At 43.6% G+C, this 128,421-nt stretch overlaps 1 protein-coding gene and 1 non-coding gene across 3 annotated transcripts; both read right to left on the bottom strand.

Moving 5' to 3' along the window:
• Nucleotides 1-14,761: 14,761 nt before the first annotated feature.
• Tsc22d2 (TSC22 domain family member 2) lies at nucleotides 14,762-74,753 on the bottom strand. 2 transcript variants are annotated; one of them, XM_045130744.1, is made up of 4 exons: nucleotides 72,798-74,753; nucleotides 58,944-59,015; nucleotides 19,710-19,761; nucleotides 14,762-18,047 (listed from the first exon to the last, which is right to left on the bottom strand). In XM_045130744.1, exons 1-4 carry the CDS (start codon nucleotides 74,561-74,563, stop codon nucleotides 17,787-17,789), a joined length of 2,151 nt encoding a protein of 716 aa, XP_044986679.1. In that variant the 5' UTR covers nucleotides 74,564-74,753; the 3' UTR covers nucleotides 14,762-17,786. The 2 variants fall into 2 exon arrangements, with proteins under 2 accessions (XP_044986679.1, XP_044986680.1); XM_045130745.1 differs by lacking the exon at nucleotides 58,944-59,015.
• On the bottom strand, nucleotides 29,786-29,892 carry LOC123453868. Its single transcript, XR_006633045.1, has one exon. It is a non-coding gene; the product is annotated as a U6 spliceosomal RNA (small nuclear RNA).
• Nucleotides 74,754-128,421: the final 53,668 nt, after the last annotated feature.

Genomic DNA, 128,421 nt, shown 5'->3' with positions numbered 1-128,421 from the left:
AAAAAAAGAAAAACCAATCTCACAGCCTGGTATGGTGTTTCACTCCTTTCATTGCAGCACTCAGGAGGCAGAGGTAAGAAAGAGGACCACTGTGAGTTCGAGGCCACCCTGAGACTACATAGTGAATTCCAGACCAGCCTGGGCTAAAGTGAGACCCTACTTCAAAATACAAAACAAACAAAAATCTCAGGCCTTTAATCCCAGCATTTGGGAGGCAGAGGTAGGATTGCTGTGAGTCTGAGGTCAGTGAGACTACATAGTAAATTCCACGTCAGCCTGAGGCACGGTAAGACCCTTCCTCGAAAAATCAAAAAAAAAAAAAAAATCTGAGGACATTTTGCAAGCAAGCACCGTTAGTGGCTGAACCATCTCCTTGTGCTTGAAGGCAATTGATTCACTAGGGCAGCTTAGTGACCTTCTCCCTGTTGGAATAGCACACCAGACCACAAGGCCCTGATGGGAGGAAAGGGTTTATTCCGGCTTACAGCCTCGAGGGTAAGCTCTATGGTGGCAAGGAGAACATGGCATGGGCAGAGGCTGGACATCACCGCAGCCACAGCAGGTGGGCAACAGCAGCAGGAGAGCGAGCCAACTTTTAGCAAGGAGAAGCTGTCTATAACACCCATAAGCCCACCCACAACAACACACCGCCTCCCGCCAGGCTCTAACCTCTCAAGTGGCCACCAGCTGGGGACCAAGTGTTCAAACACGTGAGTTTTTTTTGGGGGGGGGGGAGCGGGGGATTGGCATCTGATTGAAACCACCACAGCATCTAGAGGAATAATGCTCACAGCTCACCAGGAGCCTGGGAGCACAAACTGCCACGCCCATGTCTGCAAACGCACCTGCAGGAACAGCCAGGTCACAGCTCTGCCTGGCCCACAGTAAATGTGCGATGTGATCAGCTGCGTCAGTTCGTTCTGATTTCTCTGCAATGTGAAAATATGGAAAAGAAGACTTTTGAAACATATCGTGTCTTACAGAGCAGCAACTGCAGGAGACTTGGGAAACAAAACTGCAGCGAGTACTTTGCATTTATGGACGGACTCATGATACGCCACCGATCACAGACCCAGCCGTGTGCCCCGAGGGCGTGGTGCAGCGGCAGCAGCAGCTCCCCAGCCTCGGCCTCCACCAAGCTGACAGTTTACACGAACAGTTTAAAGATATATAGTCAGTTCTCTTGGGCTGGAAGGATGGCTTGGCGGTTAAGGCGTTTGCCTGTAAAGCCAAAGGATCCTGGTTTGACTCTCCAAGCTGATTTTTTTTTTTTTTAACAGTCGCATTTTCCCAGTTTCAAAATGTTTCTAATTTACGGGTTTGATCTTGCTGGGCATGGTGGCGCAGCTGTGACCAGCGCTCGGGAGGCTGAAGCCGAGGATCCCCAGAGCCACCTTTGACTGGCTGGAGTCACGGCCGCTGGGCTCCAGCGCTAAGCCCGGTCGAAACCCCGCCACCGCGCGCGCACGCGGCGTGCTGGACCACGTAGAGCCAGAACTGAAATGAGGGCTGTATTCTGACTTCCTACCGCCAGGTGGAGACCAGAAACGAAAGCACTTCCCGGATTTTGTGGGTTTTTTTTTTTAACTTTTTATTGACAGCTTCCATTAAGTACAGACATTAAGCCCTGATGATTCCCATCCCCATCCCTACCATATTTTGTGTTTTTTTTTTTTTTTAAATGTTGGGCTGGAGAGATGGCTTAGCGGTTAAGCGCTTGCCTGTGAAACCTAAGGACCCTGGTTCGAGGCTCGATTCCCCAGGACCCACAAGAGGGCTCACGCGTCTGGAGTTTGTTTGCAGTACCTGGAGGCCCTGGCGCGCCCGTTCTCTCTCTTTCTATCTGCCTCTTTCTCTCTTTCTCTCTGCCACTCTCAAATAAATTAATTAAAAATAAAAACAAAAAAGTTAAAAAAACTTTATGACAACGTCCATAATTATAGACAATATCCCATGGTAATTCCCTCTCCCCACTTGCCCCTTTGAAACTCCACTCTCCTTCATATCCCCTCCCCCTCTCAATCAGTCTCTCATTTATTTATTAAGAGCGACAGAGAGAGAAACAGGAAGAGAGAAAGAGACAATGGGCGCACCACGGCCTCCAGCCACTGCAAACGAACTCCAGATGCATGCACCACCTTGTGCATCTGGGTTATGTGGGTCCTGGGGAATCAAGCCTGGAACCGGGGTCCTTAAGCTTCATAGGCAAGCGCTTAACCACTAAGCCATCTCTCCAGCCCTCTCTTTTATTTTTATGTCATCATCCTATTATGATGGTCTTGTGTAGGTGGTGTCAGGCACTGTGAGATCATAGATATCCAGGACATTTTGTATCCCGAAAAGGACGTTGTAAGGAGTCCTACCCTTCCTTTGGCTCTTACATTCTTTCCACCACCTCTTCTGCTATAGACCCTTAGCCTTGGAAGGTGTGATAGAGATGTTTCAGTGCTGAGCACTCCTCTGTCACTTCTTCTCAACACCATGGTGCCTTCTGAGTCATCCCAAGGTCACTGCCTTCTGAAAAGAGAAGCTTCTCTAAGCAAAAGTGAGAGCAGCATTATTAATATATGCGTATGAATGAAGAGAAGTGCTTGCTGGGCAGTTTTGTAAGCCTAGTATATACATTTAGCTAGACTTCAGCCCATATTACATCCCTAGGGCTCATGACTACCCCTGTTGTAGGTTTTCAGTATCAGGGGTATGTTCCCTCCCATGGAGCAGGCCTCCAGTCCAATTAGAGGGTGGTTGGTTCCCTCCAAAATAGACATGCCACTATTGCACTCATTAGCTCTGTTTTTTAAAATCTTTTGTATTGGGCTGGAGAGATGGCTTAGCAGTTAAGCGCTTGCCTGTGAAGCCTAAGGACCTGGGTTCGAGGCTGGCTTCCCCAGGACCCACATTTAGCCAGATACAGAAGGGGGCACACACATCTGGAGTTCAATTGCAGTGACTGGAGGCCCTGGCGTGGCCATTCTCTCTCTCTCTCTGCCTCTTTCTCTCTCTGTCGCTCTCAAATAAATAAATAAAAATAAGCACAAAAATTAAAAAAATATTTTTTATTTATTTATAAGCAGAAAGAGAAAGAGAGAGAAAGAATAGAGACAGCGAATGGGCGCACCAGGGCCTCCAGCCACTGCAAATGAAATCCAGCTGCATGTGCCACCTTGTGCATCTGACTTACGTGGGTCCTGGGGAACTGAATCTAGGTCCTTAGGCTTTGCAGGCAAGTGCCTTAACTACTTAGCCATCTCTCCAGCACATATTTTATGTTTTATACAGAAATTGAACAATTAATCTAAATCAAGGGTCAGTAATTATTTTCCTTGCATGTATCAGTGACTTCATGTGGCAAAAAAAAAAAAAAAAATCTTCACTGAAGACCACATATAAATTCAAAGTTCAAAACAAAAACAACTTTTTGAAGAGAACCACTGTGTGTTCAAGTCAAATAAAGACCTTTAAAATTAAAATTGAGCAGGGCATGATGGCACACACCTGTAATCCTAGCTCTTGGGAAGCCGAGGCAGGAGGATTGAAGAGAGTGTAGGCTACAAAGAATTACCAGGCCAGTTGTGACAACATAGCAAAATGCAAAATGATCTCAAAAAACAAACCAGCAAAACAACATAACCAGCCAGGCATGGTGGCACATACCTTCAGTGCCAGCACTTGGAGGGAGGACGTGGCAGGAGGGAGAGGTAGGAGGCTCATTGTGAGTTCAAGTCCACACTGAGACTACATAGTGAATTCCAGGTCAGCCTGGGCTAGGAACAAAGAAGTACAAAGAACAAAATGAACAAAGAAGAAGGAGAAGTGGAAGAGGAGGAGAAGGAACAGGAGGAAGAAGATGAGGAGGAAGATGAGGAGGAGGAGGAAAGGAAGGAAGAGGAATGAGAGAGGAAGAGGAAGAAGGGGAGGAGGAAGAAAGGAAAGAGGAGGAAGAGGAGGAGGAATGAGGGAGGGAGAGGAGGCGAGACGGCAGCCACAGATAGCTGGGCGTTCGCAGAGCCACACAGGAAACACCCTCGTCCAGTTCCCATTCTGGGCAGCGGGGTCCTGGTCCTTCTGGCTCATGTGCATTGAGGGCACCAGGGTCAGATGCCCTCCAGAACTCTTTCAAAGACTGATCCACCTTCAAGCAACCCCCTTTTTTGAACAGGGATTCGAGCTCACTTTAATTTGCTAACTTCAAGTTAATTTTAAAATAAAATTTAAAATAAAGCTTCTTTTCCCACCAAAGTGGATTTTTCTGTAGTATGTCAGGGAACTCCCTTGAGTTTTCCGTTTCTATAACTTGAGCGGCAGTGGCTTTGTGGGCGACGTCCAACGCAAGCTGTCAGGAAGGCTTGCTTGGTTTTTGTTGTCGTCGTTGTTTTTGGTGATGGGACATCTCACTCTACAGGATTTTGACGTTATTACACTCCTTGTGGTCATGCCCTTGTTCCGACCTCGCCAGTCATTAAGTGTGTGTGTGCCTAATTCAAGCCCACAAAGGGCTCTGTGGACGACTTTTCTCCTAGAGACCAAACACAGCATGTGCTCTTAGCACGGCCGCTCACCACAGCAGGGGAAGTGACCTCGGGTGAATAGCTCACTTCTCCATATTTACTGGGAAGTGGATACAAAGAAATTAGGAGCTGGACTCAGAAAGGAGACAAACTTCTCCAAGAAACTTTCCTTGTTCAGTAGACATGTTGGAACCAGCCTGTTAAAAAACACAATCTGGGCTGGAGGGATGGCTTAGCGGTTAAGGCATTTGCCTGCAAAACCAAAGGACCCAGGTTTGATTCCAGAGGACCCGCATTAGTCAGATGCACAAGGAGGCACTTGCGTCTGGAGTTTGGTTGCAGTGTCTGGAGGACCTGGCGGGGAGAGAGAGAATGGGCTTGCAAACCTTGAACTTGTCATCCTACTGCCTTTCCTCCCCAGGAGCTGGGGTTACACACTGGTGCCACTGGGACCAGCGACCAGCTTCACGTTATGTTCTTAAAACGCATTTGATCATTTCTGCATGTGGCAGTAATAAAGCTCTTCCTTTTTTGCAGAACAGCAAGTCTCTTTTTTTCTCTACAGACTTGGTACTTATCCAAAGGTTTCATCTTTTACCTCATATTTCTCAGAAATGTAATGAGTATATCTTGTCTATTTTTCTGTTTTTCTTTAGCTCATGCAACACGGATCAAATATTAACTTTTCTTTCTTAGGTCTAATAGAAAAAAGTACATAAGTCCTTGAAGCAAGAGGAAATTAAGTGATTTTTTTTCCCCTTCATATTTCTTTAAAGGTCAAGGGCTTTGTCCATAAGAAAAGAGAATGGATATTCATAACTTGTTTATGGCCTGGAGAGGTAAGTTGGCAGTTAAGGCACTTGTGTGCAAGGCCAAAGGACTCAGGTTTGATTCCCCAGTACTCACATAGAGATGCATCTCTGTCTCTCTCTATCTGCCTCTTTCTAATAAATAAATAAGTAAATAAAATGATTTGTAGTAGCAGCAGGCTGTCTTCAAGTAGCCCATTCAAGTTTAGGCTTAGAACAATGACAACCAGGCTGGTGTTTAGATTGCTGCTCCTTCATCCCAGAGTTACTAAATGATAGCGTTAAAGAACTTGCTACATGTTCATTCTCTCTCTCTGAAAAAAACAAAAACAAAAAAACCTAAAAACTCTCCCCACAATAAATAAAAATAAGAACACCAGATGTGGTGGTGCACACCTTAATCCCAGCACTCAGGAGGCAGAGGAAGGAGTAGGAAGATCACTGTGAGTTCCAGGCCAGCCTGGGACTACATAGTGAATTCCAAGTCAGCCTGGGCTAGAGTAAGACCCTACCTCAAAAAAAACAAAACAAAACAAACAAACAAACAAAAACAAAACAACAACCTTAGGGGCTGGAGAGATGGCTTGGCAGTTAAAGACACTTCCTTTCAAGGCCTGCCAGCCTGGATTTGATGTCCCAGTACCCACACAACATGGGAAAGGCACCTGGAGTTCCTTTGCGACAGAAAGAGGCCCTGACAGGCCCATTCTCTCTCTCTCACTTCTCTCAAAGAAACAAATGAAAATATTTTTTTTGAAAATATTTTTTTTAAAGTATTTTATTTTATTTTTGTTTATTTTTATTTATTTATTTGAGAGCAACAGAGAGAGAGAAAGAGGCAGATAGAGAGAGAGAGAGAATGGGCATGCCAGGGCCTCCAACCTCTGCAAACGAACTCCAGATGCATGTGCCCCTTGTGCATCTGGCTAACGTGGGTCCTGGGGAATCGAGCCTTGAACCGGGATCCTTAGGCTTCACAGGCAAGCGCTTAACTGCTAAGCCAGCTCTCCAGCCTTGAAAATATTTTTAAAATAAATAACTCCTTTAAAAGAAAAGACGTGCACTCTTGTCTCACACTCCCAGGTACTAGGATGATAAGCAGGAGCTGTCACACCTGGCTTGGAAAGCCATCTTCCCTCCATCCTTTTTTTCTCTCTCTCCCTCTCTTTTATTTTTTTATTTTTTGTTTGTTTGTTTTTGGAGGTAGGGTCTCACTCTATCTCAGGCTGACCTGGAATTCACCATGTACTCTCAGACTGACTTCAAACCACGGTGATCCTCCTATCTCTGCCTCCCAAGTGCTGGGACTAAAGGTGTGCACCACGGCACCTGGCTCTTTCTTTCTTTCCTTTTCTTTTTCCTGCAAGGTAGGGTCTCACTTTAGCCCAGGCTGATATGGAAGTCACTCTGTAGTTCCAGGCTGGCCTCGAACTCACAGCAATCCTACTACCTCTGTCTCCCAAGTGTTGGGATCACTACTGCACGCCTGGCTGAAAAACCACATTTCTAACAAATGAACGGCCTTCAGCAGACTGACTGGAGCCTGCCTGGTTGGAGAATGGACTGCCTTCCTTAGCAGGAGGGTGGTTATCCCCCACTGCCCCGATTTTGTTTGTTCCACATGGCTCCTATGAGACACAGACTCAAGGGCTGGAGAGATGGCTTAGCTGCTAAGGCACTTGCCTGCAAAGCCAAAGGACCCAGAGCTCTTTTGCAGTGGCTGGAGACCATGGTGTGCCCACTCGCTCTCCCTTTCTCTTTCTCTCTCTCTTTAAAAAAAAAAGAAGAAAAAAGAAAAACTTTCCTTTTATTAGCTGCTTCTGGTTGGGTGTCCCAGCAAGGGGAAGGTAACTGAGCCCACACAAGACCACATGCAGAGTGGAGCATGTATCTGGATTTGTTTGCAGTGGCAACAGACCTGGGCACACCCACAGTCTCAATAAATACATAAAGCTATTTTGTAAAAATATTTGTAAAAATCAATCCCCGTAGTTCTGTGACCCTGATGCCATTTTTCCTCTTGCTCCCGGGCCTCCCCATCCCTGGGCTGAAAGTTCAAAGCCCCCAGCAGTAGCGGCTTGTTTGAAGCAATCTTTGCCCTGGGGCGTGATGATCTGAGAAGGGAAACCCTCTGGAAAAGGTTCCTTCCCAAGTGACTCAGCCATCATCAGAACCCTTGCCTAATGCTGAGCTAGGACCGGTTTGGTTCGGGAAGCTTAAGTCAGTAAAAGGCCCAACTCTGAGGTGTGGAACTTGAGGTCCCTGGAAGCATGGGGCTGGCCAAGCTTCCAGAACCACTGCCAAGTCTCCACTCGCTCAGTCTCTCCAGTGAGCCATAGGCAAGGGTCCCATGTTGTGAGAGACTGCTGTTGCTGGGAAGGAACCGGTTTCTCCCAATTTTCCTCTGTGAGTGTTTTAGCAAGAACAGGATGCCAGGGGTGGGACAGGATCAGGAGAGAGATGAAAAAAGCAAGTAAGGGATGGCTGGAGAGAAGTGGATGGTAGGGGCACAACCCCTAGGGTCCCGTGCCAACCATCTGGATTCTTTTTATTCATTTGTATGTTTATTTATTTATTGTTTTTTTTTCGGACTAGGGTCTCACTCTAGCTCAGGCTGACCTGGAATTCACTATGTCTCAGGGTGACATCGAACTCACAGCAATCCTCCTACCTCTGCCTCCCAAGTGCTGGTATTAAAGGTGTGCGCCACCATGTCTGGCTATTATTTATTTATCTTTATTTATTAGAGACAGAAAGAGGGAGAGAAAGAGAGAGAGAATGAGTGTGCCAGGACCTCTAGCCACTGCAAACCAACTCCAGATGCATGCGTCACCATGTGCATCTGGCTTACGTGGGACCTGGAGAATCAAACCTGGGTCCTTAGGCTTCACAGGCAAGTGCCTTAACCACTAAGTTATCTCTCCAGCCCTTTATTTATTTTTATTTGGGACAGATAGAAGGAGAGAAAGAGCAAGGAGAGTGAGAATGGGTGCACCAGGGCCTCTAGCCACTGCAAACAACTTCGGATGCATGCTCCAGCTTGTGCATCTCACTTACTGGGACCTGGGTCCTCAAACTTCACCGGCATGCACCTTAGTCACTAAACCATCTCTCTAGCCACCCACAACCCCTATCTAGTTGTTTTTTAATTTTTTTGATTTTTCTGGGTAGGGTCTCACTCTAGCTCACGCTGACCTGGAATTCACTATGGAGTCTCAGGGTGGCCTCCCGAATGCTGGGCTTAAAGGTGTCTCTGTTGTCCCAGGCTGGCCTCGAACTCACAGTGATCCTCCTACTTCTGCCTCCTGAGTGCAGGGATTAAAGACGTGCAGCACCATTTGTGGCCAAGCACCACTTTTGAATGAATCTTGGCAAAGCATTCACAGGAAATACATGGGACAGAAGATTCCACAGGAAGGCAACCAGAAAACTCAGGCTTCAAGAAAAGCTATGGGGGAGTGGAAAGATGGCTTAGTACTTAAGGCACTTGACTGCATAGCCTAAGAACCCAGGTTCAACTCTCCAGAACCCACAGAAGTCAGATGTGCATGGTGACATACGCATCTGGAATTTGTTAACACTGCCTAGAGGCCCTGGTGCAACCATTTTCTTTCTCTCTTTCTCAAATGAATAAATAAAAATATTTAAAGAGAAAAGAAAAGCTATGGGACAAACGACACAAATTGTTCGGTAATTTCAAGCTGGTGGAGGGAGGGGACAAAGGGAAGCATGGAGCCGATAGGTTAAAAAAAGATACTTAAAGGCATGTCAACTATTGCAATGGATCATACTTATCCAGATTCAAAAATCACATTATAAAAAACTGTGACAGCTAGGTGTGGTGGCGCACGCCTTTAATGCCAGCACTTGAGAGGCAGATATAGGAGGATCACCATGAGTTTGAGGCCACCCTGAGACTATATAGTAAATTCCGGGTCAGCCTGGGCTAGAGTGAGACCCTACCTCAAAAAACCAAAAATAAAGAGTTAGGCTGGAGAGATGGTTTAGTTGTTAAGTTGCCTTAAAACTAAGAACCCAGGTTCAATTCCCCAGTACCCGCATAAAGCCAGATGCATAAAGTGACACATGCATCTGGAGTTTGTTTACAGTAGCTAGAGGCCCTGGCATACCCATTCTCTCTCTATCTCTGCTTGCAAATAAATAAATATAATTTTTTTTTTAAAGATAAGTGTTAAAAGTTAAGGGTGGGGCTGGAGAGATGGCTTAGTGGTTAAGCGCTTGCCTGTGAAGCCTAAGGACCCTGGTTCGAGGCTTGATTCCCCAGGACCCATATTAGCCAGATGCACAAGGGGGCGCATGTGTCTGGAGTTCGTTTGCAGTGGCTGGAGGCCCTGGTGTGCCCATTCTCTCTCTCTCTCTCTCTCTGCTTCTTTCTCTGTCTGTCGCTCTCAAATAAATAAAAATAGCTGGGCGAGGTGGCGCACGCCTTTAATCCCAGCGCTCGGGAGGCAGAGGTAGGAGGACTGCCATGAGTTCGAGGCCAACCTGAGACTCCATAGTGAATTCCAGGTCAGCCTGGGCTGGAGTAAGATCCTACCTTGAAAAACCAAATACATAAATAAAAATAAACAACAAAATTTTTTTTTAAAAGTTAAGGGTGGGTGTGGTGACACATGTTTTTAAAAATATTTTATTTAAGCCGGGCGTGGTGGTGCACACCTTTAATCCCAGCACTTGGGAGGCAGAGGTAGGAGGATCACCAGGGGGTTCGAGTCCACCCTGAGATAACAGTGAATTTTAGGTTGGCCTGGACTAGAGTGAAACCTTACCTCGAAAAACAAAACAGAACAAAATTATTTACTTATTTATTAGAGAGAGGGAAAGAGCTAGGGTGGGGGAGAGAATGGGCATGTCAGGGCCTCTAGCCACTGCAAATGAACTCCAGATGCATGTGCCATTTTGTGCATCAGGCTTCACATAGGTTCTGGGGAATCAAACCTGGGTCTTTTAGGCTTTGCTGGCAAGCCTCTTAACCATTAAACCATCTCTCTAGCCCTGACACAGCAGTCAGGAGGACTGCTGTGAGTTTGAGGTCAGCCTGGGACTACATAGTGAATTCCAGGTCATCTAGGGCTATAGTGAGACCCTATCTTGAAAAACCAAGATAAATACTTGGGCTGGGGACACAGCTTAGCAGTTAAAGGCTCTTGTTTGCAAAGCCTGTTCACCTGGGTTCAATCTCTCAACACCCACATAAACTCAGATGCAATACATGGTGCATACATCTGGTGTTTGTTTGCAGTGACAAGAGACCCACACATACACATGCAAATAAAAAAAAAATAATTCAACTATATGCTTTTTAAAAGAAATTCCTAAAAATAAAGGAGCAGAGCTGGAGAGATGGCATAGCAGTTAAGGCACTTGCCTGCAAAGCCAAAGGACCTCAGTTTGATTCCCCAGAACCCATGTAAGCCAGATGCACAAGAGGACGCATGCATCTGGAGTTCATTTGGAGTGGCTGGAGGCCCTGACACACCCATTGTCTCTCTCCCTTTCTCTCTGCCTCTTTTCTTTCAAGTAAATAAATAAAAACTATAAAAAAGTATTAAAAATAAAGGAGCAAGTAGAGCAAGTAAGGAGAGAAGAAAAAAAAGTGAATAGAAAACTGTATCCTGTGCCAATTAAGTCATAAGAAACAGAAATTAGGCACCAGAGTTCAGTAAGCACTACAGGTATGGGACTGAACTGAGAGATCCTTGTGGCTTGGGCGAGAACAGGTCAGTGGTACACTGGAGACAAAGGCAGTCCGTGTTGCCAGGAGCAGAGAGAGAAAGTGGAATGGAAAAGGGGGCTGAAAAGCAAGCTGAGACAACATGTTTTCAGTTAGGGGAAGAAAGTTAGTGATTCATCATTTGTTGTTGAACCTGTGACATAGAAGAAAGGAAAAGCTGGAAAAATACTTCTGGAATGGGGAGAAGCTTGAAGATGATGAGACCCAGGGCACCGGGGGAGAGAGGACAAGAAGAAAACACCTTCTATTTTATTTCTAATTTATTCATTTGTCATTACACAAACCATACATAAATGCATATTCAGAAACATCAAATATTACAGTGTAAGCTAATGCATGTCTCCAAACTACAGTTAACATCCTTCAAAGGCTTCTCTATATATTTATATGGTACACAGAAAAGCACTTGCAGAAGTACACTATACAGTATTGTGTGTGTGGATGTGGGGGTCATGTTTTTTACATCAACAATATCACATCTATTGCACACTTTGATTTCCCTTCAATTTTCCCCTAAGGTTGCATCTTAGGGACCTATGTCAGCACATGTGGGATTTGCATTTTTTCACTGAATCTTACTATTTTATAACACATTCTGTTGTCTTGATGACATTCTAATTTTTCCAATTTCATACTATTGCAAGCAAAGGTTTTGTAAAGCTGCCTTGTGAACCCATCTGTGTTTCCTTAGGGTGTATTTTAATAATGGAAGTACTGAGTCGCAGACTATGTGTATCTTAAATTTCAGTGGCTATTGCACAATTATCTTTCAGATTCTTGCTTTTCTACACTCATTAGCTCTTTACATATATTTGATATTTGCCATCTGGATATGAGAGTTTCTTGAATTTTCACATGAGTTTTCCTTACTTTGCTGAGGTGGAACATCTCTTATAACCCATTGGTAAAACTATGCCTACTTAGGTGCATTTCCAAGGCTTTGAACTTCAACACTTCTAGTCAAGCTGGAATTTTTTATTTTTTGTGAAAAAATCTAAATTAACTCCTTCCCCAATGGCTATGTTGTCTTAATCCTATTTGCTGACTAATTCATTCTTTTCCTGCTGATTTGGAATGCCACTTCAACCACTTCCTTGACATATGTATTTGTATTTCCCTCCAGATTCTCAGTTCTGTTAGAGGTTTGTTTTTGGCATCAGGTACCTGAGTTATTCTAAACTTCATTCACTGAATAGTAGCTGATTTTGTCAGCCAAGACGTGTGTTGTTTTTGAGAGACTAGAATTCACGGCACATACATCCTAACCTAGCTGTGTTAGGTTCAAGTTAGTGCCATCATCTACAAACAGAGTATTTAAAACTGTGTAAACTTCTCTGTCAGGTTAGTTTTGTTTAGGGAGCACTTTATAGGTTCAGTGTAGAGATGGGAGGGTTTTCACCAGTCCCCCTCTTTCCAGAAGTTTGACATTAAATCTTTTTGGTGATTGAAAGTTACATGTCACATGACATAGCAGTATCATTACTTTTTAGGAACCTTTCATATAACAAATGATTTGAGGTCTGCTAACTCTGACATCTGTTCTGAACAAGCATTGTGGTACTTGAGTTTACTATCACATGTGCTCCCAGGGAACACAGATCTTGTCCTTTATACACTTTTCTGTCCTCAAACATCTAGTCTAAGAGCAGTACCTAAATGGAGGAAGAAAGGAATTTCATTTTAACATGTTTCTAAAAAATAAAAGCCCAAACTGTCTCCAAAATTTATTTGGGTACTTTATTAAGTTATGCCTACTTTTTAAAAATTTATGTGGAGAGAGAGAGGGGGGCGGAGAGAGAGAGAGAACACAGCACGGCAGGGCCTCCCGCTACTGCAAACTAACTCCAGAGGCACACATCACCGTGCACCGGGCTTTACGTGTGTACTGTGGAATTGAACCCAGGCTGTCAGGCTTTGAAAGTGACCACTTTAACCACTGAGCCGTCACATACTGTTGTCTGTCTACCATGGCTACTGTGAAGTGGTACGTTTACTTGCTTTGTTTGAGTAGGGAAGCTAGAACAAGACCTTAGCATCGCAACCAAGCGTGGGAAAAATGTTTCTCTGTGGCCCAGTACACTTCTTCAGGTTTGATCTCGGTATAGATGTGTTGCTTGCTTGCGAAATGATAGCAGAAGCTGGGACTTGGAAAACTTTGGACTGTGAACAGACAAGAGTACTTACAGTAGTCATATGGAAATAATGCAAGTGTACAAAAGGTCGGAAACAAAGTGACCTCCAATTTCTTCCTGGGAAAGCTGTGGCACACTTTTGCCTGGTATTAAAATTCAGCTGGTTTTCTGTTAGCACATCTTGCCCTTTCCTCTTTTGAAGTGGTAGAACTGTCTTCTGTGGGCAATGCCTTATCTGTAAACTTGGGTACTTTGGGAAAAGGCTGCCTCACCAATCAGTTTCCTGGGCAGGAGAAGCTAGCTCGCTGTCCAGCTTCTGTCGACCATGCTGGGGAGCAGGTGGGTGGAGCCAGCACTAAGATCAGGGGCTTTGCCATCACCAATTCGAAAGGTTGACTATGACAACTCCATTAAAAAGAAAATACACGTCTATAAAGTTAACTTGCTTTGTATACAACACCGCATGTCAGACCAATCACAGACAGTCGGAAGCACTTGGACCAACCCTGTCTTCAAAGGGAACATTTGCATTTAAGGAACAGAGCTCAGTATGGAAAGTCTGCGTACAGAAGTAAGGACAGAGAGGTACTATCTAGAAGGTCCAAAAGGCAGGGCCTGGTGCACACATACAAGAGAAAATAACACATGAGCAGCACTGCTATAAAATGCAGACAGCACTTGTTAGGAATCTCCAAGCAGAGACGAGTCCGGGCTGTGCAAGCAGAATGCGCCCACAGAGCATGCAGGGGAAGCTCAGAACCAGGAGCCTGCTCGACTTGGGGGACCTCAGTGGGGTCCGAGCCAGTATCATCCCTTCCTGGAGGAGGGGCTGGGGAGGTGTGAACTATGCTAATCCAAATATAATGGCCACAAAGGACTAAGCTTGTTCACCTTGGGAGTATATGGAGGCAAAGTGACCAAGAGCTTGTCCCTCCTTTTGTTTAATTCTTGGAATTCCTTGAACAGGAAACAAAGGCGTGAGTCTTAATTTGTGGGTACTGAACCCAAGACTGGAACGAAATCTCAAGTAGGAGCAGGCTTCCTTGAAGGGGCTGAGTAGAGGCTCACAAACAGCAAAGGCAGGTCCAACACACACCTCACAACCTTCAGTTTATCTATGAACTCTGCCCCTCCCCTTAAAACCATCTTTCTACACTACTGCTTCACCACCCCCCGGGTCTACATCCCACCTGCCATTAAATCCTTACTTTCTTAATACTCGCTAAGTACCAAGGTTGGCAGGGTAGTCACTGAAGACTTAATGCCTTTAGACTTTGGAGCGTTTTCCTTGAGTGTGGAATGACCTTGGTTTTTGTGACCTTCAACATTCAGGTGCCACCTTTCTAGACACCTAATAGTCACCCTTGATTCTAAGTTTTTTGTTATTGTTGCCTCATATTGGTTGGCTTGTTATAGCCTCAGTTGAATTGTCAATCTTCAGGGCTGGGCCTTCTTTGAAAAAGGATTATTGAAGCAAACTGAGTCATGACAGAAAGGGCCTGACACACTGGTCACAGAGCTTCACCTAGAGGAATACTCGAACCTCACTCCTGCTGGTTTTTTTTTTTTTTTTTTGCTTTACTGTGTGCTAGGAAGGTTAAGGTTACATTGGAACTACTTAAAACTATTTCCTTTGGACAAAGTTAAGTGTAAATTGTACATTTACCCTATCAGAAAATGTTCTCATCTGTGTTCTGGCTCTAAATCAACAGAAAGCTTGTGTAGCACCTGTCTGCAAGCATCAGACTGAGAAAAATTAAAGGCAGATGACCATGACCTCCAAATAGACTTTCAATTAGCTAATATTTTAGTTATTTGGAACAAGAGACACCATGGTAAAACCAAATTAAGGTTCTTAACAAATTAAAGGGAGTGTTTAACATTTCTAAATACACACATCATCTCTACCACATTAAAGTTTGTTTCTGACTTGGGAGTCTAGAGTATACTTCATGGTTTGTTAGATGTAGACTTCATTCCACAACGTTTTTTTGTTGCCCCCCCCCCCACCAAGGAGTGGGACAAAATAGAGGGGTTAAGATAATTATGAGTTCTAGGGAGAGGCGTGGATAAGTACAGGACAGGCAGTTTTGCACTTTAACACTGCACTATGAATTGAGTATGTCATTAAACTGAAGTTTATTAATATTTAAAGCTCTCAATACATATTTGCCCAATTACATTCTGGAGAACACAGGAAAGCCTGCCTTATATGACATTAAGCCCTGCTATGTAAGAGATGTAATATTCACTAAAACAGTAATCTGCATTTCTTACGTTACTACTAGAGGTTGAACTTTTAAAAAAACAATTTCATTTCTCCCGTTAACCATTTTCTATTTTTTGAATTAGTAGCAATTGCTACTAATTGCTGTTATTTTAAGCTTTAATCATTTCCATGGTGACTACTATTATACTTTATTTCTTCACAAAAATCACCCCCCCTTACTCTAACAGTGCCAGGTACCATCAGCAGGCCTTGTGTACCCCAGGCTGGGGAAGGATCTACCACTGGACTATTCCAGCCTCTTCTCACATGGGTTTTCTTTGCCTGGATTAACTGTGTGGAGAAGAAATAGCAAGGGCATGGCACACCCACCAGGTCTTTTGGTTAGCATTCCAACAGTGGTTTCCCAGTCTACCCTGGCTCTGCTTAGAACCTCACTCCACATCCTTGGGGTTACACACTCCAGGCTCGACAGTAATCATTTAGTGCCTCTGCGCATCACTGACATTACTAACACACAACACCGCATGCCGACCAGCACTTCCTGCGCACATCAAGGACCAGGACATCCCAGCCCTCAAACTCCGTCCCCTTTGTGGCTCCTCAGCTGCAGCTACCAGACCACACGGAGGTCCAGTCACTGTCTCTCATTAACTCCAGGTTTGGAGTCAGGCTATAGACACAGTAAATGTTAGTTTCTACAGGCACCTTTCTGAATTCAAGTAAAAGTTTTGGTAGACAAGGATTTTCTATTTATATAATTAACAATATGAATATTGAGTACAAATATTGCTCATCATTCTTGCATTCTTGAAGTTACTTGACTGAAAATTTAAGGACTATCATTGTCATCAATAGCATAGGTTTTCATTTAAGGAATATTTTTAACGGTGAAAATACAAATCTAGTCAAGTTTTGAACACATATAGAGCCAAATATTTCAACAAAACTGCAGTTTAATTTCAGAAAATGTGTTAAAATATATATTTATACATCAATTTCTGACATACACTTAATGTGTTAGTATACACAAAATGATGCTTTCTCTTGAAACTGTATTTATGAAATGTACATTTTAATTTAAATACTCAGTATACACTGCACTTAATCTGCATGTTGCATTTATTAAATACATTAAATTCTGCAATGTAACAAAACGTTTTCTGCATATGAAATTCAAAACACCATTTTAAATGAACAAAAGATGGCTCACTTCATTTTTGTTTTTGTACAACTAGTGTTCCGCACACTAGCTCAGCTCCCCATATGACCTGTTCGTTCTTTTTCATTTGACGTTGTTCACAGACTAGTACATAGTACAGTAAGAGTGCTGGATAAAAACATGAGGTACGAAAGTGGTTTAGAGCAGAGGTCATGCAGATCATGCCAGACAGCAAAGAAAATTGTGACCGAGAAAACACTAAATAAAAATACATAAAGAATGTGCATTATAAAACAAAACAAAACTCCATTACACAGCTTTGCGTCTTTGGTTACAAAGTAGGTTGAACAACTTCACAGCTTTTTATTCCCACCCAGAAAAGAAAAGTCAGAGGAAACGTGGAGACAGAGGAATCGTGGCATTTGTTAGAAAGCAGAAACAAATGAACAGTTTCTTCATGAAAATAGCCCAATTATTTCTTGAATCACAATAACTGGAGACTGCCTGTACAGCTGCACTATGCTCTTCATACTTACACTATACAACATTTACATTCAAGCTGGGTCTTCGCTACTGAAATAAATACCAACGGTAAATTGCCATTAGTGTTAGAAATGCGCCAGGATTCTTTTGTTCAATTATTGCCTAAACGTTTTATTAAGTGTAATCCTGTCTTTCAATTCCTTTACTGATACTTATAATTATTCAAAAAAATTAAAAAAGTTCTGTGACATTGTTCATGTACATTATGAAAATAGCAGCCCTGTAATAAATAAAACACAAATAAATGAAAACTTACATAGGCAAATGTTACTGATATTGAAAGTGGCTCTTTAGATGAACTGTTGTTATAATGTGCTGGGAAGGCTCAGGGTCAATCCATGGGTAACAGGAAACACAGAGCCATGAAACTCTTAAGACCCCACTCATGCACACCGGGTGAAAGCTAACTTTTCTTGCTTCGAGAACCCCATCTATCACTCTCCTTGTGGACTGATGACAGAGATGTGGACATCAACAGTGCGGCAGGACATCTTAGAGAGGAAAAGCTCTTGTAGAATGATTGTCTAATACTGAAAAGGCCAGACACACAGCCGAAGCATGGCTACTTGCTTTCGTTGAGTGGAAAGAACAGCAGCGGCACACGAGGAAGAAAGACTGCTCTCTGTCGTCGTTCTTGAGGCTCAGAAAGCTCATGCTGAGGAGACGTGCGGCTGCTGTGGAGGCTGGGCCGGCTGGGGAGGCTGGGCTCCCACTGCCTGCTGCTGAGAAGTGCTACCAGGATTGGCCTGCGGGGCGGGGAGTTGGGATAACTGATCATTGTTTGATAGAGATTTTAACAGTGCATTTTCTCGTTCAAGTAAAGAGTTTCTTTCAACTAATTCTTTTATTTGTTCCTTTAGAACTTCCACTTCTTCTCTTACTGCATACATCAGATGGCTTTTCACCAGATCCTGTGAAAATGAAATTGGCAATGTCAGAAAGAGTGAAGGGAAGAGCAGAATTACTTGGTTTTAGACGGCTTGGTGCCTAATAAACACAAAACGTTTCTTTTTCAGCTCCTGCTTTTATATGTCTACTGTATCTTGACTGGGCCTATCAGAGTTGGGGTGTAAAGTTTATTTCCCTATACTGTGGAAATGCCTCTTTCTTCTCAAAGTTTAGAATGATTTCCAAAAGTATTCACTCCCTAAATTATTAATCACAATCTTAGAACTTAACAAATTTTAAAATCACATGCTTGGGTAGTATGTCTGTAGAACAAAGGAGCCACGTTCCAGTGGAGAGCTGTGTGACACTGCACTCTGAAAGACTCGAGGATAGGACAGTTTAGAGTGTCAGAATTACAGAACTTAGTTTTTCTTCTCTCTCTCATCATTTTATTTTGAGACAGGGTCTCACTCTAGCCAAGGCTGACCTGAAATTTACTATGTAGTCTTAGGATGACCTCAAACTCACAGTGATTCTCTTGTCTCTGCCTCCTGAGTGCTGGGATTAAAAGTGTGCACCACTACACCCAGCCAAGAATTGAGTTTCTGTAATAGTTTGAGACAGTCCTTAGTCATGGCTTATCCATACTTTTCATAAACTTGAATAAAAGTATCCCATATAACATGAACAAAATAAGTTTAAACCAAAAACTCTTGACAGGGCTGGAGAGATGGCTTAGTGGTAAAGGTGTTCACCTGCAAAGCCTAATGACCCTGGTTTGATTCCCTGGTGTCCATGTAAAGCCATATGCACAAAGTGGTGCATGAATCTGGAGTTCATTTTCAGTGGCTAGAGGCTCTGGTGTGCCCATTCTATCTTTCTTTCTCTGTCTGCATGCAAATAAATATTTAAAAATTTATGAAAAAGAAAAAAACAGATGCCAGGGACTGGGAGATGGTTTAGCAGTTGAAAGTGCTTGTTTGTAAAGCCTGTGGGCCCAGGTTTGATTCCCCACTACTCAGGTATAGCCAGATGCACAAAGTGATGCATGCACCTACTTTGTTTACAGTGGCAAGAGGCTCTGGCTTGCCTGAGTATGCATGAGCACGCTCCCTCATACAAACAAACAAACAGCAGAAACCAAAACCAGGCCCATTTACTACAGCTTCTGACCGACCAAGGGTGCTGCTCTTAGCTGAGTACACATTTCAGCTGATCATGCACCTGCCCCCAAGGGCCTCAACCAGCAGCAATGCATGACATCTAAGATGCTCAAATGGGACAAATAATTTACCCAATTAGTACTTGCAGATGTTCTGGCATCTTCAACTAAATCTCACCATCACAAAGTATCATTTGGGGCTGGAGAGATGGTTTAGTGGTGGTTAAAGGCATCTGCTTTCAAATCAAAGCCTGATGGCCTGGGTTCAATTCCTCAACTTCCACGTAAAACCATATGCACAAAGGCGTGCGTGTATCTGGAGTTCACTTGCAGTGGCAGGAGGCCCTGGTGTTCCCTTTTTCCTCTCTGCCTGCCTCTTTATCAAATAAATAAAAATTTAAAAAGTATCATTTAGTGGTCTTTAGCTTAAAGAAATTAGATGCTTATTATGTAGACTTGAAAACCCAAAGACTTCAGACAATGAACAATCTGTGAGGTGAGAGGACTGGAAGGTTTTACTCACCATTGCTTGTTCTATTTTGTTGTCAATGGCTACCACGCCTCCCCCAGATGCACTGAAAAAAAAAAGAGTATTTTATTAAATTATTTTTAATACCTTAGTCTCATTTATTACTCTTAGGAGTGATGTAAAGGCATTTGTGCTTTACTTAAAGCCAAACACGATCACCTGAAAAGCTTATCAAGCCTATTCTCACAGATTCAATACTCAGAACTGACTTTAACAGTGAAGTTTCAGTAAAGGGTGACTTTGTTATTTGAATTTGCTATTTGAAAAACTAGCTCCCAATTTTATTGGGGAGTTCTCTCCTCTCCTCAGTGGTCTGAAAACAGATGACTTTTCTTCTTCCAATTTTTTATTTTATTTACTTATTTATGTTTGTTTAGTTTGTTTTTTTAGTGTTTTTTTTTTTAAAGGTAGGGTCTCACTCTAGCCCAGGTTGATCTGTAATTCACTATGTAGTCTTAGAGTGGCCTCGAACTCACAGCAATCCTCCTACCTCTGCCTCCCAAGTGCTGGGATTAAAGGCATGCCCTGGCTGATCCGGAACTCACTATGCAGTTTTAGGCTGACCTTGAACTCACAGCAATACCTCCTACCATTTTCAAGGTAGGGTCTCACTCTAGCTCAGGCTGACCTGGAATTCATTGTGTAGTCTTAGGGTGGCCTTGAACTCATGGTGATCCTCCTACCTCTGCCTCCTAAATCCTGGGATTAAAGGTGTCTGCCACCACACCAGGCTTAACCTCTTTCTGACTTTAAGTATGTAGAAATAGGTTCCAGAAACAATGCACAATGCTTCTGGAAGGGCTGGTTAAGAAGGAACCTGACATTCTGTAGACCTACATGCTTTGATTATAAGTTACCTGCTGGCAAAAATCACCTAATAAGGCACGTGAACTAGACCAGTTTTTCCTAAAAATAATTCAAAGTAGTCTAGCCAGTAAGTCCTCCCCAAGTTCAAATATTACCGTAATATCTGCACAGAAGGTGCTTGCCTGCAAAGCCAAAGGACCCAGGTTCGATTCCCCAGGACCCACATAAGCCAGATGCACAAGGTGGTGCATATGTCTGGAATTCGTTTGCAGTGGCTAGAGACCCTGGAGCACCCATTCTCTTTCTCTCTCAAATAAATAAAAGTATATATTTACTTAAAGATTATTTTTGTAGCCAGGCATGGTGGGTGCATGCCTTTAGTCCCAGCACTTGGGAGGCAGAGGCAGAAGCACTGCCGTGGGTTTGAAACCACCCTGAGACATAGTGAACTCCAGGTCAGCCTGGGCTAAAGTGAGACCCCTGAGAAACAAAACAAACCAACAAAAACACACAAAAAATTACTCTGTAAAGAGAAAATTGATACTTTCTTGCATCATTACAAAAAGGTCTTAGGCACCTGCTTGCAAGTCTGATGGCCTGGGTTCGATTCCCCAGGACCCATTTAAAGCCAGATGTGCCAAGTGGAGCATGCATCTAGGGTTAGTTTGCAGTGGTAAGAGGCCCTGGTGTGCCCACACTAACTCTCTACCCTCTCTGTCAAATATGTATAGATATTTTCAAATGTTTATAAAGTCAAGGTCTTACTAGTCCAGGTTGACTGGTGTGTCTTCAGGCTGGCTTTGAAATCCTACCTCAGCCTCCCACGTGCTGACCACGGCATTTTATGTAGAACGACGGCTCTTCATGAGGCACCAAACAGACCCTGTTGCTAAAGTACCTCAAGGGTGTCACACGCGTGCAACTCCATGCAGCCGTGCCTTGTAGAGTATAATTCTAGTAGGCCTTCCTGTGACCCTGGGTTCTGCAGCCTTTGCAGCCTTCAGCACACCATCCTTCTAAACCCCCTGCACCCCAGTTTCCCCGTCTGTCACAGGAAGGGGTGGTATGAATACTTCAGAGGACTGTCGCTGCTCAGCACTGGCAGCTGCCAGAGGAGCTGGGACTTGTGGAGCCGGCACGGCACTTTACAGCAGCCGGGCCTTCCATGCTAATGAGAGCTGGGCACAGCAAGTCCCTCTGCACCTCACCATGAAGCCCGGCCCGGCCCGGCTACACAGACCACAGGGCTTCAGTGTTGACTCCAGTACCACGATCAATGTATTTCCCACAAATAAGAAAAGAACAGTGATCGGCACTTGGACTAGCATTTGCTTGAGAATCCTAGTTTATAATTTCTATATATTTATTTCTGCCAAGAAAGACTGAATTACTTTCATGACTCCTTCAACACATTTGGTTTAGATAGATACCTTGAAACATTAACTATAACAATTTTATACATACTAACAACAATTACAAAAAGGCTTGCTCTGGAGAGGTGGCTCAGCAGCTAAACATGCTTGCTTACAAAACCTGCCAGCCCAGGTTTGATTCCTATGTACCCATGTAAAGACAGATGCATAGAATGGCACATGCATCTAGACTTTGTTAGTACCAGCAACAGGTCCTAGCACATCCACTCTCTTTGCTTCAAGTAAATAAAAATAGTTTTAAAAGAGATTTACTGTTTCATTTTCTTGTTAATTAAATCAATCAACCAACATGTTTCCGAATCATGCCTGCAGCTAAGGAATCTTACGGTGTCCTGTGACTATTGAACTCACAGACTCCTGCATCCACCAATCTCTTGGGCAGCAAGAGGAGGTGGTGACAAGGTACACACGGATGGTTTTGACACATACCTGAAAGGGTATTGACACAAACACTGGCGTTCTGTGGAGCCTTGTACATCAACAGAGCTGAGTAGTTACTGATACACAGCCATCATTCTAATGACCTCTGACTATTCAATAACCAACTAGTGTCTCAACACCAGTCCCAGAGAGGTCCAGGCTCCAGCAGGACCCAGGAAACTGCATTTCTTTTTTTTTTTTTTTTTAATCTTAATTGCTTAATTATTTATTTGCAAGGTAAGAGGGAGGGAGGGAGGAAGAGAGAATGAGAATGGGCAGGTCAGGGATTCTTGCCAAGCAAACAAACTCCAAATGCAGGTAACAACCACTTTGTGCTTCCGACTTTATATGAGTACTGGGGAATTGAACCTGAGCCATCAGACTTTGTAAGCAAGTGCCTTTAACTGCTGAGCCATACTCAGCCTCAGGACACTATTTCTGAGTGGCCAGATGATGACAATTCTGCCTGGCCGTGCTTTGAGAACCACTGGCTTGTGTGATTCATGTTACAGGAGAAAGAGAAAACAAAAACAAGTTTTAAGGTTTTTCAGGCAATGCCTTAACCACTAAGCTATCTCTGTAGCCCTATTTTTTCTTTTTTTTCAAGGTAGGGTCCCACTCTAGCCCAGGCTGATCTGAAACTTCCTCTGTTCCTAGGCTGGCCTCAAACTCACAGTAATCCTCCTACCTCTGCCTCCTGAGTACTGGGATGAAAGGCGTGCACCGCCATACCTGGTCAAAACCCTTTCTTAGCTTGGTAGTTAATTCATGGTCTTGACCTGTGCCTCATGTGTGCCCACCTCTCTTACTGTCATCTGTGGAACATGCTTCCTTAGGTTTCCTTGGCTTTGCAGAAACCCTTCCTCAGCCTGAGATGAGATGCTCACAGCTGAGTCACATGGCTATCTCACTTGTGCCTTCCAGTCAGGAGCTTTGTCCAGCGTGTGGCCAACAGCACTCCTGCAGCAAACTCTGGTCCTTCCACACACTCACTGTGCGCTCTGGAAAATCAGTTTACACACACCCAAGTTTTCACCTAAAGTAGGGACTACATACACTCATCTTGTGAAGATCAGGTGAGTTTAAGTAAGTAATACTGGCACACTGAATGGACACTGGTGACTATTCTACTAGACCACGCTTCTGGAGGGAGGCTCCACACTCCTGGTGAGTTAGGCCCCGCGCTGTGCGATGCCGTGCGGGAGTGCAGACACACTCTGCCGCAACCTGAGAGGACGGTAACTCCACCTGAGACGACGAGCGCCTGGTGTCAGCAAGCCAGGACGGTTTTCTTGAATCTAAGATATATTTTTCATTGTCAAAGGGAAATTCCTTTGAACCAGATGCATCAGCATTCCCTGGGAACTTGCTAGAAAGGGAGATATTTTTGCAGAGACATTGCCTCTTCCCCATAACTGATGACTACCCCCACAATGCACGACCCACAATCCCCAATGAGGAGGGTCCCTGAAGAGGGGGGAGGACAGGGAGGAGGCTAAAGATGGCACCAACATGGCTGTTTACACACTGAGTATGTACATAACCAATAAAGAAAAATCAACAAAGAAATAAAAATAAATGGAGATACTTGGATCTACCCTACTAAGTGAGGATTATTTACTCTCCTGGGAAGAGGGCAGGTTTGTTTGTTTACTTATTGTGGTGGTGGGATTTAAACGTAGGGTCTCACTCTAGCCCAGGGTAACCTGGATCTCACTCTGTAGTCCCAGGCTGGCCTCTTAACTCACATCACAGTGACTCTCCAACTTCTACTTTCTGGGCGCCAGAATTAAAGGTATTTGCCACCACACCTGGCTGAGAGTAGATCCCTCCCCACCCCCCGCCCCGGGTAGAGTCTCACTCTAGCTCAGGCTGACCTGGAATTCACTACATAGTCTCAGAATGGCCTCAAATTCACAGTGATGTGATCCTCCTACCTCAGCCTCCCAAAAGGTGTGCGCCACCACACCCAGCTTTTTGAGAGTAGGTATTTTAATAAACCCTCCAGGTGATTCTGCTAGAAACCACTACTTTCTTTTCTTTTTTACTACTCCTTTCAACTGTCAAATTTATGATAAAGACACTATGTGGTACTCTTATGCAATTAAGAAGGGGTTATTCTATTTGAAAATACCAGAATATGGCTTAAAGACATTGTTCCAAGGGTAATGTTTCCCATGATGTTAGACTGGCACAGTGGGGCGGAGGGGATGGCCCAGTGGTTACACTTAGCTGCCTGCAAAGCCTGCTGTCCTAGGTTCATTTCCCCAGTACTTACGTAAAGTCAGATGCACAAGGTGGCATATGAGTCCTAGAATGTATTTGCAGTAGCATGAAGCCCTGGTGTACACTCATTTTCTCTCTCATAACAAAGATTGGCATAATGATTTAACCTTCCCTTAAAAATGAGAATGATAAAGTAGAATAAGCTGGGCGTGGTGAGGCACGCCTTTAATCCCAGCACTCAGGAGGCAGAGGTAGGAGGATCACCATGCGTTTGAGGCCACCCTGAGACTCCATAGTGAATTCCAGGTCAGCCTGGGCCAGAGTGACACCCTACCTCGAGAAAAAAAGAGAGAGAATGATAAAGTAGAATGAATCTGCCCTTCAAGTTTGCTTCCTTCATCTTATTTAGAATTAATCATACCCTGATTTCATTTTTTATTATTATACTCTCTGCATCATGACTTGATGCCTAATCTGTTTCTGAATTTAAGCTTCTTAAGGGAAGATTGTTCTGTAATCCCTACATCCAGTACACATACCTAATATCCAGTTAGGTACACCAAAAATGCACCTGTAAGAATGAACCACACATTTCCTAGTAAGAACAGCTGTCTGTGTATACACACACTTTCTAGCTGCAGTAAGTCACTCAAATCAGGTGCTATATTTACAGCCATACAAACATGGGGAAAATGAAGGGCTCAGAGCCATCTTTGTAACTGCTACTGTGATACACTGAATCACAAGAACCAAATGGGCTTCAAGTTAGTGTTTAACCTTTTGTATGTTTGGTGCTGGGAGCCAAACTGGGGCACTTGCACAGGCTAGGCAAAAGCTCTACTGCTGAGCTATATGCTTAGGTCTGAATTTACTGTTTAAATGAAGCCAACTACAATCAAAAGTAAGACTCAGGCAGGTGTGGTGGCACACGCCTTTCATCCCAGCACTTAGGAGGCAGAAGTAGGAGGATCACTGTGAGTTCAAGACCATCCTGAGATTACATAGTGAATTCCAGGTCAGTTTGGGTTAGAGTGAGACCTTACCTTGAAAAGCCAAAATGAAACAAAATTCTCAGTTAAAATAATGATGCTACAATAAGCGTGCTTTCCATACTGTTTGTGTTCTCTTTTGTTTTACCAAGGCAGGGTCTCACTCTAGCCCAGGCTAACCTGGAATTCACTATGTAGTCTCAGGGTGGCCTCGAACTCACAGTGATCTACCACCTCTGCCTCCGCATAAAGGTGTGTGCCCCCACGCCGGGCTTGTTGGTTCTCTTGGAATTCAGCCGCCCTGGCTCGCACCACAGCTTCTCCTCTCAAGCCTCCTCACGCTAGGAACAAGAGACTTTTGACAGCTTCACTAAAGAGGCCAGGAAAGAAGCTTCACCAGTGAAAACCAGTGAAGACAAGGCTTTGAAAACCTTCTAAGTTCACACTCTTTATCAGAAGGAGCCCTTTAACCACAGTAAGACCAACTCTCATGGTGCACATGTCTCCTGTGCTGTCTTGTTCCTTGCCCCACCATGCAGGACTCGATGGTGGGGGGCACACAGTCTTAGTTACTCCTTACAGCCCGCAGAGCAGCAGCCTCATTTGACCAGTGATGGAACTGAGGCCAAGTAACTTCCTCAGACATAATGCTAAGAGGATACAAATTTAGACCTGTAATACTGATTTTTCTTTCAGCAAGACTGAAAACAAAAACAGCTATCTATAATGACCTAAAATCCCAAACTGTATATATTATCCAAAGTGTGCTAAGTAAGCACAAATGTTAATTGTGCAAGCATAGCAGGGTGGAAGATTAGACCAGGATGCTAACATGCTATTTATCTTATCTAGCACTCCCACAAGCTGTTCCACTCACTTGCTCGGAATGGGGGAGGTCACTTCTTAGAAAGGCTCTTGCTCACTGATCTTTGGCCAGCCAATTACAGTGTGCCTAATTTGGTAAGAACTAAAATGTTCAGGCTAGACAGCTAATGGTAGCTCAAAATTCAACATATCTATAACTCAAAAAAGCACAAAAAGATCACCTTGTTTTACTACTTTACCACCATCACAATCATAAATGCAGTCAAGAAACTTCTTAATTTGCAAATTGAATCTTCTATACTAACAACTTCTTTGAGTTGGTAGATCCAAGTCCTTCTAATCAAGCTTCCTTCTGAAAACCAGATAAAACTGCTTCTTTACCAATTCACGAGTGGAAGAACGCTACAACTAATTTTGGGTCTGTCCCGTTTCCAGTAAATCATCAGAGAACTTCATTCCTGCCACTATCAATAAGAAACAATACTGTTGTTTCTAAAATATACTCCTGCTAAACTGGCTAACATTTTGTCTGTTTTCTAAGAAATACAAGTTTTGTTTTTTAGAAAAAATAAATTTGTATTATTATTACATGGTTTTTCAAGGTACAGTCTTGCTCTAGCCCAGGCTGACCTGGAATTCACTATGTAGCCTCAGGCTGGTCTTGAACTCCTACCTCTGCCTCTAAAGTGGTAGGATTAAAGGCATGTGGTACCACACCTGGCAAGAAAACATTTTTTAAATTTTTGTATGTTTATTTGCAAGTAGACAGAGATAGCAGCAGCAGAGAAAATGGGCATGCCAGAGCCTCTAGTTACTGCAAACGGATTCCAAATGCATGCGCCTCTGTATATCTGGCTCTACATGGGTGCTGGGGAATCAAACTTGGGTCATTAGGCTTTGCAGTCAAGCATCTTAGTGGCTAAGTAAAAAAAAAAAATTCTATTTATAGGCTGGGCGTGGTGGCACACACCTTTAATCCCAGCACTCGGGAGGCGGGAGGCAGAGATAGGAGGACCACCATGAGTTCAAGGCCAACCTGACACTACATAGTGAATTCCAGGTCAGCCTGAGCTACAGTGAGACCCTACCTCGGAAAAACAAAACAATAACCTCTGAGCCATCTCTCCAGCCCCAAGAAAAATTTAAGTTTCTGATCACCCCAGGAGAGCTGAGATCAAAAGAGTTCAAAGTTGTCAGGCACATGCCTTTAATCCCAGCACTGGGGACGTAGAGGTAGGAGGATCACTGAGTTGGAGGCCAGCATGAGACCACACAGTGAATTCCAGGTTCCGGTCAGCCTGGGCCAGAGCAAGACAACGAAAGAAGCTCCAAGTCAACCTCAGTTTGGTTTGTGGTCAGGTTTGGGTCATATTACATGGCAAGACCACATGCGAAGACATAATAGCAACAATTTATTTATTTTTAATTTAATTTTTTAAAAAATTTTCATTTTTTTATTTGAGAGTAACAGACACAGAGAGAAAGATGCAGATATACATAGAGAGAGAATGGGTGCGCCAGGGCCTCCAGCCACTGCAGATGAACTCCAGACGTGTGTGCCTCCTTGTGCATCTGGCTAATGTGGGTCCTGGGGAATTGAGCCTTGAACCGGGATCCTTAGGCTTCACAGGCAAGCACTTAACCGCTAAGCCATCTCTCCAGTCCAATAGCAACAATTTCAAAAAAAAAAAAAAAAATCCTCCTTCTGTGAAAGGAGCCTAGAAGTACAGTTTAATATTTAAGAGTGTTTAATTCTTCTTTGAAAGGAGTCTAAATAGATAAAATCAAACACAAAACTACACTCTGAGCAAAAACATACCTTTACGGTTAAGAAGGCAATATTAAGTCTGGGGACAGCTCAGCGATTACAGTGCTTGCGTTTCCTTCCTATACAAGGCCCCGGGTTCAAACCCCAATAACTAACACAACCCCCCAAAACATAAACTTAAGCTAACCATTCAAACTACAAATCTGCTTAATTTCATGACTGAAAGAACTTCACAAACAATGCCCCATGGAGATGAGTTTTGATTAGTAGAAACATAAAATAGATGACAGGAGATGAGGGGTACTGAGTCAGGATCTTACTATGTAACCTAGGTCAGCCTCAAGCTTATTCTTTTTTGGGTAGGTGAGGTAGGGTCTCACTCTAGCTCAGGCTGACCTGGAATTCACTATGAAGTCTCAGGGTGGCCTCGAACTCACGGTGATCTTCCTACCTCTGCCTCCCAAGTGCTGGGATTAAAGGCCTGCGCCACCATGCCTGGCTCTTAAACTTATTCTTATCAAGCCTCCTGCCTCAGCATCCCAGGTGCTAGCATTACAGGCCATATGCTACTATGCCTGGATCACAGTGATTTTTTAAAAAATTATTTATTCATTTATTTGAGAGAGAGGAAGTGGGAAGGGAGGGAGGATGGATGTGAGGCCTCCAGCAACTGCAAATGAACTCCAGACACACGTACAACCTTGTGCTTATGTGGGTCCTGGGGATTGAACTTGGGTCCTTTGCTTTGTAGGCAAGCACCTTATGAGCAAAGAAATCTCTCCAGCCCCAGTAAGTGATTTTTTAAAAATATATTTTATTTATTTGAGACATACGGGGAGGGGCAGGGAGAGGGGGAAAGGAAGGGGGGAAGAGAAAAGAGATTGGGCACACCATGGCTTCTAGTCACTGCATGTGAACTCCAGATGCATGTCCCATCTTGTGCACCTGGCTTACATGGGCACTGGGGAATTGAACCTGGGTCCTTTGGCTTTGCCAGCAAGTGCCTTAATCACTACGCCATCTCTCCAGTCCCCAGTAAGTGATTTTTAAAGCTATTATTTCTCTTGAGCAAACAGATAAAAAGGCTACAGATAAAACTTACAAGTTGTTATTTTCTATAGAGATCAGGCTTACAATGGTGTTCCAGTTGTTTTTAACAAGGATCTACTGAAACTAAGGTAAATATTTATGTAATGACTAATAATTGTTGACTAGCACTTTCTATGAAAACCTGGTTCTCTAATGCCCTCAATATGCTTTAAGAAAATTCATCAGCTAATTTTAGGTCAAATTCCTGGACTGAAAAGAAGAAAGAATAACACATGTTGTGGACTGTGACCGGACGTTAACGAGACTAAGTGGAGGCACACATGTGGCAGTCACAGGTCCCCACCTTCCACCTTGCTTGAGCCAGGGTCCTGTCACTCACTCACAGCTGCTCTGCTAGGCTAGCTGGCCCTGCACTTCTTGAGGGTGTGCCTGACCTCACCTCCTTGCTGAAGTGTCTCTGTGTGTGAGCTGAAGTATGAGCTCAGCTGCTCATACCTGAGTGGCAAATGCTTTACCCACGGCACCACCTTCCCAGCCCTAAGTTTTTTTTTCTTTAATATGGAACACTTCACGAATTTGCATGTCATTCCTGTGCAGGGGCCATGCTAGTCCTCTGTGTATCATTCCAATTTCAGTGTATATGCTGCCGAAGGAGGCACTGCTTTTGGTTTTTCAAGGAAGGGTCTCGCTCTAGCCCAGGCTGACCTGAACTCTGCCATCCAATCTGTCTTCTGAGTGCTGGGATTAAAGGTGTGCGCCACCATGTCCAGCCCTTAAAGATTCAAAGCATATACATGAAAAAAAAAAAAAAAGCCCACAACTGATACTATATCCTCTCCTACCTCAGGCCCTCTTGTCCATGTCAAGCATAGCATTTGTATTAATGGCTCCAAAAAGTCAACTGAAGTAGAATTTCTTTAATACTTTGTAATTAGAGAGAGATAGAGAAAAAAAACCTACCCCAAATTCCCTATTTTCCTAAAATATAGTGTACTTAATAGAAATCTGTAACACTCAGAAATCCAATAGAAAAAGAGGGAGAATTCACACCGACAGCTCACAAGATGTGGAAAAAAAAATCTGTATTTCCTATCTCTATCACATCTTCCATGGCTAGGGTCCATTGTAGAAGAGGTGGTAGAAAGAATGTAAGAGTCAAAAGAAGGGTAGGACTCTTTACAACGTGCTCCTGCAGACACAAAATGGCCCGGATATCCATGACCTCACAGTACCTGACACTACCTACACAAGACCATCATAATAGGAGGGAAGGATGATGACATCAAAATAAAAGAGAGACTGATTGAGAGGGGGTGGGGATATGATGGAGAGTGGAGTTTCAAAGGGGCAAGTGGGGGGAGGGAATTTCTGTGAGTTATTGTCTACAATTATGGAATCTGTCAATAATAAATAAATAGAACCTATATTTCAATCATAATGAAGATACAAATTAGATCCATAACATAATACCATTTCCAATATAGACTCTCTCCACCCAATTCTCCTTCTCCCCTATTTACCTTTTCAGCAATTTTACATTTCAGAATTAGACACAGACATAGAGACACACACACACACACACACACACACACACACACACACACACACACACACGGGGGGGGGCGCAGGGGGGGCGAGAAGGGGAGAGGAAAGGAGATGGAGATGAGGAGGGGGTGGGGGAAGAGAATATTAAATATTACAAGGCTACTAATTACAGCTCCATTTATAACAGTAAAGTTTCTCTCAATAGAAAATTAGTTAAAATAAACTAAGGTATATAAATATCAATTTAACTGAATAGTGTGCATCTACACAAAGCCATGAAAATGGCTTCTATGTATTGAGGAAGCAATATATCCTGGACATCTTTAAAGTGTGCACAACACATTATCATTTACATGAAGGAATAACTGATTGGGCGGGTAGAGAAATCATGAGTGAACACAAAGTAAAGAAGTGATTATATGTTTGGGAAGGTGGGCAAATGGGGGATAAAGATGGAAGCAAGACTGGTTTCACTGAATTTTAGAAGCTACTGAAAAACATATTCCAGACTGGGGAAATGGCTCAGTGGTTAAAGGCACTTGCATGTAAAGCCTGGGTTCAATTCTCAAGCCATCCATGTAAGTTGGATGCAAAAAGTGGCAAAGTGTCTAATGTTCATCTGCAGTGGCAAGCAGCCCTGGTGTGCTCATGAGCGCGTGTGCACACACACACACACACAAACAGCAACAACCCCCCCCCCCCGCCAAAAAAAAAACACATTCCAAGTACTGGCAGACAGAAAAAGTATCAAGAAACAGGAAAAGAAGGGAGGGAAGAGGTAGCAACTCGTTTATCTCCAGAAACTATTTCATTTTGAAAAACAAGGGATTGTAGTCAACATGTGAAATAGTAGTTCATGTAATATTTGTGATTTGTAAAATCTTTGACCTTTGTTTAGGGCAAACAATAATTACCTCAGAATATAAGTATTGTTTTTAACTGCCAGGACATCTATTTCACCTTACCCAGTGTCCCTTTGCTATGTGTGGAGTAAAAGCTGGGGCCAAGTATCTGATGCTGGAGCCTACATGGACTTACCTAGCACAAACGTTACAGAGTAAGGTGCTTTCCCAGAACACTGCAGACAAACCAGTACTAACAACACTTCATGTTCCTTAGTTATGACAGCTGAGCATCACGCCAATATTTCTAGTACTATTGTTTTCCTTGAAGAGCTGCTCCAAGGAGACCCAATTTTTTTTTGTTGTTGTTTTGTTTTATTTTGTTTTTCGAGGTAGGATCTCACTCTGGCTCAGGCTGACCTGGAATTCACTATGTAGTCTCAGGGTGGCCTCGAACTCTCAGTGATCCTCCTACCTCTGCCTCCCGAGTGCTGGGATTAAAGGCGTGCGCCACCACGCCCGGCTAGGAGACCCAATTTTTAAAAGTGGCTCAATTAATTTACTTGAAACTTCTTTCAATTAATTTTTTACATGCTCAAAAACCAACCTATTGGATAGAATTCAGGTAGTAACACTGAAGACTGACACAAAAGTGAAACCTGCTCAGCAATATATATCACTATTATCTAATTTCCACACAAACCACAAAATGGTGAGTGTCCTATTACTTGTATTTAAATGTTACATGAACATGGAGTATCTTTCAAGACAAATGCCAGCATTCAGTACTTACTTCTTTTCCCTCCCTCTCCTTTTTTTTTAAACATTTCATTTTTATTTATTTGACGGGGGTGGGGGGATGAGAATATGGTGTGCCAGGGCTCAAACTCCAGATGCACGCACCCCCTTGCGCATTTGTCTAATGTGGGTCCTTTGGCTTTGCAGGTGAATGCCTTAACCGCTAAGCCATCCCTCCAGCCCCCCCCCCCCTCTCTCTCTTTCTTGTTTAGTGTTTTGAGGTAGGGTCTCGCTCTAGCCCAGGCTGACCTGGAATTCACTCTGTAGTCTCAGGGTGGCCTCCAAACCATAGTGATCCTCCTACCTCTGCCTCCCAAGTGTTGGGACTAAAGGTGTGTGCCACCACGCCCGGCTCTTTCCTTTTTTTCTATAGAGGCCTCCTACATAGTCCAGGCCGGCTTAACACTTACCACTCCTACTATCTGAACCTCCCACATGCTGCAGTTAATCAACTGGCACCATTCTTGATTTTCTAGCTCCTCTTATTTGCCAATACTAGGCAAGATGGCAGGATTCAAAGATTACTTCCTTCTCAGTTAGACTCAAGTAAGAAAGGGGTAGGAGGAGAGCAGCCTTTCCCCCAATGGGTGCTTATATTTGGAATAGGCTTTCTTGAGATTTCATGACACTGATACACAGCAGCAACTAGGTGATCCAATGATAACACAGTGCTGGGGGAAGGATGCATATCAAGGGTTTAAATCCAAATTAAGATTTGGCACTGGGGATGGAGGGATGGCTTAGTGGTTAAGGCACTTGCCTACAAAGCTGAAGGATCCAGGTTCAACTACCCAGGCCCCATGTAAGCCAGATGCAAAGGTGGGACATGCATGTACAGTTTATTTACAGTGGCTAGAGGCCCTGGCATGCCCATTCTCTCTCTCTACATGCCCCTTTCTCTCTCTCTAATAATAAAAATATTTTAAAAAGTTTTTTTACAAAAGAATTGGCACCACAGTGCTAAGTACTTTATTTCCTGGAGACTGGGGAAAATGCCCTATGACTGACAATTACCTACACTTATATGTAGCCTGGAACTTAACAGAAAAAAGAGGGCGAGGGTTGGAAATTATTTTTTTTTATTTTTAGTTTCTGGTTTTTTGAGGCAGGGTCTCACTCTAGCCCAGGCTGACCTGGAATACACCCTGTGGCCTTGAACTCATAGCAGTCCTCCTACCTCTGTCTCCTGAGTACTGGGATTAAAGGTGTGAGCCACTACGCCTGGCAAGGATTTCATATTTTGCAATGATTTCTAGCTTCTAACACCTGATAAAACCTGAAATAACGTAATTCTATTGAGAAGGAATAAAGTAAATTTCCACATATTCATTCCATATTTTATTTTATTTTTGTTTTTTCAAGTAGGGTCTCACTCTAGACCAGGCTGACCTAGGATTCACTATAGCGTCTCAGGGTGGCCTCAAACTCACACAATCCTCCTACCTCTGCCTTCCAAGTGCTGGGATTAAAAGTGTGTGCCACCACACCCGGCTTCATTCCATATTTTAAATCACTGCTTTAGTTTACTGGGACAGAAGTTGATGGCTAGCTACCTTCTAAGATCAGTCAACCTTAACCTAGAAAAATCTAAAATTTTCAATATTGATATTAAAGGACCTTTCCTCCCCTCAAAGATACCTATTTTAATTAAGAGATAAAGCCAACACAAATTCTTAATATGAAGAAATGTATCAGTAACACCTAAAATTCAAATGATTTCAGCTACGTTAATTAAGAAAATGATAGGGCTGGAGAGATGTCTCAGCAGTTACGGTGCTTGCCATAAAGCCTAATGATCTATGTTCAATTCCCCAGAACCCACATAAAGCCAGACAGACAAAGTGGCTCATGTGTCTGGGGTCTGTTACAAGGATTAGGTCCTCTTTTTCATTCTCTCACACACACACTCTCTCTGCACATCTTCACCATGGCAAGGCAAACTTGAACACACTGTATACTTGGGTGAAAATAAAGTACCTGATAGAAAAGAGTATTGATGCAAATAAAAACAATATAAAATATAAATGTAAGAAAGAACTGAATAAAATGTTCCCTTATCGTGGTACAAGTACCACTTTACCAACACAGCTAGATCCCTGTGACCTTGAACTCGACTCCTCTTCAGCAGGAACATGGCAAGGCCTCCCCAAAGAACTAGCTTACTCACGGAAAGCCTTTACTTTATTTCAAGTCCTAACCTGTACACTATCAGCATAGCCTAGACTGTCTTCAAAATTGAAATCCTAGGGCTGGAGAGATGGCTTAGCAGTTAAGGTGCATGCCTGCGAAGCCTAGGGACCCAGGTTCGATTCTCCAGGTCCCACATAAGCCAGATGCACATGGGGGAGCATGCATATGGGGTTCATTTACAGTGGCTAGAGGCTCTGGTGTGCCCATATTCTTTTTTTTTTTTCTCTCTCTCTGTCTGTAATAAATACACAAATTAAGAAAAATTGGGCCGGGCATGGTGGCACACGCCTTTAATCCCAGCACTCAGGAGGCAGAGGTTGCCATGAGTTCAAGGCCACCCTTAAACTCCATCGTGACCTCCAGGTCAGCCTGGGCTAGAGTGAGACCCTACCTCGAAAAACCAAAAAAAAAAAAAAAAAAAAAAAGGAATCCTCTTACTTCTGCCTCCAGACTGGGGAGGGAAAAGAAGGTAATGGAAGGGGTCAAAATCAAGACAGACCCAGGTTTGATTCTTTAGGTCCTATGTAAGCCAGATGCACATGATGGCCAAGCATTTGCAGTGGCTAGGGCCCTGGCACTCCCATTCTCTCTCTCTAATAAATAAATAAAAATAAATCAATCTAAAAAGAAAGATGTCCAAGTGTGGTGGTGCACACATTTAATCCCAGCAATCAGGGAAGCAGAGATAGGAGGACTACCATGAGTCCAAGGCTACCCTGAGACTACATAGTGAACTCCAGCTCAGACTTGGCTAGAATGAGATGCTACCAAAGGACCCAGGTTTGATTCCCTGGGACCCACATACACCACATGCACAAGGGGGTGAATGCGCCTGGAGTTTGTAGTGCCTGAAGGCCCTGGTGTGCCTATTCTATCTGCCTCTTTCTCTCCCTCTCAAATAAGAGATATATATATATATAAATAATTAGGGGTACTGATATAGCTCAAGAGGTAGAGTTTAGCCAGGTGTGGTGGTGCACGCCTTTAATCCCAGCACTCGGGAGGCAGAGGTAGGAGGATTGCCATGAGTTCGAGGCCACTCTGAGACTCCATAGTGAATTCCAGGTCAGCCTGGGCTAGAGCGAGACCTTACCTCAAAAAATAAAACAAAACAAAAATCCCAAAAAAGGAGGTAGAGTGCTTGCCTGGCAATGTGTGAAGTTTTGTGTTCAATTCCCCCCCCCCCCCAGCAGCACTACAAAAAATAGTAACTAAGATTCCAATTCAACCCTGTTAAAAACTAACAAATGTCATTTTAAAGCCAGGCATGGTGGTGCATGCTTTTAATTCCAGCACTCAGGAGGCAGAGGTAGGAGGCTCATCATGTGTTTGGGACTACCTGGAGACTACACAGTAAATTCTAGGTCAGGGCTAGGGCAAGACTCTACCTTGAAAAAACAAAAGAACAACAAAAAGCAAGCAAGCTCCCAGGGCTGTGAGGTACAAACTATTATCAGCTATTAAGAAACAGTTTTTGCCATTGTTTCTCACCCACAAGAATTAAACATCCTAGTTATACCTTCCCAGATTATTTGCTGGGACTAAAGGTGTGTGTCACCATGCCGGGCCCCTTACTTGACTTTATGGATGGTATTAGTCAAATGTGAAAAGACTTAATGTATGACTCGAGATTGGACTCGTAGTAACGCTTATTAAATACAGGGTTCGTGCGGACTGGTCCTGTTTAAGTTCTTAAGTTCTACTTGTTTAGAATGAAATAACCTTAATTTACTGTCACGAACATATAATTGAATCAATTTACTTCAACACTGCAATTTTCTAGTTTAACTAGAAGCCCCCAGGTTTTCCTGAGGCGTACTGCGTGCGACTGAGCAGGAAGCGGCCGTGAGAGCACATGCATGAGGCCAGTGCGGCTTTGTTTTTACACGTGCTCCGGTCCTGAGCACTCATCAAGCACACAGGGTCCTTTTGCCACCCAGAACACTGGGGCTTGAGCAGTAGACAATGCGTCTAGCAATGTGTTGGGAAGCTGGGACCCCCACCCCACCAAACTGCACTTACACACTGCTCCACACAATGAACTCGCTTTCTCTTCCCCTTGGCAACCATTATTCATGATCAGTACCTATTCAAATATATCGGAACAGCAGGGAGCCAACCAGCCTGGACTGGCTACATGCATAGTGAGGCAAACTGTGTCCTCTAAGTAAACGAACTCCAGGCTCATGCACCACCCTGTACATCTCGCTTTATATGGGAACTGGGGAATCAAACTTGGGTCCTTAGGCTCTGCAAGCTGAGCCATCCCTCCAGCCCCTCTAAGTGAACATTAGGAGCAATTTACCATTTCATACCTATGTAAAACTGGGCACACATATGATTAAAATCAGATACATCGCGGGAAGGAACATGCAGAGTAAATGTTTTAGAACCCTAACCTGTCAAACCAGTGGACTTCTCAAACTATGCCACGAGCAACAGATCCATCCTCCCTGAAGTCTTATAAAGAGAAGCCACAGCCAGGCATGGTGGCGCACGCCTTTAATCCCAGCACTCCGGAGGCAGGGGTAGGAGGATCACTGTGAGATCGAGGCCACCATAAGACTACATAGTGAACTCCAGGTCAGCCAGGGCCAGAGTGAGACCCTACCTCGAGGGGATGGGGGGGAAGAGAGAGAAGCCACAGACACTTCAGGGGCCCTCAAGTACTTTCTACTCAAGTGGCCTGCTGCTGCCCAGTTAGCACACTGCCTGCCACTTTGTTCTTAATGCTGTTTAACTACCTGTGTGTGCCTCTCTTCAATTCTCCCAGTAAGATGTCAAGTCCCTGGAGAACTTCAGAGACGATGGATCTCAGGAAGTCACTGGTTTCAGAGGGCCTAGTTAAGTGTGCAAAACAGCACTAGAAAAATCTAGAGTTAAAAAGGTTTTCTTTCTCCTTCACTCAAGGAGGGTTATACATGCACCATTGAGTATTATCTGGCTTTATGTGGGTAGTGGGGAACCAAATCTGGGTCATTAGGCTCTTTCAGGCAGCCGCCTAACTGCTGAGACAGCTCTCCAGCCCCTTATTTATTATTGATTACTTATTGTGTGTGCTCTACAGTTTGTCTCCGGGTGCTGCAACAAACACCAGGCGCACATACTGCTTTGGTTTTGGCTTTATGTGCAAGCTGGGGATTCAAACATGGGCTGGCAGGCTTTGCAAGCAAGAGCCACCTCTCCAGCCTCTAGGGACTATCCATTTCAATAGCCTATTTCTATAATATTTTGCATATGATTGATATTGAACATATTACTCAAAGAAAACTATGGAATGCCACTTATAGTACTCAGTATCTAATTGCACTTTAAGTTCAACATGAAATGGTACTATGCTTGGCTTATCATGCCAGAACCATGGTTTAAGAAATTAGCTATTCAAACTATTCATCTGATTCTATTCATTGAGAAAAAGAAAGCAAAGTCGTTTCTGTATGACACAGACAAATGAAACTAACAAAGAAAATCATGACAGTGAAACTTAGATCCACACACTGAGCATGGCTGATGACAAAATAATAGATTTCAAGAAAAAAATAAAAGTGGACTTGTAGAATTCTTAATCTTGTTTTTTTTTGTGTGTGTTTTGTTTTTGGTTTTGGTTTTTCGAGGTAGGGTCTCACTCTGGCCCAGGCTGACCTGGAATTCACTATGTAGTCTCAGGGTGGCCTCAAACTCACGGCAATCCTCCTACCTCTGCCTCCCGAGTGCTGGGATTAAGGCATGCGCCACCATGCCCGGTTTAAATTCTTAATCTTGGGGACTGGGGAGATAGCTCAGCAGTAAGGCACTTGTCTGCAAAACCTAAGGACCCAGGTTAGATTCGCCAGGACCCACATAAAGCCAGATGCACAGGGTGGCACGTGTATCTGGAGTTTGCATTAGCTAGAGGCCCTAGAATACCCATATTCTCTCTCTCTTCCTCTCTCAAATAAAATAAAAATTTAAAAAGAAAAAAAATTATTCTTTTTGAGAAAAACTTTGACAAAGGACTGGAGAGATGGCTCAATTGTTAAAGACACCTGCTTACAAAGCATGCCAGCATTGGTTTGATTCCCCAGGACCCATCTAATGCCAGCTGCACAAGGTGACGCATGCATCTGGAGTCCGTTTGCAGTAGCAAGAGGCCCTGGCACACTGATTCTCTGTCTCGCTGCTTACAAATAAATATTCTATAAAATGGTGTTTCTTTAATTTGAGAAAGACTGGGGGAGGGACAGATGAGAGAGAGAATAGACATGCCAAGGGCTCTAGCCACTGCAAATGAAGCCACCTTGTGCATCTGGCTTATGTGGGTCCTGGGGAATAAAACTTGGGTCCTTTGGCTTTGCAGATAAGCACCTTAACTGCTAAGCCATCTCTCCAACCCCAAGGGAAAATGTTCTTTAAAAACTTTTGACAAAGACTTGACATTAGATCACAGACATAGAGGAGTCACTGGTAAATCTAGTCCAACTGCATACTCCTATCTCATAAATATGTCTCCTTGAGTTCTCACAACCAACCAATTCCTCTCGCCATTCAATTAGCAATGAATCTCAAGGAAAGCAAAAGAAACCAAAAGTTATCCTGAAGGTGGACAGAGAGGCTCAAGTGAGTTAAGAAGATAATTCACACTGCCAGGCCTTCAAACACACAAGTTCTCAGTGAACTATATCTAAGAGGGTAAGAAAATTCAGACATACGTACACTTTTTACATTAAGCAAATAACCCCATGAATGCCCTGCACCACAGCTAGAATCAATACTTCAGAAGTAGGGAAGATCCTCGTGAGCTCTAAGGTAGTATCTTCTTACTGACTTTTTAATTTTGCTTTTTATTTTATATAATAGGTTACACTTGTTATCCCTGTTTGTTTATACTTATGCCATTTCCCGTTTTCCTAGGGGCCCTCCTCAGTGGCGTTGAGGGTATTCACTGTGGGGAGTGGGTAACGATGGCAGAGAAAGGTTGAAACAGTGATGGGATGAAGGAGAGAAGAGCGTGGTAGCTCAAACCTTTAATTCCAGCACTTGGGAGGTAGAGGCAGGAGGACTGTCATGAGTCTAAAGCCACCCTGAGACAACATAGTGGATGCCAGATCAGCGTGGGCTATAGCAAGAGTACCTCAAAAAGAACAAAACAAAATAACAACAAAAAAAAACAGGACTGGAGAGATGGCTTAGCGGTTAAGTCACCTGCCTGTGAAGCCCAAGGATACAGGTTCAATTCCCCAGTATTCATGTAAGTCAGATGCACAAGGTGGTGCATGCATCACAAGTCCATTTGCAGTGCCTGGTGGCCCTGGCATGCCCATTCTCTCTACCTGCCTTTTGCTCTCTCTCTCCCCCTCCCCTCTCTCTTTTAAATAAATATTTTTTTAAAAAAAACAAAATTTAAGAATGTATGACTAGGCCATATGGGCCACTTATATTTGTTATATCAATTTCAAATACAAATTTAAGGGCTGGAGAGATGGCTTAGTGGTTAAGGTGTTTGTTGGCAAAGGCTAACGACCCCGGTTTGATTCCCTAGTGCCCATGTAAAGCCAAATGCACAAAGTGGCGCATACATCTAGAGTTTGTTTGCAGTGGCTAGGACCCATTCTCTCTTTCTCTCTTATCTGTCCCTCTCTGCTTGCAAATAAGTATTAAAAAATACAGATTTAAGAAAGGTATTTGAATAAAGCTTTATTGGGTAAATAAAGCGGTTCTCAGAATCCACAGGTCATTACTTTTGTTGTTGTTCTGAGGTAGTCTCACTCTAGGCCAGGCTGACCTGGAATTCACTATGTATGTAGTCTCAGGCTGGCCTCAAACTCATGGCAATCCTCTTACATCTGCCTCCCGAGTGCTGGGATTAAAGACATGTGCCACCATGCTGGGATGGTTTTTAAGTTTCTGTTTTCAAGCAGACAGAAAGAATGAATAGATGCACCAGGGCCTCTTGCCACAATAAACAAATGGCAGGCACATGAGCTACTTGGTACAACTGACTTTGAATGGGTACCTAAGGATCTGAACCCAGGCTGTCAATGCTTTGTAAGCAAGCACTGCTGAGCCATCTCTCTGGCCCAGCAGGCTACAGGCCCTTATATAGGCTACTGCCATTGCTCCTGGTTGCCACCAAGACTAGTCGGCAAGCCCCAACTGCTTAAGACACCACATCCTTTGGTTGCAGTATGGAGAAAAATCAAGCTGGAGCTGAGCTAGAAGCTTCCTCCCTGCTCGCTGGCTGTCACAGTGCCCGGATGCGCTACATAGCCTGCTGAGGGAAAAAAGTAATCAACAGTTCTACCTAGCTGCAAACCTTGTATGCCCCACAACAGGTGTGCAGGGAAAAATGTGCCCAATGGTGCAATAGTGGCGTGACTGTTGGGGGAGTAACAACCACTTTCTGATTGGATCTGAAGCTCCCTCCACAGGAAGGAATTCATGCCTGGTACTTTAAACCTGGGCAAAAGCCTGTGGCTAGGAACACAGGGCCTGTGCTATGTCAAATTATGTTCTAAATATTTGTTCGTTCCCACAGATTAGTGCTGCTCTCAGCCTGTATTTCTTTCTGCAGAGGTTAGAGCACAACTGCAGAGCTGACTAAACTGCCCAAGAAGTAACTACTGAATACTGAATCCTAAAAAGGGTATCTAAACAAGGCTCAGGGACCCTCACAGAAATGTATGAGGAAGATGGGGAATAAGGCAGTAGAATGCTGTCTTCTGGATATGACATGGCCACTATACTCACGAACTCATGCAGCTGTGGTTTCCTGCACAATATAGGAAGGGCTCCTACGATCTCATACACATCTGAGCAGCTAAGGGCAGCTAACAGTTACTGGAGGTGGGGGAGACATGCTCTTCAGTGGTGCAGTCAACTGGTAGTTTAACCATATTCCAGTAAATAACTTCAGTGAGATGGGGGATTAATTGGGGAGAAGGTTATGGTTGGATGCAGAAGAGAAGATAATTACAGAAGGGGAGGTTGAGGACTAGTAGGTACACGTTGCATCAGTAGAAAATTCAAGAGGATTTTTTTTCCCATTTCTAGAACCCTTCCTGCCTTCCTTCTCTTAAATTCTAATAATCCAAGACCTTTAGATAACTTGCATTTTCATACTAAGAAAGGGTCAGGCTGTGGACAGGGATGAGAGCAATGACAGGCGAAGAAACCATCTGACTAGCAATCCTTCTTGGTTAACTAGTTATCAGATAAAATTTTAATGGCAGATGACCTAGGCTGGGGGCAATAACATACATGGATTTTCTATGCTATTGATATCTGGTCATCCACATGCTCCTAATAAAATGAAAACTGTGCTGGGCACGATGGCACACACCTTTAATCCCAGCACTCAGGAGGCTGAGGTAGGTAGGATTGCTTTGAGTTCAAGGCCAGCCTGAGAGTTCCAGGTCAGTCTAGGCTAGAGCAAGACTCTGCCTCAAAAAAACAAAACAAAACAAAAAAGCTCTGGCCACTACTTGGAAGACTCAAATTTGAAAGACAGACAGGTCTGCCAAGGGGTCTGAGAATAAACAGTAAGGTACAAGAACCACCTGGGACAGTATCATAGATGTTAAAATATCAAGTCTCACAACAAAATTCAACACCTATGACCTAAATTATGAGATGCCCCCCACTGCAGTAAAGGACCCCATGTTAAAGGGTTGGTCCCCAGCTATTGTAGATGCCATTGAGAAGTGAATGGCCATCAATACATTATCCATAGCTGGCAGTGCTGTTAGGAGGCGGGACCTTGTGGTAGGAAGGTGGTCTTTGGAGGTATGCCTCCGATGGGACTCCTTGGACTCTTTCTTCTCATGCAACCTGGCTGCCGCAACAAGCAGTTTTGCTTTGTCATGCCTTTCCACATGATGTACTGCTTCACCAGAGACAGGCCCAGGAGCAGGACCAAAGGAACATGCTCCAAAACCTCTGGAAAAGTGAGCCGAAATAAATGCTTCCTCAAGATGGCCTTTCAAGGATTTTTTTTTCTTTTCCAGTCACGCTTTTACCCAGCTGGGTGTAGCAGCACATGCCTTTAAATCCCAGCACTGGAGAGGCAGAGGTAGGAGGATCACTGTGAATTCGAGGCCATCCTCAGACTACATAGTGAATTCCAGGTCAGCCTGGGCCAGAGTGAAACCCTACCCTGAAAAACAAACAAACAAAATGACTAACCCAGAAAAATGGCACAGAACAATAAACAATAAGGTGACCCCTCTGGCTATTTCTGAACAGTGACTCAGAAGCTTGAGAAACTGGCCTGTAGGAGGCAGTTGGAAGTTTGGAGAAGTAGGCTCAGAAGAGCTTAATCTGCTGCAGGTGGAGTTGCTGGTGGCTCTGCTGAGAGCTGAGAAGATGCGGGTGCAGGTGAGAATGAGCCTGTGGACAGTGAAGGCTGTGGCAGGAGGGTACATACGGAGCTGCTCTGTTTCATCATATCCTGGCATTTTTTGTGTGGCTGACTTTGAAGGAGACAGACTGACTTACCTGCCAGAGGAAATCTCAAGACTGCATAGTACTCAGGCAGGGCCAGGCTGGCTACTTTCAGCCAGAATGACAGTGAGAACTGGAGCATAAAGCAGAGATATTAGAATACTTCTAGACTGGCCAGAAATGGAGGCCCTATGGACTGGGCCAAAGGTAAGGTTGTTGAAGATAAGCAGTGACACTGACACAAGGATGATATGACAGGAAACCCCGTAATCTGGAAAGGCTCCACCCATAATGGGCTCCACAGCAGAAACTGTAAACTCATTTCAAAGACTTTCTCTTGAGATTAGAGAGCCTCCAGGGCATCCCGCTTACACCTAACAGGAATTATTCCCCCCTATTCAGTTAATCAGGCCAATTTCACCATGGTCAACCAGCCAGCCACTGGTCAAGTTGATGGAGACCATGGTGTCAGGAAATCGGTGCTGGTTCTGCAAGCATGCAGAATTCAAGCACTGTGGGGTCAGACTTCCACTGGTATTTCAAAGGGAGGCTTAGGAGACCAGGCAATCATCAGGCAAGACTGGAATCTCTAATGGGAAGGCCCGGAAAAGGAAATACATGAAGCTGACATGAAGGCCCTGGTAGTTAAAAGGTGACAGAGCATGGACTGTTTCCTAAGGAAAGTCACTGGTAGTGAATAGAGCAGCTCAGAGAGGCCATGTGGGCTGCAACAGGCAAGGCCACAAGGGCAGGGCTACCCCGGTCTCTTGGACTTCGTGCCACCACATGCTGCCGACAGGTTTCAGGCTTGCTTTGCTCTGATTCCTCTGGTCTGTGCCTCCATTCCTTCTCTTTTAAAAGGGAATGCTTACACTGCTTAAATTATATACCTGAAGCACGTAACTTGTCCTTGCCTCTTCAGGCGCTGCTTGATAGCTAGAAGTTTGCCTTGACTTTCAGATGACTTTTAATCTGGAACAATGCTGACACAGTTAGGCCTTTGGGGACTCTTCTAGATGGACTGAATACATTTTGCATTACAAAATGGCCGTAAGCCTTTGGAGGCTGAAGCAGAGGACTGTGGTTTGGATATGAAGTGTCTCCCCAAAGGCTCATATGGAAGGCCTGGGCCCTCCTGACCTGGCAGTGCTGATGAGAGGTGATGAGATGGTGAGGGTGGCTAATGGGCTGTTGTAGGGAAGGGAAGGAGAGCCTCGTTAGAAGCAGGGCACTGAGGACTTGCTCTTCCTGAATGTCTTGTCCCTCTTACTGCCTCATCCACTTGTGCTCTCACTGTGCTTGTGCAGACACCACGTGAACTACTTTTCCTCTGCCATGATGTCACTTCACCAAGACCAGACACAGGGCCAAATGCCCAGGGACTGAAACCCAATAACAAATGCCGCTTCCTGCCTTTCTCAGGCATTTGCCAGTGGCAAAATGGCCAGTTCACTATCATTTATCGCATTCACTACTTTGGATTTTAAATGGTTTAAAAATTACTGAAAAGCTCTTTACCAACCACAATTACAACTATTACCCTATGTATGTGTACTCCAAGTCTAGCAGGGAGTAGTAGGTTAACAACTCAGATAAGGCATGAGAGTTCATGTTTTACTGTCTAAATTTTGAGAAGATCTGTCTGAGTACTCATGCAGGTGAGGCACACACATATTCTCAGAAAAAACCCTTGGAAGACAGGATTTTCATGCTGATTAGAGTGAAGGATTTGATAACTTTAACCACAGCACTAAAGAAACAGTTTCTTTAATTTCAGACAATGTCAGTTAAATTGAAGAGTAAACAAATAGTGACTGTTTTAGGTAGTTTCAGTGTGGACTTTATCTGTCCTCCTCCTCTCCAATTGTTACTGTGGTGCTGTGGACTGCATCAAGGCCTTGCACATCAGACCACTCTACCACTGAGCTGTAACGACTTGGTGGTGTAAGACAGCGTTGACTACTCAGTTTGACTGGCCTTGAGCTCTCCGGGGATTATAGGCATCACTGACATGCCTGACTTTGAGCCTTATTTAGAGACATCAGAACTTTAAATTTATTATTTTTTAATTTTTTGTTTTTTATTTATTTATTTGAGAGTGACGGACAGAGAGAGAAAGAGGCCAATACACAGATAGAGAATGGGCATGCCAGGGCCTCTAGCCACTGCAAAGGACCTCCAGGCATGTACGCCCCTTATGCATCTGGCTAACATGGGTCCTGGGGAATCGAGCCTCGAACTGGGGTCCGTAGGCTTGACAGGCAAGGGCTTAACTGCTAAGCCATCTCTCTAGCCCTTTAAATTTATTATTATTATTATTTTTATTTTTTGGTTTTTTGAGGTAGGGTCTCACTCTGGCTCAGGCTGACCTGGAATTCACTATGTAGTCTCAGGGTGGCCTCGAACTCTTGGCGATCCTCCTACCTCTGCCTCCCGAGTGCTGGGATTAAAGGCGTGCGCCACCACGCCCGGCCTAAATTTATTTTTAAAAACAAATTTTTCTTGGTAAATGCTTTTAAGGAATGCATAAAGAAGTTTCTCAACAGAACTGGGAAGCAATGAAAGGCAAACGGGAAATCTTTTAGCATTGAGCATGAGTCCTGCACATATGTCTCATTACTTCAAAGAAACATTTCAGCTCAAGCTTTGAAAATGCCCCTTTAATATTTGTTATTTGTAAGTCTAACTATGAAGAAGTCAGTTCTTTGCTGATGTCAGTTAGTACTATTCTAGTAAGTACTAACTTAAGAAACGTGATACATTCAAAAATAAATAAATAAATAAATAAATAAATAAATAAATGTGTGGGGGCTAGAGAGATGGCTTAGCTGTTAAGGCATTTGCCTGCAAAGCCAGAGGACCCTGGTTCGATTGCCCAGGTCCCACATAAACCAGATGCACAAGGGGGCGCATGTGTCTGGAGTTTGTTTACAGTGGCTGGAGGCCTTAGTGTGCCCATTCCCTCTCTCCCTCTCTCTGCCTCAAGTAAGTAAATAAGTAATTTTATAAAAATGACCCAGAAAGCCAAGTGCCACATGTTCTCCCTCATATGTGGATCCTAGCTACAGATGACTGGGCTTCTGCGTGAAAAAACTCAGTAGCAGAGGCCAGTAAGTTAAAAAGGAGATATAAAGGGAAGAGAAAGGAAGGGAGGAAGGTACTTAATAGGATGGTATTGTATATATGTAAATAGAATGATTGAGATGGGGAGGGGATATGATGGAGAATGGAATTTCAAAGGGGAAAGTGGGGGGGGAAGGGTATTACCATGGGATTTTTTTTATAATCATGGAAAATATTAATAAAAATTGACAATAAAAAAAGAAAAGTGGTACATGCAGCTGCTTATAACCGTGTTGTGTGTGAACAGAATTTGCTTTCTAAGGCAAAAAAAAGTACTGAGTTGTATATAATAAGCAACTTATATGTGTGTGTGTTTGTGTGTGTGTGTATTATTATTATTCTTTTTTTTTTTGAGGTAGGGTCTCACTCTGGCCCAGGCTGACCTGGAATTCACCATGTGGTCTCAGCCTTGCACTCATGACAATCCTACTTCTACCTCCCAAGTGCTGGGATTAAAGGCTTGCGCCACCACGCTTTTTTTTTTGGAGGTAAAGTCTTGCGCTAGTTCAGGCTTAACTGGAATTCACTCTGTAGTCTCAGGGTGGACTTGAACTCACAGCAACCCTACCTACTACCTCTGCCTCTCAAATGCTGGGAAAAAGACATGCACCACCAAGCTCAGCTTTTTTTTCCCTCCCTTAATGAGAAAGAAAGAAAGAGAGAGATGGAGGGAGGGTTGGTATGCCAGCAATCACATGTGTCACCTTGGGCAGTCAAACATGGGTCTTTAGGCTTCACAGGCAAGCTCCTAAACTGCTAAGCCATTTCTCAAGGCCTTGTAATATTTTTTTTTTGTTTTGTTTTTCGAGGTAGGGTCTCACTCTGGCTCAGGCTGACCTGGAATTCACTATGTAGTCTCAGGGTGGCCTCGAACTCTCGGCGATCCTCCTACCTCTGCCTCCCGAGTGCTGGGATTAAAGGCGTGCGCCACCATGCCCGGCTCAAGGCCTTGTAATTTTTAAAAATAATTTAAAGACCATTGTACTTGTTACACATTTCATAAGTCACAAACAAGTGACTAACAAAGCTTGCCTTCTCAGAAACAAAATGCTCAATAGTAACATCAATTATTTTTGAAATTCTGACAAATGCTATGAACTTTAAACATAAAACTGAACACACAATCCCTCTTTACCCAAATTTTCAAAGCCCACAACCCTCTGAAACCTTTACTATTAAATGTGGACATCCTATACTACACAAGTTAGAAACTATATTCCTGACGATCAGTTATGCAGAATTATGGTAAAAAAATGAAGGAAACAGGGCTGGAGAGATGGCTTAGCGGTTAAGCGCTTGCCTGTGAAGCCTAAGGACCCCGGTTCGAGGCTTGATTCCCCAGGACCCATGTTAGCCAGATGCACAAGGGGGCGCAGGTGTCTGGAGTTCGTTTGCAGTGGCTAGAAGCCCTGGTGCACCCACTCTCCTCTCTCTCTCTGCCTCTTTCTCTGTCACTCTCAAATAAATAATAAAAATAAACAAAAAAAGTTTTAAAAAGTGAAAACAGAAAAGTATTAAGATTAAAAAACAGACACTATTAGTTTGTTATATTTCCTTCCAGACTAAAAACTACTCACAACAACTGGTTTACGAAACTTAAGTTGATAGAGAAGCAATGGACTACCATACCAGAAACAATTCAACTTATCATTCAAAAGACAGGATGGGTATGAATGTGCATAGTAAGAGAGACAATACGGTATTTTCAGTCAAGGATAAAACTGGAGCTGGGTGTGGTGGCGCACGCCTTTAATCCCAGCACTCGGGAAGCAGAGGTAGGAGGATCGCCATGAGTTCAAGACCACCCTGAGACTACATAGTGAATTCCAGGTCAGCCTGGGCTAGAGTGAGACCCTACCTTGAAAAACCAAAAAACAAACAAACAAAACAACAACAAAAACCCTGGAAATAGAAAGAGTGGCTTTCTCTTAGTTGGTATCACCCTTATCTTTTAGCTTTTCTGGAAAACAACTATTTTTTTTTTTTTTACAGATACATTTATTTATTTATTTATTTGAGAGAGAGAGAGAGAGAGAGAGACAGACAGACAGACAGACAGAGGGAGAATGGGCACACCAGGGCCTCCAGCCACTACAAATGAGCTCCAGATGCTTGTGCCACCTTGTGTATCTGGCTTATATGGGTCCTGAGGAACTGAACCAAGCTCCTTTGGCTTTGCAAGCAAGCGCCTTAACGGTTAAGCCAGCTTTCTATCCCCTACAAATACTTTTTGACAAGACTTGTAAGACATGTACTACATTTTAGGAAGAATGTTAATTCTGTAACTATATGACTAATAGACATACAACATAGCCCAGAATTTTTTCACTTGCAAAATATAACCTTCAGACTGAAGATTATAAGATTTTATCCTGAGCTGAAAAATCTATTATTCTGAGCCCACCTCTTCAAAATATAGCTGTGTAAAACCAAGCAAAATAAAAAAGTACACAAAGCAAGTTAAATGTATTTTTTTCTAAGCATGGAGCAATTCTGAGAGGAAGCAATTTTCAGGGTACACAAAGAATGTAGACTGACCTCTCATACATCTTTTTCATGTGATACTGACATCTCAGAAGTACTCCCACTGTAAAAACTGAGAAACTACTTTGGCTTTTTCAAATAGTTTAGAAACACTCAAAGATGGCTTTTACAAAGAAAGTAAAATCTCCCAAAGCAAACAAAATTGCACTTTGCTTTATGAAGAAATGTTAGACAGCTCCTGGAGAGCAACTATAGAGTACATGGGCTCTTCACCACACTGTAAGCACCTAAAAAGGGTGCCACAGCAACTTTAAATAATATTACTCTATTCCAGGATTCCCCTTTCTTTTAAAAATTATTATATTTATTAAATATCACTGCAGAGACACAGCCTTAACTCTGAGATTTTGAAAAGATTTCATACTCCAAATGTCGAAAATTCCGAGTTTTACTTAATATTTGATAGTGTCAGTTATACAATGTGCTCATTCTGTTCATAGTCATCTCAATACAATAACATCAGGTATAACACATAAAATCTAATCCATTAAGTCTTACCAATTTATGACCTGATGAGACACTCTTGTGGACAACATTCAGTCCTTAGAAGCTAGAATAACCCTCCAACCATGTGAGGGCATCACAACTTTTAAACTTTCGGCTTTCGATCATTATTATGTCACATTCCTCCTCCGGTGCTGAATTCTAAAAAAAATTCTAGCAAAGAGTTTAAGTAAATAAGTGTTTTAATCAAATAGCCTTTAAAATCTTTTATAGCAAAGTTTTATGTTTCACCATGATTACACAACTGATATTTTTCACTTTCCTTTTTAATTATAAAATAATTTCATATTTGATTTGATTCAAGCTTAAAATTTCAACATGGAGTTTTCAAGCCACCAGAATGTTGTTAGTAAAGAGTCAAATAGAAATGGAACCAATCAAAGGTTTAAGATCATGATCCAGAAATGATGATTTAGCACCATGTGACATGAGAGAGGTAATTCTGTAGCGCTACCGAACAGCATTTGAGCTCCATTGTTTGGTCCACATCCATTCATATGTTTCTAGACCCTAGTGTAGGTGTCTGCATCAATAGATGCTATATAGATTATTTAAATGCTTAAGACAGCATTCAACTTTTATTCTTGCATCAGTGTCTCCCCAGTCACTAAAATAGTTATGTGGTACAATAGTTTTTATGTGCTGTGGGTGCTGAAAAAAATGGGAGTATATTTAATAATGGAAAAAAGTACACTTCATTAAGAGTATCATCCTAAATTTATTTATTTTTTAACAAAAGGCTTTCAACTGGCCATCTACTTCATCCTAAGGATACTACTACTAAAATAGCATTTTATATCTGGTAAGAAAGCACATCCTTACTTTTAGTTGCCAGTAGTACACAGAAAAGCAACAAATACTTGTGGATTTCATTTTACTTAAATAAAATGACTTAATGGGGGTCAAAGAAGAAGGGAAAAGAGACCATTACTGAGGAAGATCAATATGGACAAAGCTGTAAAAAACTCAAGTCACAGAACTGTAAAGGAAACTGCAGCTATCTCAAGGCATTTGGCCCAAATGTACGGGGTGGATTATGCTGTTACAGATTTTAGCTTTGAATGTCATTTTCCTATTACACATGGTCATTTACAAATAAATTTTCCAAGTGTAATCTCACAACACATTTGACTTCAGCAAAATCATATGAAATTTTGTCCTTTTTCAAATTGTAGCCTTATAGTAAAATCACCTGGTGAAGGCAAAAATCCATACTTATACAAAGGTATGGTCATTCCATTAACATTACCCAAAGCTTTAGAAAACTTTTGTGCAACACAAGCCCATCAACCTACAAAATAATCTCACAATATTTTTAAATGTTTACTTTTGATGAATTGCTCTTTTATGGGACAAATCCCATGGGAAGATACAGAATGCATGCTGAAGTATATAGAAACAATGCTGGAAATCTGCTTGTCAGAAAGGCTCTGATTAAACGGTCACTGAAAGTGTACATTGCCTGACTCTACTGAGGGGTCTGCCAACAACAAGCACTGCTAGGTAGAGAACCTGGAAAGCCAAAGCTGATGGACGGCAGGATTAAACCAGCCATAAGACAAATTCAGTTAGCTTATAAGAAAAAAAAAATTTAAATGTGTGCATCATACAAATGTATGACAAAGTTTAAAGTATGTCTACATTTTGAAAGATGTAAAACTTTGTTTTAGGGATAGAATGGTGGCTTTGCAGTTAAGGCACCTGCCTGAAAACCAAAGGACCCATGTGAACCAGATGCACCAAGTGGCACATGTTCTGGAGTTCATTTGCAGCAGCTAGAGGCCCTGACATGTCCATAATCTCTCTCTCTCCCCGCCCCCCACTTCTCTCAAATAAATATAAAAAACTTTGTTTCATTTTTCCCTGCACATACATTTTAAAAAATTGGTTATCTAGTACAGAGATATATATGAAGAGATTCTATCATTAAATTCCAAAAGGTACAGAATTACTAAAAATCTGAACTGAAACTTTGTAACTAAAATGTTTACAGATGATTAAAGGTTAGTCAGATAAGCCTTTTAACATTAGAATTCTTATATTTACTTAGAAAGCCATAAATTTATATATCATAATCTTCATGATCAATCATAATCTTTAATCTCTAGCAATACTGTAATCAAAACAAATCCTGAGCCGGGCATGGTGGCGCACGCCTTTAATCCCAGTACTCGGGAGGCAGAGGTAGGAGGATCACAGTGAGTTCGAGGCCACCCTGAGACTACATGGTGAATTCCAGGTCAGCCTGGGCCAGAGTGAGACCCTACCTCGAAAAACAAAACAAACAAACAAACACAAAAAAACAAAAAACAAATCCTGAACTTTTCCTAATTATGGCAGCTTCACCCTTTCCAAGTACAAATGGCATAATGCCTTTGAGTCCCCAAAGATAAAACTTTCCTTTTTTTTTTTTTTTTCCCTTTATGAGATTCTGTGGTAGGGATGGAGTATAGCCACTGCCTCAGGTAGACAAGTAGTCTGCCACGAAGCTACATCTCCAGCCTGGTACCTTTTATTTGAGTGAATGTGCCTAACTTGATTTCATTTAAAATGTTACTTTCATGTATAAAACATTATTTCCAAAATGCTCTCATTTCTAAGGTCCTAAAATAAAACGGGTATTGCTTAATATCTTGCTTGACCTTCTCTGACCCTACTCCTGTTTTGGTAATCCTGGCCTGTCTTAAAGTTTAGACAACCAAAAATTTAATTAAAAAATCTTTTAACAATTTTATACTTATTTGCACCCCTGAATATTTTCTACCAGCCTATCAATTCATCCATAGAATTGCTAAAGCCACAAACCTCATCACTACTTTTTCCTTTTCAAGATAATTCTTTCACCAACACTCCCCCCTTATTATGAGTGTTCCCTCAGTTGTGTTTGGGTGCTTCCCTACCTAACAATGAGCTGTAAAATAATGTTAATTCCTGCTTTCTGATAATCATTCCTTCCTTATCCCCATTGCTCAACTCAGGTCTTTAGGACCTTTCTAGTATTTCTTCTGATTTCTACTTACTCATTTCTCTTCTTTTTAATTTTTTTTAAAATTTATTTTACAGAGAGAGAGAGAGAGAGAGAGAGAGAGAGAGGGAGAGGGAGAGGGAGGGAGAGAGAAGAGAGAATGGGTGTGCCAGGGTCTCTAGCCACTGCAGACAAACTCCAGATGTACCCGTGCCCTTGTGTATCTGGCTAACGTGGGTCCTAGGGAATCGAACCTGGGTCCTTTGGCTTTGCAGGCAAACGCCTTAACTGCTAAGCCATCCCCTCCAGCCCTCTTCTGTTCTTTAAACACTAATCAAATTTATTCTTACCATACACAGGGATGGATGGAGGGAGGGAGGGAGCAAGAGAGCGGGAGAACAAGCGAGCTGTACAAATATGTATGCCCTGGGGATGTGGAAAAAAAGGAACCCTTCTACACTGCTGGTGGGAATGCAATCTGGTCCAGCCATTGTGGAAATCAGTGTGGAGGCTCCTAAAACAGCTAAGCATTGATCTACCATATGACCCAGCTATAGCACTCCTAGGCATATATCCGAAGGACTCATCTCATTTCCTTAGAAGTACATGCTCAACCATGTTTATTGCTGCTCAATTTATAATAACTGGGAAATGGAACCAGCCTAGATGTCCCTCAACAGATGAGTGGATAATGAAGATGTGGCACATTTATACAATGGAGTTCTACTCCGAGGTAAGAAAAAAATAAATGAAGTTATGAAATTTGCAGAAAAATGGATGGACCTGGAAAGTATTATACTAAGTCAGGTAACCCAGGCCCAGAAAGCCAAGCGCCACATGTTCTCTCTCATATGTGGATCCTAGCTACAGATGATTAGGCTTCTGCGTGAGAAGGAAAATACTTAGTAGCAGAGGCCAGTAAGGTAAAAAGGAGACATAAAGGGTAGAGAAAGGAAGGGAGGAGGATACTTAACAGGTTGATATTGTATATATGTAATTACAATGATTGTAATGGGGAGGTAATATGATGGAGAATGGAATTTCAAATGGCAAAGTGTGGGGGTGGGGAGGGAGGGAATTGCCACGGGATATATTTTATAATCATGGAAAATGTTAATAAAAATTAAAAAAAAAAAATGTATACCCTGAACTTTCACAGGGATCTAACAGGACTGGTTCTTTTTTAGGGTTTCACTTTAGCCCAAGACGACCTGGAATTCACTATTGTAGTCTCAGGGTGGCCTCTAACTCATAGTAATCCTACCTCTGCCTTCAAGTGCTAGGATTAATTAAAGGTGTGTGTCACCATGCCCAGCTTGGACTGGTTCTTTACTCTGCAATATCAAACTCAACCCACTTTTCATTTCCAATTCAACAAGCTACTTCCTAAAGTTTCCTGGACCATCACTCTAACTTTCCTGGTGAGATATCAAGCACTTAAGCCTTTACAAGATACCTATTTTCAATTACGTGATTATGCATGTGTATCTTTCTGTATTAAGACCAACCTCATTAAACCAGGTATTAAATTTTACTCATTCTGTTTTCTCCAATGAGTCAATACATTTATTGAGTCAAACAAATAATTACCAATTTCTCTGACAGTCTCTCTTAGCTTCATTCTGAATTGCTACACAGAGAAGAAATTTTAAGCCATTAGTCTTTTTGTCAGGAAAGGTGCTATCTCATAGAAACATTTAAAATGGCAAAAGGAAATATCCCTCCAACATTAATGTCTATAATTTAGACAAATGTTATGTTGCAAGGAAATACATTGCCCCTCAACATCCCAGGAACTGGTTCCACAATCACCAAATGCTCAACTCTTCATGCAACCTGACAGTGTCCTCAGAAGGCTGTGGCTCATCTTCCCGTGAACTTTACATCATGTTAGAAACTGCTATGTAGGGGGCGGGGGAGCTGGAGGAATGGCTTAGCGGTTAAGGTGTTTGCTTAAGCCAGAGGACCTCGGTTTGATTCCCCAGGACCCACATAAGCCAAATGCACATGGTGGCACATGCGTCTGGTGTTTTTTATTGCACTGGCTAGAGGACATGAAGCGCCCATTCTCTCTCTCTGCCTCCCTTCTCTCTTTCTCTCTCAATAAATAAATAAATAAATAAATGTATGTATGTATGTATTTTTTTTTTAAGAAAGTAACTGCCTAGAAGTGGTCACATCAACAGACTGTTTAGGGAATAACAATGGACAAAAAGTTCATTCAGACTTTTGTTTTGTTTTTGTTTTGGTGGTGGTGCGACGGAAGCACAAGCTACCATCAACTGGGCTGAACGATCCAACAGTGCATAACATGTAGGGTAGGAGCGCTCACTGGACTTTAGGATATGGCCAAGTATTACTGAAGTTCTGCAGAAGCTTTTTAAAATGGGATTCAAAGAGTTGTATGTGGCTTTCATCTTTCACATAACCCCAACAACATCCATTCACAACCTCTACATATAATTACATTTCTTTCATAAAGACTGTTCTCATTTCTGCAGAACAGGAGGGATGTGACTTATACTTTGATACCATCTATATCATAATCACACCCTGTGGCCTTGTCCTACAACTATGACTTACTGTTGGTACAGTACGTATGTGCGACACACACACACACACACACACTTTTGGAGGTAGGGTTTCACTCTAGTCTAGGCTGACCTGGAATCCACTATGTAGTCTCAGGCTGGCCCTCAAACTGACAGCGATCCTCCTACCTTTGCCTCCTGAGTGCTGGGATTAAAGGGATGGACCACCATGCCTTACTCCATATTTTTAAAATGAAATTAACATTAAATTCTTTTTTTTCTTTAAATTTTTTTTATTTATTTATTTGAGAGCGACAGACACAGAGAGAAAGACAGATAGAGGGAGAGAGAGAGAATGGGCGCGCCAGGGCTTCCAGCCTCTGCAAATGAACTCCAGATGCGTGCGCCCCCTTGTGCATCTGGCTAACGTGGGACCTGGGGAACCGAGCCTCGAACCGGGGTCCTTAGGCTTCACAGGCAAGCGCTTAACCGCTAAGCCATCTCTCCAGCCCAACATTAAACTCTTAAGCCAGTTTGTACTATGACGTTATTCATTCTGACACACATTCCAGCACTGCCTGGCACCCGAGAATGAAGGATCCTCTACTTTTTAAGATGACGAGCGCCTTGTTTGTGGGTTTTTGTTACTGTGATGGCCTAGTATGGGAAGATGGATGTAACAGTTAAGGTGTTGTCAACTTGATCTGTTTAGTAATCCACAGGCTGTTTCTAGGAAGGTTCAACTAGAGGAGGAGGTCTTTCTCCCAGGGTGAGCCCTTCCCCCAGAGTGGGCGGCCCCGCTCAGAGAGGGACTTGATATAAGGAAGCTCTGGTAGAAGAGTTCCCTTTTTTCCTTCCTTCCTTCCACTTGGCTGCCGGAGCTGCTCCCTACCTTCTAGCGTGGATTGAAGACCAGTGCGGACTAAAGACCAGCATCAACTGAAGACCCGCGTGGATCGAAACCTAGCGGCTCCTCAGGAAGCCTTCAGGCTTTCTAGCACCATTTGCAGTGCCGGGTCAGGACTGCTGAGGCATCCGGCCACGTGGACTGAGCAGCTACCAGGTTCAGTGATTCTCGGGCCTGCAACTGCTATTGGACTACTGTAAGCTAATCCAATAAATTCCCTTTTTAAAATAATTCATTCTAGCAATTCTGTTCCTCTAGAGAACCCTGACTAATACAATGGACAAGCAGGCTTGAGAGGAACTTCAAAACAGCTGAGTACAAACATCAAGGAAAGTACTGGATATGCCTAGCTGAGTATGTGAATACAGATAGGCAATCTGATTATTGACCAGGCTCCCTAACTATTAATTCTGACTTTAAATATAGATGAAAACAAAGGAGCCCCTAGAGATTTGTGAAATTGCTGTGGGACAAACATATTAGCTATTTATACTTTTACTGTAAAGATATTCTGCTAAATTGAAGAATTCTGGCAGGAGAAAAAACTTCCAGTCTTTTAAGTTAGGTAAAGTCATGGATATTCAGACATCTAGGACATACTTAAAACTGGAATAAGGGCTGGAAAGATGGCTTCGCAGTTAAGGTATTTATTTGCCTGTAAAGCCAAAGGACCCAAGGTTCGGTTCCCCAGTATCCACATAAGCCAGATGCACAAAGTGGCGCATGCGTCTGGTGTGTTTGCTGTGGCTAAAGGCTTGGGTGTATGTTCTCTCTCCCTCCCTCCCTCTTTCTCTCTCTTGCAAATAAATAAAAATTTTAAAAAATTTAAAAATTTTTAAATGGAATAAAGCTGCCCTCATTGAAAATCACTCAAACATTTCATAACTGGAACCCTGAAATACAGAATACAGCAACAATGACAGGCAAACTTATGCCTCGAAACAAGCAGGTTATGTAGAAGGTAATAAACAACTTATAACCTCCTGAAGAATTGAATGGTTCTATTTTAATAACAGAATCATCCCTATAAACTCTTATCTAGCAAAAAAAAAAAAAATATTTGAAAATCCCCAAATTCTCAATAACAAAAGTAAATAAGGTGAACTGAAAAACTCCAGATCAAGGCAAGCATCCCTCCAGCGTAGCATGCACACGCGGCACAATACACAGGCTTGCTTGGATGTCTGCAAGTGCTTCCAAGTCAAGCTGGAGACTGAACTTTGAAGCCACTCATGTCTCACTTTGTTCTTCTTTACCGAACCCAAGACTCTGTGCCTCATAAACAAGTGCTTTACACTCAACCTTGTCTCTAGACTACTTCTGCTCCTCTTAATTGAAAATCAATAAGCTAGATGAAAAGTCAGTTTCCACTAGGTTGGGTTTGTCACATTGGCAAGAATGGCTGCTCTAGAATTTAAGTTCTGATTATATTTTGGCATTAACACACTGTAGAGCAGCTTACTAATTTCTTCGACTCTGGACAGCAAGCTCCAAGAAGGAATAATACTGTTAATCTATAAACAGAGCAACTTGTCTCACTTCAGATATCTTAAAAGAATCTGGTTTCTAAAAAAAGAAAACAAGTGAGTATTTAGCTGACCAACAAATGCTGAGCAAGCAAGTCCTGTGGGTGTCTTACAAGGAAACTAAGAAGCCCTTTCAATATTAGATATACATTATAAAAAAATAAGCTCAAATCTACAGTTTTGATGAAAAATACATCTCATTCATACTGACATGCAGCAGATAAGTTAGACGTAAGAAATAAATTTAAAACCACTTCTATGTTCTAAATAAGGTGCTGTACTTTTTAATTTGCATAATATGTGTGCTGTGGTATGTGTGGTTTATGTACGTTTGTGTGCTGATAAAGCGCCCTGTGCACATGTGCCCATCTGCGTTGGCCCAACATCATCAGGTGTCACTCACCCACCTGGATTTTCCTTGCAACATAGTCTCTTACTGATTCCAAAGCTTGCTGTTCAGGAGCCCCAGAGATTCTCCAATCTCTGCTCCCCAAAGGACTGGGGTTACAGATGTGCTTGACTGCGCCCAGCTGTATACATGGGTTCTAAAGGTCTGAACGCAGGTGGTCTCAGGCCCTCATGCTTGCGTAGGAAGCACTTAGCTGCTAAGCTGTCTCTTCAGCCCTGTATCGTTTGTTCTTCAGAAAATGTATAATGTGTGCCCCAAGGACTCAGTTTACACTTGGGATACAAACTACTGGAATGACTAAAAGTTGAACCTTGTTTCATACCATAATTTACACTTCAGCATTAATTTATACTATGAGAAAATTATTTTGAACTTTTATTTTATAAACATGGTACACTACAGATTTTAAAGTTTCCTATTCTAAAACTATTAGAAACATTTCTGGTTAAATAAGGAACTTATCATCAAAAAGGTAACTTTGTTTAGAAAATACTTTTAGTCATATACAATCAAACCAAGCCTAACAATGAGAAGTTTTATCATTTCTCAGCAATGCAGACCATGTCTTAATATGACATGTACATGCACTTAGCAACACTCTTTTCTAGTGAAAGAGATGGAGTTGAGTCCACGAGTGTTATCCACAAGTATGCCAGAAGACACAAATGCGTTGCCAGGCAGAGTTAAAAGAATCTAACAAGCTCTGTGTGAATTTTAAAAACATTGTTTGTGCTCAACTCCTATTAATCATACACAGCATAACAGAGTGCTAATAAACAGCAGTCACTGAACAGACATCGACTACTTGAAATGTGTGCTAAGCAGAAAGATAAACCAAAGTCTCTTTTGCCAAAAATGAACTTTAAGTCTTTCGCCTATATCTTTAAAAGTGAATGGTAAGACCTACTCCACATTTCTGAGAAAGCAAACTTTTTCAGGGGCTCATAAATCATAAGACAGAGCTACTAAGACAAACTTGGTGATTTTAAATTTTCTTGGCAAAAATTAAAATACGATTTTCTTACCCAGGTCTTGTCTGTCCTCTGATTTTTTTTATTTGAAATAGTATTTTGCTTTGTGTTATAAATCATTTAAAAGTGCACAAAAGTTAAAACTATGATCTTATAAAAATATTTTTTATTAAAACATACTAAGTGGCTATTCCATGTCATAAGATTCTATAGCATATATAAATCCATCAAAAAATAAATATATTTAACATGCACAAAATGCAGTGAGAAGCGTGTTATATTCTGTATAAATACAGTCTGCCTTTTGGTTTATTTTGCTGCTTTGTCCCATGCTAGGTACCATGTTATTTCCCCTTAAAGTAATAAAGCTCAGTTTTATGCAAAGCAATCCATGCATACATTTCTGCATGTATGCATTCCAAATCAAGTATTCATACCTATCCCAGAGGCTCTTTGATTCCTGAAACGTGTTCAAATGGAACGCTTGGTAGAAAGCAGTTGAAGGATTCCTGTGAGATCCAAGAATCAAATGGAAATGAAGTTGAGAATGTACAGTAAAATCAGTACTTTTAAGAAAAATGGAAGATTTCAGATTCTAATACAGTGTAACTGGCTTAATTTCAAAAAGGAAAAAAAAGCATGTAAGACTGCTTAAAACAATACTCTGAAACAAGTTTCAAGACCATATAAAATCCAGAACCCATAATAATTCAAGATCAAAATTTTAAAAGGGGAAACAGCAGATGAAATTACATGCTAGCATTCAACTGAGTGCCTATATGAAATGTGACAAGTTCACTCACAGCCTATCAACACCATACTGTATCAGTCACCTTTATATATCTCTGGATTAGTAGTTTAACAGAATTGTTCTCTGGTAGAATATTCTAGTAAAATGTTAGCCTATCCCTTTCTTAGGATTTGCTAAGAGTGGGAAGGGTTTGATCATGAATAATAGTCCTTCCTGAGTTGGACTTGACTCACTTCCACCTTCAGGATGCATCCACGTATGTATGTATGTACGCGTACATACATGCATGTAGTTTCTCAGAGCTACTACAAAAATGACAACGAAATTTTTGGCATCTTTCTCATTTCTTACATTAGTGTAATACCCCTTTAAGAGTAAAAGCCAGAGCAGGGTGTGGTGGGGCACACCTTTAATCCAGAGGATCACCACAAGTACGAGGCCACCCTGAGAGTACATAGTGAATTCCAAGTCAGCCTGGGCTAGAGCAAAGGCCTACCTGGGGGGGGGGGGGGGGTAACGGGGAGAATAAAAGCCAGGGGAGAGATGGCTTAACAGTTAAGATGCCTGCCTTAGAAGCCTAAGGACCCAGGTTCAACTCCCCAGTATCCACAAAAGCCAGATGCGCAAAGTGGTGCAAGAATCTGCAGTTAATTTGCAGCAGCTAGAGGCTCTGGCACATATCTGCTTCTCTTTCTTTCTTTACGATAAATAAAGCATTTAAAAATAAAATGAAAAGGTATTTTTTAAAAAAGTAAAAGCAGTAACTCCTACTTCCTTCTTCCATCCTTAGGACAAGTTCCAGGGAGCTAACACAAGTCTTAACTGACGGCTCATCTGGGCAGTTCTCAGGATGTATGATTCACTTCATGGTTCCAAACTTGGGAGAAACCTGCTTTCTCACAGTTCTTTCCTCTAACCTAGAGTTCTACCGTCTCCCTTACCACCCACCTGTACATTTGGCTGGCTAACAAACACCTGTCACATTACCTCAGTGATTCTTGACTCGTATTAGGCTGAGACATAATGAAGAACCACAGGTAAAATACACTTACTATGTACCAGACATTCTAAACGCCTTTTATATAATTATTAACTTACTTTTCACAAAATTATCATCAAATTAAGATAAAAACATCACAGAATTATGACTTCAAAACTTGAAACAGGACCTTTTTCTTTTATATTTATTTACTTATTATTTATTTATTTATTTATTTATTTATTTATTGGGTTTTTTGAGGTAGGGTCTCACTCTAGCCAAGGCTGACCTGGAATTCACTCTGGAGACTCAGGGTGGCCTCAAACTCATGGTGATCCTCCTACCTCTGTCTCCCGAGTGCTGGGATTAAAGGCGTGTGCCACCATGTCCGGCTACTTTTTGTTTTTTTGAGGTTAGGTATCACTCTAAGCTCAGGCTGACCTGGAATTGGTCTCAAGATGGCCTCAAACTCATGGCAATCCTCCTACCTCTGCCTCCTGAGTGCTAGGATTAAAGGCATGCACCACCATGCCCAGATATACTTCTTCAATTTTAAAAATGTTTAATTAAGTTGTATATGCACGGATCTCTGGATACTGCAAAAGGATGCCTGTCCAGTTTTATGTGGGTGGCTAGGGAATTGAACCTGGGCCTGCAGACTTTGCAAGCAAGCACTTTTAACTGCTAATCCATCTCTCCAGCCCTCAAGGCCATTTAAAATTTTAACTAGTAGGTAAATCTTAGATAAAAGCAGAAAAAGCACTAACCCTGGATGCCAGGGTTCTACCACATTACCTGTTTGATTAATTAGAATTCTTTTTTCTTTCTTTTCATTTTTTATTATTTTTTTCAAAATTATTTTTATTTTTATTTATGTGAGAGTGACAGACATAGAAAGAGGCAGATAGATAAGAGAATGGGCACACCAGGGCCTCCAGCCAGTGCAAACAAACTCCAGATACATACACCACCTTGTGCATCTATGGCTTACATGGGTTCTGGGGAATCGAACCTCAAACTGAGGTTCTTAGGCTTCACAGGCAAGTGCTTAACCACTAAGCCATCTCTCCAGCCCAGACTGACCTGGATGGAACTCACCCTATAGCTGTGGCTAGCCTCAAACTCATGGCCATCCTCCTACCTTGATGACACTAATACTGGGATTATAGACACGAGCCACCACACCCAGCTACAACATTGTATATTTCTTAATGATTTCCCTACTTTAACACCTTTGTTATTTTTTTGTGACCCTTTCTCTTAACTAGGTCTAAGGCAATCAAAAGCATAGATTAGAGCTATAATAGCAAAGCTTAAGAGGTGTCTAACACATTAAATCTCCAAACACATTTTTTAAAAAATATTTTTTGTTTATTTTTATTTATTTACTTGAGAGTGACAAAGAGAGAGAGAGAGAGAGAGAGAGAGAGAGAGAGAGGGAGGGAGAGAGGGAGGGAGGGGGAGGGGGAGGGAGAGAAAGAGACAGATACAGAGAGAATGGGTGTGCCAGGGCTTCCAGCCACTGCAAACGAACTCCAGAAGCCGTGCAGCCGCTTGTGTATCTGGCTAATGTGGGTCCTGGGGAATTGAGCCTCGAACTGGGGTCCTTAGGCTTCACAGGCAAGCACTTAACCGCTAAGCCATCTCTCCAGCCCTCAAAACATATTTAGGCTAGGTTTTTTACTAGGCTTAATCAAGTCTGCCAGAGCCAGTGAAAACCAAATGAATCAATTAGTCCCCTTCCCCAAATATCAGGCCTGCTGCCTGGGACTATTAGGGAAATGGTTTGCTGTTTTCACTTGACCTCAATTTTAAATGGAATGATTCTAAGAGAAGGGTAGTTAAGCAGAGGATACCAAAGAGTAGGTTTTAAAGTAATTCTCCAAGTTTGGAATTAAAAAAGTTCATTAAACTGTACTCATTTATTAAAATTAAATGTTTTGGAGGTATGACATTTAAAACAGAGTCTCAGCTCCTCTGGCTTTGGAAATATAAATACTTATTCTCCATCATGTCCCCTCCCCATCTCAGTCAGTCTCTTTTATTTTGAAATCATGATCTTTTCCTCCTCTTATGACGGTCTTGTGTAGGTAGCGTCAGGCACAGTGAGGTCATGGATATGCAGGCCATTTTGTGATAAATACTTAAATTAAAACAAATTCATCTGCTAAATAAGTTGGTTTCAGATGAAGTCATATGACTTAAGTCATAAAATTTGAGTTTTTTTTTCAGTGTAATACTAAAATATTTTATTTATGGGCTGGAGAGATGGCTTAGCGGTTAATCTCTTGCCTGTGAAGCCTAAGGATCCTGGTTCAAGGCTCGATTCCCCAGGACCCACATTAGCCAGATGCACAAGGGGGCGCATGCATCTGGAGTTTGTCTGCAGTAACTGGAGGCCCTGGAGCGCCCATTCTTTCTCTATCTGCCTTTCTCTCTGTTGCTCTCAAATAAATAAAAGTACCAAAAAAATTTTAATTAAAAGAAGATTTTATTTATAAATTGAATGAAAAGTGATAAAAAAGAAAGGGTGGGCTACAGTAAACCTTGGGACATATAAAGAACCTGTGAAAGAAAGGACAACAGGGGCTAGAGATACGGCTTCGAGATTAAAGCACTTGCCTGCACAGCCTGAGGACCTGGATCCGATTCCCCAGTATCCACGTAAGGATACATGCTCAAGTTTCCTACATACACTCAAAAAGCATTTAGAGTAACAGTGTTACAGAAAAACTTAAAAGTCTAGAATGAAAAATTTAGATAGGCTTATGAAATAAATTTTGGGCCAGGATTGTAGCTTGGTGGTATGGTACTTACCTACTTCTGGGTTTCACACCTAACATCACAAAGGAAAAAGGGTTTTGTTTCTATAGTATTTTAACTAGGATGTTATTCATAAACTGAGTTACATGCTTTTTAAACAGCAAACAGAAGCAAAGTCTCAAAATATTGATTAGTATCATAGTCAAATGGATAAAGAGAGAGGCCATTAATAAGTAGGAATGATAATAAAATATTTGTTTTGAGGCCGGGAATGGTGGCACACACCTATTTATTACCTTCCTCCGTATAAAAAAAATCAAAATAGGTAACTATAGAAAGTACTGGGGGCAGAAATGGAAAGTAGTAATTTAAAGTGCTACTTAAGGGGCTGGAGAGATGGCTTAGCGGTTAAGGTACTTGCCTGCAAAGCCAAAGGACTTTGGTTCCATTCCCCAGGACCCACATAAGCCAGACACACAAGGAGGCGCATGCACCTGGAGTTTGTTTGCAGTGACTGGAAGCCCTGGTGTGCCCATTCTCTGTTTTTGTTTCTCTCTCTACCTCTCTCTTGCAAATAAATAAATAAAATTTTTAAAAGTGCCACTTAAGCCAGGTGGGGTGGTACAGGTCTTTAATTCCAGTACTGGGGAGGCAGAGACAGGAGGGTTGCCATGAGTTTGAGGCCACCTTGAGACTACATAGTGAATTCCAAGTCAGCTTGAGCTAGAGTGAGACCCTGCCTTGGGACCATGAGAGCTTGTTTGGAGGTTCTAGCAGAGAGCACAGCTACTCATATACGGAAGCCTGGGCCTCCTCTACTTGGGGAAGGACGTCCTCTTCCACCGAGCGCAGCTTTGGGAGGGATGCATGTGGAGAGGTGAGGGAGGAAGGGGATACCCACCTGGCCAGGCATATCACCCTCACATCCCCTACCTTGGAAAACCAAAAAAAAAAAAAAAGGTTTTGGACTTACACAAAACATGAAGCGATTAAGAGCCCAAGGAAAACTTCTTTAATAGGATCATTTCAACATTACAATATATGAAATCTGACAGCAATAAGAGGTAACTAAAATGTAAAACTGTTAGAAAAAATTTTAGGAAGTTTTGCTCACAAATCCTCTACTCTAGAAACTACATTTGAAACCAGTTTCTAACAATGTAGCCAATGTCAAGATAACTATTATTCTACTCAAGAGACAGTGAAGCAATTCTTAGGAAGAATGTGGTGTGGTTCAGTCTTCCTTGTTCCGTCATGTTGCTTCCCAAGTACATGGAAGTGAGAGAGCAGGTAAAGTATCTACTTGCTTTAGCAAGATGCTGTTTGTAGGGTAATTCTAACAGGGAGGGAAAACAAACAGGTACACCCCACACCACAAAACTAAGCTATAAAAGTTGGCAAAAACTTAACTGAAAGGTACACACATGAGACCTGAACTAAAAGACCTTTTCATTTTGTATCAAAATTCAATTTCTAAGTCTTAAATTCAAAAGCAGGCAAACACAATAAAGGTCAGCAAAGGCCACCTCCAACCTCACTAAGGATTTTAAGTGCTGATACGTACCCTTTAGAATGATAAAGGGTTACATAACACAAACTCAAGGACATTAATTTTCCTTCCTCCCATATCATTGTTTGTTAAATAATAAAGCAAAATTTCTGAAGTTGAAAGCAGGGCTGTAGAGATGGCTTAGTGGTTAAGGTGCTTGCCTGCAAAGCCTAAGAATACACTTTTGAACCTCCAGGTCCCGTGTTAAGTCAGATGCAAAAGTGACACGAGTGCACAATGTCACACATGCTCACAAGGGGGCACATGAGCCTGGAGTTCATTCACAGCAGCTGAACGGTCCTGGAACACCCATTTTCTTTTTCTCTGCCTCTTTCTCTGTCTCCCTCCCAAAAATAAAATAAAAAATCTGGAAACATACAAGGGCATAGCTTTGGGGTAAAAGATATAATAAACATGAGTTCCTGCTTTGTCTTAAAAAAAAGTAGGGGCTGGACAGATGGCTTAGTGGTTAAGGCACTTGCCTGTAAAACCCAAGGACCCAGGTTCAATGCCCCAGTACTAATGGAAGCCAGATGCTCAAGGTGGTGCATGCGTTTGGAATTTCTTTGCAGTGGTTGGAGGCCCTGGCACAGCCGTTCTCTCTCTGCCTCTTTCTTTCTTCTATGTGCACATCAAAACTGAAGACTCGGGTAAAATTTGTGCCATGTCAAGGAATAACCTGGGCAAGGAGTTTGGACACTGAAGTTCTTCACATTTCCAGGATGTGCACACACTTGCCATTAAATTGTCTCCTGTTACTGATTATTCACATATTAATAACAAGTCCAAATTTAATACTTTCAAACTCTCTAAGTACCCTCATTATTCATATGAGGAAACAAAAATACAGGACCAAGTGACTAGTTTAAGACCAAATGCCTGAAATAGGTGGCAACAATGGTTGTTTTAAAAAAATATTTTATTTTTGTATCCATGACCTCATAGTGCCTGACACTGCCTACACAAGACCATTATAAGAGGAGGAAAAGATCATGACATCAAAATAAAAGAGAGCCTGATTGAGATGGGGAGGGGATATGAAGGAGAATTGAATTTCAAAGGGGAAAGTGGGGGGGGAGGGTATTACCATGGGATATTTTTTTTTATAATCATGGATAATGTTAATAAAAATTGAGAAATAAAAAAATTTATTGTTATTCATTTATTTGAGATAGAGAGGCAAAGAGAGAATGGGTGCTACAGCTCCAGCTGCTACAAACTCTGGATACATGTGCCACCTTGTACATCTGGCTTAAATGGGCTCTGAGGAATAGAACCTGGGTCTTTTGGCTTTGCAGGCAAGGCCTTAAACTGCTAAGCCATCTCTCCAGCCCAACAACGGGTTTTATTCAGGTATGCCTGATTTCATGGCTTCCAAGAGTCACTCACCTGATAATACACACATTCTTGTTTTAATTAACCTTTTAAAAGAATACCTTTTCTCTTTGTTTTCAAGACTGGGTTAACTTACATAAAGGACTTGTTTTACACACAACATCACTTGGCAACTGGTAAAGCTAAATTTTAATTCTACTGTTGAACTTAATAGGCTTGAAATTTTACTTTGGAAATCCTTCATTCACAGAACAATTTACTCTAAACCATTACAATGACATTTAAAAGAAGGCAGCATTATTTATGATGGACATTCACCCCCAGATTTGTCCTCTTCTACACAGAAATACTCTAGGCCAAATTTTAGTGAAAGCTTATGGGAAAGGAGATTTACTCAAGCACTTTATTTATTTATATATATTTTTACTTCCTTTTTTTTTTTTTTTTTTTTTTTGGTTTTTCGAGGTAGTGTCTTGCTCTAGCCCAGACTGACCTGAAATTTACCATGTAGTCTCAGGGTGGCCTCAAACTCACGGCGATCCTCCTACCTCTGCCTGCTGAGTGCCAGCTTACTCCAGTAATTTAACATTCAAACGTCACTTGTCTGTCCTGCCTACTCTGGCAAGTAGGTGGGAGTCCTAGTGAACACCAAGAAAATCACTAACTCAATTATCTGCAAAGTTTTACTTCACCATGATATTCAAGTGTACAGTTTAAAGAATGAGAAAATTCATTTTTTTTCCAACATGGTGAGCATGTGTACACAGAAATAAGACTAAATACCTTAGTCTGGTGGAGATTTTTAAATTTGAGAGGTCTAGGGCAGCAGACATGAAATTTTATTCACCAGACTTAAAAATTGAAAGGTAGCTGGATATGGTGGCGCACACCCTTAATCCCAGCACTCAGGAGGCAAAGGTAGGAGGATTGCCTTGAGGTCGAGGTCACCCTGAGACTATAGAGTGAATTACAGCTCAGCCTGGGCTAGAGCAAGACCCTATCTCAAAAAAACAAAAAGGGCTGGAGAGATGGCTTAGCAGTTAAGGCACAAGCCTACAAAGCCTAAGAACACAGGTTCAATTCTACATGTCCCACGTAAGCCAGAGGCACATGGTGGCGCATGCATCTGGAGTTTGTTTGCAGTGGCTAGAGGCCCTGGTGCGCCAATTCTCACTCTCTGTCTCTAACAAATAAATATTAGAAAAAAACCCAGAAATGCAAATATTTTTAATATAAAACAACCAGTCAATACAACTTAAATATTACCAATTAAACAAAGTATATATATGTAAGTATATTTATTAGTGTAGTGGAATGATATGTAAGGATGAGACAAGCTTATTATTCCTAAACCTTTATAAGACACTTAATTTTTGCCCTAAAGAATATCAAGTTAAGAATACAATGAGCCAGGTGTGGTGGCGCACACCTTTAATCCACCACTCGGGAGGGAGAGGTAGGAGGATCGCTGCGAGTTCGAGGCCACCCTGAGACTACATGGTGAATTCCAGGTCAGCCTGGGCTAGAAGTGAGACCCTACCTTGGAAAACCAAAAAAATAATAATATTAAAATTGAGTAACTCTATGTTCAAAAATTTTATGTTTAGGCTGGGTATGGTAGCACTGGCCTTTAATCCTAGCACTTGTGAGCCAAAAGCAAGAGGATCACTGTGAGTTCAAGGCCAGCCTGGGAATACAGAGTGAGTATCAGGTAAACCTGGGCTACAAACCTCAAAAACAAATAAATTTCTATGTTCATAAACTACTGTGAAAAGGAGATCAATGATTCATGTATGCATATACTTGTGGATGTAGTAATTAGCATTATGCCATCTAAAACAGTAGCTTAAATCATAGGCCCACTAGTTGAATATGAAGAAAAACTACAAATTTAATGGATTTACTCCAATTAAGAGTTTCACTGGGGCTGGAGAGCAGTTAAGGTGTTTGCATAATACCCTATAAACACTTCCAACTACTAAGGTTTCTTATTTAAAAATCTGTTCTTGGGCTGGAGAGATGGCTGAACAGTTAAGGCACTTGCTTGTGAAGCCTTAAGACCCAGGTTTGATTCCCCAGAATCCACATAAGCCAGGTATACATGATGGCACACCTGTCTGGAGTTTGTTTGCAGTGGGATAGAGTCCCTCTCTTCTCTAATAAATAAACAAATACAAATAAAATTAAAAATCTGCTTTCTTCATTAAGAACTTAGGGGACATTATTTAGGCTACTTTCATCAGACACACTCTCCTTTGTAAAGCCTCTCCTTCCTCTCATGTATTTTAAATATTTTTATTTTTATTTACTTATTTGAGAGAGAGAGAATGGCCATGCCAGGGCCTCCAGCCACTGTAAACGCACCCCAGACGCATGCGCCACCTTGTGCATCTGGCCAACGTGGGTCCTGGGGAATCAAACCTGGGTCCTTATGCTTTGCAGGCAAGTACCTTAACTGCTAAGCCTTCTCTCCAGCTCCTTCCTTTTATTTAAAAGGGCAGTACAATTAGTAAATGGTATCCCTTCAGAAAAGTAAATACTGTTCCTCACCATTAACACATTCACTCCTACTAAGACCCTATTTCATGTTACATCACTCTCTATTTTCTTCCCTGTTCACGCTCTATTTCCCCACTCTTCAGTCCTAATAACCATTTCTCTATTAGAAGAGATTCACTTGGTTTCCCTATAGGGAAAAAGTGTTTCTATGATAGTTACTTGGTGTGTTTTATCCACATACATATAAGCTCTTGTTTTCTTAAAGAATAGATAGATATGAGCTGAAAACATGTCCTAGCAATTAAACTGCTTGCCTACTAAGCCACGTTCAATTCCCCAGTACCCAGGTAAGCCAGATGCACACAGCGGTGCGCACATGCCTGGAGTTTTGACTACAGTGGCTAGACGCCCTGGTACACCCATTCTCCCTCTTTCTATCTGCCTCTCAAAGAAATGCAATTAAATATTTATAAGCTTGGTGTGGTGACACATGCCTTTAGTCTCAGCATTCATTCGGGAGGCTGAGGCAGGAGGATGGCTGTTGAGTTCAAGGCCAGCCTGGGACTACATAGTGAATTCCAGGTCCACTTGGGCTAGAGTGAGACTCTTACCTAAAGAAAACCACATAGATTATCTTAGATAGATAGATGATAAAGATATATAGATTGGTCAACATTTGGCCTTTATTAATTAGTTCTCAAGTTTTAAAAACTAAGTATGTGCCATGTGTCCCTGTGAATAATAAAAAGCCAAACTCCTACTGACATATCTGTAGGTTTTGGGAATCTGAGGTTCTTTAGGAAATCATAAGCCTCTCTCTAAATCTATATTGACTGAGGTCTGTTTAGAACTCAAGTATATTTTAGTAATGAGACACCTCTGATGAATACACCAATTATCAGTTTTTAATGTTAAACAACGTCACATATACCAGATTTTATACTTTTGATTACTAACTCTTTGGTTAAACACATCCTCCAAGTCTATAAGCTTAAGATGGCGTCTTACATGTGATTTACACATTGTAAAGCTGGGAGAGTAAAATTACCACCATGCAGCAACAGATAAAGAAATGTAAGCTCCTAAGTAAAAGAGATTCAAGTAAGGGGCTTTTTATATTTGCAGTGAGATTTTCAAGCAACACAGCTCTAAAAGAAGAGCGGCTATAGGTTTTATAGAATAGTGACCATTCTGTCTCCTAGCAAAAATCTCACTTAAACCACATTAAAAAAAAAAACAACAACAAAAAACACCTTTGCTGGGGGTGATGGCACATGCCTTTACCCAGCACTCAGGAGGCTGAAGTAGGAAGATTGCTGTGAGTTCGAGGCCAGCCTGAGACAACATAGTGAATTCAGGTTAGCCTGGGCCAGAATGGGGCCCGACTTCAAAAGTAAAATAAAATTTCATTCAAGATACATGTATGCATATTAAGTGTAGAGTTTATATTTATAGCACATACCAGCACACACCACTTAGCACTATTAGTCACTAGCAAACTATACCAATAAAACCACTAATAAGATATAGAGACACACATGCCACTAAGGAAGCCTTCCAATCAAGTTTTCAACTGTTAGTTAGGCAGCTGACAGTTCACAATTAGAGCCATTCATGAGTTCCTGGAATGCAACCTACGGGAGTTCACATTGGTCAGTTATTTATGGAAAGCAATTTGAACTGTGCTCCTTTTAGAGCCAGTAATGCTCTGCACACCTCTCATTTACAGTAAAGGGGTCTGCTAAATGTGTAGGTAGTTTAAACAAACTTTGAAATGGTCACTGTGAAAGTGACTATATGATATTAAACCACTGTATCTACCAGTTTATACAAAATCAACCTGAAAAATCTCATCTAACCACCAGCTTTTCTAAAAATGGCTGAATATCAACTTCATGGTATTTAATAATGTAGGGTCAGCAGTAGGCAATGATACCGAGGACATTCTGCATACAAAACCATCAGCCCCTTTATTAGTTCTTTAATATAAGTGACTTAATATTCAGCCAAAAATCAAGCAAGAGGGTTTTCAACATATCCATCTCAATCCTTGCTAATTCCCTATTTTCCTCAAATATATACATAAATAATAAAAGGCTGCTTGCTATAAAAGCTGTAAGTTTTAAAAAGTAACCCATTTTATTTACAAGTATTTCCTTAGAATGTAATTTGACAAACTCACAAAACTTAAGGCACAATTACTCAAGAAGTCTCATTTCAAACTATATACTTGAACAATTGCAAACAAAACAGAATACACATTAAGACAACCTCAAATCATACTAAAATTAATTTCTAATTAGATGTTTCCTAAAGGTTATTCAACTGGGCATTTTAAACATATGTCTGGAAAGTGGTTATTTAAATTCAAGTGTAAAACTTTAGAATGTCTTCTTTTACAAAGGCCTTCCATTAAACAAACACAAAAACAAACAAAAACACTATTTCTACTTAATGGATTCATTCCTTCACCAGGTGTGTTGGTCCAGTAGAAAAGGTCAAATGTGTAAGAGTACATCTTGGAAAATAGAATGTTAAATAAAAGCCAATGAAAAACTCTAACAAGAATTAAAACTGCACATTTCAATAAGCAATTCAACTTTTAAAAGACTGGGGCCAGGGAGAGGTGCCATGTTTTGAACGGGACACAGCTGACCCTTGACCCGGATCCACTGCTGCAACTGAACCTCCAGCCAGCAGCAGCATTACCTGCATGCAGCTCAAACACTTTTGTAACAAGACTTTTGAAATTACCAACTTCTACAGTGGTAAGAGAAACAGAGGCAGCTCTGAGATCAGAGTTTCCACTTGTCAACAGATCTCTGCTTCATACCATATCATCCTTTTGAGTTCTGAGGAGTATAATTACATATGCTACTGTAAATTGTGAAGAGGACTGATGTACTCTTCATCCACAACTCTGATGTACATGCAAAGGAGAAAAGGCTGGGGAAAGTCAGAGAATCAAGGCAGTGCACAGGATCAGGTAAGTAAAAAGTAATTTACCAATTTGGGGGGGGGGGGGGAGATTAGACTTTTGGCAGCTAGAAAAGGGTATTGGATATCTGTTGACTATTATCAAAGGTGAAAAAATAAACTCAACCTGCATTTCAGATGTGTTCCTGTGTGTGAAAATGGGAGCAACTATGAACAAGAGGATGTGTCCAAGTGGCTTGTGGAAACAGCTTTTTGGTAGTCCCATCCATGTACATTTCTCCATGACTAGCTAGTTCAGCTCACTTAGGGACCCAGGGCATTTCCTGTGAGTTCTCAAGTGGGAGAAGACTCCCCCCAAGCAAATTACCTACAAAAAAAGATGAGCTTGGAATTACAAAACCCAGAAATAAATGGATTTCGTGACCATTTTCAAACCAACAGAAGTGTGTGCGTGCATGCATATATACATGTATATATATGTACATATGTATAAAACATACATGTATATATGTATAAATATACATACACACGTATTAAAATGTGAATTAGAAATTGAGGTTAAAAACGGGCAGAGAAGAAGTTTTAACATCTCATCCTATTCTTCATCCATCCTGTACCTGAAACCCACATAAACTTTTGATCGTTTAATATCTAAATTAGCTTCGCCAAAATAAATGTATAAGATACCTAAAGCTTTTTGTTATTTTTAAATGTGCTTGTAAAGCTCTGAAATTTAGGTTTTTAACACATTTGCAACTATGTATGTCAAATCTCCATGACATTTCCTCAAAATCACTAAAAATCCTCATTAGGCCACAATCATTAAACATTAACTACTGTAGAACAGGGTGGCAATATATCAATTTTTACTGAAACCATTAAAAAAAGCATCCCTTAAATAGAGGGAGCCCGTTACTGACATTTACATGCTTACTATAAATTTAAATCAAGAATACAGTGATGCTAACTGTTTAAAAGAGTTCATACCTTCCTTGCCTGTAGATATGTAGACTGAAGTACGAGAACATCTTCCCATTTTGCTTTAAACAAAAATTCGTGTCTTTGAGACTGCTAATAAGCCTCATGACTCCCCTGTTCTTTAAAAGGTTGAATTAGGTAAGGTAGATATCTAGATTTCTTTTCACATTTTGCCTTTCCAGACACAATGGAGGAGATTCCGCCCCCCACCTTTTTAAAATGAGAAGGCCTTATGATTTTCTGGAATGGAAAACGTGTAAATACTAACTCTGCCATAAATATTCAAGTGTGACTGATACCTACGAAATCCATCATTTAAAGTCAACAGTGTTGCATCACTGCCCATTTTAATATTTTAGGAAACTGTGGCAAGAGCAATCCTTACACTTCAACAATTCCCTAAACATTAACTGTTTCATAGCTAAAAATGAAGGCCTCAATTGAAAAAAACACAAAAAACAAATCTCCCCAAGCCAATACGTAAATAAAGGTTTGCATACCTGTCTTCATCACCATCAACAGGAATAGCTATGCTGAATACAGAGGTGGCAAGACTGTTCATAGGTGTCAACTGCAGTGGGTTTGCCAGGGCATCCGCAACTGGAGGCTTCACAACAGGCTTATTTTCAGCAACGAGAGAAAGTGGCGGTTGAGGTAGGGGTTCTGATTTTCTTCTAGTATCGTCAACTTGCCCGACTACAGGCTGGGGCTGAGTCTGAGTCTGAAAGTGGCTTGGGTCAGCCTGCGGCAGACTGGTGGGTGCGCTGAGAGAGCCCGGCGCCGCGGCCGGCCCGCCGGGCTGCATGCTGCTGCTGCCGCTCCTGCTCACTGGCGTATGGCTGCTCGGCTGCTGGGACTGGACCAGAGGCGCGGGGGCATTTGGCATAGTAACAGAAGTGGTAGACACACTAGGCACGCTTGGAGCGGGCACGGCTGCAGGCACGTTTGGAACTCCGGGCACCACGGTGTGAGGGCCACTAGGCACGGATGACAGCTGCCCACTGCCACCCATCTGCGGCGGAGGTACCGACGGGGGCTGCCCAGTCCCGGTCGGAGCCAAGCCGGGGGGCGCCACGCCTCCCCCGGCAGCCGGGTGGCCAGGGGCGACCTGGCCGCCGGGAGCCTCAGAAGGCTGGGAGGAGGCGCCCATCACCTGCGCCCCCACCGAGGCGAGGCCGTGGCCGGTGCCCACAGGAAAGCCGACCGCGGAAGCAGAGGTGGCTCCGACGCCGGTGGACGCGGAGGGCGGCGCGGGGCTGGGCAGCGGCAGGTAGTCACTCTGGCCGGGGGGCTGCATGGGCAGCAAGTGCCCGGGCGGCATCGGCGGCGAGGGATACGCGAACTGCTGGGGCTGCTGCGGCGCCACGGAAGCCACGCCGGAGCCCGCCGACTGCGCCAGGGTGACACTGGCCGGGGGCAGGCCCTGCGCTCCCGGGCCCGGGGGGACGGCTGCCATCACGGGCTGCGGCGCGGCGGCGCCCGGAGCCACAGCCCCCCCTGCGGGCGGCGGCGGGCCCAGAGCGGGCTGGCTCGTCTTCTCCGCCGGGGGCAGCTGCGACACTGCAGTCAGGGAGCCGTCCGCCCCCGAGTCCGGCCCGTGCGCCCCCTGCACGGAGGCCACCACCACCACCACCGAGCCTCCGGTGGCGCCCAGGCCGCTGTCGCGATCGGCGGTCTGCTCGAAAGTATTGCTGTGGCGGATGCAGTCGCCGGACCTCGTGAGGACGCTGCTGTCGGAATCCCGCTCGTAGTACTCCATGCACGTCCATCGGCCGCGGCGGTACGGCTCCCCGCTGCCGTGGTCCAGCTTGATCACGCGAAAACGCGAGCTGCAGGCGGCCGGCGGCTGCGACGGCGTCCCCGGGCCCGAGGTCGAGGTCGCCGCGGCGGGGGCCGTCGGGGGACTGGCGAGCGCCGCCACGCTCCGGGTCGCCGCGGCTCCTCCGCTGGCGGGGGCGCGGGCGGGGGCGACGGCGGCGGCCGCCAGCTGCCCGTCCAGGGCGAGGTTGGGGGACACGGCCCCGGGGGTCTCCGCATCGCCGACGTTGCTGAGCGTCTCTTCCGAGGAGCTGCGCTCGCACACCTCCTCGGGGCCGTAGTCCGTGGCCCGGGACACGTCGAAGATCTCGGAGGAGACGTCTTCGGTGCGCGACTCGTCCGGGTCGTCCAGGCTCTCGGTGTCCTCGGTGATGCTCGTGGCCACCTGGGCGGTGGTGACACTGGTGATCTGGAAGCAGCTCTTCTTCTTGGCCGGCATCTTGGACATGGTGAGGCTGGGGCAGCAGGGCGGGAGGCGCGCCGGCTCGTCTTGGGGATCCCGCCGGAAGCCGAGCAGGCCGAGGAGACAAAAAAAAGGAAAAAGTCCGAGTTCCCGCTGGGGGCGGGGTGGAGGTGCGGAGGGAAGCGTGGGCCGCCGCCGGTCACCGAGTGCTGCGGGCGCCGGCCGCTCGCCGGGACATGGTCGTGGCGCGGCGCGGCGCGGCGCCTCCTCCAGCGGAGCCCGGGAGGGGCGGGGGCGGGCGGGGGCCGGCCGGAGCGTGCTCCCGGGGGCGGGCGGCCGGCGCGGTCAGCGAGGCCCGGCCGGGTGGGAGTGGGAGTGGGCGGGCGGAGGGGCGGCGCCGCGGGCACGCTCGCTCGCTCGCTCGCTCGCTCGGGTTCCGAAGGCCGGTGCCGGCGTCGGCTCCCGCTCCAAAGGAAAGGCGACGGCGGACGACGAAGGCGTGGCGCGGCCCGAGCCGAGATTTCCCTTTCTCCTCCTCTCGCTCTGTGGGTCCGTCAGTCAGTCAGTCAGGGTCTCAGCTCCGAGCCCAGGGGCCGGGGGGCTGCTTGCAGGTCCGCGGGTGGACGCGCGGGGCCGGGCCTCCCCCTCCGGCTCTAGCCGGAGCACAGCCCGAGCGGCATGGTGGAGCGTCCCGGGCGGAAGCCCGCTGCCGGGACAGGGGAGTCCGTGTCGCTCGCTCGCTCCCTCCGTGCGTCCGTCCGTCCGTGCGTGCGTGCGTCCGTGAGGCAGCCGAGCCGCTCAGGCGCGTGAGGGGCGGCGGCGCCTCAGATGGACGGAACGGCGGTCCGGCCGGCGGAAGCGCTCCGGGCGGCTGCGTGAGCTAGCGGGCACGGCGCTCTTCGGTTCCCCCTCGCCCGCCGGCCGCTGGAGAAACTGAAAATTCAAACTGCTCGAGCAGCGGCCGCAGCTCCCACCCGCCGGCCCCGAGATGGGGCCGCGATGGCCGCGCCGGGGATGCCGGGAGCGGAGCCGGAGAAGCAGCCGCCGCCGTCGCCGCTGACTAAAATGCCGCCGTTCTGCCGCAGCCACCGCCAGCGCCGCAGCCGCCGCCGCCGCCGTGCCGCGACGCGACGTGACGTGCCGCGCCGGCGTCGTGACGTCAGCGCCCCGCCCCCTCCGCGTCCGCTGCGGATGCGCGTGGAAGGCTGTGCGGACGAGGGGCGGTCGTCCCGGGCTGTCGGAGAACGGGGAGCGGCTTCGGGATTCCGAGTTGGGTGTTTTGAATTTAAACGTGACGCGGAGAGCCCGCCCGCAGCCGGGGAGGCCGTTGCTGTTGTTGTCACTACTACTATTATTTTTCGGTTCCCCTCGCGCGGGTCACGTGGCGTGGCGGCGGGTGCGTTGGGCACGCACGCCGGAGGTCACGTGCTCGCGACGGCGCTCGGAGGAGACGGCGCTCGCGCCGCGGGCCGATGGGTGTGACTGCGTAAAGCCCGGCGCCCGCCACGTCCTGGCGGCAGAGGTTGGCCACCATAGTCCGAGAAAGGAGGATGAAGAGGAGCAAGCCAGACTGAGTCAGGAAAACGACCTTTCTGCCAAAAATCCTGTGTCCCAACAGTGGCCTTGGAGGATGGTTATTTGCCCGGAGTGGAAAAAAAAAAAAAGAGCATTGGGAGCTAACATATTCCCTATTTTTCTGGATTTGCTGTGGTTCCAGAATGCAAGGGTTCATTTCCACTTTTTTTAACGTTTTATTCTTATTTGTTCAGAAAGAGACAGAGAATGGGTGTGCCAAGGCCTCCAGCCACTGTAAAGGAATTCCAAACGTGCACCACCACGTGCATCTAGCTTTTGTGGGGTCCTGGGGAGTCTACCTGGGTCCTTGGGCTTTGCAGGCAAGCGCCTTAACCATCTCCCCGGCTTTTTATCTTTCCACTTTTGAGACTTTTTACTTTCAGCACAGAATCAGCCCATGGGCCTTCATAAATGTAGAGCCTGCTGTGTTAAATACTTATGGTTCTTCTGTTTAGTCAAATCTGTTTCTTTTTGAGGTAGGGTCTCACTCTAGCCCAGGCTGGCCTAGAAGTCACAGCGATCCTCCTACCTCTGCCTCCTGAGTGCTGGGCTTAAAGGTGTGCACCTCTCCACGCCCAGCCCCAAAAGTCTAAAAAATATATTTTTAGGGGCTGGGGAGATGGTTCAGCAGTTCTGGCACTTACCTGCCAACCGTAACGCCCGGTTTTTGATTCCCCAGTACCCATCTGAGGCCAGATGCACAAAGTGGTGCACGCATCTGGATTTCATCCCTGGTGCTCCCATTCTCTCTGTCTGTCTCTTGTCCTATCTCTTTACTTGCAAATAAATAATAAGAATATTGACCCTACCTTAAAAACCAAATTTCTTTTTAGGGATGGAGAGATGGCTTAGCAGTTGAAGCACTCTCCTTCAAAGCCTATTTGGGTTTGATTCCCCAGTACCCACATAAAGCCAGGTGTATAAAGTGGTTCATGCATCGTGAGTTTGCAGTGGCTAAAGGCCCTCGCATGCCCATCCCCCTCCCCCTCCCCCCCCCCCCCCGCCCCGCCAGTACTTGCAAATAGATGAATAATTTTTTAAAAAATTTGGCTGGCTGTGGTGGCACATGCCTTTCATCCCAGCACTAGGGAAGCAGAAGTAGGAGAATCGCTATGAGTTCAAGGCCACCCTGAGACTATATAGTGAATTGCAGGTCAGCTTGGCCTAGAGCAAGACCCTACCTTGAAAATCCAAAAAAAAAAAACCCCAAAAAAACCCTTCCCCCCAAATTTTATTTGCAGGCTGAGAGGAAGAGAGAATGAAAATGGGTGCTCCAGGTCCTCTTGCCACTGCACACAAATCCTAGATGCATGTCTCACTTTAGATTTTGGTTTTCGAGGTAGGGTCTCCCTCTAGCCCATCCTGACCTGGAATTCACTATGTAGTCTACAGTTATCCTCCAATTTACAATGATACTCTTACCTCAGCCTCCTGAGTACTGGGATTAATGTCGAGTGCCACCACGCCTGGCATGAGCAGCCATATAGCAAACATGCTTTCCAGGCTAGAGAGATGGCTTAGCCGTTAAGGCACTTAACAGGAAAGCCAAAGGACTCAGGTTCAGTTCCCCAGTCTCCACATAAAGTCAGACGAACAAAGTGGTGCATGCATCTGGAGTTACTTGCAGTGGCTAGAGGTTCTGGCATACCCATTCTTTCTCTGTCTCTCTGTCTCTCTCCCCCCCCCCCCCCCGCGTCATAAATAAAATACTGTTTTAAAAAATATAAGGCCTCACTGGGCTTGGTGACACACACCTTTAATCCCAGCAGTCTTAGGCAGAAGTAGGAGAATCTCTAAGAGTTTAAGGCCACCCTGAGACTACATAGTGATTCCAGGCCCAGGCCTAGAGCGACACCCTACCTCCAAAAACCCTCCCAAAGAGTAAGGCCTCTAATTTACAGCAATCCTCCTTGTCTCTGCTTCCCAAGTGCTCGTATTACTGGCATGTACCACCATGCCAAGCTGGTAAAGACATTCTTTTAAACACTGGCTCCTTGAACTCCGACATACAAAAGCTGCCCTCATCTAGAGAAAAAAAATTCCTCTTGCTAGAAATCAAGATTCATATTTATAGCAGCTTTAGAAATCACATCATGACTAATAAATCTTTTTTTCCTTAGTTCTCTAGCATTTGAAGAACTGAAATACTTTTTATTTAAAAGATGGTTTGAGAAATAAAGTTTGCACAGCACCTTTTTAGTTGCTTAGCTGTATTTTATGAAGATAAGTCTGTTAAAGTGAGTAGAAAATGGCCTTCAAACCCAAGTGACAGAGGTCAGTATACGGACTAATACCCCATAATAACACCCCTGTTTCCTAAGCGGGTGGAGAGTAAAGAAACAAAGCATTACATTATGCTGGTCTTGTGGCAGAGATAGCCAATGGCCTGTTTCCTTCCTAAGTCTGGAGTTTCAGTAATTGCTCAAGACGTTTTTCCATCAATAAGTGAAAGTAACTGGTTAAATTCAACATGAATTTATAAAAGCTTAATTCAATTTGGAATTATTACTAGCTGTTAAACGTGCTTATCAGGGTTGGTGAGATGGCTTAGTGGTTAAGGCAATTGCCTACAAAGCCTATGGTCCAAAGTTAACCCATATGAAGCCACATGCAGAAGGTGGTACATGTGTCTGGAATTCGCTTACAGTGGCTGGAGGCCCTGTGGTATCCATTCTCTCTCTCTGCCTCTCTCTGAAATAGTAATATAAATAAAAGATATATAACTCACAGTTGGTTCACAAAGATTTAGAGGCATTCAAGTAACTAAACACAATGACAGAGTGCAGGATGTAATGCAAGTACCTTTACTGGGTACGTGGAGAGTTGTTAATAAGCAACATGGCAGCCTAACTCACAAACTGGAGAGGTCCCTGGAGGCCCAAACCTCAAGGCTAAGGGCCTTGACGCAGTTATCTTGGCTCCCTGCCTGTACCCACAGACCATACAGTGGAGGCTGTGGGAGCCTTGGCTACTGCTCTTTTACTCCCAACTTGACCATTTGGTACATTGTCTGGTATGTTCCTCAGAAAATTCAAATTTCAGAAGTGTATGAGAAAGAACATGTAGCATTTAGGAAAAGCAGTGTGGGGGAAGGGATCTTAAAAGCTAAGAACTGTTTTCACTGATGAAAATCCTTGCTGCAAACAAGATCTTTCACCATTTGTAAATATACTTCTACTGCTGGGATATTATCTAACCTTACCAGTACAATGTTGAATCATTTCATAGTCATGAGATCCAGGAATATGAGCTACAGATCCTTCAAAAAAGCCCATCCCCCTCTCTTAATGAGTATACATTATACTTAAAATAAGAGTGATGTATTAGACATCAAGATAGAGAAAATAAAATACGCACTCAGTAGAAATGAAGCAAGTGCCTAGGCTAGGGGCTAAGGTCCCTTAGCATTAATGCTAAAGTTAGTGAAATTTACTGTGTGTTTTTGCCTACACTAGTAATTGGTCAACCTGTCCCAGCCATCAAGCTATTCTACCTGGAAAAAAAAAATAGCCATGTACTTATTTACTTTTTTTTTTTTTTTTTTGCTTTTCGAGGTAGGGTTTCACTCTAGCCCAGGCGTAACTGGAACTCACTCTATTACTTGACTGGCCTAGAACTGGAACTCACAATGATCTTCCTACCTTCACCTCCTGAATGCTAGGATTAAAGGCATGTATCACCACGCCCAGCTCCTTTATTATGTTTATAATCACCTCATTGTTAGACAAATACAAAGTGAAGTAGCAGTTTTCAAGCTTTTTTTTTGTTATTGTTTGTTTATTTGTTGGTTTTCTGAGGTAGGGTCTCCCTCTAGCCCAGGCTGACCTGGAATTCACTCTGTAGTCTCAGTGGCCTCAAACTCATGGCGATCCTCCGACCTCTGCCTCCCAAGTGCTAGGACTAAAGGCGTGCACCACCACACCTGGTTTCAGATTTTGAAATTAGTCTGGCACATGCCATTTAATCCCAGCATTTGGGAGTTAAGGAGCGTTTGAGGCCAGCCTGGGACTACAGAGTGTATTCCAGGTCACCCTGGACAGAGCAAGATCCTACCTTAAAGAAAAGAAAAGAGAAAATCATTCATTAGAAATGATATCAGTTGTCTAAATAAGTAGGCTTTAATTTATTACAATAATTTTCCTGGTATCCCATTTCTGGAACAATATAAAATACACCCTTGGAAAAAGACCATTGTGTGCTATTATCCAAAAAGGAAAAAATACGATGAAAAGGGGCTAAGGCTAACAAAATTCCTTAAATACTTTTACAAAGGGAAACAATGTAGGTGAAAAGTCAGCCATAGAGGGCTGGATGAATGGTTTGGTGGTTAAAAGGGCTTGCTTGCAAAGCCTACTGCCCAGGCTGGATCCCCCTGTAGCAACACGAAGCCAGACCCACAAAATGGAACAATGTATTTGAAGTTCGTTTGCAATGGCAAGAAGCCCTGGCATGCTCATGCACTCTCTCTCTCTCTAAGAAATAAATAATATATATATTTTTAAATAACATTTTTTTTAACTTGACCATAGGATCAGTCCAATTTTGGCCATTAAGTCCCTAATGAGTAATAGGAACAGTATTATTTTGACATCCCTTTTGTGGTATTTTTAAACTAATTCCTTATTCAAATGCTTGGGATTTTTATTCTTCACCCCATTTCCCCCTAGATTTTGCCATAAATGTTTCTCTTTTACTCAACTGATCAGCTCTAGAATTTTAGCTTATAAACATACTCTTTTTTTTTTTTTTTTTTGAGGTAGGGTTTAACTCTAGCCCAGGCTGACCTGGAATTCACTATGTAGTCTCAGGGTGGCCTCAATCTCACAGCGATCCTCCTACCTCTGCCTCCTGAGTGCTGGGATTAAAGACGTGTGCCACCACACCCTACTATCATAACATTTTTTTTTTAATATTTTATTTATTTATTTGAGAGTGACAGAGACAGAGAGAAAGACAGATAGAGGGAGAGAGAGAGAATGGGCGCGCCAGGGCTTCCAGCCTCTGCAAACGAACTCCAGACGTGTGCGCCCCCTTGTGCATCTGGCTAACGTGGGACCTGGGGAACCGAGCCTCGAACCGGGGTCCTTAGGCTTCACAGGCGAGCGCTTAACCGCTAAGCCATCTCTCCAGCCCTATCATAACATTTTTTAAAAAATATTTTATTTACTTATTTGAGAGAGAGAGAGAGAGGGAGGGAGGGAGGGAGGGAGGGAGGGAGAGAGGCAGATAGAGAAAGACTGGGCACACCAAGGATTCCAGCCACTACAAACGACCTCCAGAAACATGTGCCTCTTTGTGGGCCTGGTTTATGTGGGTCCTGGGGAATTGAACCTGGATCCTTAGTCTTCACAGACAAGCACCATAATTTCCCCATCCCAAGCACATCCTTTTTGCTTCTTTTGTTTCATTTTTCTTGAAGTAGGGTCTCACTGTAGCCTAGGCTGACCGGCTGGAACTCGCAGTGATACTGGTGTGTGCCCCTACTCCTATCCCATTTTAAATATATTTAATTGATTTACTTCTCTATTTGAGTAAGAGAGGCAGATAGAGAGAATGGGTGCTCCAGGGTCTCCAGCCACTGCAAATGAACTTCACATGCATGCCCCGCCTTGTACATCTGGTTTTACATGGGCTCTGGGGAATCTAACCCGGGTCCTTAGGCTTTGCAGGCAAGCACCTTAACTGCTAAGCCATTTTTCCAGACCCTGACCAATTAATTTTTGTTTCTTTCTTTTGTAAGCTCCTTAAGAGGACTTCTTTTTTAAATTTTGTTTATTTTTATTTATTTATTTGAGAGCGACAGACAAAGGGAAAAAGAGGCAGAGAGAGAATTGGCGTGCCAGGGCCTCCAGCCACTGCAAACAAACTCCAGATGTGTGTGCCCCCTTGTGCATCTGGCTAATGTGGGTCCTGGGGAATCGAGCCTTGAACCAGTGTCCTTAGGCTTCACAGGCAAGCGCTTAACTGCTAAGCCATCTCTCCAGCCCTTTTGTTTCTTTTATTGAGGCATCGTCAATACAATGGCTTTATTCTCTTTAGAGAAAATATTAGCTCCTCCCACAAACACTCAAATTCTCCAGAAAGTCAAGTCAATGCCGATAAATCATTCATATATGTATCAGTTATCCTCTCTTTGTGGGACAGAATACCCAACCAGAAGCATGCTATGGAAGGAAAAGGGTTCATTTCAGCTTTCAGTTTATCATGGAGGGAAAGCATGGCCAGAGCAGAGAGCCAGTTTCACATCTTCACATCAGGAAGGAGAGAGGGCAAATGGGGCTTGGACCTGGCTTGTGTCACCTCAAGGACCCTCCCAGTGACACACATCCTCCAGCAAAGCTCCATTCCCTCAAGGCTCCTCCTCAAACTGCACCTCCAAGGGGAACCAAGTATTCAAACACAGGAGCCCTTGAGGGACAGGTGATCTGCAGCACATATAATCCAAGTAGTCACCACAGAACTTCTTTAACCTTAGCTAACTGCTGTAGTCTAAGTAATGTTAAGTATTAATATTTCTTTTTTAAAAATATTTTATTGCCAGGCATGGTGGTGCACGCCTTTAATCCCACCACTTGGGAGGCAGAGGTAGGAGGATTGCCATGAGTTTGAGGCCACCCTGAGACTACATAGTGAATTCCAGGTCAGCCTGGTCTAGAGTGAGACCCTACCTCAAAAAATAAATACATAAATAAATAAAAGTATTTTATTTATTTATTTATTTGCAAGGAAAGAAAGAGAAAGACACACACAGAGAGATAATGGGTGCACCAGGGCCTCCAGCCACTGCAAATGAACTCCAGATGCATGTGCCACTTAGTGCATCCGGCTATAAGTGGGTACTGTGGAATCAATCCCAGGTTATTAAGCTTTGCAGACAGGTGCCTTAACCACTTAGCCATCTCTCCAACCTCCTGAGCAATCTCTACAGCTCCTCTTATTTTTTTTTGAGATAGTCTTACAGCCTAATATATATATTAGGGCTGGCCTTTAATTTGACAGTCCTCAGCTTCACAAGTGTGGGATTACAGGTGAGAACCACCACACCAGGCTTATATATTAGTATTTTATTTGAACTATTTTATTTTTGTATTAAAAAAAAAAAAAAGAATCTCACAGTGCTGGGTAAGGTGGTGTGTGCCTTTAGTCCCAGCATTTGGGAGGCAGAGGTAGGAGGATGGCTGTGAGTTCCCGGTCAGCGCCTGGGCTAAAGTGAAACCCTACCTCAAAAAAGGAAAAAGAAAAAAGACCTCATAGTAACATCCAGCTTACATTTGAACATAGCAGCCCCCAAAGCAATAAATAACACTAACTCTCCTTGTTCATGCATTCAGTAGCTATTTAGAAGCCTACTATGTGCTGATCTCTTGACTGGACTTAGGGTAAACAGTTGTGAACTATATAAGGAAAGGGAGATTCTTTAAAAAAATTTTTTTTTTTTTATTTGAGAGAGAGGTAGATAGAGAGAATGGGCATGCTAGGGACTCGAGCCACTGCAAACAACTCCAGACCCATGTGCCACTTTGTGCATTTGGCTTCTGTGGGTCCTGGGAAATCCAGCCTGGGTCCTTAGGCTTGGCAGGGAAGTGCCTTAACAGCTAAGCCATCCCTCCAGCCCAATGGGAGGTTCTTGTGTGTTGCTCTCAGCTCCACTTTCTGCGTCAAACTTCCAAACAGACACAGTTTATGGGAGGAAAGGATTTATTTCAAGCTTACAGATCCAGGAGAAGTTCCATCAACGGTGGAAGAACCAGCCCCTTTCACAGATCCACCCAGCAAGAGAAAACCAAACAGCCAGCAAGCCAGAGCTCCGATTCTTTGTACTTTGGGCTGGAATTCAGATCCGCCCCCAGTGACACACCCCTGTAGCAAGAGAGCGCCCACTAGGGGCTGAAGCTGCAAACTCAGTTTTAATAAAACACCTGAGTCTATGGGCCCACATTCAAACTATCACATTTTTCTAGTAGGTCCCCCTTTTTTTTTCTTTCCAGGTAGGGTTTCACTCTAGTCCAGGCTGACCTGGAATTCACCAGGTACTCTTAGGGTGGCCTCGAACTCACAGTGATCCTCCTACCTCTGTCTCCCCAGTGCTGGGATTAAAGGTGTGTGTCACCATGCCCGGCAGGTCCTATATTTGAACAACAAAATGTAGAAATTCATAAATATTAACTTGAAACAAAGCTACTAGGCAGGAGAGAGAATAGAGCTTCATGGATGAAGCTTCCGTGGTTAAGGCTTGAGGAGTGGCTTTCTGAGCAAAAGACACATTCACCAATGACCAGGAGAGGAACATGGACAGTGGGAGGAAGTCAAGGACATTGGTCTTGTAGTGGACTGTTGGGAGCTGCAGCTGCTCTTCGACTTCGGAGCTACAGGTGGTCTTTAAACTCTGAACACAAAGGCCTTATCCTACAGCCTGGGGGAGCAGGCAGCCCAGGTGAGATGACGCCAGGCATCATTTAACATAAGGCCTAGGCACCTGAGTTCTATCTTCCGTATATAAGCTGTGTCTGCCTGAATAAAGCTGAGCCTTGACCAGAGCTTGTCTTGGCTCCATTCCTTGTGTTCTTGTCTCAGGTTCATTCCCACTCCCTCCTTCGGGATCTGTTTCGACCTTCGTGCTGCAGGCCGGCACAGTGGACGCTGCTGTATGCTGGGGAGGAAACTGGGGCATTTGAGGGGGGCCAGATGATGTGGGCCTTTTGGGCCAATTGAAGAAAAAAAAATATATCTCAAATCATTTAATTCTCTGCATATAACCTTCCTTTGGCTTCCAATTTTATGTAAACTGATACACACACACACACACACACACACACAAACATATGTGTATATTGTTGTTTTCAAGGTAGGGTCTCACTCTAGCCCAGGCTGACCTTGAATTCACTATGTAGTCTCAGGGTGGCCTCGAACTCATGGCAATCCTCCTGCCTCTGCCTCCCAAGGGCTGGGATTAAAGGTATGTGCCACCATACCCAGCTTGATTTATATTTTTTAGTATTACTTATTTGAGTTTAAGTGCATGTGTGCTTGTATGTGTGTGTGTGTGGTATACCCAGGTCACTTGTTGCTGCAAGCAAATGCAAGATGCCTGTACCATTTTTTTTTGCATCTGACTTTACGTGGATGCTGGGGAATAGAACCTGGGCTGGCAGACTTTGCAAGTAAGCGTCTTCAACTGCTGAGCCATCTCCCTGGCTCCTGATTTAAAATATTTGTCTTCTTCTTATGGTTTATTACAGTGTGTTGTGTATTATGTATATTTGTAAAGGTATTTTTAGGAAACCTTTTCTTGCATGATCATAGATCCTTGGGGCTAGAGAGATGGCTCAGTGGTTAAGGCACTTGCCTGCAAATACTAACGACTCAGATTCGACTCCCCAGTACCCACATAAAGCCAGATGCACAAAGTGGTGCATGCATCTAGGGTTAGCTTGCAGTGACTAGCGGCACTAGTAAGTCCATATTCTCTCTTTCTTTCTCATTATAAATACATAAATTAAAAAAAAAATACTTCTTTTAACCAGACATGATGGCCCAGGACTTTAATCCCAGCAGATCCTCAGGAGGCAGAGGTAGGAGCATTGCTATGACTTTGAGGCCAGCCTGGGACTACAGAGTGAACTCCAGGTCAGGCCCTATCTCAAAAAAAATGAAACAAATAATGTTTCTTTTTATTTATGTGAGACAGGGCCTTCCTGTTACAATGCAGGCTCATGTTGAATTCTCACTTCTGCCTCCCAAATGATGACATTACAAGACGGTACCATCATGCCTGGTGATATTTTTCTTTTTATAGAGCAATAACACTTGTGCTATATAAAAATGTAATCTAAAACAGTTCACCTACTATATGGCATTTCTTACCTGGTTATTTAATAAATTTTTGGCAAAACAACTCATTAAATACCTGTAGGAGAGATAACTTTTTCTCAATAAAATCCCATCTTAAAGGGCAGAGCTTTTTTTTTTTTTTTTTTTGAGGTAGGGTTTTGCTCTAGCTCAGGCTGACCTGGAACTCACTATCTAACCTCAGGTTGGCCTCGAACTCACAGCAATTCTCCTACCTCTGCCTCCCGAGTGCTGGGATTAAAGGCGTGCGCCACCACGCCTGCCTGAAATATTCTTCTTTAAAGCCAAATAAAACAGAGCTGGGGAGATGGTGCATCATTTAAAGGCACTTGCCTTCAAAGCCTCCTGGCCCCAGGGTTCAAGTCCCCAGTACCCAAGTAAAGCCAGATGCACAAAACATCATATATCACCAATTCCTTTTCTCCCCCATTCCTCCCAGTGGCGTTCCAACCTAGGCCAACCTGGAACTCACTCTGTAATTCCAGGCTGGCCTGGAACTCACAGTGATCCTCCTACCTACCTCTGCCTCCTGAGTGCTGGGATTAAAGGCATGTTCAAGCAGAGAAACTTTTAGGAGATAATCACATAAAGGAATTTGGAAAGGAATTAGAAGGATAGAAGAGTAATTAAAATAAGAGGAGAGTTGAACGGAAAGGGGGTGTCAGGAAGCATGTTCTGTGTAGTCCCTGCATAATTCTTTGCAGCTGTGTGTCTTCGGACAGATCGTAACCTCTTTGTCTTGGTCTCCTGAACTGTAAAGTAAGAAGGTTGACTAAGAGCGTGACTGATTTTTGTGTTAAGATTTTATGAATCTTGAGTTGGAGAGATGGCTTAGCAGTTAAGGCACTTGTGTGCAAAGCCAAAGAACCTAGGTTCAATTCCCCAGGACCCATGTAAGCCAGATGAAAAAGGTGGTGCATACATCTGGAGTTCCTTTGCAGTGGCTGGAGGCTCTGGCGTGCCCATTCTCTCTCTCTCTTTCTGTCTCTCAAATAAATAAATAAAAATAAAATATTTTTAAAAAGGATATTATGAATCTTGACTTTCAAAACTAAGTTTGGATTATTTATTTATTTTTTCGAGGTAGGGTCTCGTGCTAACCTAGGCTGACCTGCAATCCACTGTGTAGTCTCAGGGTGGCTTTGAACTCATGGCAATCCTCCTACCTCTCTGTCTTCTGAGTGCTGGGATTAAAGCCATGCACCCCCATGCCCAATTTGGATTCTTGATTTTCCTTCTAGAAACAAGTACATAGGCTGGAGAGATGGCTCAGTGGTTAAGGTGCTTGCCAGCAAAGCCCAGAAACTTGTGTTTGATTCCTCAGTACCAATGTAAAGCCAGAAGCGCAAGGTGGTACCATGTATCTGGAGTTTGTTTGCAGCATCTAGAAGCCCTGCAGTACCTATTCTCTCTTTCTCTCTCCTTCCCCTTGGAAATAAATTTTTTTAAAAAGTTGAAAAAGAAACATGTCCACAAGATATCTTTGCTCAACCCATTAGAATCTACATAAGGGCTATGTAAATAAATGAGCCTGCCATTTTTACAGTAGCCTGCATTTTTCTTTAAGTATGAAAGAAAGGAATAAAGAGGCTTGAAATCATGGAGCATTGGTACACTGGGAATTCTCTGCAATGTTGGCACTTCTTTAAGTGTGCTTCTTTTTTTTTGTTTTTTTAAGGTAAGTTCTCACTCTGGCCCAGGCTGACCTGGAATTCACTATGTAGTCTCAGGGTGGCCTTGAACTCACAGCAATCTTCCTACCTCTGCCTCCCGAGTGCTGTGATGAAAAGCACGTACCACCGCATACCCGGCTCTTCATCTTTTCATGGAGGCATTTATATCTTTGCAAAATGTTCAGAAAATATGCAAACTATGTACTGGATCATATACAGAAGTCTGGGGATACAGTATTTTGAAATGTTTTTTATTTATTTATTTGCAAGCAGAGAGAGATAGGGACAAGATAGAATGGGCGTACCAGGGCCTCAAGCCACCATAAAGGAACTCCATATGCATGCGCTACTTTATGCATCTGACTTTACGTGGATACTGGGGAATCAAGCACAGGTCGTTAGGCTTTTTTTTTTTTTTTTTCAGGCAAGTGCCTTAACCACTGAGCAATTTCTCCAGCCCCCTTTTCAGCATTTTTCTTTTTCCTTTTTTTTTTTAAGTTATGGTTTCACTGTAGCCTAAGCTGACCTGGAATTCAATATGTAGTCTCAGACCGGCCTTAAACTCAAGGTGATCCTCCTACCTCTGCCTCCCGAGTGCTGGGATTAAAAGTGTGCACCATCATACCCAGACCTTTTCAGTGTTCTTTAGAAAATGTAAGATTGTTATTTTGGCCAAGAATACACTGACATGAGACATTTATAATCATATTTAATTCAAAGAACACTGAGCTATTTTAGATATTATCAAGTTTAAATAATTTCTCTACACAGAAAAAGGTATGAGATAGAACTACTTGAAGGATATAAATTTCTCTCTCTCTCTCTCTCTCTCTCTCTCTCTCTCTCTCTCTCTCTCTATATATATATATATATATATATATATATATATATTTCAAACTATTGGGGGGAAAGGTTCTATTTTCAATTCACAGTCTAGCTGCTAGCAATTAATGAATACCTAGGTTTAATGAAAATGTTCTTTATAGACAGACTCCTTGGGCCTTCTTTTCTTCCTCTGTTTGCTTTGGCTGCTCTCATTTACATACTTGTTCTCATTAGGGTTTGAATTTCAGTGCTGGCCTTGATCTGTCCTAGGAACCAATGTCTTGCCATGTGACATGGACTTTCCATTACACCCTGAAGCACTTGCAGTCCCAGAACAAGGAGTTTACCGCTGGTACGTGAGGGCTGGGACCACCACCCGAAAGAAGCTGGTACGTGAGGGCTGGGACCACCACCCGAAAGAAGCCAGTCTGAAGCATGTTTACCCGGGGTACTCGTATAGTTTGGGCATAATGTGAACTCAAGAGTAACCAGCTAGTGACCAGACACTTTCTAAAAATTTTATTATTGTTATTTTGGTTTTCAAGGCATGGTCTCACTGTAGCTCAGGGTGATCTGGAATTCACTTGGTAGTCTCAGGGTGGCCTCAGATTTACTGTGGTCCTCCTACCTCTGCCTCCCGAGTGCTGGGATTAAAGGTGTGCACCATCACATCCGGTTAAGACACTTTTTTTTTTCTTTTTGGCATAAAATACTTAATGTTTCTTGGTTGGTTGATAATTTTCATAGCAACCATGATATTTGGCATGCTCTAAGCCCCTTTCATTAGAAGCCTTTAGATGCCTTTGAAGCAGTTCATTAAGGTTGGAGAACCAGACCAAGGAGAATTATATACAAGTTTTGTTGATCTTCTGTAGCTATAGAGAGAATTGTGCAGTAAGGCTTTAAAATGTACTACAATATTTCTCAGTAATTCTCTAGCCAAGTAGGAAATTGAATAGATGCCACAAAATAAACAGTCAATCCTCACGCCAGAGTTTGGTCAGAATTGCAAACTTGTTTCATTCTTTGAAAAGATAGGACACAAGTGAGTGAGCTCTTTAGGCTGATATTTTTTTTTTTTTTTTTTGGTTTTTTGAGATAGGGTTTCACTCCAGCCCAGGCTGACCTGGAATTCACTATGTAGTCTCAGGTGGCCTTGAACTCATGGTGATCCTCCTACCTCTGCCTCCCAAGTGCTGGGATTAAAGGCGTGTGCACCACTCTCAGCCAGGCTGGTTTAATAGCAAGGTCACTGTTCATATTCATAGACATTGAAAAGCCTATACTTATTATTTTATTTTATTTTTTAAGTTTTATTTGATTTTACTTTATTTATTTGTAAGCACAAAGAGGGGGATAGAAGACAGACAGACAGAGAGAAAATGGGCATGCCAGGGTCTCTGGCCATTGCAAACAAACTCCAGACACATGTGCCCCTGTGCATCTGGCTTATGTGGGTCCTGAGGAATTGAACCTGGGTCTTTTGGCTTTGCAGACAAATGCCTTAACCAAGAGAGAAGAGAGACAGAGAGAATGAGTGCATCAGGGCCTCCAGAAGCTGCAAATGAACTCCAGATGCATGCGTGACTTTGTGCATCTGACTTTATGTGGGGAATCAAAGTCAGGTCATTAGGTTTTGCAGGCAAGTGCTTTAATCACTAAGCCATCTTTCCAGCCCCAATAATATTAGTTAATATAAGAAATAATGTGTAGCTTGCACATTAGAATAAACCCTCTGGATATCTTATGAAATGTCTTAATTTTTTTTTTTTTTTTTTTTTTGAGGTAGGGTCTCACTCTAGCTTAGGCTGACCTGGAATTCACTGTGTAGTCTCAAAGTGGCCTTGGACTCATGGCATTCCTCCTACCTCTGCTTCCCAAGTGCTGGGATTAAAGCTGTGCACCAGCATGCCCTGCAAATGTCTTAATTTAAATAAAATTATATTTCTTAGCTTCCAAATTGTTCAAATTATTGGTATCTAAAGCCATGTGAGAGCTGGAGGGCTGGCTTAGCAGTTAAGGTGTTTGCCTGCAAAGCCAAAGGACCCAGGTTAGATTCCCCAGGACCCACATTAGCCAGATGCACGAGGTGGTGCATGTGTCTGGAGGTCTGGAATTCGTTTGCAGTGGCTGGAGGCCCTGGGGAGCCCATTCTCTCTCTCCCTCCCTCTTTCTGTCAAATAAATAAATGAATGAATGAATGAATGAATGAATGAATGAATGAATGAATGAATAAATAAATAAATAAAATGTTTTAAAGCCATGTGAATTCAAGTTTATTTGTATTTACTAGCCATTGGCTTTTTTTTTTTTTTTTTTTGGTTTCTCGAGATAGGGTTTTACTCCAGCCCAGGCTGACCTGGAATTCATTCATTATGTAGTCTCAGAGTGGCCTTGAACTGACAGTGATCCTCCTACCTCTGCCTCCCAAGTGCTGGCATTAAAGGTGTGTGCCACACACCCGGATGCCATTGGCTTTTTCCCCCAAGGTTTTTATGCATTTTAATTAATCATTTTGTTGGTCATTGGAACTAGGGCCTCACAAATGCTAGACATACATTTTACTACTGAGCTATTTTTTACTTTTTACTTTTATTTCATTTTTTGTTTATTTTTATTCATTTATTTGAGAGTGACAGACAGAGAGAGAAAGAGGCAAAGAGAGAGAGAGAGAGGTTGGACACGCCAGGGCCTCCAGCCACTGCAAACGAACTCCAGATGCATGCACCACCTTATGCATCTGGGTTATGTGGGTCCTGGGGAATCGAGCCTGGAACCGGGGTCCTTAGGCTTCACAGGCAAGCACTTAACTGCTAAGCCATCTCTCCAGCCCCTTTATTTTATTTTTATTTTGAGACAGGTATCAGTTGTCAAGGCTGGCCTTGAACTCACTCTGTAGCTAAAACAAACTTCATACTTGGGATTCTCCTGCTTCAGCCTCCTAAGTTGCTGGAATTATAGGCCTGAACCACCAAACCTCGCACTAAATATTGTTAACATCAGAAAACGATCATTTTAATATTCTTTAATTTTTTTGTAGTGGAAATTTTCAAGTGTGTAAACATAGAGATAAGTGTATAATGAATGACAATACTGGCTTATTTAGCTAAGTTTTTAAAAATACATTTATATATATATATATATATATACATATGCATATATATATATATATATATATATATATATATATATGTTTTTTTTTCAGGGTAGGGTCTCGCTGTAGCCCAGGATGACCTGGAATTCACTATATAGTCTCAGGGTGGCCTTGAGCTCACAGTGGTTCTCTTACCTCTGCCTCCCGAGTGCTGGGACCAGGCCTGGCCATTAAAAAAAATGTTTTATTTATTTAGTTATGAGAGAGAGAGAATGGCAGATAGAGAGAATGGGTGCTCCAGAGCCTCTAGCCACTGCAAACAAACTCCGGAAGTATGTGTCACTTTGTATATCTGGCTAATGTGGGTACTGGGGAATGGAACCTGGGTCCAGCCCTAATTTTAAAGTATTTTATTTATTTATTTATCTGAGAGAGAGAGAGAGAGAAAGAGGCAGATAGATAATGGGCACGTCAGGGCCTCCAACCACTCTGCAAACAAACTCCAGATGCATGCACCACCTTGTGCATCTGGCTTACATGGGTACTGGAGAACTGAACCTGTGTTTTTAGGCTTCACAGGCCTTAACCACTAAGCCATCTCTCCAGCCCTGGTTTGTTTTTCTGAGGCAGAGTTTCACTCTAGTCCAGGCTGGCCTTGAACTCAGGGTGATCTTCCTATCTCTGCCTCCTGAGTGCTGGGCTTAAAGGCATGTGCTGCCATACCCAGCATTTATTCATTATTTATGTATTTGTTTATTTATTTATGAGGAGAGAGAGAATATGAACGGGCACACCAGGCCCTCTTGGCGCTGCAAGCGACCTCCAGGTGCATGTACCATCCATCACTGCAGCTCCCGCCCCCCCCCCCCACCCCAGATGGGCTTCTGAAGGAGAAAGGGTGAGTGATAGAGACGGGAAGGAAACGCGAGCTGTCAGTGGCATGAGCCAGGCAGTGTGGTACGTACTTTATAAATCTGCTTTCATCTGGTCATTGCCATACTATCATGGGTAAGTGTTAGAAATTGAGCCTCAGGCGTGGAGGAGCTCCACAGGTATTAGGCCCAGGGCCACATTTGATCTGAGGAACAGGCCCGTCATCTGGCCAACTCCAGCCCACAGTTCACAAACCACCACACCTCCTGCCAGTCCTGGGCGGAGCTCTGCGCTCCTGGTTTTTGTTTTGCTTTGAGACTTCCCGACGGCCAGGAAGTAGGCGTTGAGCCATATGATGAATGAATGTGAGAAGTGTGGCGAGATTCCTGGCCTTGGCCAACACGAAGTGAGCCGGGGGTGTGCTTCCCATGGCACAACCACCCAGCTGACTAGCTGGGTTCTCAGAAGGGCCTTTATGAAGGTGCAGGGACTCTTCAAAATCACATGAAGAATTTTAGTTTTCTGTTCTATTTTCAACTCAAATGAAGATGCATCTTTATCTGGAATGTATGTGTAACCATCTTGGAATTAGACTCTCCAGGGTCAGACTATTTCCACACAGCAGACAAGCAAATTCCCGGGATACCAGGCGATGTTTTCTGTCGATTGTTGCTGTTTCCTGTCCAGAGAGGAGGACACTTTGCTTCTAGCCCAGTTGTATAACGGGCAGATCAGGTCACCTCTCTGGGCCTCTGATGTTTTCTCCTCTGAAAATAAATGAGGAGGCAGGACCAAATGAGCCCTTGTCTGCTTTCAGCCCTCCCTTTCCAGAAATATATATATGAAGAGACGGAGAGGAGAGGAGAATGCAAAAAATTATCTTTAGCCGGTCGTGTGGCGCACGCCTTTAATCCCAGCACTTGGGAGGCAGAGGCAGGAGGATTGCCATGAGTTCGAGGCCACCCTGAGACTACATAGTGGATTCCAGGTCAGCCTGGGCTACAGTGAGACTCTACCTTGAAAAACCAAAAAAGAAAAAAAAAATCAATACAAGGGATACCCTGTCTCTAATAAGGTGGAAGGAGAAAACCAAAACCCCATGGTTGCCCTCTTACCTCTACAAGTGCAGGGTGGCACACATGTACCCACTCACACAATAGTTAATAATAATGGGGGCCCACAAAGCCTAACCACCCGGGTTTGATTCCCCAGTATCCACATAAAGCCAGAAGCACAAAGTGGTGCATGCATCTGGAGTTCATTTGCAGTGGCTGTGAGCCCTGGTGGGTCCATTCTTTCTCTCACTCCTTGCAAATAAAGTAAACTAACTAAATAATAATGATAGTAATAATAAAACCTCAGTAATGAAATGTAAAGTAAATGACTTATTTTGGGTATGCTATGTAGGTGCTTTAAACACACACACACACACACACACACACACACACACATTTTCAAGTTATTTATTTACAAGGAGAGAGAGAGAGAGAGACAGACAGACAGAGAGAGAAGAGAGGCAGACAGAAAGAATGGGTGTTTGAGGGCTTCTAGCCACTGCAAATAAACTCCCAAGATGCATGTGCCTCTCTGTACATCTGGCTTTTCATGGGTACTAGGGAATTATGTGGGTCATTAGGCTTTGCAGGCAAGTGCCTTAACTGCTGAGCCATCTCTCCAGCCCTGTAGCTGCTTTTAAAACTGCCAATATTATCTAGCACCCCAAAATTACAATGCACATTTAACAGTTTTTATTTATTTATTTATTTATTTATTGGTTTTTCAAGGTAGGATTTCACTCTAGCCCACGCTGTCCTGGAGCTCACTCTGTAGTTCCAGGCTGGGCTGGAACTTACAGTGATCCTCCTACCTCTGCCTCCCAAGCACTGGGATTAAAGACGTGCCAACATAGCCAGCCCCAAAAGTTATTTTAAACTGTTTTATTTATTTATTTGACAGAGAAAGGAGAGAGAGGGGGAGAGAGAGAGAGAGAGAGAGACAGAGAGAGAGAAAATGGCCTCCAGCCAAGGCATATGAACTCCAGAACCATGTGCCCCTTGTGCATCTGACTAATGTGGGTCCTAGGGAATCAAACCTGGCCCCTTGGCTTTGCAGGCAAATGCCTTAACCACTAAGCCATCACTCCAGCCCTCAAAAGCTATTTTATTTTATTTTTTCAAATTTTTATTAATAATTTCCACGATTATAAAAAGTATTCCACAGTAATAACCTCCTCAAAAGTTATTTTAAAGACAAATGCTATATCAAATGAAACAGAGTGGAAATATGTATTTTTTAATTTTTAAATTATTTTATTTATATTATTTATTTGAGAGGGGTAGAGAGAGAAAAAGGCATATAGAAAGAGAGAGAGAGAAAGAAAAAGAGAGGGTGTGCCAGGGTCTCCAGCCACTGCAAACAAACTCCAGAAGCATGTACCACCTTGTACGTCTGGCTTACGTGGGAATTGAACCTGGGTCCTGAAGCTTTGCAGGCCAGCACCTTAACCACTAAGCCATGTCTCCAGCTCATGTAATTATTTTGTTTTAAAAAATATTTTTATATTTATTTATTATTTGAGAGAGAGAGAGAGAGAGAGAGAGAGAATGGGTTCACCAGGGCCTCTAGCCACTGCAAACAGACTCCAGACATATGCGGCACCTAGTGCATCTGGCTTTATGTGGGTACTGGGGAATCAAATCTGGGTTCTTAGGCTTTTCAGGAAAATGCCTTAACCACTAAGCAATCTTTCCAGCCCTAATTGTTTTATTTTTGTTTGTTTTTGTTTGCTTAGGGAGGCTGACGTGGTGATCTGGGCCATCTGCCTATTCAGTGCATGTTACAAAGCATGAGAAGAAATTTTTTTTCAAGAAAATGAGAAAAATCATTATGTATTTGAATAGTTTAAGAAAAAGGCAGGGCTGAAGAGATGGCTTAGCAGTTAAGGCATCTGCCTGCAAATCTAACGACCATGGTTCCATTCCCTAGTATCCACGTGAAGGTAGATGCGCAAAGTGGCATATGTACCTGGAGTTTGTTTGCAGTGACTGGAGGCCCTGGAGCGCCCATTCTTTCTGTGTGCCTCTCTTTTCTATCTCTCTCTGCTTGAAAATAATTAAAAAAAAATTTTTTTTTTTTTGCTTTTTCGATGTAGGGTCTCACTCTAGTCCAGACTGACCTGGAATTCACTATGTAGTCTCAGGCTGGCCTCACATGCACAGTGATCCTCCTATCTCTGCCTCTTGAATGCTGGGATTAAAGGTGTGAACCACCATGCCTGGCTCTGCAAAAATTTTAAATATATGTAAAACTTTATTATTTATTTATTTATTTGAGAGAGAAAGAGACAGAGAGAGGGAGAGAGAGAATGGGTACGCTAGCACCTCCAGCTACTGCAAACAAACTCCAGACACATGTGTCCCCTTGTGCATCTGGCTTATGTGAGTCCTGGGGAATTGAACCAAGGTCCTTTGGCTTTGCAGGCAAATGCCTTAACTGCTAAGCCATTTCTCCAGGCCCCAAATAAAAACATTTAATAAAAAAGGAAATGGGTAAAGGTGAGTGTTGTGGCACATGCCTTTCATCCCAGCACTTAGAAGGCTGAGGTAGAAGATCACTGTGAGTTTGAGACCAGCCTGACACTTCATAGTGAATTCCAGGTCAGCCTGGGCTAGCTAGAGACACTACCTTGAAAATCCCAAAAACAAACAAACAAAATAAATAAAAAAGAGAATTATAGATTCTAGAGTGCTTAGGTATGAATAACATTTGCATTTACAAGTATACAAATTTACTGTATAAATATTAAGTATTAATCTAACCAAAATGATGGTCTACTGGTACTCAGTAGATGAAGAGATGGGAAGAGTAGATGTGAGATTTAGAAAGGGAGAGGCTGTATAATGCCCTTTTATTCCACAGTGAGGACTTGTGGGAAATGCCTATACTACAATCAAATCACATGTAGCAGAAAGCAGTTATGGAAGCTGATACCAAAAGTACCAACCAGTCAATCAAAAGGAACAAAACAGGGCCTGGAGAGATGGCTCAGCAGTTAAGGTGCTTGCCTGTAAAGCTTGACAACCTTGGTTCAATTCCCCATGTAAAGCCAGATGCACAAAGTGTCTCACACACCTGGAGTTTATTTGCATGGCTGAAGGCAGTGGTGCACCCATTCTCTCTCTCTACTTACAAATATATAATCATTTTAAAAAAATGAACAAGGGGGCTGGAGAGATGGCTTAGCAGTTAAGGCGATTGCCTGCAATGCCAAAGGATCCCAGTTCAACTCTCCAGGACTCCCCATGTAAAGCCAGATGCACAAGGCGGCGTATGCATCTGTAGTTTGTTTGCAGTGTCTGGAGAACCTGGTGTGCCCATTCTCTCTTTCTCTCTCTCAAATAAATAAAATATAAAAAAATTAAACAACAACAATGAACAAAACAATATTGCTAAAAACTTACAAATGAGTGGGCAGAAAGGAGCTGGGGGGGCTAACAACAAACCAGTTTCTCAGAATAATCCTTACAAATTTAATTAATTAATTAATTAATTTGTTTTTGGTTTTTCAAGGTAGGGTCTCTAGCTCAGGCTGACTGGAATTCACTATGTAGTCTCAGGGTGGCCTTCAACTCACGGTGATCCTCCTACCTCTGCCTTCCGAGTGCTGGGATTAAAGGCATGTGCCACCACACCCGGCTTACAAATTAAATTCTTTAAACTCTGTGCATGCACAACTTTGATTAAAGTGGAAAAAATTCAAAAGAAATCCAACTATTTGGCTACATAAAAACATAGTTAAGGGATGACCTAATAATATCCAAATGTAGGGAATTGGGCTTTTTTCAGTGATGCCAAGTGCTTGTTATAAAGTAGAGATTCTAATTTGGGGCTGGGATGATGCTCAGTGGTCAAAGCCACTTGCTTGTAAGATCTGTAGTCCTGGGTTCGGTTCCCCAGGACCCATGTAAAGCCAGATGCACAAAGTTGCACATGTGTCTGGAGTTGTTTGCAGTGTCAAGAGGCCCTGGTGCACCCATTCTTCCTCTCTCTCTCTAATAAATAAATAAATAAATATTAAAAAAAAATTTTTAAATTTTTATTTATTTATTTATTTGAGAGCGACAGACACAGAGAGAGAGAGAGAGAGAGAGGGAGAGAGAGAGAATGGGCGCGCCAGGGCTTCCAGCCTCTGCAAACGAACTCCAGACGCGTGAGCTCCGTTGTGCATCTGGCTAACGTGGGACCTGGGGAATGGAACCTCGAACCGGGGTCCTTAGGCTTCACAGGCAAGCACTTCACTGCTAAGCCATCTCTCCAGCCCTCTATCCCTTTTTTTAAAGTTGCTTTTTTTTTTTCTAAATTTTTATTTATTTATTTGAGAGCGACAGACACAGAGAGAAAGACAGATAGAGGGAGAGAGAGAGAGAATGGGCGCGCCAGGGCTTCCAGCCTCTGCAAACGAACTCCAGATGCGTGCGCCCCCTTGTGCATCTGGCTAACGTGGGACCTGGGGAACCGAGCCTCGAACCGGGGTCCTCAGGCTTCACAGGCAAGCACTTAACCACTAAGCCATCTCTCCAGCCCCAATAAATATTTTTTAAAGGTTGCAGTTCCTCTTGCTGCAGCGGAGTGGACTGGTGACACACCCTGGCCTCAACAGCCGGGCATAGCTGTACGTGAGCTGTGCATGAAGCTCCCGTGCACTGTGCCGGCTCCATGGCCTCCTCAGGACTCTGCGGGCCTGCAGCAGAGGTGTGGTATCAGGACAGAACACTGGTTTTGAAAATAAACAACCTAAGGTTAACTCCAGCTCAATCAGTTGCCATATATGTGACCTCAGAGGGGTTACCCAACCTCTCGGAATCCTGGTATGCTCATCTGTAAACTGGGGCTATGGGATAAGCACCCCATGGCTTTGCGGAGTGACTGGCCTCAGTTATGTTCATGAGGCACTTAGTGTAGGCCCTTCTCTGTGGGGCGGAGGTGTCCTCTTTGGTCAGAGCAGGTGTTCTTGGAATCATATGATGATGAGGACGTCTATTCACCTAGGACATAATTATGTAGAGAATTAAGAGATGAATTTAAGTTGGGCGTGGTGACGCACACCTTTAATCCCAGCACTTGGGAGGCAGAGGTAGAAGGATCACCATGAGTTCAAGATCACTATGAGACTACTGGTTGAATTCCAGGTCAGCTTGGGCTAGAGCGAGACCCTACCTTGAAAAATCAAAAGGAAAAAAAAAAAAAAAGGGCTGGAGAGATGGCTTAGCAATTGAGGCATTTGCCTGCAAAGCTGAAGGACCTCGGTTTGATTCCCCAAGACTCACATAAGCCAGATGCACAAGGGGGCACATGTGTCTGGAATTCGTTTGCAGTGGCTGGAAGCCCTGGTGCACCCATTCTCTCTCTCTTGCTCTGCCTCTTTCCCTCTCTCAAATAAATAAATAAAAATAAAATATTTAAAAAATAATGTAAGTATCTATTTACTTGTTTTACCTTTTCTGTATTGGAAAATGACCAGTTCTCTTATCCAGAGGTGGATGTGCTTTAAAAACAATTGAGATGGGGCTGGAGAGATGGTTTAGAAGTTAAGGTGCTTGCCTGTGAAGCCTAAGGACCCAGGTTCGATTCCCCAGTACCCATGTAAGCCAGATGCACAAGGTAGTCCATGTATATAGGAGTTTGTTTGCAGTAGCTAGAGGCCCTGGAGTACCATTCTCTCTCTCTCTTTCTCTCAAATATAAATAAATAAATAAAATGTTTTTAAAAATTATTTAAAAAAAAGAAATTGATTTGCCCAAATTATATTGTTATTTTGGTGTTCTGCAGACATAACTTGTGTTTTGAGTGGCCTAAGTGTTATGAGAAGACTTCAGAAATGTCCAAAGCCTGTCAGTGATGGAATAATCAAGACGTGTCCCATTCGACCAAGCCCTCCAAACTGTTATAGATCCCTTAGGGCCCTATGAGTCATAGCTAACAAACAGCTATTCATTAATACAGGTGTCCCCCCAGGCATTATTTATTCAAAGCTTCTAAAAAGTAACCTTTTTTTTTTTCCCCTTGGTCAACTATTACCTCAAGTGCTCACAAAGCTGGGAGAAGGGAAGCAGAGACTCTTTCTACAGGGAAGTAAAGGACGCCTTACAAAGAGAGTGGCTGAGGAAAGGACTTGCTAAGGAGTTTATTTTTTTTAAAGTTTATTTTTTTTTATTAATTATTTATTTATTTGAGAGTGACAGACACAGAGAGAAAGACAGATAGAGGGAGAGAGAGAATGGGTGCGCCAGGGCCTCCAGCCTGTGCAAACGAACTCCAGATGCGTGTGCCCCCTTGTGCATCTGGCTAATGTGGGACCTGGGGAACCGAGCCTCGAACTGGGGTCCTTAGGCTTCACAGGCAAGTGCTTAACCGCTAAGCCATCTCTCCAGCCCTTTTTTAAAGTTTTTATTGACAGCTTCCATAAGTATAGACAATAATCCATGATAATTCCCTACCCCGGGATTTTTTTTTCCTCATTTTTGTTTTGTTTTACAGGCAGGATCTTACTCTAGCCCAGTCTGACCTGTAGCCCCAGGCTGGTTTCAAACAAGCTACCTGCCTTAGCCTCTAGAGGTGAGAGCCACCTTGCCCTGGCTTCGCTTTTATTTATTTATTTATTTATTTATTTATTTATTTATTTATTTATTTATTTGTGAGATGAGTGAGAGAGAGACAGCGAGAGAGAGAGAGAGAGAGAGAGAGAGAGACAGCGAGAGAGAGAGAGACAGCGAGAGAGAGAGAGAGACGGAGGGAGAGGGAGAGAGAGAGAGAATACGGGTGTGCTAGGGCCTCCAGCCACTGTAAACAAAATCCAGATGCATGTGCCATCTTGTGTATCTGGCTTTATGTAGGTACTGGGGAATCAAACTTGAGTCCTTTGGCTTTGCCACCAAATGCCTTAACCTCTGACCCATCTCTCCAGCCCATGGCTTCAGCTTTATGATAGTGTCTGAGATGGCTTTTACAGAATAAAAGATCAGAAAACCACCTCTAAGCTGCCACTTCTTCTCCTCCTCCTCCTCCTCTTCCTCCTCCTCCTCTTTCTTCTTCTTCTTATTTTGGTTTTTTAAGGTAGAGTCTCACTCTAGCCCAGACTGACCTGGAATTCACTATAGTCTCCGGGTGGCTTCAGTGGCTTCAAACTCGTGACAATCCTCCTACCTCGGCCTCCCAAGTGCTGGGACTAAAGGCGTGCGCCTTCCTACATATTTCTGTCATTATTTTATAAAAGGTATTTACTTACTTGCCAGGCTTGGTGGCGCCTGGTGGAGCTAGTGCAAGACCCAACCTTGAAAAACACAACAAAACGAAAGGATGTAGGAAGGTTAAGATACCTAGAGAGGTCAAACCTGGGGGCATTTCCAAAAGTGCTTCCGGGGCTGAAGAGAGGACTCGGGGGCTGGAGTGCTCCCCATGCAAGCCGGAGCGCCCCAGTTCCATCCTAAGCCCCATGCAAAAGCGAGAAGCCACAGCGGGCTTCTGTAGCCGTAGCACGCTCACTGCAAGGCGGGAGGCACAGACAGGAGAATTTTCCTTGGAGCTGGGAAGCTTCCAGTGAGAGCAGCAAGAGCAAAAGTGAAGATCACAGAGAGAAGCCTGCTTCGCAAGGAGGTGCAAGGTGAGGACCCACCTCCACAGCCGTCCTCTGACCTCCACACGCTCTTACGTGACTCCTGCACTCAAGCACACACTTGCACAGTACACACGTCACACACGCACAAAGAGCTTCTATAGAAGTAAAATCTCACCTTGATATGAGAGTCCTTTTTTTAAAAAAAATTATTTATTGGGCTGGAGAGATGGCTTAGCGGTTAAGCGCTTGCCTGTGAAGCCTAAGGACCCCGGTTCGAGGCTCGGTTCCCCAGGTCCCACGTTAGCCAGATGCACAAGGGGGCGCACGCGTCTGGATTTCGTTTGCAGAGGCTGGAAGCCCTGGCGCACCCATTCTCTCTCTCTCCCTCTATCTGTCTTTCTCTCTGTGTCTGTCGCTCTCAAATAAATAAAAAATTTAAAAAATTGTTTATTTATTTATTTGAGGCTGAGATAGAGAAAATGGTAGGTATATATAGAAAGAATAGGCACGCAAGGTTTTGTAGCCCCTGCAAATGAACTCCGGACACATGCACCACATTGCACATCTGGCTTTGCATGGATACTGGGGAATCACACTCTAGTCATTAGGCTTTGTAGGCAAGAGGAGCCTTACCTGCTGAGCCATCTCTCCAGTTTTTTTGTTTTGTTTTGTTTTGTTTTAATTTGATTTATTAGTTTTCTTTTCATCAAATACAGGCAGTTTGGTACCATTGTTTAGGCTCATCTATGATCTAACCCCTCCCATTAGACCCTCCTTGTTGATGTAAATGGGTCGTGCATTGTGCAGTTAGTCCCCAGTTATTGGTATGCTAAATGTCTCTGCAAATCATGACCCAACATGTGACTCTGACATTCTTTCCGCCCCCTCTTCCGCAAAATTTCCCTGAGCCATGTTGGATTCATTTTTGGTCTGCTTCAGTGCTGAGGTGTTGGGGGCCTCTGAGGCTCTGGCTCTCTGATTTGGTAGGAGTTGATTTTTCTCTGCATTGGTCTCCTTCCCCTTTGTACTGGTATCCGGTTCACAGGAAAACATCACCCTTGCTTGTTTCACCAATTGTCCTTAGTTTCAGTTGGGCCCCTTTTGAGGTATGTTGGGGCAGCTCGCTCCATAGGATCTGCATCTATCTTTTTCTCCCTGGTATCTGGAGTGCAGCTAGGTGGTCGCCATCTTGGCCGGAAGTCCAGTTTTTTTGTTTTGTTTTTTTTTTTTTTTTTTTCAGGTTATGGTCTCACTCTAGCCCAGGCTGACCTTGAATTCAGTATGTCATCTCAGGGAGGTCTTGAACTCATGGCGATCCTCCTACCTCTGGCTCCTAAATGCTGGGATTAAAGGTGTGCACCACCTTGCCAGGCTTCCAGTCTTTTTTTTTTTAATTTATTTATTTGCAAGCAGAGAAATAGATAGAAGAGAGACAGAGACAGAGAAAGGATGGGTGTGCCAGGGCCTCCAGCCAATGCAAACAAACTCCAGATGCACATATGTACCACTATGCGTCTGGCTTTATGTGAGTATTGGGGAATCGAACCTTGGTCATTAAGCTTTGCAGGCAAGAGTGTTAACCACTGAGCCATCTCTCCAGCCCTCCAGTCCTGTTTTTCAAAAATATTTAGAGGGGCTGGAGAGATAGCCCAGCAGTTAAGGCGCTTGCCTGTGACACCCAAGGACCCAGGTTCGATTCTCTAGTACTCATGTAAACCAGATGCACAAGATGGCACATGGGTCTGGAGTTCGTTTGCAATGGCTGGAGGCCCTGACACATGCATTCTGTCTTTCTATCTGCCTCTTCCTCTCTCCCTCTCTCTCAAGTAAATAAATATATTTAAAAATCAAATTAAAATATTTTTTATTTAGTTACAAGCTTAAATAAAGCATTTGAGAAAAATATTTTTTTTTTTTTTTATGATTTTTTTTTTTTTTTTTTTTTTTTTTTTTTTTTAGGTAGGGTCTCGCTGTAGCCCAGGCTGACCTGGAATTCACTCTGTAGTGTCAGGGTGGCCTCGAACTCATGGCGATCCTCCTACCTCTGCCTCCCAAGTGCTGGGATTAAAGGCATGTGCCACCACTCCCGGCAATATTTTTATTTGAGAGTGGCCTCCTGCCACTGCAAAGAATTCCACATGCAGGCACCACTTCATGCATCTGGCTTCGTGTGCGCGCCTGGGAGTCAAACCAAGGCTGTTAGGTTGGCAAGAAACATGCCTTTGGCTGCTGAGCCACCTCTCCAGCTCTCAAAGTCCTGCTGAAAACTTGCCAGGCACACAGAGGACGTAGTGAAAGCATTGGGAAGGCTAGTATAAGAACAAAGTTTAGAACCCAAAGTATGTTTGGCAAGTGGCCCGAAGAGGCTCCTTGTGGCCGGGGTGAGACGATCAGAGAGTGAGGTGCAAAGGAGAGTGCCCCAGTGCTAACAAGGGTCACACGTCCCAAGATGCATGGTCCAGAGAGCACTATGATGGGAGGGAGGACTGGTGGGAGGAGAGGCCAGGCAGGAGTCCAAGACAAAGATGCCCGGCTCTCCAAGCGGAGCGTCCTTAGCAAGTCAAGAAGGCTTGATAAGCAATCACAAATCTCTTTAGAACAAAATGCCAAGTGAATCCACAAAAAGGTGTTATTTGATTTCAAGCCTACTAAGATGATTGACCCTCCAGCTGAGATGACACTTGTGCAATAGGAATATGCTGCCACCACAAAGTCCTCTTTCGACTTTTCAGGGCCTATTATGAAAACTATAGACTGCTGGGCATGGTGGCACATGCCTTTGATCCTAGCCCTTGGGAGGCTGAGGAAGGAGTGCTGTGAGCTCGAGGCCAGCCTGAAACTACATAGTATGTTGTATACTGTGAATTGAGAGAGAGAAGAAGAGAGAATAGGCATGCCAGGGTCTCTTGCCACCGCAAACAAACTCCAACCTGGGCTAGAGCGACCTTTCCTCAAACGCACATGCATATGCACGCTTACTTATCGAACAAGGCGTTTAAACTTCATTTCGTAAACCTAGATTTCCCATTTTGTTCTCTTTAAGCATCCTGGAAATTTCTATCTGTTTTGCATTGGGTACAAGAGAAAAGATGAACCCAACTTCCTGCTGGATGAAATGGCTTGTCATTCCATGGACCTTTCACCAGGATGGATGAAATAATGACTTTTCAACCTTTCTGGCTTGTGGTAAAGTGGAATGAAGAGCAAGTTTCTTTTAACTTTCATGCTCAGGAACGTTTGATTAGCTATGTAAACATTTACAAATGTGTGCAATGGGGTTAGACAATGCTTTAACATTTCTGACCAAATACCTATGCTAAATCCATCAATGAGACAGCTGAGGAAATCATTTCTGGAAGAGTTTTTACCATTCTCAGTGTTCCTCAGACAGGAAGCCAGAGGAAACAACGCATTGTGGCGTATATTTCCCTGCAGGATTTGCTGTGTTGTTCATTGTGTAGCATTTTGCTTTGCAGCTGCCTGGAATTCATTTTTTTTTTTTTTCTGCACTGGCTTTCCCCTCCAATATTATTTCATGAAGTCAGTTCCTCAGATAATCAAAAAGAAAAAAGTCTTTTAATTTTCTTAAGTTAGTTTTTCTCCAATTGGGATATAAACTTGATTAATAAAGAAAAATTTAGCTGGCGTGGTGCATATACCTTTAATCCCAGCACTCTGAAGGCAAAGGTAGGAAGGAGGATTGCTGTGAGTTCGAGGCCAGCCTGGGAATACAAAGTGAATTCCAGGTCAGCCTGGGCTAGAGGGAGACCCTACCTCAAAAAAAAAAAGGAAAGTTTAAGTAGTCAAAATTATTTTGACATTTGAAATAATCATAACTCAATATGAAATAGTCATTAAATAATTTTAATAATCCTATAAGTGCTTTTGATTGGGAAAAAAAAAGATTTGCTGGGCATGGTGGCACATGCCTATAATCCCAGCATTTGGGAGGCAGAGGTAGGAGGATTGCCATGAGTTCGAGGCCACCCTGAGATTACATAGTGAATTCCAGGTCAGCCTGGACCAGAGTGAGACCCTACCTGAAAAACAAAAACAAACAAACAAACAAACAAACAAAAACAATGTATTAAAAGAGGTAGTTAGGGGCTGGAGAGGCTTAGCAGTTAAGACACTTGCCTGCAAAGCCTAAGAACCCAGGTTCAATTCCCAGAATTCATGTAAGCCATATGTACAAGGTGGCACATGCTTCTGGAGATTGTTAGCAATGGCTAGAAGCCCTGGCATGCCCATTCTCTGTCTTCTCTAATACATAAATAAAATAAAATAAAATAAAATATTAAACTAAAAAGCTCTACACTAAAAAAGAGGTAGAACCTGGAATATAAAAATAAAAACAATAGTTTTTTTTTTCCTGAGAGAACTTCTCCTTTTTTTTAAGTATGTTTTTAAAATTTTTTAAAAATTTTATTTATTTATTTGCAAGGAGAGAGAGAGAGAAGAGAGACAGAGAGAGAATAGGCAATGCCAGGGCCTTTAGGCACTGCAAACAAACTACAGATGCACGTGCCCCTTGTGCATTTGGCTTACGTGGGCCCTGGGGAATTGAACCTGGGTCCTTTGGTTTCACAGGCAAATGCCTTAATCTCTTAGCCATTGCTCCAGTCCCTTAAGTACAGTTTTCACATTAACATTTCTCTGCCTATTTTCTACTTTTCTACTCTCACTTCTCTGCATTCCTTCTTTATTCAATTGAAACATTTTCTACATTTTTAGGAGAAACAACATAATTCTTGGTCATAACCAGTATTACATTAGGTAACCTTTTTTTTTTTTTTTTTGTGGTGGTGCACATCTTTAATCTCAGCACTCCAGAGGCACTGGTGGAGGGTTGCCATGAGTTCAAGGCCACCCTGATACTAAATGTGAATTCCAGGTCGAGTGAGACCTTACCTTGAAAAACCAAAAAATCAAAATAAGGGATGGAGATATGGCTTAGCAGTTAAGGCACTTGCCTGCAAAGCCAAAGGACCCAGGTTCAATTTCCCAGAACCTACATAATCCAGATGCACAAGGTAGTGCATGCTTCTGAAATTCATCTTCAGTAGTTGGAGGCCATGATAAGCCAATTCTCCCCCCCCCTTTTTTTTTGGTTGGAAGCTTTATTTTATTTTATTTTTTTTGGTTTATTTTATTTTATTTTTTTTTAATTTTTATTAACATTTTCCATGATTATAAAAAAATATCCCATGGTAATTCCCTCCCTCCCCCCTGACACTTTCCCCTTTGAAATTTCATTCTCCATCATATTACCTCCCCATCTCAATCATTGTACTTACATATATACAATATCAACCTGTTAAGTACCCTCCTCCCTTCCTTTCTCTTCCCTTTATGTCTCCTTTTTAACTTACTGGCCTCTGCTACTAAGTATTTTCATTCTCACGCAGAAGCCCAATCATCTGTAGCTAGGATCCACATATGAAAGAGAACATGTGGCACTTGGCTTTCTGGGCCTGGGTTACCTCACTTAGTATAATCCTTTCCAGGTCTATCCATTTTTCTGCAAATTTCATAACTTCATTTTTCTTTGCCGCTGAGTAGAACTCCATTGTATAAATGTGCCACATCTTCATTATCCACTCATCAGTTGAGGGACATCTAGGCTGGTTCCATTTCCCAGCTATTATAAATTGAGCAGCAATAAACATGGTTGAGCACGTACTTCTAAGGAAATGAGATGAGTCCTTCGGATATATGCCTAGGAGTGCTATAGCTGGGTCATATGGTAGATCAATCTTTAGCTGTTTTAGGAACCTCCACATTGATTTCCACAATGGCTGGACCAGATTGCATTCCCACCAGCAGTGTAGAAGGGTTCCTCTTTTTCCACATCCCTGCCAACATTTATGATCATTTGTTTTCATGATGGTGGCCAATCTGACAGGAGTGAGTAACCTTCTTTTTTGCTCTAACCCAGGCTGGCCTCGAACTCACAGTGATCCTTCTACCTCTGCTTCCTGACTATTGGGACTAAAGGTATGTGCCACCATGCCCAGTGAGTAACTTAAAAAAAAATACCTATTTTTAAAAAAATTTTATCCTATTCATTTGAGGGAAAAAGAAAGAGAGAGAGATAATGGGCATGCCAGGGCCTTCAACCACTATAAACAAACTCCAGAAGCATGTGCCACGTTGTGCATCTGGCTTACATGGGGTCTGGGGAATCGAACCCAGGTCCTTTGGCTTTGTAGGCAAATACCTCAACCATCTCTCCAGCCCTGTAAGTGGTTTTTAACCTCATCTACATATTAGAATCAGCTGAGGAACTTAAAAGAAAAGCATTTATTTATGTATTTATTTGAGAGAGTAAATAGGTGTCCCAGGGCCTCTGGCCACTGTAAACAAACTCCAGACACATGCACCATTTTGTGCATTACTTTATGTGGGTACTGGAAATCGAACCCAGGCTACCAGTCCTTGCGGGTGAGCACTTTTAACCACTGAACCGTCTCTCCAACTCACAGCTGAGGAACTTTTAACAACATACCAGTGTGCAGTCCTCATTCCAAGAATGACTGATTGACCAGTGTGGTTCAGGCCTGGGTAGTCACATTGTATCAAACCTCCCTGTGGATTCTCGTGTGGAACTAGTGGAGAGCAAGCTTGTCACTGTTCTCTGAGAAGGTACACAAGGGCTTGTTTCCAGGTCTCTGGCGCTCTCTCTCTCTCTCCCTCTCTCTTTCTCTCTCTCTGTGCCTGTTTCTCTATCTCAAATAAATAAATAAAAAAATATTTTAAAAAAATTTCATTTTTGCTGGGCACTCGGGAGGCAGAGGTAGGAGGATCACTGTAAGTTTGAGGCCAGCCTGAGACTACAGAGTGAATTCCAGGTCAGCCTGGGCCAGAGTGAGACCTTACCTCGAGAACCAAAAAAAAAACCAAACAAACAAACAAAAAAACACAGCCTTTTTTTTTTGGTCTTTTTTTGAAGGGAGGGTCTCTACTCCAGGCTGAACTGGAACTCACTCTGTAGTCCCAGCCTGGCCTTGAACTCAACGGATCCTTCTTTACTTCTGCCTCCTGAGTGACAGGATTAAAAATACTTCTCAAAAACATTTTTATTTATTTATGAGAGAGGGAGAATATGGGCATGCCAGAGTCTCTCAGCACTGCAAACAAATTTCATATGCATCTGGCTTTATGTGAGTATTGGGGAATCAAGTCCAAGCTGGCCGATTTTGCAGTAAGTGTCTTTAAACACTGAGCCATCTCCTCAGCTCATGATGATACATATTTAAAAAAATATTATGGCTATGGTACATGACGCTCAGTAACGGTGGATCCGGGGTGGGAGCAGAACACAGTCCTTTCCCACCATGCAACTTCCCCTAATCCCCTGCTGTCGGTGGGCAGCCGGTGCTGGCTTTCTGTCGGTCTAGGGTTATCTGGAGCCAAGTGTGAGGTCTGAGAGGTTGTGGGAGGGTGAGTCACACAATGTCGTCTCTCTGGCTCCATGTCCTTGCCAGGGTTTGTCTCCTGGTCCCTACTCTTGGTAAAATCTCCCATCATTTTCTAGGCTCTTCTCAAATTTATAAGCACTTGGGTGTAGTAATAGAAGAAAATGCTTTCATATAAAAAGGACCTTCAGCAGGTCGCTGCGGCACATGCCTTTAAACCCAGCTCTCGAGAGGCAGCGGTGGGAGGATTGCTAAGAGTTCGAGGCCAGCCTGGCACTATATAGTGAATTCCAGGTCAACCCTAGGCTAGAGGAAGACCCTACCTCAAAAAACCAAACCAAAACAAAAAGATCCAAAAACAAGATTCCCATGGGGGCTGGGAGCTGGCAAGATGGCTCAGCAGTTAAGGTACTTGCCTGCAGAGCTTAATGACCTAGGTTTGATTCCCCAGTACCCATGCCAGATGCACAAAGTGGAACATGCGTCTGGAATTCCCTTGCAGTGGCTAGAGGCTCTCCTTCTCTCTCTCTCTCTGTCTGTCTCTCTCTGCTTGCAAATAAATAAAATATTAAAACAAAAAAGATTCCCTCATAGCTGATGATTGTAAGAAACCATTTATTTATAGGCTATAATAGTAATATTGTGTGTTCTATTGTTTTTTGAAACAAGATCTCATGTATCCTAAACTGGCCTCCAACTCACTATGTAACCAGGGATGACCTTGAACTTCTGATCCTCCTACTTCTACCTTCTCTTGAGTTCTAGAACTATAGCAATGCTCCACCAAGCCTACTGTGTGGTGCTGGGGATGGAGCCCAGGGTTTGTGCATGCTAGGCAAACTTTAACAAGCTATATAAACAGCAGACACATTGAGGTAGGGTCTTGCTCTAGCCAGGATGACCTGGAATTCACTATGTAGTCTCAGGGTGGCCTCAAACTCAAAGTGATCATCCTACCTCTGCCTCCTGAGTGCTGGGATTAAAGATGAGTGCCACCACACCCAGTTTTAATTTTACTTTTTTATTTATTTGCAAGGGGAGGGGGGAGAGAAGGAGAACGGGCATGGATTGGAGGGCCTCCAGCTGCTGCAAAAGAACACACGATGCGTGTGCCCCCCGTGCCTCTGGCTCTATGTGCGTACTGGGGAATCAAATCCACATCGTTAGGTTCCGCAGGCAAGTGCTTTAACCACTGAGCAATCTCTCCAGCCCTCTATTTTTTAAGTACAAAAGGAGCCTTTATCATCTGGAGACATTTATTGCAATATATCTGGATTGAACGGCTCAGTGTGGAAACGCACTGTGAACTCAGGCCTCCAGGCCTGGTAGCACAACTCTGTAACCTGAGCTACTGTCTTGGGAGGCTGAGGTAGGAACATCGTAAGTTCAAGGCTTGCCTGAGCAGTTTGGGGAGACCCTGATTGAAAGTACAAAGTAAAAAGAGGGCGTGGCTGCGGCTCTGCGGGAGAAAGATTGCTTGCCTAGCATTAGTGAGGACCTAGGTTTAATCCCCAGTACCACAAAAACAAACAAAACAATAAAAACCCTGACGTGAAAATACACTCAGTCACAACTATGCAAAATCCAGCCACCACCACCACCAAGAACAGCAACAAACGTCACACCAAATAAAACCCCAGGATGAAGGAAATGGGCAGAGGTTGAATGTGGCCCTGGTGGCCAGGATTTGACAATTCATTACTGGGTCACAGTCCTGGGTGTGTGAAGGTCTATACCATACTCTGGTTTCTTTTTTGTATGTTTGGCTTTTTTCATACTAAAGAGTGTGTGAAAATTCTCATGGCTATTTATGGCTCAAGTATTTAAAAAGAAAAAAGCCCAGTCCAATGTAATAAGGGCACCAGAACCACAAAACCTCAGCCTAAATAAACTATGTGTGAATCCCCGTCTCAGGTACCCATCCGCTCTGGCTCAGGCTGCTCCCCTCCTCCAGGTATCTCCCTTCCCCTGCCCCCTTCTCTCGCTCTCTTCTCCTGTCCTCTCTTCTCTTCCTCTCCCTCCCCTCCCCTCTCTCCGCTTCCCTCTCTTTCACTGCCTTCTTTTCCAGCCCACCTCTCCTCTCCTCTCCTCTCCTCTCCTCTCCTCTCCTCTCCTCTCCTCTCCTCTCCTCTCCTCTCCTCTCCTCTCCTCTCCTCTCCTCCCCTCCCCTCCCCTCCCCTCCCCTCCCCTCCCCTCCCCTCCCCTCCCCTCCCCTCCCCTCCCCTCCCCTCCCCTCCCCTCCCCTCCCCTCCCCTCCCCTCCCCTCCCCTCCCCTCCCCTCCCCTCCCCTCCCCTCCCCTCCCCTCCCCTCCCCTCCCCTCCCCTCTTGTGCCTACCATGTTCCTATTATTAGCACCATGTTTTCTGTTGTCATTCATTCGCCTTCCCAGTTTTCTTTTACCGTTTGTTTTTCTTTCTTTTGTTTTTAATATTTTATTTATTTGAGAGAGAAAAAGAGTGGGGGCGTGGAGAGAGAGAGAGAGAATGGGCGTAGCCGGCCCTTCTCAGCTTTGGGCATTTTGCCAGGACTGCTGGGCACTCCTGCACCGTGCTCTGGTCCGTTTCTGTTCGGGACCTGAATGCCAGCAGGAAGGACCAGGAAAGCAGCCTCCCATGTGACTGTCCCGAGGGATGTGACTGTCCTGAGGGATGCAGCATCCTGGCTGCTTCCAGCCTTGGTCACAGTCTTCCCCCAGGGGATTTCAGACCCTGCAGATGGGGAGGAAGTGACCTTTCTGCTTTGCTTGGGCGGACCCGGTGGAAATCACCTGATGCCCTGTGCCTACCTGGCTCATCCTGAAAAATGGGGAGGCTCAGTGCAAGCTTCAGAGTTCCCATTGGGGAAATTTCTAGACTGTCGAATCAACTTGCTCCGAAAGTCCCGCAAGCACTTCTCAGCATCACTGTGTGGTTTTCAAGGGACTTGGTGACCATGTCATTTGTTCAGCACTTTATTACTCTGTTGTAACATGCACAGTGCCTGGTCGGACTTTTTCAGAACACAGGCCACGCTCCTTCACTGCCATCCTATTGTCCAGATTTGGGGTGTTTTCTTCTCAAGCCCCTTTCTCCCCTTCTTCCCACCCCCAGCAGGGGAACGCTCCTTTCCCAGGTGCTCAGAGACCTACCCCGGGACCAGGCGAAGAGTTGTGGTCAAGAGCATCACAGGGTGGGCAGCTGCATTCATTTGGATCTGGGTTTGGGACCAAATGAGAGGACCTGGAGCCCTCTGAGAGGGGAAGAAATAGACCAGACGGCCATTCACGTTCCCTTCTTTGTTTGCGCATTCAGTTTTAGAGGATTCAGGCAACAAAACAAACAAACAGCAACAAAAAAGAAAAAGAACAAAGAACAAATCCCCCAGTGGTAATAGGGGCCTCTACTTGAACTTTGTATTTCAAGAGTGCCAGGAGAATAAGCTTACGACCCCTCCCCAAGGAGTTAGATCAAGAGAAGAGGAAGACAGAGTGAAGCCGTCCTGCACGAGAGAGGAGCCTGAGTTAGGAGGGCGCTCGGGTCCTTCTTCCATCCGGCCTCTGACAGGTATCTCTCGCGCCCAGCGCGCTGATGGAGTGTGGACAGCCTGGGATCTGAGGGCGGGAGTGAGGCCCAGGTGGACGTGCTTCTTTTTTTCAATTCATTTTTTATTTATTTATTTGAGAATGACAGAGAGAGAGAGAGAGAGAGAGAGAGAGAGAATGGGCGCGCCAGGGCCTCCAGCCACTGCAAATGAACTCCAGAGGCGTGCGCCCCCTTGTGCATCTGGCTAATGTGGGTCCTGGGGAGTCGAGCCTCGAACCGGGGTCCTTACGCTTCACAGGCAAGCGCTTAACCGCTAAGCCATCTCTCCAGTCCCTGGACGTGCTTCTTGAAGAGGCTCTTCCTACCGCCCCACACCACTGGATGACAAAGGTTCTTCTTCAGTGTTCCGCACTGCTTCTCAGCAATACACTGTGTGAATGCACGTGATGGCAGCTGACGCCCTCCTTCCACCCTTCCAGGCCGTTGAAGGTGTTTACTCTATCTTTTGCTTTTGCCCAGAAGACAAGTAGTAGATGTTGATAAGTCTAGAATATGCTGTTTTGGGTAAGTGCTGGCAAGATCATAAAGATCTTTTGGTTTTTCAAGGTAGGGTCTCACTGTAGCCCAGGCTAACCTGGAACTCACTCTGTAGTCTTAGTCTGGCCTCCAAATCACAGTGATCCCCCTACCTCTGCCTCCCCAAATGCTGGGATTAAAGGTGCGCACCTCTATGCCCACCAGAGAAGTTCTTAATTTTAATGTAGAATATTTATTTAATAGTATTTTTCTTTTATGATTAGTACTTTCTGTATCTTATTTGAGGAATCTTTGCCTATTGTAAGGACATAAAGATACACTCATGTTTGTGTCTAAAAGTCATATCACCATACCCTTCGCAATATGTAGTGTAATATGTATAATATATAGTATATATACTATGATATACATATGTATAATACAATATATCTATAAGTGACTAATTTTTTGATTAGTTATTACTTAAATTTTTAACATATTTATTTTTATTTATTTATTTATTAGAGAGAAAGAGAAAGAGAGGGAGAGAGGGAAGGGGCACACCAAAGCCTCCAGCTATTGCAAGGGAACTCCAGGTGCATGCACCACCATGTGCATCTGCATTACATGGGTTTTGGGAAGTCAAACCTAAGTCCTTAGGCTTAGCAGGTGTGGTGGTCTGATTCAGGTGTCCCCCATAAACATAGGTGTTCTGGATGCTAGTCTCCCCAGATAATGGCAATTGGAAATTAAAGCCTCCTGGAAGCACTGTATTGTTGGGAGTAGGCTTATGGTTATTATAGCCAGTGTCCCCTTGTCAGTGTTTGGCATACTCTCCTGTTTCTATTGTCCACCTGAAATTGGCTAAGAGGTGATGTCCACCCTCTGCTAATGCCTTCATTTTCCCCTGCCACCGTGGAGCTTCCCCTCGAGTCTATAAGCCAAACTAAACCTTTTTTCCCCCACAAACTTCTCTTGGTTGGGTGGTTTCTGCCAGCAATGCAAACCTGAATGCAACAGCAGGCAAGTACCTTACCTGCTAAACCATCTCTCCAGCCCCTATTTTTTTTTTTATTTTTGAGACAGATCTCTCCATGTAGTGAAGTCTGTCTTCAAACTCACTATCCTTTGCTTCTACCTCCCAAATGTTAGAGGGTTACAGGCATGTACCCCCATACTCAGTTCAACATTATTACTGTTGTTATTTTGTTTTCTTGAGGTATGGTCTCACTCTGGCTCAAGCTGACCTAGAACTCTGTAGCCTCAAGCTGGCCTCAAACTCACAGCAGACCTTCTACCTCTGCCTCTTGGGTACTGGGATTAAAAATGTGTGCCAACATGCTGGCTGTAAATAGTGAATTTTTGGAAAATATTTTTATTTATTTGTAAGCTGAAAGAGAGAGAAGGAGAATGAGAATAGGCATGCCAGGGCCTCTTGCAAAGGAACCCCAAGTGCATGTGCATCTGGCTTTACATGAGTCCTGGGGAATCGAACCCAGGCCAGAAGGCTTTGCATGCAATCTCTACCTGCTGAGCCATCTCTCCAAACAAAATGAGTGCATTTAAAAAGTTATTTATTTATTTTAAATATTATTTTGTTTTTTTAAAAGATTTATTTTTATTTATTAGAGACAGAAAGAGATAGAGAGAGTGAATGGGCATTCCAGGGCTTCCAACCACTGCAAACAAACTTCAGATGCAGGTGCCACCATGTGCATCTGGCTTATGTGGGATCTGGAGAATTGAACCTGGATCCTTAGGCTTCATAGGCATATACCTTAACCACTAAGCCATGTCTCCAGCCCATATTTTAATTTTAATTTATTTATTTGAGAGGGAGAGGCAGATACATAGAGAGAATGGATGTGCCTCCAGCCACTGGAAAGGCCTCCAGCTACTGCAAATTCCAGATGCATGCGCCACCTTGTGTATCTGGCTTATGTGGGTCCTGGGGAATCAAATCTGGGTCCTTAGACTTTGCAAGCAAGCACCTTAACCACTAGGCAATCTCTCCAGCCCGACTTATTTGTATTTATTTATTTGTGTGCATGTGTGTATGGACATACAAAACTAATGCTGCTCAGACTGTTCATGGGTGTCTGGAGAACTGGACCCATGCTGATAGGCTTTGCAAGTAAGTGCCTAAAATGAGACTTAACATAAAATTAGCGTTTTGGGGCAGTGTTCTAGTTTGGATGTAAAATGTATCCCAAGGGTCATGTGTTTGCACCTTTGGCACGCTGCTATTGGTGTCATGCGGAGAGGACCTGGGCGGCACACTCTGGCTACCAGAAGTGGGCCTTTCCAGGTGGGACTTGCTTCTGGCTGAGCTGTCCCTGGGAATTACCCCAGCGCAGCTGGTGACCTGTGGAGTGGAGTTTAGATCAGAGGTTCCTGAAATGTGTTTCACAATACCAGTTCACGGGATTCAAGCACGGCTGGGTCCAAACAAAACAAAAACAAACCAGAACCAAACCAAACAACAAATACATTAAGAGTCTAATTCACTTGGGAAAGAAAAGCAAGTTAGGTTTTCTCTTTCTTTTTTTCTTTCTGTTTAAAACAGTGTTTTTTGTGGTAGTGGTGGGGGAGTTAGGTTTTCCTAATGCTGAGATGCCCAGTGAGTCTCTTTTATGCCCGTGTCCATTGGGAGTGGTTGAGTGGTCATGAGGTGGGTGCTGGGAATGCAGGGTGGTATTGAAAACTGGGACCTAAGGGCAATGCCAGTCTACTCCAGCACTCCTGAATCACTGAGGAAAGCGGCTTCTCCCTCAGGTTGCCCGTTCAGCCTGGCCTCTGCCCAGCCCTCCCCAGGCCCCAGGTCTGGAATAGACTTGATCACTTGGCACATTGCTCTGCCTCATAATTCCTGGATGGAAACATCACTGCATTCCCGACTTCCATGCAGGAAGAGCGTTCATCCCAGACCCTTAAAGCGTCTCTTGTTTCCTTCAATAAGTAAATTCTTACATGACCATGGGACGACCCTAGTATTTTCAGGCTGGGCAGGGCCAGCGTCTCTTCATTTGTCCTTCTTGAGGGGCCCACTTTCTCATGGGCTGTTCTTCCCTTCTCATTATCATTCTTTTTTAAAAACTTACAAAAATATTTTACTTGAAAGAGAAAGAGGGAGAGAGGGAAAGAATGGGCACACCAGGACCCGAAGCCACTGCAGATGAGCTCCAAATGCATTCACTACCTTGTGCATCTGGCTTATGTGGGTCCTGGGGAATCAAACTTGGGTCCTTTGGCTTTGTAGGCAAGTGCCTTAACCACTAAGTCATCTCTCCAGTCCCCAACGTAGTTGTTTGACATAGGTGGTCAGGGACAAAGGCCCGAAGAGAGAGAATGAGGAGATGCCCCTCACTTGTCCTGCAAAGCTGGAACTTGGAGTCTCGGCCAGCCTCAGGGGTGGTGGCCCCTGCTTCTTCCATAATCTGCAATACTTAGGTATGCCCCCCCCCGCCTTGGGCAAGCCCCTTGTGTATAACCCTTACTCACCTGAACCTCCCCTTTCAGCCCAAAAAGCTATAGGAAAGGCTTGCCATGTGGGCAATGGGGGGCTTGGCTGGTCATTCTTGTCCTGACCCCCGAACCTTGGGGTCCCTGTTCTGGTAAGGCCCGCCCATCCCAGCGGCGGGTAGGGAGTGTCATGGGCAGCTTCATAATGCTGGGAGGAGCGTCCGAAGCAGACGCAGTTTAGGGGAGGAAGGATGTGTTTCAGCCCACAGGGGCAGGGGAGGTTCCCTCAGGGGTCGAAGAAGCTGTTTCCATCCATCCACGCAGAGAGGACACCGCAGCAAGCGGGGAGCCGCAGCTCACACGCGCCCCGCCAGAGCGCGGACCGCTGCGCACGCACCCCTGGGCTGGATGCAGGTCCTCCCCCAAACACCTTAGCCCAGTGACACCTCCTCAAGCCAGGCAGCTGGAGACCGAGTGACAAGCTTAATAAAACACCTGAGTCTGTGGGGCACACGATCAAACTGCCGCGGTGGGCCAGGGCAGTGTCTTCTTTCCCGTGTTGCTCTTGTAAGCTACGGCGCCTTTGCTGCACTAACCGACCCCTTTGCCTTTCCTGTAACGCGAGGGTGAAGGGTCTTCTCCCGCCGGCTCCCCTTCACGTGGAAGGAGGGTAGTCTGGCCATTCATGCATTTGGTAGAGAAGTAGGCACTCACTGCTTTGTCGTTTCCTATGTGCCAAATGCTGCAAAATGCTGTTTCAAAGATTGTATTTTTCCTGGCCTGGAGAGATAGCTAAGCAGTTAAGGCACTTGCCCTTAAAGCCTAAGGACCAGGGTTCAATTCCCCAGTACCCACATAACCCAGATGTACAAGGTGTCACGAGTTCATTTGCAGTGGCAAGAGGCCCTGGCATGCCAATTCTCTCACTTAAATAAAATATATAAGTATAAAAAAGTTAAAAATATTAAAGATTATATTTATCCCTTACAACTTCAGTCAGGCACCAGTCAGTGCAGGAACGCATCCTGAGAGATGTGGTGCTGGGTGATTTTATCATTGTGTGAACATCACAGACTGTCCTTCAAGAACCGTCAATCACTACATGTGGTCTCTTCATGTCATCAAGACACAGGGTAAACATGAGCTTCATGAGGTGTGGCATAATGTATTACAATAAATCCTTTCCATGTAATTAGAAGTGTATTACAAGGCATCACACATACATGAGCCAGCAGCAAAGTTGCTCATTACCATCAAGTACCACGTGCCATACATAACTCGTTGGCTGTGATTTTACATGACTGACACTGTGGTAGGTCTGTTTACACCAGTCTCGCCACAAACACGTGACTGTTGCGTCATGCTATGGTAATGACATCACTGGGTGATAGAAATTTCGAGGTTCCTCATAATCGTCTGGGGCCACCATCATATAAAAGATCCATCTTTGATGGTGGTATGGTGCATGACTGCACCTATATACTACATGTTATTAAGGTTATTAGGGGCTGAAGAAATGGCATAGTGGTTAAGGTGCTTGCCTGTGAAGCCTAAGGACCCAGGTTCAATTGCACAGAACCCATGTAAGCCACATGCACATGGTGGTGCACGTGTCTGGAGTTTGTTTGCAGTGGCTGTAGGCCCTGGTGTGCCCATTCCCTCTCTCTCTTATAAATAAATAAAAAAATTCTTTAAAAGAAAAAAGGTTATTGGCCCAAGTGTGGTGGCACATGCTTTTAATCCCAGCACTAGGGAAGCCAAGGTAGGAGGATAGCTGTGAGTTCAAGGCCAGAATGAGACTACATAGTGAATTCCATGTCAGCCTGAGCTAGTGGGAGACCATACCTTGAAAAAAAAAAATAAAAAGGGGGGCTGGAGAGATGGCTTAGCAGTTAAGGCATTTTCTTGCAAATCCATAGGATCCCAGTTAGACTCTCCAGGACCCACATAAGCCAGATGCACAAGGGGGCACATGCATCTGGAGTTCGTTTACAGTTGCTGGAGGCCACTCTCTCCCCCTTGCCCACTTCTTTCTCCCTCTCAAATAAACAAATAAATAAACATATATTTAAAAAAAGAGTACTAGATTCAGGATTAATGGTCCATGATTGCACCTATATATTAGGTATTCTGAAGGTTATTGGATTAAGGATTAATCAACCAAAGCACAGCTTTGTAAATAAGTTGCTCAAAGTCACACCACGATTAGTAAAGATTAAATGTGGAGTCTTGGAAGATTGGCAATAGAAACATAACTTTATCTTATGAAGAACATTTGACTGAAAGTCAGTAGAACTGGATATTTAGTTAATAATTAACAGTAAGCATATATCCAGCTCAACAGCTTAGTGAGCGGTGTTTTCCTGTTTTAACTGGTAAGGATACTGTGGGTTAAGAGAGTTTACATTAATATTGTTTATGTTATTTTTGCAATATTGTAATTTTCTATAAATTTATTCATAAAGCCACATAATTAAAGATTCAAACCCAGTCCTATACAGTTCCAAAGTCAATGCTTTTGACAACTGGGCCGGTACTAACTTATTTGGATGACCTGAAGCCTGAGACTTTTAGGTACCTGTATAAGGCGGCAGGCTAGAAGTCAGTACTGGAGTCCTTTGTGCTCAGCTCCGGGCTCTTAGGAGCATCTCAGAACCTTGGTCAGTATTTCCGCCTGTCATTCATTCCCACCCCTTAGGCTTGAACTTTTCTCCCTCAAGTGATAAGAAACATATGAACTAAAAATTATGACCGGAACAGGTAGCTTGCAGGGTAAACATGGCACAGGGAGCAGAAGGCTGGCTCGCAGCCACTTGGCATCAGAAAAAGCAAATGAGGTGAAGCTATCCCCAAACCAAGGTGCATGCAGCAAAGAAGTTAGAGCCATGCGTTGGAGAAATGAGCATGAAATTCCAAGGTCACTGGAGGCATAGGTAGGAGGATCACTGTGAGTTTGAGGCCAGCCTGGGACTACAGAGTGAATTCCAGGTCAACCTGGGCTAGAGTGAGACCCTGCATCGGGACAACAAACAGCAGACCACAGCAGCCTAGGGCTTAGTGGCCGGTCTGTAGAGACTACATTGTATTGCGAATGAAGGCAGAGAGAAGAAGGGCAGCTGGGTGACACCTGACCAAGGCAAATGGTCTGAAATGGAAAGATCACATGCCATTTGGTGACATTTCTTGGAAAATGTGTTTGCAGAAAAACCCAAGCTTTCACCGATAAATTGTTGAGAAATCATTCAAGTGGAAAAGGCACAGGTCATGTTTATGTGACTAAGGATATCATATTTAATTGGACTCCTGAAGGATGCAATGAGTAATTTGCATCTTAGGGTTTTTATGTCAGGGAGACAAAAGTATAAAGGACGAGAACAGGGGAGGTGTTATGGGAGTGGGAAAAGACAAAACAGAAAATGCCCAGTTGGCACATGATGAAGAAAAAAGAAGACAGGAAAGTAGAAGCCTTTGCTGAGCGGTCTGTGTGCAAAACCCTTCAGTGGATCAGCAGGCGGAGGCTTCCCAAATCCCGCAGGTCTCTCTGCGGCACTTCAACTCCTTCTGTCTGAAAATTTGAGGCAAGATTATAAAAGAACAAGTTATAGACCCAGCATATTCTTTTTCTTTTCTTTTCTTTTTTTAGGTAGGGTTTCACTCTAGCCCAGGCTGACCTGGAATTAACTATGTAGTCTCAGGATGGCCTCGAACTCACAATGATCTTCCTACCTCTGCCTCCTTAAGGCTGAGATTAAAGATGTGGGCCACCATACCTGGCTAATAACATACTTTGCAGGGATACACCATGTGTTGGTTACCTCTTTTCCCTCGTTCCTGCCCCCATTCCTCTGGGGACCATCCTCAGTGGGGTTGTGGGTTATGCTTTGTAGGAGCAGGAGTCAGTTTTTTTTGTGGGTGGGAAGGAATGCCTCTGGGCATGATGTCTCAACCTGTGGCTCTTACAATGTTTCTGCCCCCTCTTCCACACAATTCCCTGAGCCGTGGTGGGTGAATTTTGAGTCTACTTCAGTGATGAGCTCTTAGGAGCCTCTGGGTCTCTGCTTTGGTAGGTGTTGAGTGTCCTCAGTGTCTGTCTTCATCCCAGCGCTCACCATGGAAGCAGCTCTCTTGCTTGTCTCCCCAGTTCCTCTGTGGTTTCAGCAGCAGCACATTCCTTTTGTTTTTGTTATTTTTATTTTTATTTATTTTGAGAGAGAGAGAGACTGGGTACAACAGGGTCTTCAGCTGCTGTGAATGAACTCCCAACACGTGCACCCCTTGTGCGCGTGGGTGACATTGTGCGCTTGTGTCATTGTGCATCTGGCTTATGTAGGATCTGGAGATTTGAACCTGAGTTCTTAGGCTTTGCAGGCAAGCACCTTAACCTATAAGCCATCTCTCCAATCCTTGTTATTTTTTTTTTTGTTGTTGTTTATTTTTTTATTTTTATTTTTTTTTCAAGGTAGGATCCCTGATCTGGAACTCACTCTGTAGTCTCACGCTGGCCTCCAACTCACAGCAATCCTCTTACCTGTGCCTCTCAAGTGCTGGGAAGAAAGGCGTGTGCACCACCACACCAGGCTGAAATGCTTCTTAAGCAAGTAACTACTTACATCATGTCCCCACTTTTCCTCCCAAAGCTCAGAATATTGCAGAAGAGGGACTGGAAAGAATCTAAGAGCCACAGGGGGGAAAGTACTATCCTGAGGCATCAACCTCCCCCCACCACACAGAGCCTGACTGGTGCATTTGTGACCCCCGCAGTGAGCAAGGATAACCCCCCTTAGGAGGGCCCTCAGTGGAATGCGGGTGGGGAGAAGGGACATGAGTATATCCAGATGGGAATATGACCAATATGTTAAAAAACTACTTTATAAAAAATTAAAGTTTTAAAAAATATATTTTATTTATTTGTTTATTTGAGAGAGAGAAAGAGGAAGAGAGAAAGAATGGGTGCACCAGGGCCTCTAGCCACTGCAAACGAACTCCAGATGCATGTGCCCCCTTGTGCATCTGGTGTACATGGGATCTGGAGAATCTAACTGGGATCATTTGCCTTTGCAGGCAAAGGCCTTAACCGCTAAGCCATCTTTCCAGCCCTTAACTTTTTTATTTTTGTTATTGTTTTTGAGGTAGGGTCTCACTCTAGTCCAGGCTGACCTGGAATTTACTATGTAGTCTCAGGGTGGCCTTGAACTCACAGTGATCCTCCTACCTCTGCCTCCCTAGTGCTGGGATTAAAGGCGTGCGCTGCCATACTCCGCTAAGGTTTTCTTTTTTCTTGTATTTTGTTGTTTTGCTTTTTTGCGGTAGAGTCTCACTCTAGCCCAGGCTGACCTGGAATTCACTATGTAATTTCAGGGTGGCCTTGAACTCATGGCGATCCTCCTTTCTTTGCCTCCCCAGTCCTGGGATTAAAGGCCTGGCCCTTAAAAAAAACTACTTTTTAGAAATGAAAATCATTATGCCTGGCCCTTGTAGGTTGCAGTAGGTTTATCCCCCTTCCCCTTTTCCTGCCTCATTAACATGAGCCAGGAGAGACCCTGCCTCCCTGGTCACCCGCACTGTGACTAGACTGAAAACAGGTTGACATGCAGCGGCCACGAGCAAGAGGCAACGTGCCAGAGTGAGGAAAAGCCCTTCAGGTGCAGGACAACATTGTATCTGTTGAGCACTTTACTTTGTATCCGAGATTTCATTCACTGCTCGCCGTCTCCATTTCGAAGGTGGGAACCAGAGAATCCGGGGTTTAAACTGTGGTTGGCAGGGGGACTCAGGGATGGCATGCCTGCCTTGCATTTGGGTGCATGAGTTCCAGCCCGGCACTGCAAAGCCATGTGGCAGCCACGGAGCACTCAGCAGAGCTTGTGTCCAATCCCAGAGACGCTCTGCCTTAAGTGATGTGGTCAGGGGACAGGTGGCAGTGCTGGGTGACCATCCTGTTGATTTACCTCAAGGGATGAATGACAGACATATTACATGCTCCCACTCCTTCATGGTTTATGTAAAATAAGATCCTTATTTTTTTCTTCCAAGGATCATACAGCTATAATATGGAACATTCAAATATATAAGCAAGTAAACAAGCAATTAAAAGTCATACAAATCCTGCCACTAACATAACCAGGATTAGTATTTTTTTAAAAGATTTTATTTTTATTTATTTACTAGAGAGAGAAAGAGAGAGAGAGAAAGAGAATGGATGCACCAGGTCCTCCAGCCACTGCAAATGAACTCCAGACGCATGTGCCACCTTGTGCATCTGGCTTATGTGGGACCTGGAGAATTGAACCTGAGTCCTTTGGCTTTGCAGGCAAGTGCCTTAACTGCTAAGCCATCTCTCCAGCCCAGGATTAATATATATATTATTTATTTATTTGAGAGAGAGAAAGAAGCAGAGAGAGAGAGAGAGAGAGAGAGAGAGAAAGAGAGAGAGAATGGGTACGCCAGGGCCTCCAGGCTCTGCAAAGGAACTCCAGATACATGCTCCCCCTTGTGCATCTGGCTTACATGGGTTCTGGAGAGTCAAACTGGGATCCTTTGGCTTTGCAGGCAAATGCCTTAACTGCTAAGCCATCTCTCCAGTCCAAGATTAATGTAATTTTTTAAAATATTCATTTATTTTGAGAGAGAGCAAGAGAATGAGCATGCCAGGGCCTCTAGCCACGCAAATGGAACTCCAGATGCATGTGCCACTTTGTGCATTTGGCTTACATGGGTCCTGGGTCCTCTGGCTTTGGAGGTAAGAACCTTAACCATCTTTCCAGCCCAGGATTAATATTTTTGTTATATTTGTGTAATTCTTTTTCTGTTTATATATTAATAATGTTATTTATAGAAATATATATTTTACAAAAAGTGATTATAATGGACATATTTAATTTGAACCTGATTATTTAAATATATTATATATAAAATTAAAAATTTGCATGTATGTGGGGGATTTACCAGGGTTTTTTTGTTTTTGTTTTTGAGGTAGGGTCTCACCCTAGCTCAGTCTGACTTGGAATTCACCCTAGTCTCAGGGTGGCCTTGAAGTCATGGTGATCCTCCTACTTCTGCCTCCCAAGTGCTGGAATTAAAGGTGTGTGCCACCATGCCTGGCTATGCCACAGCTTCTTGCCATTGCAAACAAATGGCTCTCTGGCTTTTTGTGGGTGGCTGGACAATTGATCCTAGGCTGAGAGGCTTTGCAAGCAAGTGTCTTTAACTATTGAGTCATCTTAGCCCTTGAAAGATTTTTTTTTTTTTTTTTTGGTGTTTTCAAAGTAGATTCTTACTCTTCAGTCCCAAGCTGGCCTTGAACTCACAGCAATCCTTCTGCCTCTGTCTTCCCAGTGCTGGAATTAAATGTTTGCACCACCAGACCCAGCTAAGAATTTCTTAATTATAATTTTAATTAATTAATTTATTTGTTGAAGAGAGAGAGAGAGAGAGAGAGAATGCAAACGAACTCCAGACACATGCGCCCCCTTGTTCATCTGGCTAACGTGGGTCCTGGGGAATCGAACCTGGGTCCTTTGGCTTTTCAGGCAAACATCTTAACCACTAAGCCATCCCTCCAGCCCAGAATTTTTTTTTTTTTTGAGGTAGGGTCTTGCTGTAGTCCAGGCTTACCTGGAGTTTACTATATAATCTCAGGGCGGCCTTGAATTCATGGCGATCCTCCTACCTCTGCCTCCTGAGTGCTGTGATTAAAGGTGTGTGCCACCATACCTGGCTCCCAGCTAAGAATTAAAAAAAGAAAATTATTTATTTGAGAGAGAGAGAGAGAAAGAGAAAGAGAAAGAGAAAGAGAAAGAGAAAGAGAAAGAGAAAGAGAAAGAGAAAGAGAAAGAGAAAGAGAAAGAGAATGGATGCACTGGGGCCCCTTGCCAGTGCAAATGAACTGCAGCACCACTTTGCGCATCTAGCTTTACTGAGGAATCAAATCCAGGCCAGCAGGTTTTGCAAGTGAGTACCTTTAACCAATGAGCCATCTCTCCAGCCCACAACAGCTAACTTATTTGCTCATTTCTCCAGCCCACAGCAGCTAATTTATTTGCTAATTTCAACTTGCTATGCATGTGGGAGGTGGCATGGTTTTTCTGTGGATTCTTGGAATTTAGGAGGTGGATTAGCATATTACTAGCTGTAGCTTTTAAATGGTTTTATCTGGCCATTAATAAACCTGTTGACCTGATGCGTAACGTTTTTCTTTAGCTCAGGGAACTTTTCTTCTATTATGTCCTTGATAACTTCCTCCCCCTTTCATCTAATCTATTCTTTCATGGAGCTAATTTTTTCTTGTAATCCAACTCTTCTAATGTGGCTATTCCATCTAATTAGTCAGGAATTTCCCTAGTTTTAGCATAAACCAGGATGGCTGATTAGGTACAAATAAATAAGCTCTAAACATAGTGTCCTTCAGATTAAATACAGGGACTTTTTTTTTTTTTTTTTGGTTTTTCGAAAGCAGGGTCTCACTCTAGCCCATGCTGACCTGGAATTCATTATGTAGTCTCAGGGTGGCCTCGAACTCATGGCGATCCTCCTACCTCTGCCTCCTGAGTGCTGGGATTAAAGGCCCGCGCTGCTACACCCGGCTGAAATACTTTTCTTTAAAGCCAGTGAACACAGAGCAGGGGAGATGGTGCATCATTTAAAGACACTTGCCTGCAAAGCCTAAAGACCTGGGTTCAATCCCCCAGTACTCATGTAAAACCAGGCGCATAAGATACAAGTGCGCCTTCACTTGGCTCGAGGCCTTGGTGTGCCCCTTTTCATTCTCTCTCTCTCTCTCTCTCTGTCTCTCTCTGATAGCAAATAAGTAAATAAAAACAAGAAAATCTGAGGATGCTTTCTACAACCAATACTGTAATGTGCATGATATCTACCTGTCCACAGCTTGCAGTCAGCGAAAAGTCCCCGTTCATGGTGTAGGTAAAGCCATTGTGTGAGGAAACAGCAAGTTTTGGAAGAGAGACAAGGTAACTTGGATTTTTTTTTTGCTAAAAATAGAGGCTAGGAAATGTTTCCCTTTCACAGTGTGCTCTTACCAGTGGCACATGGCACTGAGAAGTCCCACAGTCATCACCTTGCTGGCATTATTCAGATGCTGGGATCCCTGGATTTGATCTTTAAACTATGAGTGGTGGGTCCTGACTTCCCTACCCAGACAGTAGTGCTGTTTGAACTGTCAGTTAGTCACAGCTTAAAGTGGCTTATCTGTAATGTACAAAATGACTAATTCAGCAGCTGAGCAGCTTCGCTGTGACCCCAGTGTCCGTGGAACTCCTGTCACCTTTCCAACAGTTCAGTCACGTTGAATAACTGTGGGGTGACATCATTGTGGTGTAAGGCCATTGGCGGAAGACGAGGGAGAAAAACAGTTTCCTGGATTGTCAGCCTTTCCCGTATCTGAGCTGAGCGGACGGAGGACGTGTGCTGCTGCCCTGCAGTCCAGTGAGCCAAGCAAAATTGCCAACGGCAGAGGCAGCTTTTGGTGTCATGGGTGATTGGGAGGGAGATGCCCCCGGGAGCCCAATTATGAGTCCTCTCCTCCGAGCCAGGCATTAAGGTGTGGGCCAGAGCAAGGAGACAATGGTGTCCTCTCACCATGAGGGTATGCTCTTCCGAGGACTGTGCAGCCGGCCTTTGGACGCTTAAAAGATGCAGTTTACCATCTGTTACACGCATTGACATAGAGACGAGGTCAGCTGGGACCCAGCGGAAAACTTTCTGGCTGAGCGCCTGGAGGAGTTCCAAGGGTACTGGTAGCATGGATTAATCACCACAGAGCACTTAAACTTTAAAGTCAGGGCTGCAGAGATGGCTCAGCGGTTAAGGCACTTGCCTAGGAAGCCTAAGGGCCCAGGTTTGATTCCCGTGTACACATGTAAGCCAGTTACATGAGGTGGTGCTTACCTTCCAGTAGCTATAGGCCCTCATGCACCCATTCTTTCTATTTGCTTTCTCCTGCTCTCTCAGATAAATAAATGAATATTTTTTAAAAAGAATTTTGAATTTATTTTATAAAAGTTCACACTTAAAGCTGGACATGGTGGCATACACCTTTAATCCTCGCACTTGGAAGGCAGAGGTAGGAGAATCGCCATGAGTTCAAGTCCACCCTGAGACCACATAGTGAATTCCAGGTCAGCCTGGGCTAGAGTGAGACCCTACCCCCAAGAGTTCATACCTAACTAAAATTACTCACAGAAATGCCTAAACAGGGCTGGAGAGATGGCTAGTGGTTAAGGCATTTTCCTGCGATTCCCCAGGACATACAAAAGCCAAATGCACAAGGTGGCACATGCATCTGGAGTTCACTTACAGTGGCTGAAGGTCCTGGTGCACTCATTCTCTCTCTCTCTCTATTTGCCTCTTTCTATGTTTATCTCTTTCCTGAATTAAAAATAAGATGAATAATTTTTTTTTTTTTGGTTTTTGGAGGTAGAGTTTCACTCTAGCCCAGGCTGACCTGGAATTCACTTTGTATTCTCAGGGTGGCCTTGAACTCATGGCAATTCTCCTACTTCTGCCTCCCGAGTGCTGGGATTAAAGACGTGCACCACCACACCTGGCTAATTAAAATTTTAAAAAGACATGCCTAAACACTAGAGACATGACTAGACAATGTCTAATATTTTAACACTTTTTTTTCTTACTATGCACCAGCACATATCTAAGTAATGATGCTATACTATTAATTCATTTGATCCTAAATAGTAGCTATGAGTTCTAAGTAACAATGTTACATATTTTTAATAAATAAAAATATTTTTATTGACAACTTCCATGATTATATACAATAAACCATGATAATTCCTTCCCCCCTCACTTTCCCCTTTTCAACTCCACTGTCCATCATATCCCCTCCCCCTCTCAATTAGTCTCTCTTTTATTTATTTACTTTTATGACTTTTTTTCTTTTATTTATTTGAGAGAGAGACAGAGGAAGAGGAAGAGAGAGAGAGAGAATGGTCATGGTCATGCCAGGGCCTCCAGCCACTGAAAATGAACTCCAGATGCATGCATCCCCTGTGCATCTGGCTTATGTGGGTCCTGGAGAATTGAACCAAGGTCCTTAGGCTTTGCAGGCAAATGCCTTAACAGCTAAGCCATTTCCCCAGCCTCTTATTTACTTACTTTAAAATATATTTTATTTGTTCATTAGAGAGAGATAAAGAGAGAGAGAATGGGCTCATCAGGGCCTTTAGCCACTGCAAATGAACTCCAGATACATGTGCCATGTTGTGCATTTGGCTTTATGTGGGTTCTGAGGAAGCACCTTAACCATTAAGCCATCTCTCCAGCCCCTCTCTTTTATTTTGATGTCATCATTTTTTCCTCCTATTATGAGGGTCTTGTGTAGGTAGTGCCAGAATCTGAGGTCATGGATATCCAGGCCATTTTGTGTCTTGAAGATTGCCTTGTAAGGAACCCTACCCTTCCTTTGACTCTTATATTCTTTCCATCACCTATTCTGCTATAGACCCTGAGCCTTGGAAGGTGTGATAGAGATGTTTCAGTGCTGAGCACTCCTCTGTCACTTCTTCTCAGCACCATGGTGCCTTCTGAGTCATCCTAGAGGTCACTGCTAAGAGAAGCTTCTCTAACCAAAAGTGAGAGTAGCCTTAACATAGGGGTGTGAACATTAAGAGGAATACTTAACAGGCACTCTGGTGAGCATAGTATACACATTTACCCAGACACCAGCAGGCATTACACCCCTAGGGGTCATGACTTCCCCCATCATAGGTTTTCAGTATCAGGCATATATTCCCTTCCATGAAATGGGCCTCCAGTCCAATCACAGAGCAGTTGCTTTCCCCCATAACAGACATGCCACTATTGCACCCTTTGGCTTATTTGGCCTGGCTGGCCAAAATTAAGGCTTGCAGTGTCCATTTTTGTTTATCTCCACTGATGACTTCTCTCTCCCATAGTGCTGCATGAAGTGTAGCATTTTCCAGCTTTCTGTCAGCTGGTCTACAGGGAGGAGGTTTTCAGATCAGCTCTAGCAAGATTTCTCAGTGACGCGGTAGCCCAAGCATGTGGAGTCTTCACCAATAGGGTCTTACCATCTATTCCTGGGAAACCAAGAGCTTGGCAATGATCTGTAATGTTTTGGGGGCATCAGGGCCCTCCCTGGCCAACAACTCACTGGAAGGTATCCCATTCCTAGCACTGAAAATTTTCTAGTAACAAGCTATGGTTTCTGGGTGTGCCATTTCCCCCCCTCACCAAATAGGTTTCCATATGGCTTATTCATACCCTCTTAAATTTTGATTAACTGTCCGCTCACCCTTTCTTTACTCAGTCTCTTCCCCTGACCTCACTTAGGCCTTTTCAGACTCAGTAATCTGTTCATCTATTTACACAGATCCAATATGATGGTATATTGTTAACTCATTTAACCCTATGTAGTAGACAAGAGCTCTAAATTACAGAGGATGAGACTGGGGAGCCATGTCGCTGGGAAGAGGGAAGTGTCCACATGG

The sequence above is a fragment of the Jaculus jaculus genome, chromosome 12 (genome assembly GCF_020740685.1).
Source record: "Jaculus jaculus isolate mJacJac1 chromosome 12, mJacJac1.mat.Y.cur, whole genome shotgun sequence".
Classification (NCBI taxonomy): Eukaryota; Metazoa; Chordata; class Mammalia; order Rodentia; family Dipodidae; genus Jaculus; species Jaculus jaculus.
Note: the sequence above shows the minus strand (reverse complement) of the source record. Positions and strands in the feature narration are given on the sequence as shown.

Excerpts from the sequence above, each read along its gene's own strand:
- Tsc22d2 (XM_045130744.1), bottom strand. The coding sequence starts at position 74,563 with ATGTCCAAGATGCCGGCCAAGAAGAAGAGCTGCTTCCAGATCACCAGT. Across the intron at positions 59,016-72,797 it reads GTTGATGGTGATGAAGACAG|GAATCCTTCAACTGCTTTCT; the intron begins GTATGCAAACCT and ends TGGATCTCACAG. Across the intron at positions 18,048-19,709 it reads ACAAAATAGAACAAGCAATG|GATCTGGTGAAAAGCCATCT; the intron begins GTGAGTAAAACC and ends TCATTTTCACAG.